Below are 144,179 nucleotides of genomic sequence, written 5' to 3'. Positions count from 1 at the left end.
CTACAGCTGGAATATCAAGTAGAAATAAAATCGAACCCTGATATTTAAAATAAAAATGTTTTTTCCAAGCGTTGTTTTTGGGTTTATATTCTTTTCCAAACTAATAGCACAACAATTCCTCTAGGTTCATCCAGAAAGTGAAATCAAATTCAACAGCTGTTTCTTACAATGCAAACTGTGAAAACTAATAAGTTCTGTAAATTATGAGTTTAAATAAAAATTCCTCAGTTAGTCTTATAAATTAAATTAATAATTGATATGACTAGCAGGGCTTTAAGTAAAAATTCTTAATTCTTTTCAAAAAGAAAAATCTAAAGAATTCAATGGAAATTTAGATCTTAATTAAAAATAATCGTTTTCAAATACTGGATGAAGCACAAAGTAAACAGAGCTTACTAACGACCCAATAGCAAGATAGGTGTCTCCAAACCTTGAGAACAAAACTATTAAACAATAGAACAGATTAAACTGGGTTAAAAGAGATTAATCCAATGTAATCCTCTTTGACTGGGACGGTTGCTTGATTGAACAGACTAGACTGGGCTCGATGAAGGAGTCCAATCCAGTTGATCAATCACCCAAGCGTGTCAGATAGAATTTATAGAACCCTAAGGTCGGAAACACACAAAATGCAAGGTACAGTTTTGGGGAAAAGAACTACAAACTCAGAAACAATGATCGCTTACCAGTGTTGGGCAGAACACTGGTTGGTCAGACGCTTAAAGAAAATGAAATACTGCTTCTAGCTAACTGATGGAACAAACTCACTACAGTGTGTTTGCTATGTAGATTACTCACTGTTAAAACAAATCTAGTGCAAATGGCTGGACAATGCTCAGCATGCAAGCAGACCATACAGCCCTCACTGTCATAAACTTACAGGCCTGCGTGTAAAGGACACAGGACTGGAGAGACTGTTTTATTGTCTCTCCTTTCTGTAGTGTTGTTTATGACTGGAGTCAGGGAGGTGCCTTGGCCTGACGGGGAAAAGTTTGAAAACAGGTAATCAAATAGCAAAGATGTACTGTAGGTCCAGTGTTTGTCAAAACTCATGCACAGCCAAGCGTGCGTGTTTTGATGGAAGTTGGACAAATGAGCGAGAGAGATGAGTTCCTTCTGAGTTATGGCTAAAGCGTTTTTCGTCAGATGGTCCAGACGAAATGAAAACGACTGGCTGATCTGACAGTATGCGGACACAAAGTGTCCTTAATAGATAAAGGAAGGATCAAAGAAATAAAAACAATTGATTGGCGTAATTGCAGGATTTGACATAGATATTTTCAAACCACGGTGACCGAGATAATGAAGTAATTAATACACTAAACCGGATTACGAGTTAATCCAATTTGTCCTTATTGGCTGGAACGATTGTTTGTTTGATTGACTAAACTGGAGCATGAAAGAGCCCAAATCAGTGATCAATCAATCAACCGTGTCAGCTATATAATTTCTATAGGTCTCGGAGGTTAGAGAATATGCCAACAATGTCTGACTATAGTAGTCAGACCAAATATCCTAGTTTGGGAACTTGATATTAAATAAACCTAGTAGGTTTTAAGTGTTTGCTCTAGGCTTTCATCTTTCTTCTTCCAGTAATAAAGAACACTCCTTTGTATTTCATCCAGAAAGTGACATTTAAATTTCAATTAATGCGTGGAAAAGTTCCTCGTTAGTCTCATGAATTAACTTAATAATTGAGGTAACTAGAGAGGAGTTCCAAGCGGGAGGGAAAATTCTTTTTTTTTTTTTCAATGAGAAAAAAAAATCAAAAAGGAATTAAATTGAAATTTTAAACTTAATTAAAATAATTGTCCTTGGCAACTGAAATGAGGCACAAAGGGCGTAAACCATTAGACCTATTGATAGGTTTGACAAAAATATTTTTCGAGCGTCAACGAATAAGTAATCAAAACAAATTAACTTGGATTAGATTTGATTAATCCAATTAATTCATCTAGTAGTTGGAGGACTGTCTGCCTGACAAAGCTGAACCGAGTCAATCAAACAGTTGTGTCCACATAGAATTCACTAAGTTTTTGAGGCTGGAAAAACAGTCAAAGCTGAATAGGGAGAGAAGAGATGAGAAAAAACAAACAATAAATGTTTTAAAACAAAGCTCACAGTTACAGCTTGATAGCTATATAGGTGCGTGGAGGTTTAAATTATGGTTGGGATATCCTTAATATTAAACCGTGGTACAATGTCGAAACGGGTTGAAAACCCAAAGATCTGAGGTGATGTTACAACTGAGTGTCACACAGAGAAACCTTTGGATTGTCCTCTGGTCTGTGTGTCGTATGGGAGGTACTTAAATCTCACGATAGGCTGCGCGTAAGTTGGGTGTGAGAAAAGAGGGAAGTCACACAGAGTGAGACTCCACCCTCTATTCAAGATGGCGTCTTTGCCAAATTGTGACTTAGATGGGTCTATCCCTCTTGGGGAGCCGAGCGAAAGTAACCCACTAAGCACATACACACACACGCACGTGCGCACAGACACAAACACACACACACACACACAGCACTTGGTGACAGGGCGAACACGCCCGCCCACACACACACACACACACACACACACACACACACACACACACGCACACAGTTGGCTCGACAGACTTTAGTCTGGAGAGTATCAGAGCTGGATTAAATCCTGCTTTGAATTAAGAATTGTTGGACTTTTGAGGGGAGACCAATTCTTATAAATCACTCCTCAATCAAAATGCCATATAGTTATCATATATAGAGAACTCCGGCGAAAACACGCTTCGAATTTAATCGAAGTGGGGGGGTTCCTGTCTAAATATGGTATCAGGCTGGCTTGAGCATCAAGTTATCAACAAGTGTAGCTTTTCACTTAAATAAAAAAATCATGCCACTGGGAGATTTGACACTCCCACGTTTTATGGTGCCGTTATCATAAACACCCAAACAAACATGTTACAGTACTCTATGAATCATTCAGAACCGCGGCCGCAACTCTGTCTAATCCATATAGTAAAGATAATGTACAGTAGGACACTGACAATACTATCATTTGCTGTGGCTCGGTGCGATACTACTACAATACGTCCAGCGTATTATGTAATAGTCTCGACAGACACAGAAAATGGAAAATGACTTTCTGCTCATTTTGATCAAAATATGATTAATACTGGAAATCAGCTAACATCCCGGACGAGCCCCCACTTTGTAGCGTTAATGACAGTAATATTAATATCAATATTAATAAAAATATGAATATTAATAAAAAAATATATATTTTTTCACAAAATTATGAAAAATATATTTTTTCACAAAATTATGAAAAATATATTTTTTCTTCTCGTTCACTGTTCGAAACGTAGATTCTTTATATTAGCCTAGGCATTTAAGATTCCAGTACCAATCACATTGATTCAAAACACACAGAAAGAATGTCAATGTCCACACTGGTTACTTAAGGTTAAAATATGAAAAGGTGATTTATTATAAAAATCATAAAATGTACATTCAGACTAGCATAACTATGTCTGATTCTTCAAGCAAAATATAGATAAATGGGTTCCTAGGGAAGTAGTAGGCATAGTATTTTAAAACCTGTCAAACTGTACAAAATAGATGGCAGGCTACTGTACATGTTATCCAGTGTTGCATATCGTTTCCCCAAAAACATATAAATCAAAACAATCACCAAAAGAAAAGAAATGAAAGAAATGAAATAATCGAAGATCATTAAACATTCAATATCTAACCCTACTCTATCTTAGTTGCCATTGACACAGTAAACACTGCCTTACTGTGTGTGAGAGGAGGAGAGGAGAGGGAGCTAGTTGGTTGCTAGCATGTGCTAGGTCGGCCATGTTGGCGGGGCGTCGTCGCCATGCGGTCTGGCCATGCGGCCTGAATGGAGGCAGCCATCTTTGGAGAGCCACAGGAAGTGGAGCGTGTGCAGAGCAGGATGGAGAGGCACCCCCCGCTGGCTGGAGGAGGCGCTTGCTCAGGAGCAGGAGATCCTGCTGCTGTTGAGTGGTGGTCACCCACGTCTGTTGTCTTCACCGCTGGAGGGGGAGAGAGCTCGCACGCTCCAAATCTCACTGTCTGGGTATCTGGTTGATGTCGTCGTCGGAGTGGGAGAGATAGCGTGCCTCAATCCCACGGACTGGCAGTCCTGATGATGAGTCCGGCAGGACTCTATGTTGCGAGAGACCAGGGGACAGAGTCCCCTGTCAGCTGAGTGGTCTTGAGATCTCCTGTGCTGTTGTTATTTGTTCAGGAGCATTTTTGGAAGAGAGCTTTGGTTAGCCGGGGGACAGCCGTCCCCGGCCAGCTGAAATAGTCTCAGGGCCTGCTGTTCTGTAATGGTCAGTGATTTTTTTCCAAGAGAGTGAGGGAAAACCAGGAAATCTTCTTATAGCGAGTAGGAGGGCTTAGTCTCTTGGCCCCGCAATGGGTGGAGTTGAAGCACAGTCTCTTTGGCAGACCCCTTTAGGAAATTAAGTGAAATTAACTTTTCCCTGTTAATCCTCTAAAGAACGTGATTTTCGTACATTTGACCAGATATTAATAATCATCATTAATATGCACATGTACAGATACCAAACATCATTGCTTTAGATTGTGCAGAGAGTACATGATGGTAAAAGTCGAATAATGAGAGAAATACCCAATTGCATCACGCCAAATTGGTATATGGTTGGCGTACATCGTGTTAGAATACAACCGTGTAGTTTAATGTTATAAAATTTCATTGCATCAAGCTGTTCCTGTCACATTCCATGTTTCTCATTGTCTCCTAATGTTGTCTGTGTGGCTCATAATGTGGGCACACAAGGAGCCTGCAAGTAGGATGCAGGATGCTGTTATCAAGATGAGCTCATACCAGAGAGCAATAAAACACAGTTGGACAGTTGGGAGAGGGGTGTTGGGTTACACCATGGAGTCCACTCCACTTTGGAGGAAACGGTTAAGTCACTGATGTCCGTGGGGGAGGGGTACATTCAACTCAAGTCTCAACCCCAGGGTCCATTTGGTTATGAATATCAAAATTCATAACTTTCTTGTGTCTATATCTAGCGTTCAGGCTACAACAGCAACATCCTGATTGTTAGACCAAAAGGTAAGAATTCTGAAATGCTCTTTATTTTTGCACGTTGTAGAGCTTAAAACTGAGCTTTTTAGAATTGAGTTGAAGAACAGAATTGTTGTCACTCTGGATCGGATGTCGATGTAGTCTTACTGATATAAATTAGACAGCTTTATTAAAATCCCAAGCAATGTCTTTGTCAATATTGTAGCGTGAGTACAGTAAGGACATTCTTGATAACAGGGTTATTGGTTATAGTTGGACTGAAATATTTGGTGGATTTGAAAGTTTGTTTTTTTAACTGTGGTGGGGGTATGTCAAGCTGAACAGGACCGTCACTGTCCAGCAGCCGGGTCAACCGGCCCTGTTCACTGTCACCATCCACAAACCTACGGATATCAAATTATATATGTGTGATGCGAGAAACAATCCAAGGAAGGAATCCAATTTCAGTAAACGACTCCTGTCATAGGTGACTATACTGTAGCCTAATTTCTCACAACAAAGTTTAAATTAGGCTTATGGCATCAATGGTTGTCACATAATAGCATCAGTCACAGGCAATAGTACGCAATGCCTTTCATTTCTTCAGAATTTTCACATGCAATTAAACTTTTCCAAGTGGACATCAGATGTTGTAGACAAAGCATGAGACAATTAGTCACACAAAAAATACACATTATATTAATTGTTTCTGCAGTAAACTATCTTCATTATCACCTGAAAACTAACAATAAAGCAGTGGTGTAAAGTAACTAAGTATATTTTCTCAATTGCGTAAAAAGTACACCTTTGAGCATCTTTTACTTTATTGGAGTTTTTCCCAATTTTGAATACTTTTACTTCTACTGCATAGTCAGAGACCCAGTCCCTGATAATGGGAAAGGACCTGTGATGTTCTGCCGTACTTTTTATTTCTGTTTTATCTATTAGTTTGGTCATTAAGGTCCACAGAATGAGAGGCCTGCTCTGCCGGAAGCATCGTGAAAAAAAAGTTATGACCATTTGTATATTCACTGTCCCATCGACTTTCCTAAACAGGAAAATAATTGTGCTTTAAGTAGCATGTGAGGGGTCAAACTAGGGGTTCTTCATGATTCTGAATCCATTGCAAGCATTTGTTTTGCATGAAAAACAGTCCTTGGGCTAAATTTTGCCACCCCAAAATTGCAAAAAGTGATGAGTCATCAAAAAATTGTCACTTTCACAGTTTTGGGGGGCCGATATTTTGCCCTAGGAATGTTTTTTATGCAAAACAAATGCTTACAATGGATTCAGAATCATGAAGAACCCCTAGTTTGACCCCTCACATGCTACTTAAAGCACATTTATTTTATTTTTTAAATATTTTTCTTTTCCTGTATAGTGAAGTCGATGGGACAGTGAATATACAAATGGCCATAACTTTTTTCCGCAATGTTTCCGGCAGAGCAGGCGTGTCATTCTGTGGACCCTTACAGTGCCAAAACCGAAAAAGTTCGGTTTTTTAAAACGTATTAAGAAATGCCAAAACCGAATAAATTCGGTTTTATATAAAAAAAATAAAAAAAAATAAAAAAAAAAAAATATTTTTTTTTTTTTTGGGTCCAATCAAATCTAGTGAACATGATTTCAATCGCGATTTTGCATGTTCCACCCCCATACAACCCCATCTAACATACAAGGCAGGGCAGCCATGTTTGTTTACATGTGAAACATAATGGCGATTATCTCAAGAATGCCTGAACGGATTTCCAATCGGATTTTGTTGTTTGAAAGCTGTGAACAAACTGCACAACTGCACAAATCCACAAACTGGGGGTCCCCAGTTTTTTTAGAGCTCATTCTTCTCTGTTTTTTTTCCCATGCATGAGGTGTGCAAGGTTTAATCATGGCTAAGTTGACGAAAATAAGGCTTCTAAAATGCTTGGTAGCCAATAGCTAACTTCAAGCTAACTTCATCCTCTTCCTGTACATGCACAAAGGAAAGTGTTCAGGCAAGTCATGGCTGCAGGGCTTCTGCATATACCAGCATATCTCTATGGGAAAATGCCTGGTACCTGGACATCCTCTAGTGGAAAAATGGCTGGCACTAAAAGAGTTGACCAAACTAATAGATAAAACAGAAATAAAAAGTAATGCAAGACATCACAGGTATCACCCCTAATATAGAGCTCTGCCTTGTCTCTGACGCAAGTTTGTTTCTCTCCGGCAGAACCTCTGACGGAGGTCTGTTAAGACTCTTCAATGCCTAACCCGTACTATCCCTTTGGGTATAGTTCTCTACTGGGGTCTATCGAGATTGCTGTGCTTAGCTTAGTGATTCTTCCAATGCCTGGCTCAGGGCTTCTTCCTGTGTTCAACTGGAGTCGCCGGAGAACTGCCACAGATCTAAATGAGAAGCTGGTTTATATGCGTTTCAGTGACGTCATATTGATGACGTCACTCTGACCCGTTCAATGCCGTTCAATCCTGGTTGCCATTGACTCCGGTCTAACAAATGGCTACTGTCTATGACGGTAGTCCCATATGACATGATGCAATGGACTATCTCCATATATAGTGTTCTCCACATCTCCATGTTAGGCCAAACAGGTTTACTCCATATCTCCATGTATAGGCCTAAATGCCCGACGTTGAGCTTGGCAACGAAACGTTCCTAACAACCCCTATTCCTTGAGCTTTTGGGCTTGTGGGTCCCTGACTATGCAGGCCGCCGCGCTTCGTGCCAAGTTCACAGACGCCGACACAGCTCACAACGGCCCCCCTTTGATCCCTACTGGGAGGAATTACGTGCCCAAGACTTCTCCGCAACTGCCCCCTGTCAACTACGACAACACAAACCCTCAAGACCTCAACGCAGGCCAGAAATTGGCCTTTGACACCCTTTGCACTGCCATCTAAGACACCATGATAGACACACAGCTCAGACGCGCTACACGACTCATCATCTCCGGACCTGCCGGCACTGGCAAAAGCTACGTCATCAAGTGCTTGGTGCAGCATTCTTGCTCTGCCTACGGTCACGAACATGCTCCAGCTGCTCTCAGCTGCTTCCCACTGGAACAGCTGCATTTCAACATTGCTGGAACAACTTTGCACTCCCTCTTGGACCTACCCATACCTCTGACAAACACTCTGCAAGACATGGTCCCCAAGGCCTTGGGAAACCCTGCACAAGGATTGAGCGATGCAATGAGGAGAGTTTTTGCTGCCTTTAAACAGGCTGTCACGCTTGAGACAGTAGAGCGCATCACAGCCAACACACCAGACTCCAAAGCCTTCACAGACCTTCTTGCCCGCCTTCGACACGACGAAGTCACACACGCCCATTGGCTATTCCCCATGCAGCGTTCCCACCACCTGCTCTCCGCACAAGAACAGTCCAGTTTCAGTGACGCTCAGGTCATTTTCAGCACACACAAGGCGGAGACAATCATCAAACAAGCTGAACTTCAAAGATTGCCCACACCAAAAGCCATGCTAAAGGCTGTCAACGCAGGTCCTAGATCCACGTCTGTCAAGCTGATGATGCCGGAGACCTCCCTAACTTCATGCACGTTGCACAGGTTGCACAGGTTGCACAAGTGATGCTTCGCCAAAACCTTTGGGTCGATGCTGGCTTGACCAATGGTGCCTTGGGAACAGTCGTTGGAATCCTATAGGACCCGAATGTCGCACAGCCACCTGCTCCGCCTCTTGCTGTCTTTGTGCAATTCGACATCTACAAAGAGCCAAGCTTCCACCCATGCCCGCACCGTGCCCATCCCACCGCACACTTACAGGTGGATGAAGGTTGACAAGGTCTGCACTCTGCACACGCACCCAAGTCTGGCCTTCACTATCACAATTCACTAGAGCCAAGGTTGGACTCACGAAAAGGTGTGCCTTGACATTGGAACATATGAGCACTCCTTGGGTATCACGTTGGCTGTTCCAGACTGTGTCACACCTTGCATGCTTTGAACCCATGTGTTTACTGCCTTCTTTGCTACATGAGACTGCGCTATGTCAAGCTGACTCTTGTTACAATAAACAGCATCTAAAGGAATACGGCTGTCTGCTTTCATATCAATGACCCACTGTGCTCCCCACAACTTAATCTGTGACTGTCATATTTCAACACAACACCTATGTAACACATTTGCACCACCTATATACTAACATTATGTCCTACGACATAAACACAACCCTGTTGCAGCTAAACCCCACATTCTCTGGCCCAACCTAAGCAATACATTTGCCACGTACATCCCCCTACACCCAGGAACCAATGGGACTTACAGGCTTATTTGTGTATACATGTGACCTGACAGTCGCCTATCTCCCGATTAGGGAGTCTTACTGGTATCAGTCAGTCAGTCAGTCAGTCAGTCAGTCAGTCAGTCAGTCAGTTCTCCTCAAAACTTTGGCACCTTTATACTCCTACATACTTACACCGAAAAAACACCATTCAAACATAAATGTGTTCAGTTTACAGAGACGTGTGCTATTACTTTTCGTTTGCTATTAATTGGCCAAGGGGTGGTGCTGTAGAAAGCCTTTGAAAGTGCAAACTTTGAACAGGTATAGCTCATGCTCTTTTTGACGTACAGCCATGAAACCTGGACACACATATGCGTCTCCTCATTCCGAACGACTTTGACACTCTGACTTTTGACCTCTGACCTTTAGATCTCCCACCATTTTGAATTATATGAAAAACAGTAAAAATCTATCTCCTCCTGGGATTTTCGCAGGCTATGGGATGAGAAGTTTGTACGTGAAATATTACTTTTTTAATAATTCAATAAATATTGCAGTTTTATGCAAATTATTCTTATGCCTCTAAATCATACATGCAAAGTCACATGTTCATGACATTTGGCAAAGATGTGGAGGGTTAGCCAAATATCACTAAAACCAATCTTATTCCAATTGGCCAAAGGGGGGCGCTATACGAAGCGTTTGAAAATTCAAACTTTAAATGGGCATACTGTAAGTCATGCCTCGTTTGGCTTGAAGACATGCAACTTGCTTACATGCGTGCCTTGACACAAGAGGAACACATCTGTGTCTTTGTCAAGTAAGCCCCGCCCTTAGATTTTTTTTGAGCGGTGCAAACCGCTCCTATATTTCACTTTCGGTTTATCTAGTTAAAACATATTAGCACGGGACGATTCTTTCATTCTTCATCGATTGGCTAGTTGAGTAACTAAACATTAGAATCGACCAATCAGAAACCGTTCTACTCGTGACGACATGTGTTAGCCAAACAGAACAGACCAATCAAATGCTGTGTTGTTCATGCTAATTTAGATCTGTCTTGGCCATTACACTTGCACTTGAGACCGGTCTAAAGTTCATGAAAGGTCCAGGCGTAATGGCCCTCTGTCTGTTTTGTTTGAGCTTCTGGTCTGGACTGCATATTATTTTTCTCTTCTATTCACTCTTTGACTGCCACCAGGCTGTTAATGGCCAGGCTGTTTGTCTGACCTCCTGTCTGTTCTCCCTCTGTCTCCCCCTTGCTTTATAACCCACAAGAAGCTCTATTTGGCTCTATCTGGTTTCAGACAGCGACAATTAGGAGTTTCTCCTGCATCTCGGCTACTCAAAATGGAGTTTCTGGTGACACATAAATGTGCAAATGAATGTGCACGATGAATTGTTATTAGCCTTTGGTCTGGTCAAGGATACTAACAAACCTGGCTGGTATGTTGCGCATAATATACTCCCGACATAATCTGTTTCCAAGAGGCAACCCAGCACTTCTTGGTGTTGGCCGTCAGTCAAAGTTAGAGGGAAAAAGTCTGACCAACCGCATATCCTGGACCTTTCTGGCGCAAATCGACCCCCACCCAGCATTCAAGACAGCGACCACGCTACATTAAACCCTGTAGTCTATGGTTGCTGTTTCGAATCCTGGGAGGTGTTCTTTTTGAGCCGGTGTAAAGGTCAGGACACACGAAAACCTTATATAGTCTGAGCAGACCTCCAGACTGACATCATACACAACACAAAGAATATTGCCATGCATGCCTATCAACACTGATTCGCGCAGGCGCCCTTGCAGGAATTAGTTTGCACCGCTCACTTCGCACGGGTGCGATTTTTTTTCTTTTGTAAAACGCTTTTCAGCTTCAAAAGCCTTCTCTTTATATGTTTTCTATGAGCCGTGAGGGGGGGAGATTTTCACGGCAAAATGACGTCATCATACTACCTGCCAATCACAGCGAGGGTTATACACTGCCGGCAAATCACAGCGCATCTTGGAGTGGGGTCGCCATATTTGTAGTCTCCCGTGTCTCGGGTGCATGGTGACCCCTCAAAAGATAGATCTCGGCGAGGTGGAGGCAGACGCGGGGGTGTGAGAACCGCAAAACGGCCGAAAGACGCGGACGCGACCGAGGTTTGCTATAGAGCTACTGACCACAAGTTGAGCAACCGTTTTGATCCTGGGATTATTGGGATAATTCAATGAATATTGCAGTTTTATGCGCATTATTATTCTGCCTCTAAAACATACATGCAAAGTCACATTTTCATGATGAAATACTGTAGAGGGTTAGTCCAAATATCACTGAAACCAATCTTACCCCAATTGGCTCTATGCACAGCAGCCATTTTGGAGAGAAGTTGGATGGTATTCCCACTTCCTTCAAAGGTGTTAACAATGATACTAATGAAGGCTCTGTTCCATTTCATGTTTCACAGTGGTTCTCAAACCTTTTACGCCTGCATTTGGTTCCATTTGAACACTCTCAGAGTAACACCTTTTAAGGGGTCATTTGAAACCCCCAAGGAAGCACAAGGATCCCTGAACCACACTTTGAGACCCACTGGTGTAGCAGAGTGTTTCCAGTGAGCCAACATGCAATATCATTCCCACTAGGTCAAGGAACCGTTCTCACATTGGCCTGTTATAGCGCCACCAGCGGGGCAACTTTTGCGTAACACATGCAGTGTCTGACTGCTGTGAAAGGCCCAAGAACACGTGGCACCCTTTTCACATTGGACTATTATAGCGCCAAAAAAACCTACCTGACCTGCCGGAGACCTGTTTTCGGAAGAACACTGCTTCTAGTTTTTCTTTGATTTCTTTTCCCACTTTTCTTGCTTTTCCTGCTTTTTTCTGCTGCTTTTTTCCTTTCCTACTTTTTCCTGGCTTGGCCACTTTATCGCTGCTTGCAGCTATATTATGCCATTGTTTTTTTGGCTTAAAGCGAGCCCCAATATTGTTCCAAGGGAACAATATTTTCTAGTGTGTTGATGAAATTGTCAACAAATTAAAAAAAATCTAACCTTGGTTCGAAGTGAAGCGGTGAATTTTTATTCTACGTGTTCTAGAGCTATGAAATCTGTGTTCTAGATCTATACATTCTGTGTTCTAGATCTATACTTTCTATGTGATTCAGTTCTATATTTTATGAATTCTGAATGAATTAATGATTTTGTCTGGAGGGCTAAATTGTCATGTGAAGCTTGACCAATCCTCAATTCTGGATGCACGGGACACACAAAGCCACTCCTTGGAAGCGGCTTTCACCGCTTCAAAAATATATATACAATATATTTAGTCTTAGTTTTTGTCCTCATAATATCTTAGATTTTGTTTAGTTTGTATTACTTTTTTCGTCAGTGATGAAAGATTGTCGTCATAGTTTTAGTCGACGAAAGTGTATAACTCTTTAAATTGGTTTCTCTCTCTCTCTCTAGGTCGTCCTCAGACGAGCCCATGTTTTGGCTCCCACAGTACCAATTTGCTGGCTGGAAGCTCCTGGTGTCTTTGGCAGTGTCCTGCTAGTCTCATTCTTCTGGTGGCAATTTTCTCGCTTACCCTTGGTATTCCCTCATACAGGCTCCTGTTGGTAACATGTGCACGCAACATTCTAGTGTAGCACCCATCTAGAGACTTCTGCAGGGTTGGCTTCAGCATTCACTGCCATAGAGGAGAACAGACTCCACTGTTGCAAAGAAGAAGCTAAGTTTGATTTGGCGGGGGAGGCTACACGGGGGAGGCTACACTGTTCATGCCGTTCAGGGCCCTCCAAGCGAGTGCCTTCCTTACTTTATGGTCTTTCTCAGTTGAGTCGACCCATGCGCCCAGGTACTTGAAGTCCTTGACTTCCTTCAACACAGCTCCTTCTGTTGTTGTCAGAGGTGAGTGATCAGGTAGGTTATAGGTGATAACCTCAGTTTTCTTAGCATTTAGCCTGAGACCAACTTTGGCACACTCTATCTCCACCCAGTTCAGGAGTTCTTGTGCTTGTTCCATGCTGTCGGAGAGCAGGCTGATGTCGTCCGCATAGTCCAGGTCTGTCAGAACTACTGCGGGATGCCGCCTTGACCTCCTTGGTGTTAGTGTGAAGCCAAGCTCTTGTTCTCGTCCACCTATGGCTTTCCTGAGCGCATAATCTAGAACTATGATGAAGAGGTAGGGGGCTAGGGTGTCTCCTTGCATTACACCAGCTCGGATGTCAAACACCTCACTGCTGCCATCTGGGGTCACCACTTTGGCCCTTGTTCTTGCGTACATGGTCTCGATAGCCCGGAGAATGTTGGGAGGGACATTGTAGGCCTCAAGGATCTTCACCATCTTGCTTCTGTGGATAGAATCAAAAGCCTTTTTGAAGTCAATGAAGCACAGTACAGCTGCTAGGTTGTCCTTTTTCACCTCCTCTATTAATCTCCTTAATGCCAGGATCTGTGCTACGGTTGTTCTCTCCTCTCGAAAACCATTTTGGTTCTCTCTCAGGTGAGGGTCGATGGCATGCCGTATCCTGTTCAGTATCATTCGGTTGAAGACCTTAGCAGTGATACATGTCAGGCTGATGCCTCTGTAGTTGTCTGGCTTTGAGAGGTCCCCAGCTTTAGGCACCGGGATGATGTTAGACAGAGACCATATTTCAGGTTGCTTGTTGTGCTGTAGAGCATTGTTGCAAAAGTCTAGGATGAGGTTGTCTAGGTCGCAGTTCTTCAAGACCTCTGGAGGTATGCCATCCGGCCCAGCACTTTTTCCCTCTCTCAGGGTGGATTTTGCCCTGGCGAGCTCGCTGATTGTGAAGGGTCCATCGTCGATGTTCAGGCCCTGGAGGACTGCTGGTATATTTTCCTCCTCTCCCTCTTCCACTGATGTTCCCAGGAGCCTTTGGAAGTGGTCGAACCATGTTGCCACTCTCTCCTCTGGGCTGTGTCCCTCAACCTGGCCCTCCTTGGCCCTCTTCTGCCGAAAGCGCTTCCTGACTTCCTCCGTGTACCTGGTTTGAAGGCCCGGATTGGTCGTGAATGCCTTCCAGTCATGCCGAATCTTGGGCTTGGCTTGGGGACCCTGAGGCTCAGTCGCACCCTCATGGAGACCACACGGTGATCAGAGCCTACAGAGCTGAACGTGCTGTATGGCTCAGCGTTCAGGATGGAATTCCTCCACTTTTGCCTCACTAGGATATAGTCCAACTGATATAGCCTAGGTTGCTCCCCAGGCCGTGAGGCTCGGTCTCGGAAAGTCCATCTCTTCCCTGTTCTCTTCCGGAACATGGTGTTCGCTGCCAGGAGCTGGTGTTCCATGAGAAGGGCTGTGAGGTATGTGCCGTTGCGGTTGGTAGACTCATGGTATGGGAATGGTGCATCCTCCTGTCCAATCCTGGCGTTGAAGTCGCCAAGGATTGCCAGGAAGTTGTGCGCTGGGACACCTCGGACTGCTGTTGTGAGGTCCTCATAGAACTCCTCAACCTCCTCAGGTGATGCCATGTTAGTGGGCGAGTACACCACTATGACTGTTGTTACTGGGTTACCTGCGAACTCAGCCATGATGATCCTTTCGGTGTGCTTGTGAACCCGTCGGAGGGCCCTGCGCGCCAGAGAACCCAGCATTAGTTGCAGCCTGGGCCCCGTTTCGCCACGCAGATGCAGTGATGAACGTGCGTTTCTCCACTTTGCGGTAAACTATCTGGTCGTCAGTGTGGACTCTTCTGTGTTCCTGGACTCCCAGGATCTCTACCCCCTGTTCTTCAGCACAATGTGCCAATTCCACCAGTCTAGCTTCTTCTCTCACTGTGCATGCGTTGAAGGTCCCCATTACAAGTGGTCTCCGACAACGCATGAGTGCATTGGATGGGATGCTGTGGTCAGACAGAACCCTCCCTCGTTCCCGTGGGTTTGAGGCCCTGTCGTCATGATGTCCTCCGGAAGGGGGACCAGCACCACCATCCGCCGCGATGCTCCTGCGGACTCCCGCCGCTGGAAGTATAGGATTTGGGATGACTTTGTTCTTCATGGTTGGCTTTTCAATGCTAGTTAAGGACTGTGGGGTCACAAATTCTCACAGTCCTGGTTTTTACCTCAGAGTGACCTTCTCCTAGGTGGGTTGCCTACCATGGCTAAGAGCCCCACCCGCCCCGACTGATAGCTCAGATTGCCGGATCTGAATGGTCCACATGCTGATGTTTTAACTCACTGAATGGTTCTAATTAAATACAAGTTCTAAAGTGTCGAAGTTTCACCTGAATCTCTCTCTGTTGAGTCCCATCAGCGGTGTGCTCCATGTTCCTTTCTGAGCCATGAGTGAGTGTGTCTGTCCACTGGCTCCCCTTATAAGCAATTTAACATGCATATTAGGGGGAGTGTCAAGTGGTGAGAACAGCCAATCAACTGAGGCAGATGTGAAAACAATGGAGTCCCAGCTCAAACCCCCACAGAAACCAAGCTCACTAAGTATTTCTAATTAAATATAAAGTAGTTCTAATTAAATACAATTCTAAATGTCAAAGTTTCACCTGAATCTCTCTCTGTTGAGTCCCATCAGCTGTGTGCTCCATGTTCCTTTCTGAGGTTTAGGAAACAAAAATAAGACTGGCAAAGCAAAAGAAGGCTAGGCAAAACCTAGCGTAATGGCTGAACCTTATAGGCATTAGGAAATGTGCAAAATTGGGCAATTTGTTTGAGGGATAATGAATGTGAGTGTTGTCTATAATGTGAATTCCTGGATATGAAAGTAAAAGTAAAATGTCACATGAAAAGCTATGTTAAATAGGATATATAAATGTTCTATAAATATATATTATATCAATGAGTCACTTGTGATAGGGAGCAGTGATATGGTTCAGTTTGCCCATAGGCTTGGGGATTCAGAGCTTTCTGCTGTCTCTGTAGCTATTTCTGTGAGTTTCCAGTTTCTAGGTCGAAAAGAAATATTTCACGCCACTCATTAAATATTAGCCCACACTGTTCTATTGTGCAATGTGACGTAGGCATAACTAATTAATATTAACGTTTGTTTAATATAGAGTTGTATCAAGGGGGGGCGTGGTTTCATTCTGCCCTCGTTGTGGCGTCTTGTTGTGTTGTTCAGAGCATAGACTGTAGGGCTGTCGCAGTGGGGCACTTGTTGATTAGATTCGGCAACTCCATGTTCTATAACCAGTTAAAATGTGCAAGTATTTTACAAACAAGCTGTCTGAGCTTTTATCCATGGACACACTTTCTCCAGCTCTGGACTACCACGGAACCGAAGAAGAAGGGACACTAAGCTATAGCCGATAGCTATTTTCTGTGTAGTGTGTGTGTGTGTGTGTGTGTGTGTGTGTGTGTGTGTGTGTGTGTGTGTGTGTGTGTGTGTGTGTGTGTGTGTGCGTGCGTCGTGACAGACAGTGCGCGCACACACACAACGTCCACACACGAAAAATAGCAGATCTACAAGCTCACAGCGCGTCGCGAAAGCGTTGTGAGCTTGTATATCAGCTACGTAGCTATGTAGCCGAGCTAAATAGCCGTAGAGCCGAAACCAACGTGTTTACATGAGAAGCTGCTGCTGCTACTACGGCTATTGGCTCGGCTACGTAGCTACGTAGCTGATATACAAGCTCACAACGCGTCACTTTCACGTATTAGGAGGGTAGTATGAGTCACCAAAATGGAGTTTGGAGTTACAATGGATGTATGTGGAGAGAGGCCCATAAGCTGTTTCCCTGTTGAAAGTGGAATATCCCTTTAAATACTGAATAAAGGGATGGAAATCTGGTTGGGAAATGTATTTTGAATTGAATAATTTTGAACTATTCTAACTATCGATCCCTAAAGGAATGTAAATCCATAACTTCCTTCAAAATTGATCAGAAGAGTCACCTACAGGCGGCTGCTACTCGTAGTAACTTTAGATAGACTAAGCGCATACTTACCGGTACCTCCCCTTTTCCACTGTAAATATCTTCCATTTCTTTTTTCTTTTTTTCCCCCTACATTATGTTATTGATCATATCCTATGCAAAGTACTGTGTTCTATCCGTCTGTCTTTCAATGAGATACATAAAGTGGTTCCTGTGTAAATAATTCTGTGCCTGGTGTCTCAACCCCAACTGGGACTGGACATGCACTTGTGCCAAGTAATACATAAGTATTATGTATTAACTAGAGTGATAGATTACATATCTCCTCTGCTCTCTCATGTGTGCAAATGTATTGAAAGAGCCTGTAAACAGGAAATGCCCTGTTTTGGGCATGTACCGTAGAAAGACCTCTGTTTTTTATTTAACGTGGCTTGTGGCCAACTAGATAAATGAATGTCTGGACAAGGTAGCCTACATCCAGAGAAGATACAGTCATTTGGAAGCACTGTTATGATTCCATGTTTTACATCACACTGTGGATAAGCAGTGTCACATTCATTGTGTAGCCTATTGCTAGAGTGATCTAATTTCTATTCAAATGTTTAGAAATATTTTAAGGCGTTATTGCGTTATGAATTAGCACCTAACAAAATAGTAAATCATATTTTTCTTGTTTTCTTTCTTAATGATGGTGCCAGGTGCCATGATCCCCCCCCCCCCCCCCCCCCAGCTGAAGTTAGCCACACCCATAGTGTTGGGCGAATGGTAAAAGGGGAGGGGATGATTATATGATGTCATTTTATCTGTGTTTTTGGATCGGCACTTTTGACCCACAAGGTGTCAGCCTCCAGGAAAAAATACAAAGGGAATAAATAATAGCTCATAACAACCACACCAGGGGGTCTAATGAAATACTGTCAACCTCCTATAGACACATGAAAACAAGAAAAAGAACAAAACCTCTTTAACTAGAATTTGTAAATCTTTTTTCTGTTTCAGGGCAAACAGATTGTCCTGCTCCCAAACTGGAGGGTGGGTTTTTTGCACCAGAGAAAGAGACCTATCCTCATGGAGCAACAATTCATTACAGGTGTGACTACCGACATAAACCTAACGTAGAGGGGTGGTGGGCAACAAGCTCATGTCAAAATGGCAACTGGACACAGACACCACAATGCATAGGTAAGTGTGCCATAATATGCTGTAATTCTATCTATATTATACAAACACATGCATTTGTTGAAATTAATGCTTTCTAATTAAATATTAAAATAAAAAAAACATATAGTATGTATTACTGTGTATTACATGGTAGCAGTGACCATATTCACATGGTAGTACATCATAATCAGGGGTGGGCATAACACACCCTGTAACCGCATAACGTGCATAACGTTACAGTACATCAGTCAGATCGAGAAAGGAGCCTTCGTTTTTCGAGCATTCGTTTCTCAAGTTCTTTTGTCGACACTGCGGCCCTGCCGGGCCTGATGTACGGTCAATGAAATGTAAAATTGCAAATGCTATTTCTTTTCAGATGTAAACGATTGCCTTAACCCAAAGATCCCTAATGCACAATACACACCTCCTCCATATGAGAATGGAAAATGGATTAGGATTAAGTGTGATGAAGGCTATAAAATCAGTGGTACCCTAACCGAAACCCTTACTATTACTACATGTAGACATGGAACCTGGACATCACCTCCAGTCTGTGAAAGTAAGTCTGTGAGATGTTTGTCCACAAAAAAACTAAAACAAGTTTACTGTTAAAGTCCCTGTATTCATAACAATTTGTTTCTAACTTTACCCTCCCAATGATTAACTGAACTGTTTACAGGGAATGCATGTCCACAGCCTGATGAAATACCTCATGCTGTCATCATGTATGAATACCAGACCATGTTTCCTGACGGGAGGAACGTATCGTATCAGTGTGAAAAAGGATATTATGTTGCACAAGGCAAAGGCAAATCCATTGTGTGCTCACATGGTCAGTGGTATGAGATTGAATCATGTGTCAGTAAGTGAACATTTTCTGATCATAAATGTATAACAGTGTTGATTTTGACAGCAAGGTTTGATTTAGTTTTAGTCATAGTCTTTTGAATAAATTGTAATTTAGTTTTAGTCATATTGAAGTCGTCTGAAAAGTCTAGTTTTAGTCGACTAAATATCAAAGGATTTTCGTCGACTAAAGGGTTTCCTGCAGCACTTTATAGGCCAGGCGCCCCGCCCGGCCAGAAAAACCCCCCGCCCCCCCAAGGGTATTAAAAAAAAAAGAAGAAAAAAAAATCAAAAAACTTTTTGGACCTCTAACAATGTACTAGGCATGATCGCGATCGCAAAATTGCATGTTTAACCCCCATACCAACCCTATCTTTCAAACATGGCAGCCATGTTTGTTTACATTTGAAGAAAACATAAGGGCTGGTATCTCCTGAATGCCTGAACGGATTTCCAAGCGGATTTTTTTGTTTGAAAGCTGTGAAAAGCGTGTACATGCATAGTGCATCATCTGTGCACGAATTGTGGGCACATTCATGTGTTTTTATAGGGCAAAAATAAGAATTAATATTAAAAATGAAGTGAATTAATTACTCGAATTAATTAATTAATTATCAAAAGATTTCGTGACATCCCCCCCTGGTCAAGACTTTTTCCTGCAGGAAACCCTGAATCTGCAGTAGATTTTGTCTACAAAATGTGTTTTGACAGGCCTTGATGGCGTCGAAGCGGATGATTTTACACGTGGTTGTTTAGCCGATCTGCACAACGCATCATAGTGCGATGCGGTGTGAGATTGTAGATCTGCTATTTTCAGAGTGCAACACCCGAGCACAACCAAACATTATATATATATATATACTGTATATATATAGTCTTATGCCTCATTCACATAGGGAGCAGCAAAGCTAAAGTTTAGCTTGCTTGGTCAATGTTATCTCAATGGAAACCAGCTTTAAAGCTTCCAAACCTTCGTTTGGTGTGTCCCCTGTATCTTTAAAGCTGGTTTCCATTGAGATAACATTGACCAAGCAAGCAAAACTTTAGCTTTGCTGCTCCCTATGTGAATGAGGCATAAGTCATCAAAATCAATACTAGTGTATAACTCTTTAGGCAATGTGCAATACTGGGCAATTTGTTTGAGTGATAATGGCCACGTTTCCCAAAGCACAGGTCGTACGAGGGCCTTCGCTCGGCTGCGGTCCTTACAATTATGGCGTTTCTCAAACGTGCTTGTAAGCGCCTCTCGTAAAACAGCCTTCGCACGCCAGTAGGCTGGCCAGAGCCTTGTATTAGAGAGTTCTGCCAACTCTGGCCCCATGTGAACGGAGATTATGCAACTCTCCCTGAAACTCTCCTTAGTGGCTCTGGGCTTCGATTGATAGGACGTCAGCAGCTGCGCTCCGAAATGAATTTCAGCGGCTTGTGTGATTGTATCGGGCCGGCCCATCAATAAAACATAGGTTACAACACTGAAAATGAACACACTTTTAGCGCTGTTGGTAGGCTAACTGACCGCACAACCCCCTTGTTTTAATTTGAAACTACATGCAAAGCTGCAAAGCGCTGTTGCCTGTTGGTAGGCCTATAACTGACTGCACAAATTGACTTAACTGCCTGTCTTAAATATATATATATTTTTATTTTATAGGCTAGGCCTACAGTATTGTAGACTAGAGTATTGGTTCTCAAAATGAGCTCTGTATCGTTTATATCGATCTGCTGAAGCGGGAGTCGAACCCGAGGCTCTCAGTCATTAGTCCGACTCACAACTCGTCATGCTAATAAGCCTGTGTTGAGTCATGCTAATAAGCCTGTGTTGAGTTACTAAGGCTGTTGTCCGCCCCGTCTTGTCTGTAATAATTATAGGGCTACATTTAGTTATATGAACCAATGGACCCTCATCTTCCTAGCCTGATTTCAGACTCAGCGCTGGAGAACCAGTCCGCTCAGAGAGTGGGCTGAAGCCAGGCGATCATCATCCTACACTCTCAAAATGTGAGTTGCATTTTGGAACCATTTGGTTCCTAACTTCAAACGTCCAAACTAAAATATAACGGCCCTGCGCCTCTTTACCTCAGTGTTGGCACGACGCGCAAGGGGCTAAAGAGGCAGGCCTGTTATCCTATATTTTAGTTTGGAAGTTTGCAAGTTAGGAACAAAATGGTTCCAATTTGTAGGCTAACTCTCAGAGTGTAGGATGATGAGTGCGTGCGATGAGTCGTGTTGGCAAGGGGGGTTGTGTGTTGGACTAGCGACAGGATGATCCGAGTTCTATCACCGCTTCCACGCATCGCTGTATGTCTTTTAGCTGGGGACAGGGGACCCACACTGGTCCACGGACCCACTTAACAAATGAGACAGCCTATAAGCTTGTTCTTTTTTATGTAAGTGTGTGTTGTGGTGCGCTATTTCTCAGTAGCCTATATATCAAAGCAAGCAACACGCATAACATAAAACATATAGTTCACCTTTGTATTTTTTATTTATTTATTATATAGCCTAAATATATAGTTCACTTGTTTATTTTGTATAGCAGGTGTGTAGAATAGCCTACTCTATCATCCACAAGACTTAGATAGTTTTTTAAATATACTTTCATACTGTAGTTATACTTAGTTATATAGTGCTCAGTTGTCTATGAAGGGTGCTTGCGGGCGCCCCGGCGCACCCTTAAAAAACCCATCGTACAGGGCACGTCTGCAGCACCCGTGGGAAACTTGCAGGAAAGGTGTTTGCTTCTAAAATCCTCCTTACGATGGCCATTCGTATAAAGTGTGCATTCAACCGTCATCACAGCCATTTGGTTCCATTGTACGAGACGACCGGTTTCCTGAAAGCCCTCGTTGCTCTTGATTGACAGGTGCCTGCGCAGTCTGCGCAGAACGATTTTGGTCTCTACGACCATGCCTGAGCTTACGAGCACTCAAAATCGCTTTGGGAAACGCGGCCAATGAGTGTGAGTGTCGTCTAGGCCTATAATGTGAATGTGAAAGTAAAAGTAACATATCACATGAAAAGCTATGTTAAGCTATGTTTTGCTTTGACTGATAATGTTACTCCTCATTGTGAGATTGTAGAAGTGCATTTGTTCGTGGGCGACACCGTCCTACCACAAAATATGAAGTACCGGTAATCTAAATTGAATTCCTTTCTCCTACTTGCGATCAGGTTGTCAAAATGTGATGTCACTCATATGTGTTACTTGTTGTCACCTTCTTACACTAATGAAAAAATATATATATATCCAAAACAATCATATTTCTTAATCATTTCAACCATAACGTTTATGACAATGTTTGAATATTAACCTAAAAATAACACTGTCAGTTATGTAACATATTGTAAGAGGATTAAAAATGATTAAATAGCATTAAACTAAGACTTATGCCAATAGAACCAGTTCCTGGTGTTTAAACAACAGTCGTCGTTTAGAAAATGAGTGAGAGCAGCTGCAACCTTTATAAAAAATTATCGATTCAGACAAATGAAAGAAAACATATCACAGGTTATTTCCACATATCTTGTTTTCTGATACATTTTCAGCTCTTTCAAATAACATTTTTTTTTAAATCTAAAATTCTCAAGGACCCGAGGAGCTATAGCCTATTGAATTCAAGGTTTCAAGGCCAGGGGCTAAGCTCGACTGAAACCAGGGGGTCCGAGAGCGACCAGTGTTGGGGGACTGTCGTCGACTACCAGGTTTAAAGGACCACCTCACCTCTGGGACAACCAGATCTTATTTTATTGTTGTTTGGGACACGATCAACACAATCCTGAGTTATTTTTTGTGTTCAATATGTATTTTAGATATTATTGTATTTCAGCATGCAACAACTGGTCATATGATGCATTTTGCATCATATGACCATATGATCGTGTCCCAAACAACAATAACGACGAGTAACTGATGGAGCACCCGACAGTACCTATCCCACCGCTGCCACCAATGTTGCCTCTGCCGAGAGGCAAACCCGGGACCCGATATCCGATGGCGTGTGCGTTACCACTAAACTAAAGAGCCAGGCTCGTTAGCCAAGCTGCAACGCACACACTGTATAGCCTACAGTAGTTGGTCTTAGTATCTAGCTCTGGCAGAGACGTTAACAAATCACACAAATCTCTGGACCTCCAGTTTCTAGTATTAAAATTGTAGGTGCCCAGAACTGGCTGACAGGCTGGCTTCAGCTGCATGTATGACCTGTCCTCTTTTTATCATGTGCTCTCTCTATAGAGCTGGAGGTTATGTGGGAACGCCTACTGAGTGGCAAAAAACTAATTTCTGCCATTGACAGCCCATACATCCAAACAGATTAGTCCTATCTGATTGTATTAAACAAAGTTAAACTCACCAACATTGCGGCTGTACTGAAAGCTTGAATTAACCTCTTTCTATCTGCAAAGTTTTTGTTTCATAAAAATCCACCATAGGCATGTTATGAGCTACTTTCTGTCAAGACATTCTGTGCAGTTTTCTTTTTTTTTTTTTGTCCAAGTGTCAGAGTTTCAACAAAACAACATCCTGCTGCCTCCTGCATTATGTGCAATGTAGAAACAGGTGGTATGCAGGACTGTTGAGTGATTTGCAACTAGCACTTCCAAACTCCAATGCTCCATGCTGATCAATGATTTGCCACTCAGTCTAGATTAGGGGGGCGGGTCCCAGTGGACTTGCATACCCTCTATTTTAACATTTGTCTCTCTTCTCTTCTCGTCTCTGTCTGTCTCTGGTCTCAACTCTGTTGTGTGTTTGAACATGGCAGCTTGTTCCAATTACCTTGGTATAAGTAAGTATAATTATAATATAAAGATGGTGAGGAACGACCAGCTGACAGCCTCCAGTGTGTATAGTACATCCTACCCCGCCTACAATGCCCGTCTGTACAATGGTAACTCCTGGTTCCCTGCTACAGACGATCAGCGTCAGTGGCTGCAGGTAAGGAAAGAAGGAGCCTGTGGAGAACATTAGAACTACAACACTGTTGTGAAAGAATATCTACTGGTTTTGGGGGGAAAGAGAAAGAAAATGTCTCTTGTCACAGATAGATTTGGTATTCTCAATGAGCACTACTACTAATAATACTACTACTACTACTAAAAAGAAATAAATGCGCCCATGGATTTACTTGCAGTGGTTACAATCTGACGAGGTGAACTGGAGAAATATAGACTATACTAAATAAAATAATGACTGGTGTTTGTACACAGGTGGACCTGAAGCATTCCAAAACTATCACAGGCATCATCACCCAGGGAGGAGGTGGTTATGAATATTATGTGAAATCCTTCAAAGTGTCCCACAGTGATGACGGACGGTCCTGGACCGTCATCAAAGAAGCCAACGGGTCAGACAAGGTCAGTTCAGCTGGACTTTCTTGGTCATTGGTCACTGAAGCATTTTTATGGACCATTTCTTCCACGTTTCCTTCCCTGTTTTTACATCTTTTATGGAGAATGGAGCGTATTGTTGCACACATTTTTGCACAAACTCAAAATAGCAAGAAACCACTCCATTCCCATTTAAACAACAACTTTAGTTTTTTTTACAACAAGGGTTCATATTTTAGATTGTAATTAGAGAAAAGAAAAGGTGAGTGTTAAAATGTTTTCATTTACATCGGTTTATCACCTTTAGCATGCTATAACATGGGGGCATTCATACGCATGGGGGCATGCGTACAAGTGGCTACATTTCTTTATTGCTATTTACAGTAACACTACTAGCCCCCATAAGTCACATCTAACCATGAAAGGTTCCGTTGTATCTTGGGAATGGGCTTATTCTCTGTAAAACTAGACCAGGTCACCTGGTCGTGCCAGACCCGCAATGAAAACTAGTATGGCACTGAACTAACACATGAACACACAGGATTTTATAGTCTCAGCAACAAAGCGTAGTGAGCTTGTAGATCGGCTGTTTTCACTAGTATGGCTCTGGGGCAAATGTGTCTTTTAGGTCACTATGAGATAAGTTTAGAAAACAACACGTTGTGAGCTTGTAGATGGGCTGAGGAATTTATAGTGTCAGCAGCTCGTCAGCCAACTCAACTCAGCTGGTCCTGTACAGGTGACAGCACTCAAGGCAATCAGCCGAGCAAGGGAAGGGAGGGGCAGATGAGCATTCAGAGGCAAACACAGGCACACTGAGGAAAAGAGGGACAGGCACACTGAGGAAAAGAGGGACCGACCGACAGACCGACCGACCGACAGACAAAGCCTTTTGTAGGCCGACCCCCTGGGTCTGGCAAAGACTTCAACGTGGGAGCAAGCTGGTCATTTTTATTATTATTAACATTCTGACATTTTATTTATTGTCATTCTGTCTCCAGCTCTTCACTGGTAACGACGACTGGAGAACCTCCAAGGAGAACCTGTTCGAGTCGCCCATCATCAGACGGTTTGTGCGTGTGCTGCCATGGACATGGTACAACGGGATCGCCCTGAGGATAGAGCTGCTGGGCTGCGGTTTGTCATTTCCGTTCATGAAAATATATTTAAAACATATTTTTGAATTAGCATTTTCTGATAAAGCAGCAAGTTACTGTATATAGATTTTATTTCAACAGATAAACAGACAAAACTTCATCTAAGTTCAACACCAAACAGATCCATATATCATAACATCTGAATCTGTATGGAGCTAAGGGACGTTTGTTTTTTAACCACTAGGGGGAACTTTAAAATAGCTGATGTAATAATAATCTTTATTGTCCCCGGAGGGAAATTTGTCTTCACAGTCTGTTCAAACAAGAAACAACATGTAACACATAGCCAAAAAGACAACACAACATATCACATAAACAACGTGTAATGGCCTTATCGTTCATATCAGACAGTGTGGGTGTGGGAAGTCCAATGATCTTGGAAGCAATACAGGTAATACTGTAAAGTTTGTTTCTGTTAGGCATGGACAGTATGGTGAAGAAACATGCAGAGCAGTACAACAGAACAGGTTGTATAATGCTTTTGTACAGTAATAACAGAAGATGGGGGGCAACGGATAGTGATCTTAGCTTACGGATTAACATGAAGCTATCAACCTGTTCTACTGTTTTACCATGAATAGTGAGTGGGTTAAGTCCAGTGTGGGTTTCTTGAAAAAACAGCTCTTTAGTTTTGTCCATGTTCAACTCTAGATAGTTGTCAGTGCACCACTGTGTAAAATGAGAGATGGTGTTCTGGTAGTCCGTAATAGAGTTATTGTCATGAAGCAGTTCGAGAAGTACAAGCTCACATCTGTGCCCACCCACATTGTGCCAGGCCAACACATTCTCACCCCTCACTGCGCATGACACCGTGTCACCCCCCAACGGCGTCTTAGCAAGACGCTGAAAGAATCTCAGCACGTCCGGGCAATTGCACCTTCTAGTGGTCAAAGAAAAAAAAAGAAAAATGGGAATCTCCTAGTGGGATTTGAAATGACTGCTGCTGGTTTCCCAGCTACCTGACACTACCGTTCAAGCCACTATCCACGGCGGAGCCGCGCCGTCTCAGCCAAGGATGAGCCCTGTGACTCACCGCCGAGCAAGCGGTAGCGAGCGAGTTGCCGTGAGGAACGGTGCGAACGGCTTCTCAGTGGCGTTACCGGGTTATGTGCCGTTATCAGGGCAGGAAATTCACGGCGGCCACGACGGCCATGGCCGTCGTTGCCCCTCTCTTTGGCCGTGTGCCCCTCGAAAAATGACATGCCCAAACGGCCACAGTGGCCGTGGTGCCCTGGCGCCCACAGCAGTCCATTAACTGCTTTTTAACGTTTTTTCCTCTGCGCGATTGTCCAGTCATTACGGTAACAGCAGTGTGTGGTTGGTTGAGCTGCGCACATGACCAGTAGTAGATTCCATTTACGCTCGTAGTAGCAGCATAGTGGAGCCGACGGAGTCCCGCGACACAAGTTACAACACAAAACCATCACCGGGCTAAACGGGAGTTTTATCTAACGCAGCCTGTTGAATAAATCCGAATGTGTGAACGAATGCCTTCAAACGGAGCTCTGCTGAGCTCAGGACAACAACCAAAATGCAGCGCTAAGGGAACCAAAAGCTATTCTTTCCCCAAGAGGCTGAGCTGTCAGAAAGTACATTATTGTTGAGACAGATCACTCCGCGAACGGGAGGGAGGAGTTTGTGTGCGTGTGTGCGTGCGTGCACATGGCCAGTGGTGGAAAAAGTACTCAAATGTTTTACTTAAGTAAAAGTATCAATAGCCTACTGCAATGTAGACATACTTCCGTTGCAAGTAAAGTCCTCAAATTCAAAATATACTTGAGTAAAAGTACAAAAGTATTGGTATCAAAATGTACTTAAAGTACCAACAGTAAAAGTACAACATTTTTGAAAATAGCAGATCTACAAGCTCACAATGCATAGTTATGCGACACATCTTGAGCTTGTAGATCTGCTATTTTTTCTACAAGCTTGATTATTTTCAAATAGCCTAAATAGGGCTAAAGTGGTTCATGTATGTTTAATATTATTATAATTTATATATGCAAAGTAACTGGTAACTAAAGATTTCAAATAATTGTAGTGGAGTAAAAGTACAATATTTGGATCCGAGATGTAGTGGAGTAGAAGTAAGTGTTAGAAATACTCAAAATTACAATAAACAATTAAGTACAATACTTAAGTAAATGTACTTAGTTACTTTACACCACTGCACATGGCAAAACAGAAATAAACTGGTTCTTGATATTTATTTAATTGAAAGGTATTACATTAAACCTTAATGTTTAAGCTAAATTAATTATGACTGTGGCATGGACTTAAAATCATTGTTTTAATGATGGCCTTCCTGCCCTGGCACTTGGCCTTTGTGCCCTCAAACATTTGACAACACCAAAGGCCAATTGGCCTTGCCCCTAAACTGACGAAATTCTAGGCCTGGCCGTTATTGACAGAATAGTAAATATTCAGTCCCCCATTATCCACGTTCTCAAAGATAAACCGAAAACCTGCCGATGATCTCCCTGTTGGCAACAGACGCTTTACGCTGCCTTCCGCCGCCGATTGGTTAAAAGTGCACGTTACTGGTAGTTACTGATAGTATTATAATGTCCACATGAAATGATAATCCTGTTTACTTTCATTAGCGCGATCATGAGAGAATAGGTTACAGTGTGTTTTTGTCATTCTGCATCAATGTACAGTTTGACACACAAACAGTGAAACTGCTAGGATAAAGATACCAAGGTTTTTACAGTGATGTCAGTCTTATCCAACCCGGAAGTAGGAAGTAGCACAGGTTTGATGTTTGAAGCAGTTTATAAACCACAGTGACATCACTGACGAATCCTTGGTATCTTCAATTTTGCTCTCTGCTGTTTGGAAACTTCGGAGGTTGGAGATACCAAGTTGAATCACCAAACAGGGGAAACTGAATATAGATACTTAAACAAGTATGAAAAACAACAAAACTAGACATTTTTTAAATACAAGATTAAACAAGTGCTCAAAAAGATATTTGATGACTCCCCCCCCCCCCCCCCCCTCCTTTTGGATCATGCTAACCTTAAATAAATAACCTACAGTCCCATGTAATCGTCCTGGCGATGCAGAGCATGCAGAGTGGAAGCTTGTGGAGGGAGAGGATTTCATCTTTGGGTCAGAGGTCGAGTACACGTGCCGCCCAGGGTATGACGACACATTCACTCACACAGCGATTTAAATTCATCGTGAAATTGTCCTCTGTCCTAAACTGGGATCAATTCACTTTAAGTTGCATACTGCACATAATCACACTATTAGACAGACCTGTAAAGGATACGCTTGTTTCTTTTCACTATACGCCAAATTAATTTGCAAGTGTGGTTGCCGTGACACGGTTTGGTTTCATTTCATTCCATCTCCTGGGTGTGTTGGCTTGTGAGACACTCCTAGCGAGACATTATTCTTCACCCCGTAACATTATTTATTGCACGCCGAACGGCTGACATACAAGCTCACAACCGTGTTGCGGATGTGACCGCTGTGAGCTTGTAGGTCTGTTATTCCCAGCTGTTCTCTGCACGTGAAACCGTATCAGTGTGACATCTGGAAATGTGTTTATTAAACAGCATGAAATTGTATGTGAATTTAATTTGACTTGTTATAATGAAGACATGGACCGTTGACATGCTATGCTGTATTCATTCACATTCATCTTAGCTACCAACTTGTCCGTGGGTCCAGTAAACGCCGGTGCAAGAGTGGACGATGGGATGGTGAAGACCCAGTGTGTCAGTGTAAGCACATGCACACACACGAACGCGCACACACACACACACACGCACGCGCGCGCACGCACGCACGCACGCGCACACACACGAACGCGCACACACACATGCACGCGCACGCACGCACGCACGCACGCACGCACGCACGCACGCACACACACACACACACACACATTCCAAAAACAAGTCATTCCTCGCTGACATGAGCCTTCATCAATGCTCCCAGACACATTTTCTTCCCTTTCAAATAAAAAAATAAAAAATCTAAAATTCTCAATCAATAAGCCTCTTTGTTGTGACTGAGATTGTAGAAGTGCGTTTTGTGGGCGATACCATCAAAATATGAAGTAATCTAAAATGTAATTGCTTTCTCCCACTTGCGATCAGGTTGTCAAAATGTGATGTCATTAATATGCGTTACTTGTCGTCACCTTCTTAAACTAATGACCTATTTCTTTTGTTTTTCAGGAAAAATAAAAAAATACGTATAACATTTATCACAATGTTTGAATATTAACCTAAAACTAGAAAATATTGTTCCTTCGAAACAATTGTGGGCTCGCTTCAAGCCAGAAAACATGGCTATAAAAGTACAAAATGTCAAGATCGCAGGCAGTGCTCTCTTTGACGTTAATGACGCAATCAGACGCTGCATGCATGATTTGAGGCATTTTGTTCCAAAAATGTGTTATGCAAAAGTTGACCCGCTGGTGGCGCTATAACAGGCCAATGTGAGAAGGGTGGCATCTGTTCCTTGACCTAGTGGGAATGTGCTTGCAAGATTTCACGCACATTGCAGGCTGTGTTCATGATTTGAGGTGTTTTTGGCCACTTTATCGCTGCTTGCAGCTATATTTATTATTATTGTATTTTATTTTTTTGTGTGCACTTCATAGGCATGTTAGATAAAGGTCCTTAGATTGTGTGTAGAATGTTTCATGCAAATTGCTAAAAAGAATCCTAGAATAAAAACGGGTTTAAGCGTTTCACAAACTGCTCAAAATGATATAGCGCCCCCCTTTGGCCAATTGGCGTAAGATTGGTTTTAGTGATATTTGGACTAACACTCTACATCTTTACCAAATGCCATGAACATGTTACTTTGCATGTATGATTTAGAGGCAGAAGAATAATTTGCATAAAACTGCAATATTCATTGAATTATTAAAAAAGCATGTTTCAATTTAAAAGAAATCCGATCTGACAGATCTTTAGATATTGGTCCAAGGTTCACGTAAAAAAGGTTTTGTGCACGTGACGCGAAAATTCCAGAATAAAAGCTGGTTTAAGCGTTTTACAAACTGCTCAAAATGGCGGAAAATCTAAGGGCGGAGCTTACTTAAAGACAGATGTCTTCCGCTTGAGTCAAAGCACGCGTGTAAGCAAGTTGACTTATGCCCCTTTGGAGTTTGAATTTTCAAACGCTTCGTATAGCACCCCCCCCCCCCCCCCCCCCCCTTTGGCCAATTGGAATAAGATTGGTTTCAGTGATATTTGGACTAACCCTCTACATCTTTGCCAAATGCCGTGAATGTGTGACTTTGCATGTATGATTTAGAGTCAGAAGAATAATTTGCATTAAACTGCAATATTCAGTGAATTATAAAAAAATAATGTTTCCGCCAAGACAGATCTGACCGTATTGGTCCAAAGTTCATGTAAAAAAGGTTTTGCGCACGTGACACGAAAATCCCAGGAGGAGATAGATTTTTACTGTTTTTCATACAATTCAAAATGGTGGGAGAACTAAAGGTCAGAGGTCAAAAGTCAGAGTGTAAAAGTTGTTCGGCATGAGGAGACGCATAAGTGTATACAGGTTACATGGCTGTACCTCAAGCAGAGCATGAGCTATACCTGTTCAAAGTTTGCACTTTCAAAGGCTTCCTACAGCGCCACCCTTTGGCCGATTGTTGCGAGCTTTGTGTTTTAGACGTTTGGCATAGTCCTCTGCCATACTGCCGAGTTTCGTAAAAAGCGACTGCACGGTCAAGCCACTAGAGAAAAAGTGGCGGAAGAATAGTAATGATGATGAAGTACAATATCAATGAGTGGCCTTTGCCACTGCGTGGCTTGGCCACTAATGAAGAGAAAGTACAATATCAATGAGTGGCATTTGCCACTGCGTGACTTGACCACTAATAATGAGGCTATAAAAAATATTCCACCCCCGCCCATCCACTTCCATTATAAAAACAATCTGCCCTGGCTTTTTCGTCCCACCTAGTAACAAGAGCAAAATGGGGCGGGATTTGACAAAGAGTGGATTCATAACATGAACGGTAGATATTTTTTGGCTAAAGCCAACCAATCAGAGGTATCTGTGCCTCCGTGTTTATGACACCATACTATTTTTTTCCGGCCTAAATGTGTTCTAAATCAGGGTAAACCAATCGGAAGCCTCTGTGCCTATGTAATCATGGAAAAATCAACAGAATCAAAGTGTTTCATTGGTCTGGCTAACTCATGTCATCATCATTAGTGACATCATCATTTTTTTTTTACATAAAGCGGGGCATAGGAGTGGTTTGCACCGCTAAAAAACAACAAAACTAGACATTTTTTAAATACAAAATTAAACAAGTGCTCAAAAAATATTTGATGACCATACTACCATATTTTGGACCATACTAACCTTCAATAATTACCCTACAGTGAGTACAGTCCGATGTGGTCGCCCTGGCGATGCAGAGCATGCAGAGTGGCAGCTTGTGGCGGGAGAGGATTACGTCTTTGGGTCAGAGGTCGAGTACACGTGCCGCCCAGGGTATGACGACACATTCTCTCACACAGCGATTTACATTCAACGTGAAATTGTCCTAAACTGGGATCAATTCGCTTTTACCAAGCTGCATACATAAACACGCTATTAGACAGACCTGTAAAGAATTCGCTTGGTAGGCTCTTGTTTTCACTATACGCCAAATCTCTTGATATTGATGACATCAGTGATCTCCATTAATGGGTATAAAGGGGACAAGGATGGAATTAATTTGCAAGTGTGGTTGTGTCGTTTATTAAACAGCACGAAATTGTATGTGAATTTCATTTGACTTGTTATAATGAAGACTTGACCGTTGACATGCTATGCTGTATTCATTCACATTCATCTTAGCTACCAACTGGTCCGTGGGTCCAGTAAACGCCGGTGCAAGAGTAATGGATGGGATGGTGCAGCCCCAGTGTGTCAGTGTAAGCACATGCACACACACGAACGCGCGCGCACACACACACACACACACACACACACACACTCACGCGCACGCACGCACGCACGCACGCACGCACGAACGCACACACACACACACACACACACACACACACACACACACACACACACACACATTCCAAAAACAAGTCATTCCTCGCTGACATGAGCCTTCATCAATGCTCCCAGACACATTTTCTTCCCTTTCAGATAAAAAATTAAAAAATCTAAAATTCTCAATCAATAAGCCTCTTTGTTGTGACTGAGATTGTAGAAGTGCGTTTTGTGGGCGATACCGTCAAAATATGAAGTAATCTAAAATGTAATTGCTTTCTCCCACTTGCGATCAGGTTGTCAAAATGTGATGTCATTAATATGCGTTACTTGTCGTCACCTTCTTAACCCTTTTAGTGCCTATCCCGAACTAGTTCGGGATATTCGGGATCAAAAACAATTTTTTATTTGCTATTTTACTTACCCCGAGCTGCTTGGAGCAACGTGGGTGGTCCCGGCTCGCCCAGCGCTCACCAACGAGAGACGCTAGATGCTCCGACGATTTATTCCATTGAAAATGGTTTAAAATAAAGTTTAGACCCCCCCCAATGTTCACCAAATGTTCATTGTAGGCGGCGCGACGTATTCCAGGGTGCCTATCCCGAACATGTCCGGGATATTTAATAAAATTAATTATTTTATCGGAGGCCTCAACGAAGCCCCGGTCTAGACGTCCATCCTTGGCCGGGACTTAGACTCGGCCATCCACGGGCCGTATTCGCGCTAACGGCCGAATCGCGCCGCCCACTCCAATAATAAATCACATCTTTAGACAGGATTTTCTCCGGATTGTGTCCCCAGACCCAAAGAGAACGTTTTTTGCGGCTGAAATAGCTTTAGATCGGGCTTCTAAATGGGTTAGCATTTTGGCTACGTGTCAGCTAGCTTCCTCCTCTGGACACCCATAGGATTGACCGGAGTGAAAACACAGGCCAGTTGGGAGAGGGTCGACGAAAGCTATAAAGAAGGTCAATGGAGAAATTTCTGGCACTCTAGCACCCCTTGTGGCCGGATGGCACTGTATGAGTTAAACTAATGACCTATTTCTTTTGTTTTTCAGGAAAAATAAAAAAATACGTATAACATTTATCACAATGTTTGAATATTAACCTAAAACTAGAAAATATTGTTCCTTCGAAACAATTGTAATAATAATAATAATAATAATACATTTTATTTATAAGGCGCCTTTCAGGTCACTCAAGGTCGCCGAACAACAGTTTAAAAAACAACAGTTAATACAGGAAACAATTTAAAAACAACAGATAATACAAGAAACAACTTAAAAAATATATATATATTAAAAACAACAATTAATATAGGAAGTCACAGTTTAAAAACAAGCAAAATAGTGCAGCAGCAGAGCAACATCAGTCATATGCCTGTCAAAACAGGTGGGTTTTGAGATGGGTTTGAAATGTGGTGATTGAATTGCAGTTTCTGATGGCAGGGGGGAGGGAGTTCCAGAGGTGTGAGACAGAGCGACTGAAGGCTCGTAACCCCATGGTGGAGACACTGGCTGAAGGTTTGTCAGGGGGGGTCAGTTCGATGGAGGAGGCGGACCTTAGAGACCGGGAGGGGATGTGGATATTGATGAGGTCAGACAGATATGGAGGGGCGAGGTTATGGATGGATTTGAAGGTATGGAGGAGAATTTTATAGTCAATGCGTTGTTTTATTGGAAGCCAATGGAGTTGGTGTAAAACAGGGGTGATGTGGTTGATGGCAGGGGTTCTGGTAATGATACGGGCAGCAGAGTTCTGGACCAGTTGGAGTTACGGAGGAGATTTTGGGGGAGACCATAGAGGAGGGAGTTGCAATAGTCCAGGCGGGAAGTGACGAGGGAGTGGACCAAGATTGCAGCACTGTTGGGGGTGAGTGAGGGGCGGAGGCGGTTGATGTTTCGGAGGTGGAAGTAGGCAGAGCAGATGGTGTTATTGATATGGGTATGGAATGAGAGGGTGCTGTCGAGGACGACACCCAGACTCTTAACCTGAGGGGAGGGGGAAACCGAGGAGTTGTCTATAGTGAGGGAGAAACTGGGCTGCTTGGTGAGTGTAAATTTGGAACCAATGAGGACTACCTCGGTTTTGTCACTGTTCAGTTTGAGGAAGTTTGAGGTGAACCAGGCTTTGATTTCCTGTAAACAGGCACTGAGGGAGGGAGGTGGGAAGGTGGAAGAGGGTTTGGAGGAGACGTAGAGCTGGGTGTCGTCCGCGTAACAGTGGAAATATCAGTCCGAGTGGGAGGAGGTAGATGATAAATAAAATGGGACCAAGGACAGAGCCCTGGGGAACACCGGAGGAGAGGGGGGAGGGATGTGATGTGAATGATTTTAGCTGAATGAACTGAGTGCGGCCGGAGAGATATGAGGCAAACCAGTCTAGGGGTGTGTCTGATAGTCCAATGGATGCTAGTCGGTCGAGGAGGGTGGAGTGAGAGATGGTGTCAAAGGCCGCACTCAGATCGAGGAGGATGAGGATGGATAGTTGTCCAGAGTTTGCTGCCACCAGGAGGTCATTTGTGATTTTAATGAGAGCGGTTTCTGTGCTGTGACAGGGGCGAAAACCAGACTGGAATTGTTCATACAGGTTATTGTTGGAGAGGTGAGTCTGGAGTTGAGATGCCACTGCTTTTTCCAGGATTTTTGAGAGAAATGGGAGGTTGGAAATGGGACGGAGATTATTGAACATGTTGGGATCTAAACCAGGTTTTTTTTAATAATGGTGTAATAGCTGCGGCTTTGAGGGATGGTGGGACAGAACCAGAGGTGAGGGAGGAATGGATGATGGCAGTTATCAGGGGCAGCAGAGAGGGGAGGGAAGCTATAACCAGGGAGGATGGCAGTGGATCAAGTTGGCAGGTGGATGGCTTGGACTTTCTGATGAGTTTTGATAACTCTGTGGCAGAGGGGAGTTGAAAGCAGGAGAAGGGTACAGAAATGGGAGGGTAGGGGACATACGGAGATGGACAACTGGACGTGTGAGGCGTCAGTTGCTGGTGAATGGTGGTTATTTTTGTGTTAAAAAATGACATCAGGGAGTTACAGTGGTCGGTGGAATAGAAGTGAGGGGGGAGGGAATCGGGGGGGCGGAGTGAATTATTGACCACTGAGAACAGGGCCCTGGTGTTCCCAGCACCAGCAGTGATTTTATCTGCAAAGTACAGGGATTTGGCTGAGGAGATGGCATCTTTGTATTGGAGGATGTGAGCATGATACATTTGTTTGTGCACAGTGAGTCCAGTTTTGTTTGAAAGCCGCTCGAGCTGGCGCCCTTTGGCTTTCAGCTGGCGTAGGTGGGGGGAAAACCAAGGGGCAGAGTGGGAGAATGAAACAGACCGGGTTTTGAGGGGGGGCAAGTGAATTCAGCAGAGTTTGGAGACCATCATTGTATGAGGAAACCAGCTGATCTGTGTTGCATGGGGGAGTGATGGTGGGGAAACTGTCAATGCCTGTTGTGAGATCTATTGGATTTATGTTTCTGATATTACGAAATGACATGACACGTGACAGTTTGAATTTGGACAGTGACAGACTTAAATTAAATGAGATGAGCTTGTGGTCAGAAATGGAGAGTTTTACACCAGATTGTGGGCTCGCTTCAAGCCAGAAAACATGGCTATAAAAGTACAAAATGTCAAGATCGCAGGCAGTGCTCTCTTTGACGTTAATGACGCAATCAGACGCTGCATGCATGATTTGAGGCATTTTGTTCCAAAAATGTGTTATGCAAAAGTTGACCCGCTGGTGGCGCTATAACAGGCCAATGTGAGAAGGGTGGCATCTGTTCCTTGACCTAGTGGGAATGTGCTTGCAAGATTTCACGCACATTGCAGGCTGTGTTCATGATTTGAGGTGTTTTTGGCCACTTTATCGCTGCTTGCAGCTATATTTATTATTATTATTTTTTTATTTTTTTTATTATTATTATTATTTTTATTATATTTTTTTTTGTGCACTTCATAGGCATGTTAGATAAAGGTCCTTAGATTGTGTGTAGAATGTTTCATGCAAATTGCTAAAAAGAATCCTAGAATAAAAACGGGTTTAAGCGTTTCACAAACTGCTCAAAATGATATAGCGCCCCCCTTTGGCCAATTGGCGTAAGATTGGTTTTAGTGATATTTGGACTAACACTCTACATCTTTGCCAAATGCCATGAACATGTTACTTTGCATGTATGATTTAGAGGCAGAAGAATAATTTGCATAAAACTGCAATATTCATTGAATTATTAAAAAAGCATGTTTCAATTTAAAAGAAATCCGATCTGACAGATCTTTAGATATTGGTCCAAGGTTCACGTAAAAAAAGTTTTGTGCACGTGACGCAAAAATTCCAGAATAAAAGCTGGTTTAAGCATTTTACAAACTGCTCAAAATGGCGGAAAATCTAAGGGCGGAGCTTACTTAAAGACAGATGTCTTCCGCTTGAGTCAAAGCACGCGTGTAAGCAAGTTGACTTATGCCCCTTTGGAGTTTGAATTTTCAAACGCTTCGTATAGCACCCCCCCACTAATGCCACTAATGAAGAGAAAGTACAATATCAATGAGTGGCATTTGCCACTGCGTGACTTGACCACTAATAATGAGGCTATAAAAAATATTCCACCCCCCGCCCATCCACTTCCATTATAAAAACAATCTGCCCTGGCTTTTTCGTCCCACCTAGTAACAAGAGCAAAATGGGGCGGGATTTGACAAAGAGTGGATTCATAACATGAACGGTAGATATTTTTTGGCTAAAGCCAACCAATCAGAGGTATCTGTGCCTCCGTGTTTATGACACCATACTATTTTTTTCCGGCCTAAATGTGTTCTAAATCAGGGTAAACCAATCGGAAGCCTCTGTGCCTATGTAATCATGGAAAAATCAACAGAATCAAAGTGTTTCATTGGTCTGGCTAACTCATGTTATCATCATTAGTGACATCAACATTTCTTTTAACATAAAGCGGGGCATAGGAGTGGTTTGCACCGCTAAAAAACAACAAAACTAGACATTTTTTAAATACAAAATTAAACAAGTGCTCAAAAAATATTTGATGACCATACTACTATATTTTGGACCATACTAACCTTCAATAATTACCCTACAGTGAGTACAGTCCGATGTGGTCGCCCTGGCGATGCAGAGCATGCAGAGTGGCAGCTTGTGGCGGGAGAGGATTACGTCTTTGGGTCAGAGGTCGAGTACACGTGCCACCCAGAGTATGACGACACATTCACTGACACAGCGATTTACATTCATTGTGAGATTGTCCTCTGTCCTAAACTGGGATCAATTATTTTACCAAGCTGCATACATAAACACACTATTAGACAGACCTGTAAAGAACACGCTTTTTATGCTCTTGTTGTCCCTATACGCCAAATCTCTTCGCCAAAAACAGCATAAGACGCTGAAAGAACAGAAACTGACACAATATGTCCATATATGGGCATCCCCAGATATGGGCTTGATATTGTTGACATCAGGGATCTCCATATATGGGCATGAAAGGGACAAGGAGAGATTTAATTGTGTGGTTGCCGTGATGCGGTTTAGTTTCAGCTCATTCCATCTCCTGTGTGTGTGTTGGCTTGTGAGACACTCCTAGCAAGACATATTCTTCACCCTGTAACATTATTTATTGCGCGCCGAGAACAGCTGACATACAAACTGGGACGGAACACTGTGAGCTTGTAGGTCTGTTATTCCCAGCTGTTCTCTGCGCGTGACACCGTATCAGTGCTACATCTGGACATGACCGTTGACATGCTATGCTGTATTCATTCACATTCATCTTAGCTACCAAGTGGTACGTGGGTCCAGTAAACGCCGGTGCACGAGTAATGGATGGGATGGTGCTGCCCCAGTGTGTCAGAGTAAGCACATGCACGCACACACACACACACACACACACACACACACACACACACACACACACACACACACACACACACACACACCATGCAAATCTAGCTTCTCTTTGAATGAGTACAACAAGTAATTCCTCGCTGAGATGAGCCTCCTCAAGGACAACGAGGAGCAATTGAATTCAAGGTTTAATTTCCCTCAAATGTGCCATCAGCGGGGCATTGTGTGGATGCTTCCAGAATTCTGTGGTAATAATCCTCTCAGGGTTAAAAGGCTTAGACATTTTCTTACCTGGCTCCAGCCCATAGACCCGCCCACTCTCTGAGCAGACTGGTTCTCTTGGTCTGGTGTTGTCATATGACGCTAAAGTTTCTCTGGTTTAGGCAGAACCAAGCCAATGAGAGTCGGAGCCTCGGATGAGGGGGTGTAGAGGTCTTCGGACCTGCCCGAGATCCGTTACCGTCTGTCCCGGTTCCCGGGTATCTGATAGTGAAATCGCCGGTTCCTGTTACCCGAGTGGAGCCGAGTCAGCCGAGATTGAATGAAAGAGAACGCACCAACTGCACCAAATAGATCACGCCACAAGATGGCACTAAAGATGCAGCATGTAATCTGATGCATTGGTTGTGAGAAATTGTTTAGAACTCACTCACAGTCACGAGCACAACACTGTATGTATGGGGCCGTTGGATTGTTATTATTATCAAAGATTGTTGATATTAACGTAACATTTTGGTTAATGGTTTACAATGGAGTTGTCAATGCATGTTGTCATGCTCTGCCAGGTTCGGGTCTCGGACCTCTCGTTCTGCGCGGGTATCGGATCTAATTTGCCTAATAATAGTACGGGTGACGGGTCCGTCATGTTTCGGGCTGTTAGGGTAACTGTTCTGAAATTCCAAATTATAGACGGGGCCAAATGGGTCCGGCTCCATTTTCCCCGTGTCCCTTTGGGTTCGGGTAGTTAAAATTGGACCTGTGAAGACCTCTAATGGGGTGGGACTAACTTTTGAAAATCAACAGAAACAGTGGAGGGAGGGGGAGCTCAGCCAAAGCTCTTAATTGCTCCCTTTGAACTTCAAAGGGGGTTTTGCTCACCTCGTTAGCATCAAAGACAACAACCTGTTTGATGCCTGTCATAGAGGGGAGGGGGAGGGGGGAATGTTTTTGTGTACAGACAAGTCAAACACAACCCCTCCCACCAGATCTCTATCTATCTAGGTCGTCCTCAGACGAGCCCTCCATCGTTGTTTCCAGTCATCTCGGTTCTCCATACATCTGGCCAGCTCATTGGTGTTTTGTGTCCCTACGTCTTCCTTGAGTACGTCCACGTATGTTTTTGTGGGACGTCCTCGCGACCGGTGCCCATGTGTTGGCTCCCACAGTACCAATTTGCTGGCTGGAAGCTCCTGGTGTCTTTGGCAGTGTCCTGCTAGTCTCATTCTTCTGGTGGCAATTTTCTTGCTTACCCTTGGTATACCCTCATACAGGCTCCTGTTGGTAACATGTGCACTCCTGTTGATGTTGAGTACTGCACGCAACATTCTAGTGTAGCACCCATTTAGAGACTTCTGCAGGGTTGGCTTCAGGGTCCAGCATTCACTGCCATAGAGGAGAACAGACTCCACTGTTGCGAAGAAGAAGCTAAGTTTGATTTGGCGGGGGAGGCTAGAGTTCCATACACTGTTCATGCCGTTCAGGGCCCTCCAAGCGAGTGCCTTCCTTACTTTAAGGTCTTTCTCAGTTGAGTCGACCCATGCGCCCAGGTACTTGAAGTCCTTGACTTCCTTCAACACAGCTCCTTCTGTTGTTGTCAGAGGTGAGTGATCAGGTAGGTTATAGGTGATAACCTCAGTTTTCTTAGCATTTAGCCTGAGACCAACTTTGGCACACTCTATCTCCACCCTTTTCAGGGGTTCTTGTGCTTGTTCCATGCTGTCGGAGAGCAGGCTGATGTCGTCTGCATAGTCCAGGTCTGTCAGAACTACTGCGGGATGCCGCCTTGACCTCCTTGGTGTTAGCGTGAAGCCAAGCTCTTGTTCTCGTCCACCTATGGCTTTCCTGAGCGCATAATCTAGAACTATGATGAAGAGGTAGGGGGCTAGGGTGTCTCCTTGCATTACACCAGCTCGGATGTCAAACACCTCACTGCTGCCATCTGGGGTCACCACTTTGGCCCTTGTTCTTGCGTACATGGTCTCGATAGCCCAGAGAATGTTGGGAGGGACATTGTAGGCCTCAAGGATCTTCACCATCTTGCTTCTGTGGATAGAATCAAACGCCTTTTTGAAGTCAATGAAGCACAGTACAGCTGCTAGGTTGTCCTTTTTCACCTCCTCTATTAATCTCCTTAATGCCAGGATCTGTGCTACGGTTGTTCTTGCCTCCATCCATCTCTTGTGATTGGGAATTTCACATTTCAAATCCCCTCCCCTTTGAAATCTCTTGTCAATGGGACAATGTCAGACTCAAGCTCAGCACAGAGTCTGAAATCAGGCTAGACATTTTCCACGTCTTGTCTAAAAGTTACCACTCAACTAAAGAGCCAGGCTCGTTAGCCAAGCTGCAACGCACACACTGTATCGGCCATACATTACACGATAAACGGGCCCGAATCGGGTAGAATTAAACACTACAGGATATTTTTTTCAGATTATCTGACCAGATAATCTAAACGGGCTCATACTAGCCGTTTTGAACAGTCGGGCGCTCCGCACGCTAGAGGATTCTATCCCGATTGAGTCGGGCTCGAACACAGCAATAATACATAATGCCACGGGGGCTGTTCTGAGCGCTGTGCTTTGCAACACGCACGCACACGCACATACAAACACATTACGTTATCCACTCACTCAACACACAACACCGCCTCACGCAAAGAAAAAAAAAAGCTGCATGTATGACCTGTCCTCTTGTTATCATGTGTTCTCTCTATTCTAACATTTGTCTCTGTTCTTGTTCATGTGTTTGAACATGGCAGCTTGTTCCGGTTACCTTGGTATAAAGTATAATGTAAAGCTGGTGACGGACGACCAGCTGACGGCCTCCAGTGTGTTAAGTGCACCAAGTACATACTTCTCTGCCTACAAAGCCCGTCTGGACAATGGTTACAACTGGTCCCCTGCTACAAACGATCATCTTCAGTGGCTGCAGGTAAGGAAAGAAGGAGCCTGTGGAGAACATTTGAACTACAACACTGTTGAAAGAATATCTACTTTTGTTTTGGGGGGAAAGAGAAAGAAAATGTCTCGTGTCACAGATAGATTTGGCATTTTCATTGAGCACCACCACTACTACTACTAATACCAGTAAGGCTCCCTAATCGGGAGATAAGCGACCGTAGGTCACTTATCTCCACAAATAGGGCAAAAATGTGTTTTGCCAAAATCTTCCTGATCCATGTTGATGACATGAGTGTAGACATACTGTGTAGTGATTTTTGTGATTTTAGGGCAAAATCTGTAGGAGCAGTGTCCAAAAATGTGTTTTTAAAAATTGGCCTGGAGGTGGCGCTATATGGGACAGATTCATGTTGATGGGATGAGTGTAGACATACTGTGTACCGATTTGCGTGATTTTAGGGCGAAAATTGTAGGAGCAGTGTCCAAAAATGTGTTTTGCAAGAATCGGCCTCATGGTGGCGCTAGAAGAGGGCCATGTGAGAAATGAGGGGTGGGGTCTCCGCGCCGGCAAGGCGGACGAATAGGTACCGGCCCCGGCTGTCCCGGTCGCTCCTAGCCGGAGTTACGGCATTGATATGTGAGCTGCAGTGTAGGGGGTCCTCCACTGGGGGCGCCACCACTTTTGCATCCGTTCTGGAGCACCAGGAGTCGGTGGTCCCCGGGAATTCCCCGTGAGCAGCCCCGTTGGGGTGGTCATTTGGTCATGTTTGCGCATTTGGTCATTTTTTACATCTGGGGGTCCCCCAGGGACCTGGGGGTCCCTGGAGTTCCGGGGGTCCTTGGAGGTTGTAGTTTGGCAGCCAAGGAACGTGTGTGCAAAATTTGGCATGGATCGGGGCAACGTTTGCAGAGATATAAGCAGGGAAAAAGTGTGACGTGTGAGGTGTGACAGACAGACTGACAGACAGACTGACGGACTGACGGACTGACTTACACTTTGTGCAGGGACAAAAATAAATAAACTCGCTCATGGATTTACTTGCAGTGGGTTACAATCTGATGAGGTGTTAAACTGGAGAAATATAGACTATACTAAATAAAATAATGACTGGTGTTTGTACACAGGTGGACCTGAAGCGTCCCAAGACTATCACAGGCATCATCACCCAGGGAATCAGAAATAAAGAGAGATCATTTTATGTGGAATCCTTCAAAGTGTCCCACAGTGATGACGGACGGTCCTGGACCGTCATCAAAGAAGCCAACGTGTCAGACAAGGTCAGTTCAGCTGGACTTTCTTGGTCATTGGTCACTGAAGAATTATCATAGATCTAATGTGATGTTTCAAGTCTTCAGGCTTTACTGATCTTTTCCTGAAAATGTACTGCGAATGCATTTTTTCCACTGGTTTCTTCCACTGTCTTTTTTATGGACAATGGAGTGTATATTTGCACAAACTCACAAATGTCAAGAAACCACTCCATTCCCATTGAAAAGCAGAATCCACCTTCAGTTTCATTTAAACTGAGAGGCGGCCATAAAAATAGCTAAAATAGCTGATCTACAAGCTTAATGTTCTACAAATCCCCTGAAAATACTGTCTTGCCAATGGCAGGACGTGTGAAGTTAAGTTCTAGGCAAAACCCACAGTGATTGGCCAGTAGCTGCTGTGATTGATAATTCTCCTTTTTTTGCAAATATGCCTAAACCTAACCTTAACCCTAACCTTAGTAAGACTATGCTTAAACGTAAGCTTAAACCTAACCCTAACAGTTAGGGTTAGGTAAGGTTAAGTCTACTGTAAAGTAATGAATCTGCTCTCTAAAGTTTTCTACAGAACATAACTACTTGCCAATGGCAGGACGTGTGAAGTTAAGTTCTAGACAAAACCTAGAACTTAACTGCAGTGATGCATCGCATGCCGTCATTAATGTAGTTGCCTTAACTCTTTTAGTGCCCCATCATAGAACCCCATCATAGAACGCCAACATAGGGTTAACATTGTAACACTGAAGCCCCTCTCTGCGCGTGAGCAAGTTTTCGTGCACGACACACGTTTCAACGGATACCCGGATGTTTTGATGGAGACAGGAGTACACATTTTTAGCATTAAGACCGCAAACGCATATTACTTGAACCATTATTTTATGCTTTAACTATAAAAAAATAGCAGATCTACAAGCTATAGATATACAAGGGGGGGAGGGGGTTGTGGGGGCGACTCATTTCAATGATCAAACGGAAAACCAGCCAAAACAGATCTCCAACAGCACACATCTTAAATCATTTAGTGCCTTTCCTGAACTAGTTCAGGACTTTAAAATAGGGTGCTGTGGTGCCAAAGGCTGACCCAAAGCCGAACTAGTTCGGGATTTATACAGTATATCACTTTATATTATTGATCGTTACCGTGACACCGGTCGCGTCCGTGCGTGAAGCCCTGGCCCACGGATCACTTCCATTCGGCGATTAGGCTCCCATTCATTGTGCTTCAAAGAAATCCCCTTTTCTCCAAATAATGTCGGAATCAAGCATAAACTGCATCTTTTCATGGGCCAAACACAGGCCTGTGTTAGCTTAATGGGTTAAATTGTGCAAACAGGTCGGGATACTCATTTTATCCAATTAGGAGAGAGAACTCATAGGCTACACAATAAAGGATCCTAGTTTACGGTTGGAATAAGTGGATCATGTGAAGCGGACGGGTGGATTGGGTTCAAATCCCCTCATGACACGCTCTGCTTGCGCACAAGTAGGCCTACTTGTGCGTAAAGCATAAGTTGGCACCTCGACAGAGTAAAATTCAAGTTTTTATTATTATTAATATGCTGCCATTTTATTTATTGTCATTCTGGCTCCAGATCTTCACTGGTAACCACGACTGCAACACCTACAAGGAGAACCTGTTTGAGCCGCCCATCAACAGACGGTTTGTGCGTGTGCATCCATGGACGTGGTACAACTGGACCGCCCTGAGGATAGAGCTGCTGGGCTGTGATGATTAAACCCCAACCTCTCTGTACCGCATTACACGCCGCATTGTTAAAAAGCTGTCGGCTCGCTATCATTGTTTTCGTAGGTGATGCGGCTATGCTAGCAGTTTCATGTGAAGTTCAGGGACATAGTAACTAAATGTGGCATACAATTACATATGTCTATCGAATATACAATGAAATGAAGTTGATGTGTTTTCTCTTTTTTTAAGTGTAACTGTTGTATAATTGCAATTATACATAAATCTCATCCAAATTAGTTACATGAGATCATGTGCAATTAATTGTAATTGGCTAGCAAAACTTGTGGGATGGGCCTAAAAAACTAAGAAAGAAACAAAAAACTATAGTGTCCACAGGGGGCAACACAAACATAAGGTTTCACCATACTGTATATCCCCCTCAGCTTCCTCGCTACTGCATGACATAGGGCACATTCACACCAGGATGTTTTACTGCATGACATAAGATACATTCACACCAGGATGTTTTACTGCATGACATAGGGCACATTCACACCGGGATGTTTTACTGCATGACATAAGATACATTCACACCAGGATGTTTTACTGCATGACATGGGGCACATTCACACCAGGATGTTTTACTGAGAATAAAACAAATCCTGGAGTGTATTGTTGGAAAGTGCGCTTTGTTTGGGCTGGTGTGAAGGCTCATGTGAATTCTCTTGTGGATCAAACAAACAAATTCTAATCGACAAAGAAAATGCCTCACTTATAAGCGCACTAGAGTTGCGGTTCACTGTTGGGGAAATGAACCAAGACATGTGACATTGTAGGTTGAAGAATTTGTAAACAGGAGAAGCACAGGGGTAAGAACAGACTATGATGAGTGAGATGAGTGGGATTCGATCCTGAGGTGCTGGGATTGTTGGGCTAATGTTTAAAGTTGACGTCACAGTGTCATCTGAAACACCTGTGCGCCTCCTCTAAACCTATCCAGGAGGAAACACCTGTGTTTGGTTTGCCTGGCTCCAGCCCATTGACCAGCCCACTCTTAGCGGACAGGTCAGGCTAGTGTTTGGTGTGATTCCTTGCTGAGATTGATAAAGTGCAGAGTGAACGCAAACGAAATTAAACATGCAAGAATGTTGCAACTCCACCCCCCAATAGTCAGGTGGAAATTCTGAAAAAAGGCCTTCTATAAGCAGGTTAGAGGCATTTGGGGGTAAAAGTGGGGAACCAGGCTATTTTACATAATTCAAGGGTGCCGAATCTGAAAAACCTGGTTCCCAATCAAAATTTTGAGTTTTTGACCTTCTAATTTGCATAACAAAGTGGCTGCTGAATTGTACATTTTATTTATTCAAGCAATATTTCTCTTTCAAAAAACTTTTCATCATTTTATCATATAATCAGGCTTTTGTGAACACCCAGGACAGTTTTTGAGGTGCTTGAATCAGTTTAGATTTAGATATTTCATATTCATTTTTATCAGACACGCCCCCTTCCTATACAAACCCATTGTAACTTCAAACTCCATTCTAACCATGATAGATTTAATGAAAACACCCATCCTTTTTTCTGGTGACTCCTGACGCCCTCCTAATACGTGAGCAGGTCTTGTTCTTTCGATAACTCCTTTCATTTATTTTTCTTTTTTTTTTCTTTTAAATTTTTATCCCACGATTTTTCTAACCCATTTTTTCACCCGGTGCCAATTGCCTAAGCTGTGATCCTGGGCTCTACTCTCCCTCTGCCAACCCATTTATTTAAAGAAAATATTTTTTGTATTCATTTATTTTTCATTTTCTCAAATAATTATTAAAAAGAAACTAAAAAAGTTATCGAACAAATATTGCCTGTTCGTGTATTAGGAGGGCATCAGGAGTCACCAGAAAAAAGGATGGGTGTTTTCATTGAATCTATCATGGTTAAAATGTATTTGTATTTAAGTGAAATATCCCACAACCTTAATCAGAATCGCCCCAAAAAATTAGTGTGTGTTTCCATCTGTAACTCCACGTTCAGCAGTTGTTCAATAGTATAAAAAACATAATACAAAAATCAATAACGCATGTACCTTGCCCAACATCAACTTTATCCCATCCCACAACCTTAATCAGAATCGGCCCAAAAAATTAGTGTGTGTTTCCATCTGTAACTCCACGTTCAGCAGTTGTTCAATTGTCTAAAAAACATAATACAAAAATCAATAACGCATGTACCTTGCCCAACATCAACTTTATCACCTTCAAATCTGTCTCTACTTCTCATAATCCCCAAATGTTTAAAATATTTTCCCAAATTTTGGCCTGTAGGCGGCTTTGTCCTGTGATGCGATTTACATCACAAATGGGCGTCAACAAGCAGCGCACTCCCAGCTTCACACCACAGGGGGAGGGCTAGTCCCTTTTAAATAAAAATAAAACATTTTAACCATGATAGATTCAATTAAAACACCCATCCTTTTTTCTGGTGACTCCTGATGCCCTTCTAATATACGAACAGGCAGTGTTCTTTCGATAACCTTTTTAGTTTCTTTTTTATAATTATTTGGGAAAATGAAAGAAATTAAATACAATTAAGAAATTATTAAAAATAAATGAAAATTTTTATTGACAAAACACAACCTGCTCACATATTAGGAGGATGTCAGGAGTCACCAGAAAAAAGGACGGGTGTTTTCATTAAATCAATTATGGTTAAAATGGAGTTTGAAGTTACAATGGGTTTGTATAGGAAGGGGGCGTGTCTGATAAACTGAATATCAAATATCTAAATCTAAACTGAATCAAACAACTCAAAAACTGTCCTGGGTGTTCCCAAAAGCTTGATTAGACGTTAAAATTACTAAGGGTTTTTTGAAAGTGAAATATCTCTTGAAGAAATAGTTTAAAATTGACAATTCGGCAGCTATTTTGTTATGCAAATTAGGTCAAAAACTAAAATATTCGCTTGGGAACCATTTTTTTCAGATTCAGCACCCTTGAATTGTGTTAAATAGACTCGTTCCCAACTTTTACCCCAAAATGCCTCTAACAATCACATTTTTCAGAAAAACCACTAGATTACAATAGCACTGAGTCTACCAAATTCAGGGTGTGAATCTGCCCTTACACAGACCTGGCTATATGCAACCCAGCCTGGCAGAGATATTCACTCGCTTATTGCTGCTTCAAAGAGGAGCCAAAATCAAATAGTTTTTCCTCTATGTACTTGTATATAAGATGCACTGTAACAATAGAACATATTGAATGTTGAATCTCTTGTACAGTGCATGTATGATGATGTTTGCACATGGATGCCACGTTGTTATTAGACTCAATAGGCCCGATTCATCAGGCACTTTACGGCCATATTACGTACATATTTTGATCCTACCGGCATTTCCGACAAGTTAGTGGTAAGATTCATTCATGTTATTTTGTCTGGGATTTATGCTGGAAATACATTGGGAAATACACCAGCTCTGAGGCTGACTTACCAGGGCACAAAGCTTGCCTATGTCATTAGAATGCTTTATTCTTCATGCAAAATCAATTTAGATTGTGCCAAACATCAAATAAAATAAGTAGCCTATGTGCCCATTCTGCCCAAAATTGGCCAACACATGTATTTAACAAATTAAAGAATATCAAACAATGACATTCAGTGTGGTTAAGCTGTCTGTCACTGAGTTGGTAACCAAATGGACCCTTATAGATCTGCTTGTAGATATCGATAAAGCTCTGGTCCATAATCTGCAGCATTTCACTTGGATTCCAACATCATTTCATCAGGTGAGCAATGTTCAGTAGGGCTTATAAGATCATTTCCATAGGCTCATCCTATTTGGTGGTGGGTTAAACCTTGTAGGCTAAACTAAATGTATTCTCATTACACATGGAAGTATTACTTTCAGCAGATCCATTTTGCAATCTGCGGTTCTCAGAACAGATTTAATTGTAGCCTCTACACTTTGTCAAGGCGATGCAATGCCAATCTGACCACGGACCACCAAACCAGGCCAAAAATATGTTTTATTCTTGTGTTGTTATTCTCAGAATGGCCTCTTATTTCAGAGGACACTATACATAACATGTACACAGACAGTATATACAGCCTGATTATGCCATGTTGTGCAGTGTGCACCAAAAAGATTGCCGATGTGCAAGCTCACAGAGCATCACATTGGGACAAATTCAGCTTGCAGATCAGCTATTTTTGGTGTGTCATCGGTGCAAATGTAGTTCTGACCCACAGAGGAGTGCGGAGAGGGGACAGTTAGGGGTTAAAGGAGTAGTGTAGTTCACCCCCAAAATGATTTTTTTTCTATTGATTACTCACCCCATGGAGACTTGAGTTCAATAATATGTCTTTGTATTTGTTGCATTCCTAAGACAAAAACTGTACAGTATTATAGTAAATGTACCTCCATTGATTCCGGATGGGGAGTAACGCATTTGGGTCCCCATCCTACTTTTTTATTAATTTGAAAAACATCTAGAAAATACTTCAAATAGCCGATCTACATCTGCACCTTGTGAGCTTGTAGATCAGCTATTTGAAATTAATAATGTTATTTATAATGCTATTAAAAGAGCAAAGAAGTTTAGGGATGAGGGGCAGTGTTGAATTAGTCTGGCGTCGGGTGCCCGCCCCATATCTTTTCTGAGCTGGGGTCACGCCTCTCATGCAAACAGACATGCATTGATGCCAAAACCTCAAGTTCACACCTCGCCAACCCTTAGTGTCACAACAGGGTGTTTTAACAAAGAAACAAGCCTATATGCATATAGACCTGTATAGTCTGTGTCATCAGCACCCACACCCTAGGTGGGGTTGGCGATAGGGCTTTTCTGTGTGGAGTTTGCATGTTCTCCCCGTGTCTCCTAGGGTTGATACCCTCACAAAAACATCAGTAATCCTGGTCTCAATAATGCCTCCCCCTGGCCTGATGGAGGGGAAAGGAACTGGTTCACGCGCTATGTCCAAACCTGGGAAATCCCCACTGTCAGGTGAAAAGAAGCAACTTGGACTCCACATGCATAGAAGGAAGCATGAGGTCAGTCCGTTGTCTCCCCAGGCGCGGCAGAGGGAGAGCAGAGCCCAGGAATACATAGGCAATTGGCACTGGGTGAAAATGGGTTACAAGATCGTGGGATAAAAATTATATATAAAAAAAAGACCTGTATAGTACAGTAGCTGTTGAGCAACGTGCACGTGATGTCTCTCAATATAGTCCGATAAATATAAGACAGAGGTTGGACAAAATTGTATTATTTAGTTTTTCAACTGATTCTGTCAGGAAATTAGGTCTACTAGCCAGGATAAAATGATCTGCTCACTGCAAAAAAAACCTGTGGCCAAATCAAGTTGGGCTCCCATCGACTTTCTATACAGGAGGAAAATACCCAGAAAAAAATCTGCTTTAAGTAGGATGTGAGGGGTCTAACTAGGGGTTTGTCATGATGCTGAATCCATTGCAAGCATTTGTTTTGCACAAAAACCTTCATTGGCCCCAGAAAATGCCCACAAAAGGTGATGACTCATCACTTTTTATCACTAAACCATCATTTCTGGGGCAATTTTTAGCCCAAGGAATGTTTCTTTTTACCTAATTTCCTGTCAGAATCAGTTGAAAAACTAAATAATACAATTTTGTCCAACCTGAGTGTATTTTTTCCCTAGATTTACTAGACTAATAAGTGACCCCCCAAACATTGAATCGCCAATGCACCACTGAAAAGGGGACCCGTTTCGAAACGGGTCCCCATCCGGAACGAATGGGGGTACATTTATTGTTATCACATTTTTGTCTTAGGAATGCGACAAAAAACTAAAAATATTATTGAACTCAAGTCTCCATGGCGTGACTAATCAATAGAAAAAAAGTCATTTTGGGGGTGAACTAATCCTTTAAGGCATATTTTTCGTATTAGCCAGGGATCCTTTTAAGGCCTCAACCAGAAGATGTGTCTGTATTTTAAATTAATTCATATTTTACACAAACCCCATCATTAAAAAGCTAAAACCAATGTCAAATTGAATACATGACCTGACAAAGCCTGAAAAGTGAAATGAAAAATTATTTTATTTACATTGTATTACATTATGATTGCAATAACTTACTAGGATTTCCTGGAGTTTGTGTATTGATCATATTCACTCTGTGGCCATTTTGCTCATACACCATATTGAGGGATGGAGTGTCCAGTCTCATCAATACACCAGTCATGTTGCCATACCTTAGCAACAGGCATGACACATTTATTTTAAGTACATTTTACTTTTCCCCTCGTTTCTACGGTTTCTTGGGCTGCCTGGACATGGCAGCCTGGAACGGTTGTTCAAGTGCAGCTAAACTTGCCATGTTAGTAAACGTGCCACAATTAACAATAATGCATTGCACCTGTGCAGCTGACCTGCGAAACCTGGGAATATACCATTCTGTCAAGATGGGGAGAATAGAAGTGTGGAGAATATAATTATAATAGGCTACCTTGTTAAAGTGACCATTTCGTAAAATTTTGCTTTTGTAGTTATTTTACTGTAATTTAACAACATAATAACCCGCACAGATAGACAAAGAGACATTCATGGATTTATATTTAAAAGTAACTTTTATTTTCCCCCCTGGACCCAGGGTATGGCAGCTGCATACCCCTGCCATACCCAATTGACGCCCCTGCATTCAGACACAGAAGCAGTCCCCTGGTGAATATTTACTATTCTGCCCATAACGGCACATAACTCAGCGCTGAGTCGGCTCATGTGACCTTCGCTCAAGGTCTTTGGCTCAAGGTCACCTGAGACGGTGCGCCTCCGTCATCAAACATATAATTTTCCGAATGTCTGTCTGTCTGTCTGAGTGTCTGTCTGAAACAGCGTTTCTCCTCAGTGGCTGGAGCAATTGATCTGAAATCGCATCACCATTAGCATATGAACACACCTGACATAACTGTGAAGCCCGTTTGTCACTTTCACAAATCATATGCTGTATATTAGCATTTTTATGGTGTATCTACTATCTATTCTGCATCTAGCATGAGGCATATCTATTCTGCATCTAGCATGAGGCAACATGTTTAACCAGCTGTGTGTGTGTGTGTGTGTGTGTGTGTGTGTGTGTGTGTGTGTGTGTGTGTGTGTGTGTGTGTGTGTGTGTGTTGTCTGGCCCTGTTGCAGATGTTGTCCAAAAACATGCAGATTGGTACACAGTATCTCTGTAGCCATTAAACGAAACGGGTATTTCTTTCATTGATGCTCCTACATATTATCATGCAAGCACCAGTTAAAGTTACTTTCCATCATCCTCATATACTGTGTGCACAGTGCTGTGCACACCCCATAACCCACACACTGCACATCATTTCGGAGCTCATATCTTTGAACGGGTAAGGGCTAGTGTATAATAATTTAAAAAACAAAAAAAGTTGGTGCGGTGGCGGAAAAAGTGGCATGAGCGGGATGCTAACCCGGGGTGCATGGATTGGTGCCGTTACTAGTCCACCAAGCCACTGAGGCCGGTGCTGGGAAAGGGCATTCGGTTGGAGGGGAGGAGCCTCGCGCGGTTGTCATTCATACCTGGCCAATCACAGCGCGTCTTATTTGGCCCCATTCTAGTTACCTTCAGATGTCACGCCTGAATGCTTGCAGATCTTTTCTTTAAAACCCATTTCCTCTTAAATTAATATAATGTCTCTGTCTGGTGCAATCTCATACGTATGTCCAAAACAGTTACTTTTCAGCATTCAAATAAAAAAGACATAGAAAAAGTAGCTTTTATTTAGCTTGAAGATCTGCTGCTTTTGATGCTTTTATATCACACTGTTATATCCCTTTGTTGTGTTACGTTATTCTTATCCTTTTATAGCCTACAAAAACATGTACACTACAGACAAAACACAGCTCAGAGTGGCAGCGTGGCCTAAAGGTTAGCGCAGCACTGTACTGTAACTGAAAGGTTGCTGGTTCAATCCCTCTGACCAGCAGGAAGAATCTGAATGACGACAACCTCTGACGTGCCCTTGAGCAATGCACTGAACCACCAACTGTTCAGTTTCCAAAAGATTAAAGGGATAGTTCACTTCCAAAATGACTATTTTTCTATCGATTAACCTCCCCATGGAGAACTCCTAAGCCAATCATGTAAGGAGACTCTTTGTGTCTCCATAGTGAACAAAGCAGGCTCTTTGTGTCTCCATAGGGAACCACTGCTGGTGTCAAATATCCATGAATTCAAGTCTCCATGGGTTGTGTAATCGATAAGTCTCACGTGGCCAGACTGTTGACTCCGCGATTTGGAAATGCTCCCGTCATACAGTCTGGCATAGCGAAAGAAGAACGGTGAGTATCCGGCTAAAGCGGAAGTGAAGCCTTCTCCCCACTTCCGTTTCGTTTTTTAACATCTCGCACATTTATCCTAATATAAATAAAAATCATTAAGCATATATAGCTTGCTGCTTAGTAGAAATGACATTTTAAAAGATATTTTCATGAACGGAAATGCCAGTTTCCATTACTCGCAGTTCAGGAGGTGTAGTTCCAGAATCCAGACTCTATATAGCATTCGGAGATTGTGGAATAGTTGTCTGGCTACGCGAGACTATGTAATCGATAGACTGTGGTTGTCAGCTTTGAATATGCGTGTGTGTCTGTGCGAACGTGCAGGCTATTGCTGAAAAAGAGCCTCTCGTGCTCGGCATACCTACCCCGGGTAAATAAAACAACAAAACATGTTTCTGGGCTTTAGGCCATGGCTACACGGAGCTGGATATTTCATATATCCCGGTTTTTCAGATATCCACATAGAAGAATATCTAGGTCCACACGACAAAGATATCTAGGTCTAACAAGCACACACACAGTAAAGTCTTTTTCAATGTCTTCACTTATTTATCCGGTTTAAAAAATATCCAGCTTCGCGGCCGAAATATCCAGCTTCATGTAGCTGCAAGCCCCAACAGCACAACAAAAATGTCTAGCTTCAGAAATATCCAGCTCCGTGTAGCCATGGCCTGCGTTTGACCGAGGAGGAGGAGCGTTTCAGTGCGTGGGCTCCGGGTTGGAGCCGGGGGTGTCCAGACCCAGCAGGGCCCCCAGGTAGGAGGGCTCCCTGGGGTCCAGCATCTGGTCGGCTCGGACCGGGTGCACGATGTTGGAGGGCTGGGGCGTCAGGGTGTACTTCTCCAGGAAGGCCAGGTCTGTGGCAGCCGCGTAGCTGCTGGGGGTCTGCTGTTGTTGCTGCTGCTGGCCCTGGGACTGCATGTTCAGAACACTGAGGGGGGTTGGGAGAAGGACCAGGGTTATTATAGTAGTTATGACTCAAACTCATGGTTCATCGCCATGTTGGCTTGTGGTGGACATTTTTGTAAAAATGAAATATTTGCCACAGACAGACACAATTAGTGGACAACAGTAGAAAGACAATGAGATATCCCTGAATGACCATAACATGTCTGTAAATTCAGAGTTATGGGGGTCCTTGCAAATGAAACATTTGAGAACGACTAAAAGTAAATCAGTGTCATACATATTCTGAAGAAAACCATGAGAAAAACTCCAATTTGCCAGAGACAAGGACAAGTCTTTTCCACGGACTCATTTGTCCGTATAGGGTTATTAGGGTACAAGCTCTAGTCTCTGCAGATCTGTTGTTTTCACACAATGTCAATGAGTTTTGTTGAATGTTGCTCCTGACAACCCCGTATTACAATAATAAAAAGATTATTATAATAAAAAACAAAACTAAAACTAATAATAAAAGGTTTAAAAGGCTATGATAGTAACCTTGAGGAAGAGGACAGGGGAACCCGGTGCCCGCCCAGGCCCCCCTGTCCGGCTGTGACCCCGGCCATCTGCACAGACACCAGGGTGACCGGCACACAGATGCTGGCGGTGGCGGCTGCGCCGGGGAGCACCGTCTTGGGTTCGGCCCGGTACGCCTTGGACGTCTCCTCGTAAGGCAGAGACACCAGCAGCTTGTCTTCATCCTCGTCGTCCAGCGGAACCCCGATAGCCTCCTCCTCATCCTCCTCCTCCTCCTGCTGCTGCTGCTCGGAGAACCTGGCACTGTGCACGTGGTCCATGTGGTACTTCAGCTTGTCTTTCCTTTAGAAACATGAAGACCGGGAACGCAGTAGCCCCGTTTATATGGACGCTTCTAATCGTATTAATAAAAACAAGATTTTAGATAAACCCGATCTAATTCTCCATGTATACACCTAAATAAACCCGATCAAAACCAACACAATTTAAATTCTGATCGGATGCAGAGGGGTGGTCTAGACTTTTTTACGACCCGATCAAAAGGAAAATCCTTCCATGTATACACCTAACCCGATTAGAATGTGACATGTTCTTTCAGCGAAGCACATGAAGCATATTGCTGATGAGCGCGACAGAGACAGAGGGGAGAGACGCGCGCGCGCGCACACACACACACACACACACAATGCAAAAAAATCACGAGAGAGAGAGAGAGAGAGAGAGAGGTTAACACTCCGACCCTAAACTTCACGAGCGCAAACTCACTAAATGGACCTGTACTGTACGTGTGGTGTGTGAGTGTGAGAGAGAGAGAGAAAGAATCTAACGCAACTGGACGCTACCAGCTGTCCCGTTCATCTATCCTCCTGTCGAGTCCTGTGCGTCTTACCAGGTCAGATTGACCTGGCCACTAACTAATTGTCTTCTTGCGATCATAAATAACCTAAGAAACCACCAGCAAAATATCCTTTATGCTATATCCTTCATCAGATAAATAATATTTAAAAGGGACTGGGTTAAGGGGATATAAGAGTCGATTTTAAAAGTATTTAACTATACAGACTTTTTGTTTATTATCGTGAATGCACTTGCCCATGACGCCTATTATGTTCTATGGGCCGTCGGCGCAAATATGGATTGTGACGTGATGATTATAATAATGATGATCTAATTAAAAGAGCATTGCAGCTTTTTTTTTACTTCACTTTGGTGGGGCTGTGCATTTGCATTAGGCTCCATTATTATACTATTATTATTAATGGATACAGGGAAATGCGATCACAACACGATTTAAAAGTGGGCACGTGTAAACATCAGATCGGATTGATCTCACCCCATGTAAACACTTGATCCAATACCTTCAATCGGGTTTATTTAGATCAGATTGGAATGAAGCTGTCATGTATACGCAGCTACTGTTACGCATTGTCACTTTAGACATTATGTTATGCTTTAACTATTGAAAAAAGCGGATATACAAGCTTACAGCACGGCACCGAGTGCCGAATGACCCAGTTCTATAAATGTCTTCTAGGTTTTTGAAAAACGCATGTTTCTATGTCGTGGTTCTCAAACTTTTTCATGTCAACCCCCCCCCCCCCCCCCCCCCCCCCCCCATCTCAAAATATTATGCATCAGGGACCCCCCCAGAAGCATTTTTCTTTTTTTTGCGTTTTGAGCTTGTAAATCTGCTACTTTTGCAATTATTGAAAAGCAACATAATGAGGTTTCCACTCGACGGAGATGATTTATAAGGCTATCCTAGGTAAGCTGCCTGTGTACATAAAGGCCACATTTTAATTTTCTTAAGTTCTGTTCGCAGCAAATGGTTGCATTGTGCGAGACCTGCTCTTAAAGCCGAGGCAGGTGGAATGACTTTGTTTTTATCGAGGACCATGGTCAGGGATTGAATTACACCCTTAACTTGGATCAACAAATCATGTTACCGGAGTTTAATAGGAGTTTAATAGGAGGGAATGGATACGTTACTGTAGTGTATACTCTATTTGTTGCACATTTCAGTTATCATCGTGTCCCTTGTTTTGTTGTTTCTAAGCTGCTTTGGTCTCGTCTCGACCAGGTATCGCTTGCATTATGAAGTCTCGATTGTCAAATCAAGGTTACATGCGTTTACAGTATAAAGCGCCTTTATCCAAGGCGCTTTACAGAGATTGTGCATTACATTCACCCATTCACACAGACACACACACATTCATACACCCATGGCAGAGGAAACCATGCAAGGCACCAACCTGCTCACCAGGAGCAACTAGGGGTTCAGAGTCTTGCTCAAGGACTCTTTGACACTAACTCTGGGTGAGCCCGGGATCGAACTGGGAACCCTTTGGGAAGCCTCTGTGTTCTAAGATAGCAACTCTACCCCTCAGCCACTGCCGCCTCAATAGATAGAGTAAATACCTTTTAAAGGTGGCGCTGCAGTGGGGGCAGTTGAAGGGACGGGCGTCCGAGTGAATGACCATGTGTTTGGTCAGGGTCTTCTTGATGCGGAACGTCTGCTGGCACTCCGTACATTTGTAGGGTTTCTCTCCTGTTGTAAGGAACCAAAACACAATAAACCACACATAAAAACACATACGTAAAAAAAGGAAGGGAATCCCATAATCACATATCATCACTGTCGGGCAGAAACCTTGTATCTCCAGGTTTCAAATTTGTATGTTTATTTCCTCCAAGTAAAGCCCTAGCTTCATCATACAAGACTGTCGCACAAAAGTCGTGAAAACAGCAGACCTACAAGCACACAGAGGCGTTGTGTGCTTGCAGATCGGCTGTTTACACTAGTTTAAATCATTTGTGAAATGATAAACACAAAACGAACGGTTTTGGACATACAGTACAAGTTTTCCACCCAACAACAACATATGTGTCTTTGTATGTACGGTATATAGTGACATCTAGTGGCTGAATGGTTTACCAGAGTGGGTCCTGAAGTGCATTTCCAAACTGGACTTTCCTTTGAATTCCTTCTTGCAAACCTCACACTGATGCACAGCTGTTTTATACCTGTGGACACAGAGAGAGTGAGCCAAGTTGCAGAGACAACTATTGACATGTATTTCGTCACCGTCTGGCCAAAACCTCATAACTCAATTTTTTAGGTTTTTGATTTTTGATTTCTTTTTGCATAGATCAGGGCTATTGAACACCCTTTACGTCTGTGTGTTGGTTAAAATAATATTGAACCAATGAAAAGTAGTAAAAAGCCCTTTGGTCAAAAACTCCACTTGAGCTCATTTTCCCAAAAATGAACATTTTTGAGTTAGGAGGTTTTGGCCCGACAGCAGAGATATACAGTATATCTAATGCCCTTAGATATCAGATCAGATTGTTGGGTCCTTGAGGGGGTTCCAGGGGGTCCCTGGGGGGTCCCCAGATACATTCAATGGACCCCGAATGGACCCTTTACGCGTCTGTAACTCTGGAAATGGACACAAAAGGACCCTCACGAGTCCATTTGGTTCAGTTCACACACTGTCAGATGTATCTCCACAGTTTTGTCAATAACGGGCTGCCAGCCGGGCTGGTTGAACGGCCGATAGATACCACTCCCTCCGGTCAGAGCACGCGCACATGCGTTAGAAATGGATTTACTTGATGGAATCCACCTCATGACATTTCAGAAACTCATTGGCTGAGGAGCTTTTTGGATATTTCTTATCTGGAGCTTTCTTCTGCGAGGATTAATCAAGCACAACAAGGAACATTAACATTGTCGACGGACCTGATATCTGAACTGGAAAACAATAAAAAATGTAATGATAAAAAAGAAATGGATTTATCTTATTATGTTTTTGCCTCTATGACTGGTCAATGGATGGAATAACATCACATCACGGTAAAAAACAAAAAGCATTTGTCTCATTCCGCTTTAAGTAGGGCGTTAATTACGAGAAAAAAAACACAAAAGTTTTGCTAGATAACGAAATGCTAGATAAATCCTTGTCTTGTGTGAAAACATACTTCTGCCACACTTTCTCTCCCAGGTGGACGCTCTTGTAGTGCACGGTCAGATGGTCGTGGCGCCGGAAGCACTTTCCACACTCCTCACACTGGTGTGCCTTCTCTCCTGCAACGGAAATACATCACACCCAATGAGACGTTTCACTGGTAGGGTTTCTCCTCAGTGTGGTAAGATAGTGTTGTAGAACTTGAGTCAAGGTCTCGCCCATGATTTTACTCGATCTTGACTCTGTCTCGGACTGAGGGACTCGGGACTCTTCCCCCACCGAGTCCACTCGAGTCAAGAGTCACTACAATGCTATGAAATAATTGTATTGTATCCATTTTAATTAGGGATGTCCAATATTGACTTTTTTACTGATAACCGAAATTGTCCCACTCTTAATTTCCGATACCGATATTAACTGATATTGTCCAACTCTTAACTTCTGATACCATTTTTAACCGATACTGATATATGCTTTCTTTTTCACCAAAAGTCAACACATTTTCAGGTAACATCACATATATATTAAAAAAAATGATGTGTAAATGTGCATGCCATTTGCTGCATGCCACTTCTCTCTCTATGTTTCGTGTCTGTCTCCAGTCTCCACAGTACCTATCAAATGAGGATTTGTTGTTTACCAGAGTGTATCTTCTGGTGCTTGGTCAGGTGGTCGTGGCGGATGAAGGTCTTCCCACACTCGTCACACTCGTAGCGCTTGTCGTCGTGGTGGACTCGTAGATGGAGCCTGTCACCGCAGACAGAGAGAGGGGCTTTACAGTACCATTAAGATATTCATGGCCACACTATATTCAACCGATGGATTAATCAAAAGATAGATACATTTACACATATATTTACACATATGGGGATTGAATGTTCATGTCACTCATTAATAGCTCATACGCCATGCAAATTATGCGCTGTTCAATTGCAATGGCCCCGGCAAGACCGTAAACCTCCTTTGGTTTTTGGTACCCACTTACTTTTACTCCCTGTACAGTAAGACGCCTTTAAGTTGGACAAAATGTGGACAAAATATTTTCCCAAATATGGATATGACTGACGTCTGACTTCATAGATTACCACCATTTACTAGGTCTATTTCTTGTTTTGTTTTTTGTTTTTTTATCTTAGACATGCTCAGAGCTCAGTCAGTCACCATTTTCCACACACCTATAGGAGCTGGTGTGGCGAAAGCTCTGTCCACAGATACTGACCTATAGGAGCCGCCGTGGCGAAAGCTCTGTCCACAGATACTGACCTATAGGAGCCGCCGTGGCGAAAGCTCTGTCCACAGATACTGACCTATAGGAACTGCCGTGGCGAAAGCTCTGTCCACAGATACTGACCTATAGGAGCTGGCGTGGCGAAAGCTCTGTCCACAGATACTGACCTATAGGAGCTGCTGTGGCGAAAGCTCTGTCCACAGATACCGACCTATAGGAGCTGCTATGGCGAAAGCTCTGTCCACAGATACTGACCTATAGGAGCTGCTGTGGCGAAAGCTCTGTCCACAGATACTGACCTATAGGAGCTGCTATGGCGAAAGCTCTGTCCACAGATACTGACCTATAGGAGCTGCTGTGGCGAAAGCTCTGTCCACAGATACTGACCTATAGGAGCTGCTATGGCGAAAGCTCTGTCCACAGATACTGCACAGGTGTGGCTTCTCCCCACTGTGTATCCGCAGGTGCTCCCTCAGCGTTGTCCTACGGACATGGAAGATTGAAAGTCATTTATTGTGCGCGTGTAGATCTGCTATTTTCGCTAGTTTTGTGCGACAGTCTTGTATAATGAAGCAGGGCTTTACTTTATGAAAAGAAAAACATGCACATTTGAAACTTGGAGATACAAGGTTTCTTCCTGACAGTGAAGATGTAAGCCATTTACCATGAGAGGGAGTGGGTTGTTGGCTGATTTACCACTGTTTCTGGGTTGTGCCACGAGCCACAGGCGAGTGGCAAACAACCCTGAAACAGTGGTAAATCAGCCAACAACCCACAACCTCGAATGGCAAATTGCTTTTCTACCACTTTTTCCATATAAATGAAAGAAAACGGTTAGGTTCCGTACGGAACCCTTGCACAGTTGTAACTTGCAAGGATCTTTAGTTACAATCATTAATTGTTTCAGTGGGCGGGGTCCATGAGCCAACTCAAGGTTGTTGGCATATTTACCACTGTTTTAAACCAATCAGAATCCAGTATTTGAACATGTGACTAGAAAAAGTGGTAGAAAGTATGTTTTTATACAGTATACTGTACATAACATCCTGAAAGGTATAGTTACAAATAGGAGTTACCCTTCCTATATGGGTTAATCACATGAACCCTATTATGGGGTGGTCGGACATTCAGCTTAAATATCCTATCAACAACCTCACAACACATTGGGAGCTTGTTTTCAGCAAAGACAATGAATAGGGAAATGTTAGCAGACCTAAGTAGTAAGGAGCACTGGAGGACATGTGTCTCATTAGTGGGCTGTGCACAGTTCAGAAACCTGCTCAGGCCTACTTCAATTGATGGGGATTCTTACCTTTATTTAACCAGTAAAAGCACGTAGAGACTAAATTTAGTCACTTTTTCAAGTGGGAACTGGCCAAGAGCCAAGAATTACACATCTTTGCTAAACATACACTACAAAAACAAACAACAACAGGACGTCCATGATACACAGCAATTACCTATAATGTCTTTAATATCTACTAGTAAGACGCCTCAGGGCGACAAGCGACCTATTTTCTTCTTTAGAAACTGTTCTTCAGAGCAATAAACCACCTATACTGTATCTCCCAGACTCCATCCCCAGTCAGATTTATCAGTTTGAATGAATGTGTTCAGGATTAGGATGTAATTTGTATATAGATGTGATTGGGATTAATTTAACAGACTAAACTCTTTTTGAACATTTAATTTTAAGAGAAAAAAACCTCCCTCTCACACGTATGCCAGTGTGCCACTAGTGTTCACCCTCCCCAGTGCCAATGTTGGCACCCGTGCCCAAGGTTGCCTAGAACCTGACGTAACGTATCCAAGCATTTCATCTGAGGTTTAGGCTGTTCCTAACCAATTCAATATTGTTCTTATTTGATTTCAAATAAGTTTGAAATCAAATCACCAAACCTATCTACCGGTGATGTCACAAGCAGGCAGGTTTCTGAACTGTCCACATCCCTCCTCTGAGACACTATGGGACCTTTTCCACCAAAAGAACCTTGTTTCAAGAACCAGTGCTGTTTAACTTTCTTGGGACATTGGTTCGTTCTTGCGAACCGGATTGTGTTTCCACCAGATTGAACCATGATTGAACCAGAGGAACCAAGGATTTTGTGGTTCCCGTTCCGAACCAACTTTTACAGTTCGGAACCAACTCGGTTCTCGTGGAAAAACTCACCTCTGGTTCATCCCATAGGCAGGAGATAGAACCCAAACCGGTTCTTTGCTGGTCGAAAAGCGACCAAAGTGAGTAGACTGAAATGGTGCCATCTTAAGGTGAGCATTAGTGAGGAGGAACAATTATATGAAAATGGGTTGAAAATGGATGAATAGCTCTTTTTAAGCGGTGAAAAGCAACATGGTCAGTGCTTATGCTGAGATGGTGGGACAGGGACATCACACGCTTACCTTTCCCTCACAGATTTGCCACAGATGAAGCAGGTCCATTTTCTCTTGCCTCCGTGCGTGCACTCTATGTGCCTCTTTCTGTTGCCCGTGTCGTTGAACTGCCGGCCACAGATCTCACAGGGGAACGGACCTGGACATGAGCCCACAGAGAGCAGCGGTCAGAGTTCCACAGCAAACACCCAATACCAACAAATGTGATTGTTGATTAAATCAGTGATTTTCAACCTTACATTTCAGTTCAAGGACCCCTATTTGATGCAATTTATATTTTATTGTTGGGGGTATGGAACCCCGATCTACACTGTAAAAACCTCAGTGTTAATTTGATCCCATTAAGACCTGGAACGCTGTGTCACTTTGACCATTATTTTAGGCATTAAAGGAGTAGTTTACCCCGACAATTGCAAGCTCACAGTGCGGCACCGAGCTTGTAGATCTGCTATTTAAAAAAATAAATGAATATTTGAACTTTGAATATACAGTATATATCTTAAAGTGAACATTTGTAACTCAAATATTTGCTTTTTTTTTGGGGGGGGGGGGGGGGTCCCTGATACATAATATTTCGAGATTGGGGTCGGAGGCCAAATACATATAATTCCAGGGGTCCTTGACATGGAAAAGGTTTGAGAACCACTGCATAGAAACATGTGTGTTTTAATGGTCACCATCCAAATGACAGAACCTGACAGAACAGACAACATTTATATCTCTAATCAACCAAAGAATAAACAGTCATCACAGTTCCACTGACTCACCTAAGTGGTACTTTTCTTGGTGCTTCAGCCTGGCGAACCTGGACTTGAAGAATTCGTCACAGAAAGTACACTTGAAGGGCCGGTCCTGGCTGTGCAGAATCATGTGCTCCTCCAGATGAGGCCTGCGTGTGAAGGTCTTCAGACATATCTGAGAAGACAAGACACATTAACTCATTGAGTGCCTATCCCGAACTAGTTCGGCTTTATTATCGCATCCCAGAGTGCCAATCCCGAACTAGTTCGGCTTTTTAACTCATTGAGTGCCAATCCCGAACTAGTTCGGCTTTATTAGCGTATCGTAGTGTGCCGATCCCGAACAAGTTCGGCTTTTAAAAAAAAAAAAAAAAAAAAAAAAAAAAAAATTTTTTTTTTTTTTTGAAAAAATTTTTTTTGAATTTTTTTTTTTTTTTTTTGGACCCCATCAAATCTGGTGAACATGATTTCAATCGCGATTTTGCATGTTCCACCCCCATACAACCCCATCTAACATACAGGGCAGCCATTTTTGTTTACATTACATGTAAAACATAATGGCGATTATCTCAAGAATGCCTGAACGGATTTCCAATCGGATTTTTTTGTTTGAAAGCTGTGAACAAACTGCACAAATCCACTCCAATGCAATCCAGGATTGCATTGGATTTTTTAGAGCTCATTCTTCTCTGTTTTTTTCCCATGCATGAGGTGTGCAAGGTTTAATCATGGCTAAGTTGACGAAAATAAGGCTTCTAAAATGCTTGGTAGCCAATAGCTAACTTCAAGCTAACTTCATCCTCTTCCTGTACATGCACAAAGGAAAGTGTCCTTTCCTTTGTAAAAAAAGTCATGGCTCCAGGGCTTGGGCATGCATTACCAGCATATCTCTATTATTCTCTGGTCACTGGGCGCCCTCTAGTGGTGATAGGCTGGCACTCAATGAGTTAATTAAAAAAAAATAAAAATTAAAAAAATGTTTTTTTTTTTTTTTAAATGTCCTCTGTTTACAGAGGACGATATTTGCAGATATTTGCTGATATTTACCATCCACTCCAATGCAATCCAGGATCTTTAGAGCTCATTTTCTCTGTTTGCCAGACCCATGAAATGGGTAGGCCTACATAAGCAAATGTCGGTCTGTCCCTTTTCTATATAAAGGGTATATATGATGATGACATGATGATGACATGCCTACAAAAGGCATGATGTCATAAATGATGATGACAGACAGGGGGTCTGGCACAACCAGGTTGACCTGGTCTAGTTTTTCTCCCATGCATGAGGTGTGCAAGGTTTAATCATGGCTAAGTTGACGAAAATCTAAATCTAAAATGCTTGGTAGCCAATAGCTAACTTCAAGCTAACTTCATCCTCTTCCTGTACATGCACAAAGGAAAGTGTTCTGGCAAGTCATGGCTCCAGGGCTTGGGCATGCATTACCAGCATATCTCTATTATTCTCTGGCCACTGGGCGCCCTCTAGTGGTGATAGGCTGGCATTAAATGAGTTAAGACCTATATCAGGGGTTCCCAAACTTTTTTGTCTCAGGGCACCCCATAAATATTTATTTTTAATCCGAGGCTCCCCTACATTATAATTTTCACTACCAGCACCTTATATTTATAGCATATCGTCGTTGTCGGGTGGAAACCTTCTATGTCCAAAACCGTTCGTTTTGTATTTATCATCTATAAAATGTACTAAACTAGTGAAAACAGCAGATCTACAAGCACACAACGCCTCGCATTGCGAGGCGTTGTGTGCTTGTAGATCGGCTGTTTTCACTAGTTTTATGCGACAGTCTTGTATGATGAAGCAGGACTTTGCTTTACCAAAAGACGTACACATTTGAAACTTGGAGATACAAGGTTTCTGCCCGACAGACAGTGACGATATTTTAGTGATTATGTTGCGAGGAAAGCGTTGAGATAATAGCCATTTTGGTTAGAACTGACTGAAAACAACTTTGTACTTCAAGTTTAAAATGATACTAAATATTTTTTCAAGCGTCCAAATAAATTCCAAATATTATCAAATGATCTCGCGGCACCCCTGGACTGCCGTCACGGCACCCCGGGGTGCCCCGTCACCCACTTTGAAAACCCCTGACCTAGAACACATTATTATGCATTATTATTACTTTAACTATTACAAGCTCACAGCGCTAATGCTTTTTGACCCGATCCTTCAAAGGGTTTTTGAAAAACGCATGTTTATACATCAGTGCTTCTCAAACCTTGTCATGTCAAGGACCCCCCAAATTATATGTTTTTGGCCGCCGACCCCCATCTCGAAATATTATGTGTCAGGGACCTCCCAGAAGCAAATATTCTAGTTACCGATTTTCGCTTTAATTAAAAATGATATATTCAAAGACTAGCAAAATAAATCACGATTTCAAGCTCGCAGCTGTGAGCTTGTCTATCTGCCATGTTTTAATAGTTAAAGAATAAAATGATGGTTAAACCCCGGTTTTTCAACATGGCCGCCTGGGGAATATGGTCTATAGTAAACAGTCTTGCTAGAAATCAGTCTTACAGCACATTTCCAGCCTTCACTCTTCTTTTTCCTCATGGCAAGAAACTCCTGGATGTGTTCTGGATGGAACCTGGCAAAAAGAAACACCATTTAGAGAGGTAATATGACCAACGTTAAACGGGGCACCTCACAGCTATGCTGGAGTTGCACAGCAGCCATTCTCTCTCATTTCAAGGACACCCAGTTTGACATGCATTAGCTTGGCTACGGACCCCCACTACATTTGATACAGTTTGTTTTTAAATCTATGGGACTCAAATCAACCCTGTAAAATCCCCAATGTCTATTTAACTCTGAGGGAGTAAAGCTGTCAGAAAAGGATTTGCTCACTGCATAAACTGCATAAACTATTAAGGAAATCATTTATTTTATTTGTACAAGCTCATAAGGTGATCTGTGCTCAATGTGAGGGGAGCAAAAAATGTGATTGCGTTTCAGTCCCAGGACCTTTCCTTCATGTTTTTGAGACCACCGCACCTACAGTCAACCCAGAACAAAGGACAAAGAAGGGCGCAACAGTTTACCCTGTACTCTAAGAGAGGCTCCCCAAAATCACGTGGATTTTTTTTTTTTAATTAAAAAAAAACTCAAATAAATAAAAAAGAAAATAAATAGACCATTACCACATCAAAAGTAATCAACAAACTACACAATAACAATCGCTTAAACATTGGCCAAATTGTCAAATAATATAAAAGAGGAAAATAGCAGATCTACAAGCTCACAACACCTTGCACTGCGAGGCATTGTGAGCTTGTAGATCGCCTGTTTTTAGTCCATTTTTATCCGTGGAACCGAGTCAAACTAAATTGAATGCCTCAACTCCTGTGGTTAAATATCTGAAAACACAAGATGACATGAAACCAAAATACACTGATGATTGTGTCGTCAAACAATGAAACTTTATGGTAACTATGGGTTGTGGGGGGTCCCTGCTTCATCTCTCTCTCTCGACCAAGGGGTCCTTGGCCTGAAAACGTTGAAGACCCCTGCTGTAGAGATTAGACACTGAGAGACAACCGTGGCTGACCTGCGGACGTGCTTGGCCAGGGTCTTCTAACTGACCTGTGGACGTGCTTGGCCTAATTTACAGTACACTTTAAGACCGAATAAGACATAATAAAGCCATAATAAGAAATAATGTGTTGGTAATTAGAACTAATATGTTTTATTAAGACAGAAACAAAGACAGAATAGCAGAAAGAGCAGATACATTCTCTGGTACCGGCACCTGCCGCGGAACTAACGCGGCAGGTACCGCCGCACGACCGGCAGTTCGAACGGCAGTCGCACTGCCGGTCCTACCTACAGTTCCGTGCGGCGGCCTCCGGTCCTATCGCCGGGCCATGCAGCACGACTGATGGTCGAACTGCCGGTCGGCAGGTGCTGGGGCCAGAGAATAAATTCGCTCTTTCTGCTATTCTGTCTTTGTTTCTGTCTAATAAAACATATTAGTTCTAATTACCAACACATTATTTCTTATTATGGCTTTATTATGTCTTGTTCTGTCTTAACCCATTTAGGCCTGAACACATTACGCAATATTTTATGCTTTAAATATAAAAAAAATAGCAGATATACAAGCTCGCAGCGAGTGCCGCGCTGCGAGCTTGTAGATCTGATATTTTTGAAAAAGTTGTGAAAATGTGTGCAAATCTTTGAATATATGTATTTTCAAAGCGAACGCTTGTAACTCAAATTTTGCTTCTGGGTGGTCCCTGGAACTTTGAGATGCGGGTCCGTGGCCAAATAAATATAATTTTGGGGGTCACAAGGTTTTAGAGCCACTGACATAGTAGTCTCTCAAGAACAGACTAACTGAGCTCCAGTTAAGTGAAAAGGACCTTTTCCTTCACAGTAGCTGGCCAGATTGCTGACATAGAAACATAGGATTTTTCAAAAAATCTTAGAAGGATTCAAAAGACACTTATAGAATCGGGTCAAAATTCTACTTTTCACGATTTTTCAAAAATAGCAGATATACAAGCTCGCAGCGCGGCTTCAATAGTTAAAGCATAAAATAATGATACACAAAATGTGTACCCGTTCTAAATGGGTTAAACCGGTCCTCTTACTGACCTGCGGACGTGCTTGGCCAGGGTCTTCTTGCTGGCGTGCAGCTTCCTGCAGAAGGGACACTGGTGCTCCTTCCTGTGGAAGGGCGCGTCGCTGGCGTGCTTCTTCCTGTGCACCGTCAGGTTGGACTTGGTGGAGTAGCGCTGGAGACACACCTCACACTGGAAGGGTTTCTCCCCCGTGTGAACCCTGGTGTGGCTCACATACTTCGCTGTTCACACACACACACACACACACACACACGTACGCGCACACACACACGTACACGTACGCGCACACACACACACACACGTACACGTACACGCACACGCACACGCACACACACACACACACACACAAATGTATAATTAGTCGATTCCATTGATTGTGTATCATGCGACTATAACTGTATATTATTTTCTTGGCAATAATTGAGTACCTGAGAGGAATATTATGAATATAGATATTTTTTTGATTTACCCAGATTGTAAACCACAAACTAGAAGTTTTGAATCTGTTAAATTCTTAATGCACTCCCCCCTCATTTTGTTATATTAGATTTTATTACTTAACTCATATATATTAGGAATTATAAGACATAATACTTATGGAAAGTGGAAAAAAGCATATCTCCAACAGTTTGTGGAACAACAGTGCAAGTCCGTACAAGCAATATTCAGCAGACAAAGGGAGCACAACATTAAAACAGACGTTTGAACAAAATGAGGGGGGGAGTGCATTAACAATTTAACAGATTAAAAATGACTTGTTTGTGGTTTACAGTCTGGTAAATCAAAAAATATATATTCAAAACAATTCAAATATGGACTTAAACTGTTATTCCTCTCAGGTACTCAATTGTGGAGCTCGCTGAAAGCAAGCACACAAATGTTATCTTCATTACTTATCTATCAGTCTACTGTTCTCCTCGACAGTACAAAGGCAGGGCCCTTAGCCAATGAGGCGCAGCCAAAGGGTAGATCTTTATGCCCTTACACAGTGTGTGACATGCGAACCCACACTGTTTTAGTAGGAACAGTATTTCTAGTTCTCAATTACTATTTCAATTAAACGGAAATCGAGAAGTGCTGTTTTTGGGGATATCTCTATTATTCAATTTTGTTTTATAGCAACAAATAAAAAATAAAATGTTTTAATATATAACCGACTAATCTATACCGCCTCATTTTATGCTTTGTTGTACAATGGTGTTCGGCTATACTCTGTGAAGAGTAAGGCTGAACAATCTATATCGTCGTTGTCGGGTGGAAACCTTGTATGTCCAAAACCGTTTGTTTTGTATTTATCATTTTAAAAAAATGATTTAAACTAGTGAAAACAGCCGATCTACAAGCACACAACGCCTCGCGGTGCGAGGCGTTGTGTGCTTGTAGATCTGCTGCTTTCACTACTTTTGTGCGACGGCCTTGTACGATGAAGCAGGGCTTTGCTTTGCGAAAAGATTTACACATTTGTAACTTGGGAGATACGAGGTTTCTGCCCGACAGTGACGATATGATATATGAGCCCTAACAATGACCACAGTGATGTTACATATTGTTCATGGAGGGGGGTCTAACAAAATAGTGATCAAGATGAGCTTAATCTCTCAAGAACAGACTAACTGAGCTCTGCAGTCAAATGAAAAGAAACACAACAGTAGATGATGATGGCTAGCCAGGGATACTTGGGAGATGAGCTAAACACTATCCACGAGTTTCCTACGCCCCATAGTGCATTGCGCAAACGTCTGCATCGATCTTCCGCCGCCGATTTACAAGCTCACAACGGGTTGCATCTGCGACGCGACGTGAGCTTGTATGTCTGCTGTTAAACCCGGAAGTTTGGTCCTGATAGTCTCCAGTAAACTCCCGCGGAAACTTGTGGATACAGTCTATGGCTAAACATGAGCACAGTTGAGCTGCATTTTAGCACCATCTGGTGGAGAGCAACAGTCGCTCTGGATTAAGGAGCGTCTGCTAAATGCCTAGATTGTACATGGTCAACCATGTATCGTGATGCGTATCGTATCGCTGTTAAATGTATCGTTACACCGCTACTGTAATGGGATCAAAGATCATCTACAAAAAAAAAACACACAAAAAGTTCAAACATGGAGAGAAGAGGTTTCTGTATGACAGCAACGATGATATAGAAACATCTAAAATGACACGGACACTTTCCTCTCAATGGGTTAAGCCAGAAAGGCCGGGAAAGGGCCTGTGTTGTTCTTCTTTTAAGATTTTAACCACTTTAACCAATGTTTTAAACTTTTGGCCTATATTCAGACGGTGCCCACCTGCGCGGTCAAAGGTCTTGTCACATTTGGGGCACTTCAGAGTCTTCTTGCTGGACGTTTGGATGATGAGTGGAGCCAGACCTTCTGGGTAACCTGCTGCAGGCTGGCTGGAGATCTCCGCAGCCTGGGTGGAGCTCCCTGGAGCCTGGGTGGAGTTCTCTGGAGCCTGGTTGGTGCTCTCTGCAGCCGGTCCGCTGGCTGGAGCCGCCTCATGGACATCCCTCCTCTGAGAACTGCTCTGCTCTGTCACCACCAGGGTGCTTTTATGTTGGCCTGTCACAATTTTATAACGTAGTAATAATCACAATTATTCCCCATGATCGTCAGACTCGTTTCCCTTCATCTGTGTAGCCTGACCATAACTTCTTCTGGTCTTCAGATCTTTAACGTCACACCGGGATGCAGCATGTTGTGAGCTTATAGATCAGCTTATTTTTTAGTTTCATTCTTTTTTTTATTTGAAAGTAAATGTTTTTTTAAATAGTCTGTTTCGGTGATAGCACATAATTTAATTTGATTAAAGGTACAGGTCATTGTCAGTGATCTCTTTGCATATGTGAGTTATTTGCCCCGTGCAATTTTTAGTTTACAAAACCCCAAAAGGCCATTTCAATGAAAATGAATCATCGGGAGCGTGTTGATATATATTGCGACGTAACATTTGTTTGACATCCCAGTAGTTCGACGCTGGTGAATGCTAACCTGGTGAATGCTACTATGCCTAAACCTAACCCTAAAACCTAACCCTAACCTTTAGTCGAACTAATGAAATGTAGAAATATCGAGATTTTACCTTAATCTTCAACTATAAGACTACCTGATCGCAACGGTCCTTTATTTTTCTGTTGGCCGGCCTTCTCCTCCTCCTCCTCTTCGTGGTCTCTCAGGGCTTGGTCGGCCGCCTCTGTCACGCCCGGCTCGGGCTTCCGCTTCCGGACGGCCGCGGTAGTTCCTCCTGCTGCATCCTCGTCCTCTCCCTCGTCCTCTTCCTCCCTGGGTGATGGCGTGGTCGGCCTCTCCGCGTCGCCGTGGACCAGGTCCTGGGGACGGGATGATATGAAAATGTCACGATTATTGTGACGAAAGAAATCGCGATTTACGATATTATCGCGATGATCAAAATATCCCCAACATCCATTATCCTGCCATTATTTTATATCGTGTTGCGACGCGTTGTGAGCTTGTAGATCGGCAATTTTTTAGCAAAGACATTTGATAGAGAGTGAAAAAAAGACTGTATCAAGTACGTATATTATAAGTATGTTTTACCAATAGAGGGTTTAAGTGGTACCGGATATGCAGCTCGGCAAATAAAAGGTGAACTGATCCCAGTGCATGACGGAGGACGATAATCGATTTCACGATAAATTAAATCTCCACGACACGATTATCGTGAGTGTTTTCTATCACGATAAACGATAATAATATCGCTTTATCGTCCCATCCCTACCGGGTACTCCGCGTCGTCTCTCTTGTACTTGGCGGGGGCTCTCCTCTGGCGCACCGACCTCCTCTGCGTCGCGGCCGCCCGCCGACTAGGACTCTCCCCCTCCTCCTCGTTCCCCCTCCCGGGCTCCGCCGGCTGTGGCGCGCCGCCGCCGTGGCTCTTGGCCACGTGGTTTTGGACAGACTTTTTGGAGGCGAACCTGCGGCCGCACAGGGAGCACTGAACACCCCGCGTCGGCGGAGGACCCCGGACCTCTGTGTCTGCTGCTTCCGTGGCCACGGGTGGTGGTTCTTGCGTGGTGGTGGTGGTTGGGGTCATCTCCACCTCAGCAGCCCCGCTCGCCTCAGCCTGCTCCTGTGTTCTCAGAATCACCGGGTGGGCGTCTGATTGATTGATTGAATATTTTGGTAGCACTTTACAATAATGACCTGTTATAAATCATTTATAAACATTTATAAATCATTTATAAACAGTTTATAGATAAGTAATAAACATGAACAAACTGTTTATTGACATTTGTTAATGTTTACCTAAACATTTATAACTGTTTTAAACATCATTTACATGTTATTAGTAAGGTATTAGTAAGTAGTAAACTAATCATGAACAAATCATTTATAATACATTCATAAATGTTTACTAAATCATTTATAACCAATGCTACAAATCACATGTAATGTGTAGGAATTCATTTAAGAATGTCTGTTAAGGTGACCTCCATGTTTGTTCATGTTTAATATACGCTTTGTAGATGTTATCAAGAGCCCTAATGTAAAGTGAAGACTATATTCATTGCGACCATCAGGTTGCAAGTTACTATGAAAACCTCCCCCGGCTGTCTGTTAGTCCCTCCATCAGTCTGTCCGTCACGTCACGTCACGTCACATCACATCACGTCACGTCACACTTTTGGCCCTACTCTTATCTCCGGCACCGTTTCCCCTATCCATGCCAAACTTTCCAAACTGCTAAACATGAACAAACATGGAGGCCACATTAACAGACAGTTGTAAATAATGAATAGTCTTCACTTTACATTAGGGCTCTTGATAACATCTACTAATGATTTATAGATATTTAAGGAATGTTTTACAAAGCATAACCATGAACAAACAAGGAGGCCACATTAACAGACAGATGAAAATAACCAGTAAGACTCCCTAATTGGGAGGTAAGCAACCTCATGGTGGCGCTAGAAGAGGGGCATGTGAGAAATCAGGGGCGGAGTAGTAGGGCCAAAAGAGTGGCGTGGCGTGGCGTGGCGTGATGTGACGTGACGTGACGTGACGTGAAGTGACGTGACAGACGGACATCCGGTGGAGGTTTTTATAGTAACTTGCGACATCACGGTCGCAATGAATAGTCTTCACTTTACATTAGGGCTCTTGATAACATCTACAAAGCGTATATTAAACATGAACAACACATGGAGGTCACCTTAACAGACAATTGTAAATGCATTCCTACCTACACATTATGTGAATTTTAGCATTGGTTATAAATGATTTAGTAAGCATTTACAAATGTAGATAAATGGTTTATTCATGATTAGTTTACTACTTACTAATACCTTACTAATAACATGTAAATGATGTTTAAAACAGTTATAAATGTTTAGGTAAACATTTACAAATGTCAATAAACAGTTTGTTCATGTTTATTACTTATCTATAAACTGTTTATAAATGATTTATAAATGTTTATAAATGATTTATAACAGGTCATTATTGTAAAGTGCTAAAGATTTGGTACAGGACAAGTACGGTCAAAACACTTAGTCTAAATGTCCTTGTGGTCTTGTTTACGTTGGTGTCCTTGGTATTCAATTCATCAACATATAAAGTAGTATCAAAAACATTCAAATATCATCACAAGTATAAAACACTATATGTACAGAGTAGGACAAAAAAGGGGGGTGGGGGTAAAGTAAGGCCCCTTATCTTACTTGGGGTGATCACTTCTCGCCTGTCTAAAGGAGAAGTGATAACTACCTCTGCATCTGGCCTCCTGCAAGGTGAATATTCAGGGCTGTTTTAAAGGAAGCCAGTGAACTACCATGTTTAATGGAAGGGGGTCAGGGTCAAGTAGGTGCCGTGGCACCCTAGGGTGCCGTGATGTCAGTCCAGGGGTGCCTCAGAATACATTTGGAATTCATTAATATCACTACATCAATATCACTTCACTATGCTTAGTAAACCAATCCTGATTTGCACTGTACTTGATGAGTTCTTTTTCCATCTACGGCCAACTCTCTTCACCAAAAATAGCAGATCTACAAGCTCACAACGCGCCCTAAGTGTAAAACAGTTTGAAACCCCCTGCTGTAGAGGGAGAATCAGTGTTGCCAGATGGGAAATGTTGAATTATCATACCGGAGGATTCAAATTATCGTATATGGAAGAAAACTATCGTACACAGCCAAAAAAGAGAAATCACACGTCTAAGTAAGTAATTTCACCAAAAGAAATGTATTAAGGGTGAGAAACGAACTTGTTTGAGATCTCCTACGTGACAAAAACACACGTAAATTCACACTCTTTTTTTGTGATATGCCGAAATTATCGTACATTTGGGCATTTTTGGAATTATTGATCGTACATCGTACAGAAGATAATTATCGTACATCTCTGGCAACACTGGGGAGAATTTACCCATGTTTCCCCCGCCGTCTCCGCCCCCCAGCAGCTTCAGCACGTCCATCATGTCCAGGAAGCGCGCCGCCTCCACCAGGGCCGGGAGTTCCGCCGGCGCCACCACGCACTCCGAGGTGTACAGCAGGCTCAGCAGGTGGCGCCACACCGACTCGTCCACGTGGTCCAGGGTCACGCGCTCCGCCGAGGGGTTCGCCGACAGCTCGGCGTGGAAGTAGCTGCTGCCGTGTGCCAGCACCACCTTGTGGCGATATGGAAAAATACAATATCATGATATTTTTTCCAAGCGGTTATCACAATCTTATCACGATTCTTTTTCATGTTGTTTTTTATGGTTATTTCTCATGTTACTTAACAGTACAACCACCTACAAGGTAACAAAAACTAAAATGAAAAGTGTAACAGACCATTTAGTTGCCTGGTTAAACCAGGGGGTGGTGTTGAGTAAAGTCTGGTTTTAATCAGGCAAACCATTTAGACCTGTGGTCCGCAAAGTGGGGTCCAACTGTCCAGGTACTCTCTGGGTTCCTTTTGGGAGGTCTAAATTGACCCTTACAAGTATGTAACTCTGACACTGACAGTATACAAATGAAACCAAATGCTAAGGGTCCATTTGGTTTCATCTATGTACTGTCAGAGTTAAGGGGAGACCTTGACATTGTAAAGTTTGAGAACTACTGATTTAAGCTGGTTGCACACTGCTGCGTTTTTCGGGCCGAATATCGGAGTGAATTTCGGAGCGCGCAAATAAAAAATCAACCTTACGTTATGTCAGTCACGTTTGCACACTGCCGCCCGTTTCGCGCACCACACGGTCCCTTGCTCTCTCTATCTCTCTCTCTCTCTCTCCTTGCCCTGAAAAACGCATTTCGCAAACGAAAAACGCAGCAGTGTGCAAAGACCTTTAGACCAAAATGCAGGTTTAACAAATTCTGCAATGTATCTCTGTATTAACAATTCAACTGGATTTATTATAAGGCTCCCTCATTCTATCACGATATCTCTGAAAAGGGCATATCGTAGAGACATTGTATCGTCTCAACTCAACGATATGTATCGCCCTATCACCCCCCACCCTCACCTTGTGGGCGCCGTAGAGGCTCCCGCCGACCGACACGGCCACGTCGCAGAACCTCTGGCGGACGCGGTCCTCGTCCAGGAACTTGAGGAGCTTGTGGCCGTGCTGGGACATGGTCAGGCGCCGGGTGAGACTCTTCGCGGACTCGTCGCGGGCGGTCTCGGAGTTCGGGTTGTCGGGCGGCGTCGGACCCGTGACCTTTTTGGAGGCGGTTTCTCTGGCCTTGCTCCTCCGTTTAGGAGGCTGATGGTTGAGTTTTCTCTTCATCACCGCGTCGGGTGTCCGGTCATCAACTAGTCCTGGAAATACAGGAGTGAGAGCATATCGTTGTCGGGTGGAAACCTGGCATCTCCAAGTTTCACATTTGTATGTTCTTTCGCAAAGTAAAGCCCTGCTTCATCAGACAAGGCCGTCTCACAGAAGTAGTGAAAACAGCAGATCTACAAGCACACAACGCCTCGCACCGCGAGGCGTTGTGTGCTTGTAGATCGGCTGTTTTCACTAGTTTAAATTGTTTTTAACAAACAGTTTTGGACATACAATGTTTTCACCCGACAACGACGATTATGTTGCTGACGATGACATAGTTTCTAAATTATGTAGACCTAAATTTTTATACTTTTTTTTGTGCTGAGACTTTTTTTATTTAGGCCTATTTAAAAGGTTTGTTGTTAAAAAGTTAAAGCACTATATTCTAATAGGAATCATTGCTGTACCCATTTCTAAGGTTCAATTTTAGTGTTCCACTTCCAATTTCACTTCAGGACTCATAGGCTTAATCCTGTATGAATCTCTTGATTGGATCATGTCCCGACCTGAAAATGTATTTTGTTTAATGATGAGCTGCACTATTATTTCATTTCATTTTTATGAATAAAAAAAGTCCTATATTCTCTTATAGCATGTTCATAATTCAATAGGATTCAGTCCTTTTTTGACATGGGTGGAGAGATGGAGACCCCTGTTACTGAGCAAACAATGGGCAATGATTACTGTGGGAATAATAGAGCTATTTAACACTTATTTAAACAAAAGAAAGTGTCAATTATCAGCCCCTGGACAATCATCCAGGTCTAAGTATGCACAATAACACTGTAATGAATACATGTGTGACACTGGATTCACGGCAAAGAAATGTTGAACGATGCAGTGCAAAACTTTAAACTAAAGACATATTCGTTCACATATTAACATTTCCATTTTCCCCAGCCCAAATTGTGCCTATATAATAACTGATTATCATTAAAAATCGACAGACAGCTATTTGTAAAGGTTGTTTTCCAACAACAAAATTCTACAATATAAATAAACATACACTTATGGTTGTTACACTCTTGCAACAGGGGTGTGCAGTCCTGTCCTGACTCCCAAATCGCCCATGCAGTGAACGTTGCATTGATTCTCTCTCCACCTCAAGGACCCCTACGTGAAGAAGAGCAGGGACGGCAGGGCCCCCCTCAGAGGAGAATGTTGACACACGACTAGAACTGCGACCCGACAAATCAACATGGAACCTCGTTGTTTTCACATCTACCCAATTCGCGACCCCGGCTTGCGTGCGTATTTAACCTCGGGCAACCCGCTAACGTTTCTGTTCGGCTGTTAATAACTGTCCGATAAATAGTTATCTGCTGAATGTGTGTGCAAAACGCTGCTCCTTGTTCCCATTCTACGAGAAATGTCGGAGACCAAAACAAGGCGTTTTGCTCATTGACGCCGTTTCAGCTTTTTATCTCAGAGCGCGTCTGTGCAAATGGAAGCGGTAACCCACCCCCGTGATAAATAGATTAAATATATATAATGTTTACTATAATAATCCTACTGCATTCTGTTTAAATATATCGATATGAGGGCAGAATAATACTTCACTGTTACAAATGACGAATGTGCTAAAATGTATATCGTAGATGGCACCCTACTAGGTGAAGTGCACGATGGGTAATGTAGTCTTCTAAGGTTTTGCTCTGTCTACTCTAAAAAATTATACAGTCAGCTTTGCCATTTCTCTCCGTTCCACCCTAGTTTTTTTTGTGAACAGCAATAGATCATAATAGGGAAATAGTATTTTGACTTGCTATTATGGTTAGGTTTAAGATGTTAAACTAATTGGATTATAGCCTTCATTGTTGATCAACTTTTAATCAATATTGAGAAAATGTAGACACTTTGTTTTAGTTTTTACTCAAATTTCACAGGACCCCTCCAATCACATTAATAGCCTACTTATTGTGGCAACATCTTGTATGCAGAAAAAAAACATATTTGATCTCAAATGAACATTATAAGTCATTTAATAACATCTGTTTTACTGTAAGGAGAAAGGTAGTGAGTGTGTGTGTGTGTGTGTGTGTGTGTGTGTGTGTGTGTGTGTGTGTGTGTGTGTGTGTCAATCCTGTTTATATTATGCTAATACAGATCAATCTCAGAAAATTAGAATAAAAAAAAGCATTGCAGATGCCATAGCATCCTTGTGGTCTTGACTCTTGTGTAATATTTGTAATATTTTGAAATATGGACTTTTGATATTCATGAGCTGTAAAATGCCATAAAAATTCAATTTTTTAACAAAGGTTTGGAATAATTCACTGAATGTGCAATGTATCTAGAATATATGAAAGTTTCAAGAAATAGTATGAAAGTTTCAAGAATATTTACTTTTACAAAATATTAAAATTTTCTGAGATTGATCTGTATTATATTCCATCCATGTAAATATCAAAATGTGCCCTTCTCTCCTGCAGGTGAGACACCATGACTCTACTACTGTCCATTATGTAACTACATCGAGGAAGATGGCTCAAATTAGCGCTCTGAACCCCTCCCTTTGACAGCACTCAATTAGCAACACACTGTAAGTGCATTAGCTTAATCCTCTCTATCTGCCTCGCACCGATCCCACACAGGAAAATCCTGAGTGCCAACTGAACTCCGAAAGAGTGTAGAAACGTATTGTATCAGGCCTACCTGATGGGAGTTACAGGTCCCTGCTCTGATCTCACTCCTCTCTGGGTTAAATGAGCACTAAACATTTTACTGTGGAGCATTAGACAGAATGCCAGGGGCATCACAAGGGGTAGGAAAGTGGGACTGAGTTACTGGGGCCCAAGGTGGAGGGGCCCTAGTAACTTTATCTATTGAAAAATAGCAGATATACAAGCTCACAGCGCGGCACCGAGTGCCGCGCTGCGAGCTTGCATAGATCTGGGGACTACGGATGAAATTTAGCATTCTTGCTAATTCCGGTGTATTTACATTGCATTCATGTAGTGTTCATTAATATGCATTGTCCCGTCTAAATAAACAAATAAATAAATAAATCTGCTATTTTTGAAAAGTTGTGAATATGTGTGAAAATCTTTGAATATATGTATTTTTTTAAGCGAACATTTCAAACTCAAATTTTGCTTCTGGGGGTCCCTGGAACTCAATATTTTGAGATCGGGGTCCGTGGCCAAATACATATCATCTTGGGGTTCCTTGACATAGGTTTCTTGCACACATTTTCACGATTTTTCAAAAATAGCAGATCTACAAGCTCGCAGCTCGTGAGCTTGTATATCTGCTATTTTTCAATAGTTAACATTCATGGGGGGCCCACAGTGAATCCTTGTACCCAGGGCCCAGAATTTGGTGTGACGCCCCTGCAGAATGCACATGCATGGCGGAACAGAAGTGATCATGGACTTGACATGTTTTTGCACAGCTCTCCTCTCTATCCCAGTGTGAGCACAAATGGAGCCATAATCATACATCTATTCGTTGGGAGGACTTGTCGAGGACGACGATGAAACAAAGCCTGTACATTTGGATTCCGTGGTTGCTTTTTGCAGGTAAATTTGCCCTCTTGTGATTCCAGTTGGCTAACAGACCCAGGTCAAATCATGTTGACAGATACTTTGTTTGGTAAATGTGATTAGTATACTCCTGTGTGAATATCGACCTCCTATGGTCACTAATTGGATTGCCCTGATGCACCAGAACCCATCTTATGTGCTATGCAGATGTAGTAAACAATAAACTTACCTCTTTAATTCTGTTTGTGCCAGTCCCAGGATTGGTATGTTGTTGATCACTTGATGTATGCTTTCGAGATGGCTTTCTGCACAGGTTACTGCTATATAGTCGGGGATCCACATGCCCAAAAGCGCAAGGAATAGGGTTGAACCTGTGATGTTCTGCCGCACTTTTTATTTCTGTTTTATCTATTAGTTTGGTCATTAAGGTCCACAGAATGAGAGGTCTGCTCTGCCGCAAACATCGCGAAAAAAGTTATGGCCATTTGTATATTCACTGTCCCATTGACTCCACTAGAAATATAAAAAAAAAGGAAAGGAAATCTGCTTTAATTAGCATGTGAGGGGTTAAACTAGGGGTTATTCAACATTCTGAATCCAGCAGACCTCTCATTCTGTGGACCTTAATGACCAAACTAATAGATAAAACAGAAATAAAAAGTGCTGCAGAACATCACAGGTCCTCTCCCATTTTGGTGACTGGATCCCCGGCTAATAGGACATTAGCAGTGAGCTACTGCTGGGTCTAAATAATAGCAGTGCACAACAAGTAACTTCTATTGTTGCAGTTTTTTAACAGAAAATAAAATAAAATAAAAAGCTTATGATAATAACGTTTACAATAAACCTCTAGAATTACATTCCCACATACAGTGTTGTTGTCTACACTACAACCAGTTGATTAAAGTATGCATCTTTTTATTTACGACTTTTAACCGTGTAACCGTGTTTACAACAGTAAAATTATACAACAGTGGTGTGTGGCAAAAATAGCTTTAAGCTTGTAGAGCTGCTATTTCTGCAACTGGATTTCGACTAGGAATGCCATGGCCAAAATAGTTAGCTAGTGGTTAAAATATTCATAGTTTTATTTCTGTCTTAAACGACTCTAATCAAGTATTGATGTTTCAGGCACTCTCTCTGATCAGGAAATCAAAGGATGTGACCAGCAGCCGTGCCAAAACGGTGGCATATGCGAGAGCCAAAATGGCGGTTTCAGGTGCCTTTGCTCGGAGCGGAGCCAAGATGGCCGCCTGTACGGCGGGCGGACCTGCGGCGTGGCGCTCACAGGCTGCGACGGCACCTCGTGCGACAACGGCGGGATATGCTCTCCACTGCTCGTTGACCGCGGTCGTCGACACACCCACACGTGCGCTTGCCTTGCCGGCTTCACTGGCCCAAAATGCCAGACGCCCACGACCTTCTCCTTCGAGAGCCCGGGCTCCGTGCGCGTGGAGACCCCCCTGGCGGCGGACCCGCGTGCCCCTCTCAACGTTACCTTCAGCTTCAGGACGGGGCGGCCAGCCGGCACCCTGCTGCGGCGCCGAGCGGGCGCCGACGACCCGCACCTCCTCGCCGTCGAGCTCAAGGTAGGGGTGGGCGATATGGTGATAAATATCGTTGAGACCAGGGCAGGAATTTCATGGAGGCCATGAAGGCCATGGCCGCCATTTCCCCTCAGTTTGCCCCTCAAACCAATGGCATGACCAGAGGCCACAGTGGCACCCCAGCTGACTACCACTTTCTCCTCTGTCTCTTTCTTGTCAATAGGCCTATATAGACAGTAGACATCGGTTTCTCTTTCTTGTTGACACCAGCGTCTTTTGTTGAGATTCTGAAGTCTTAACTCCCAAGAGTCCCCATCTTTAAACCAATCCAGTGACTTTGATTGGTTCAGGGCTGAGCATGGGTCAGATTGTAAATACCATCATTTATCTATTTCACTGCAGATTAGGTTATCATCCCTAACCTTATATTCAACAAATTCTTTCAATGGACTAAAATCGTGTTTTATTTGATGGCCTTCCTGCCCTGGCATTTGGCCTTTGTGCCATAAAGAAATGGACAACAGGCACACCAAAGGCCCTAAAATGATGAAATTCCATGCCTGGTTGAGATGAGATATCATAGATATCGTGATACAATGAGCCTCATAAAAAAATTCCTGTTGAATTTTAATAGAGATTCATTGCAGAATTCAATTAAACCTACATTTTAAATGTCAAGGTCGTCCAGTAACTCTGACAGTATACAAATGAAATCAAATGGACCCGTAACTAAGGGTCCATTTGGTTTCATTTGTATACTGTCAGAGTTTTGTAAGGGTCAATTTAGACCTCCCAAAAAGGAACCCAGAGAGTCCCTGCACTCCACTTTGAGGACCACTGGTATAAATGGCCTGTTAGTCCTTTTTCTTTTTTGTTACCTTTTAGGTGGTTGTACTGTTAAGTAACTTGATAAATAACGTTAAACAACGTTAAACTCACTTTGCCACTCACTTTGCCACTCGATTTGCCATTCACTTTATGCATGCGCATACCCTCTATTGTTCCTCATCTCGCCCACCCCAACTCAAGGACGGCCGCCTCCGCCTCACCAGCCTGACGGGTCAGGGGTCGAGCCGGGCGCTGGTGCAGGAGCTCCCGGACAACGTGTCGGACAACAGGTGGCACGCCGTGGAAGCCTTGCTGGGCGGCGCCGCCAGCCGCATCAGGCTGCTCTGCACCGACGACGGAGGAGCCTGCGACAGGCGAGCCATCACCGAGACCACGCGACAGCTCCTCCCAGGCCATACCCCCGCCGCTACCACACCAGGTTTGCCGTGGAATTTTGATCAATCAATAATCTATGAGGCAATTAGGAGATAAGAAATGTTCTACATGTTGGTGGTTATGTTTATGTAACATGATATCATGAGCCCCTTTTCCACTGCAAGGTGGAACCAGAACTTTCAAGAACCTGAACCTATTTTTTTGGTTCTGGTTTTGTTTCTATTGCGTGGCCCGGTTCCAAACAAGGTTCCTTTTTTAGGTCCTGCTCCTGAGGTAGAACTTTGAACCTATGGGAGGGGCGGGGGCCAGCAGTGCTGCTGGTCCTTTTTTGGGACCTTCCCGGTTAGTTCTGGTTATATGGAAACGTAAGCAGAACTTGGTCCCGGAACTTCACAGGTTCTTGAAAGTTCTTGTTTCTGGAAAGTTCTGGTTCTAGTTCTGGGTCGGCCCTAAAGTGGAAATGAGGCTATGGTCAGAAGAAGTACAATTACACTCATGTCAGTGGTAAGGTAGTTCTGCCCCGAGGCACAGGCCAGATGCATACTGTGGCTGCTTCAAGGCCTTGAGGACGAGCTGTACTATAACAAGATAGGCTTTACCTAAACAATAGCTAATATCATAATGTATCATGAGGCATATCATAAGCACATAGATGAATATCATAAGATGAACATAATCTACTGTTACTAACATCAAACATAATCAATCATGATAACAATATGATATCTTCATCAGGTTCCCCCCTCCGCCAAAGCCTCCTCATAGGAGCGGCGGGTCTCATGGCTCAGGGTTCGGGCACAGCGGCGGCGGTGGACCGTGGACAAGGCGCTTTCCTGGGCTGCCTCCGGGACGTGCTGGTCGACTCACAGCTGCTGCTGGTGGCGGCGGCGGCGGCGCCCGGGTCGGAAGAGTCTCGTGCCCAGGTGAACGTCACCGTGGGATGCAGCGACAAGGATAAGTGTGACGACAGCCCGTGTCAGAACCGGGGCCGCTGCGTCAGTCAGGGATGGAGGAGCTACACGTGCGAGTGCCAGAGACCCTATGAGGGCCCCAACTGTACTGAAGGTAAGAACACACGATCAATATCAGCAGTATAGAAAGTGTGGAACTTCCTTCACAGGTGTTACCAATGATTCTAAATAATGAAGGCTCAAACCTTTTGATTTCAAGGACCACCATAACTCTGAGAGTGTACAAATGGAACCAAATGGACCCATATGGGTCCATTTGGTTCCATTTGTACTCTCTCAGAGTTACAGACCCATAAGGGAGACCCAACTTTGAGACCCACTGTTGTAGCAGAGAGTTTCCAGTGAGCCAACATGCACAACATCAGCACCCGACACTGTTTGACCAGAATGGAACAGAGCCTTCATTAGTATCCTTGTTAAGATCTGTGAAAGTAAGGAAGATGCCCAATTTCCTTCCAAAATAGCTGCTGCGCATACAGCCTATTACATTTCATGGACAGTATATCATGTCTGATATCCATTAGCCCATGGACCCCCATTCAGTACAAGTTTTCTCTCTCTGGTGCCCCAATCTATACTGTAAAATCAGTGCTAAATTCACTGTACAAAATGATCTTTTTGGTTCCATTTGTACACTACACTCTATAAGAGTAAGAGACCAGCAAGGGTCTGTTTGTTTCCTTATTATATCAATGATGTACAGTGGCGGTCCCAGGCTATATGGCGCCCTGGGCGAACCAGCAGTGACGCACCCCCCCCCCCCCCCCGCGCGCACACGCGCACGGGGGGGGGGGGGGGGGGGGGGGGTGGTGTCTAGAGGTGTCTAACAATATTTCGGAAATATGTGCAGGTGTGCAGAATATATAATTACTAATCAATAGCAGCAGTGCTCAAGCAAATGCGCAAGAGGAGTCAAGCATATATACATAGGAAGTAGAACAGGAGAAAAAAGAAGCAGTATAGGACTATTATGAATGGGTGAAGTATGAACATGATTAGCCTACATGCAAAAATGATTCTGCATGCAATCAGAACTTTGGCTAGTTAGCTAAAGTATGGAAAACAAGGGTTGATATAATGATCTGAGAATATATCTACTGTATAACAGGCTAGATCATATAGGCTATATGAGAATGGCATAACAGGTCATGTCACTAGTTTGTGCTTGAACAGAACGTGAGAGTTGATCTTATGTTTGCAGGGCAGAACTTGCAGCCTAGTAGCAGCCCCCAAAGTGCCGCCCTGGGCAATGGCCCAGGGCGGCCCTGCTCTGTTCCAGGGACCCCCAGAAGCAAAGATTGGAGTCAAAAATGTTCTCTGAATGTGGGTCTTGCCTCATACTAGATGCAGAATCACGCCTCTGTACCAGGCCAGCAACTGTCTTTAGATTTCTATAAACACAACACAAGATGAATACGTTATTTTGTATAGCTATTGATATATTTGGCATAAATATTGAGCTATGTCCATATCGCACAGTCCTATAATCTGCAAGTAAAGTAAAACTAAAAAAGTGTTCAAATGAACAGTAAATTAAACATGTACATATCACAAGTCACAACTTACTTTTCAGGCAAGTGGGCATGAACTTTGAACCCTCTGAGACCTTAGCGTCAACCCTGTAGAAAGATAAACATAGCCGGTAGACTTTAAAAGGAGCTTAACGACAATTAAAATAGAACAGCTGAGGTTCCAGCCACACCTGGGACACGGCTTAAAGCAACGTGGGATCCAGTAATGATGACACGTGTAAGCGATTCCCATGCCAGTTGTCCATAAAAAAAGCCACCCCCAATCACTGTGATTAACTGGGAGGGAACAAGGGGACACTTGTTTTAGGTTCACGCGATAACCTGTTCCGTCCACTCGGTGCGCTCGCCGGCGACGGCGCATTATAGGCCATCGGCTGCTTGCCTAGCGGCTTGCTCGCTTAGCAGCTAGCTGCTGGGACACACCTCATGAGCCTCAAGGCCTCGCAGTCGGTGCGTCTGCCTTGTTTTCAAGTGATTGAGTTGCCCAGGGCTCTACAAGGCCTCCTCTTGTTTTTGCTCTGCAATAACCCAAACCCATTTAGGACTGTGGTTTTCTGACCATGTTGTTGGGCGGAAACCTTGTCCAAAACCGTTTGTTTGGTGTGCTATTCATCTTTTTTTTTCTTTTTTTACTAGTGAAAATAGCAGATCTACAAGCACACAACGCCTCGCAGTGCGAGGCGTTTTGTTTGACAGTCTTATATGATGAAGCAGGACTTAAATTTACGAAAAAAACGTGCAAACTTGGAGAGGTTTCTGCCCTACAGTGACGATATGTTGATATACTATACTAGCAACAAGAACTCCAAAAGCGGTTCGCATCCTGAAAAGTAGAGTTATAAATAGGGGTTCCTTTCCTAAATGGGCTAAATATCTTTTGCTATACTATATTCAATCACAATATACATGCATCATTCGCTTGGAAAGGAGCCAGTTTATGTGGTTCGGGCATCTAGTACGGATGCCTCCCGAACTTCTCACTATGGAGGTTCTCGCTGCACGTCCCACAGGGAGGAGACCCCGTGGCGGACCGAGGACCAGATGGGGATTACATCTCCACACTGGCCTGGGAACGCCTCGGGTTCCGCCAGGAGGAAGTGGCTAATGTTGCTCAGGAGAGGGACGACTGGAAATCTCTGTTGGAACCGTTACCCCCGCGACCCGATCCGGGATAGTCACAAATATGTGAAAGATATTCTGGGACGTATGTCCCTGGCCTGCTGGCAGCGTGTGCACAAGAAATTTGGCGTTGATCGGTCCAGTGTTTTTATTAGCGGGACACAAACACACAAACCTTCTTCTAGAAAATTCATCTTCTAAGACACTCAGAGCCACGCAGCAATAACGGTAAATAAATGGTGCATTTGTATATCGCCTTTATCCAAGGTGCTTTACAGAGATTGTGCATTACATTCACCCTTTCACACGCACACTTAATACACCGATGGCAGAGGAAACCATGCAAGGCACCAACCTGCTCACCGGGAGCAACTAGGGGTTCAGAGTCTTGCTCAAGGACTCTTCGACGACACTTAAGCCCTTTGCACACAGGCGCGTTTATCCGTGCGGATAAAACGGACAATTTCACTTTTTAAAAAGAAAACAATGATTCTCTACGACCTCATGCACACCGGATCCGAATTGGCCGTGCGACGAGTGGCTGCGGCCGTGCGTCTTTTTCTCGATCGAACCCAGTTCGATTCGTGCGTCTTGTCGCATGCGGTAAAAAACTCATCACTCCTTTTATGACTCCTTTTTGGATCCGCAGCGCCGATTCCGCACAGCCTTGCACACCAAATCCAATGCATTTTATTCATGCCGCAAACGAAAAAAACGCAACTGTCCTGTGTGCAAAGGGCTTAACTCTGGGGGAGCCTGGGTTAGAACTGGGAACCCTTCGGGAACCCTCCATATTCTAATGACGGCCACTGCCGTCCCCATGTAGCACAATACAAATGCCCTTATTTACATTTTGACATGTGTCTCTCTCTCTCTCTCCCATTTGCAGAGTACATCACCGCCAGGTTTGGAAGTGAGAACCTGGAGAGCTACGGGGTGTTCTCGCTGGACGACCACCCCGGCAGCGTCCTGACCGTGTCCATGTTCGTCCGCACCCGGCAGCCCCGCGGCGTGCTGCTGGTCCTGGCCAACAGCACCAGCCAGTACCTCCGCCTGTGGCTGGAGCAGGGCCGGGTCAACCTTCAGGTCAACACCTTTGAAAGCCTCCGAGGCCAAAGCGTGGTCAGCGACGGCCACTTCCACCTGCTGACGGTCAAGCTCCAAGGTGACCAGTGGTGTAATAATAAAGTAACCGGGTACATTTACTCAAGCACTGTACTCGAGTACAATTCTGAGGTGTTTTTACTTGTTGTTTTTACTTCAGTGGAGTATTTCCAATTTTCAGTGCTTTTGCTTTTACTCCACTACATCACAGAGGAAGATATTATACTTTTACTCCACTACAATTATTTGAAATCTTTAGTGGGAGATTGTCGACGTCCCATTAGTTTGACGCTGGTGAATGCTAACCGGGTGAATGTTAACCACTATGTCTAAACCTAACCCCAACCCTAACCCTAACCCTAACCTCAGTATAACTATGCCTAAACCTAACCCTAAAACCTAACCCTAACCCTAGGGTAAACATAGAAATATCGAGCTTTTCCCAACTTAAGTTACTTTGTACATTTTTATTATCATTGCAGTACTAACCACTTAAGCCCCAATGTGAGCTTGCAGATCTGCCATTTTCAAAATATTTGTATACATTTTATACATTTGTAAACGTGTGAAATGGGACATACTTTCTACTTGTGGCACATTTTGATACCAATATACTTTTGTACTTTTACTTTTTAATTTTCCTTTTTGAATACGTACTTGTATTTCTACATGGCCGTATTGATCATTTTACTCAAGTAAATAACATGAATATATTTCCCACCACTACTGCCAAAAGGTGACACGGCCTCCCTGGTCCAGTCGGCCCAGAGCCAGGGCTCCTTCCCCATCAGACAGGTCCAGGCCCACCCCGGGGACCTGGCGCACGTGGGGGGCCTGCCGGACCGCCGGGCCTCTGCCGCGTTCGGCGGTTACTTCAAGGGCTGCGTCCAGGACCTGAGGATCAACGGCAAGCGGCTGCAGCTCTACCCCATCGCCACCCCGGTGCCCTCGTACCCTCTGGAGCGGCGGGTCAACGTGGCACAGGGATGCAGCAGCGACAACGCCTGCACCGTGAGTCACTGATACCAGTGATAATGAAATTGCCTAATTATCTTAACAACTTCTTAGAACCTGAAGAGAAGGCCTTTCGTTACTATGCCCTTCTCATGTGGAACTGTCCACACTCAGTTTTGAAACCTAGGAACTTGATTTCACTTGATCGTACTTGTGCATTCTGATGTGTGTATTATCTTATAATTATTTGTGTTTGAATGAAGCAGCATAATTTTTATTCAGGACAAGTCAGGGTTTTCTGATACACTGAGAGTGAGAATAAAGGCATCAGCGTGTATGAATGAGGCATCAACTACATGGGGCGGCATAGCTCAGGGGTAGATAAACCGTTATTAGAGCACAAAGGGATCCCGAAGGGCTCCCAGTTCGAATCAGGGCTCCCCCTGTGTTAATGTCGAAGAGTCCTTGAGCAAGACTCTGAACCCCTAATTGCTCCCGGTGAGCAGGTTGGTGCCTTGCATGGTTTCCTCCACCACCGGTGTATGAATGTGTGTGTGAATGGGTGAATGTAATGCACAATCTCTGTAAAGCGCTTTGGATAAAAGCGCTATATAAATGCACCATTTACCATTTACATTTATTTACATTTACATTATATGAATACTTTTGATGTGAAAGATTTTCTGGCCAGTTGCCTATTTCGTATTGTTTATTCGTCATGTCCCCAGTGTGTGAAGGTTTTAAGGTTTTCAGAAAGTTTGTGAGTTTGAGTGAATAACCGTTATTTTGTCTAACGTGTACGGTAGAGTATGTTAATACAACATAACTTATAGCCTACTATTGAGACATTTAGATCCTGTGTAAGTAAAATAAATGTCAGTGTTCAAAACAAGTTCAAAGAACAGGAAAGAACAAATTAGTATTAATTAAAACGTTGTTTCTCTCTCTCTCTCTCATTTCCCCTTAGATCAATCCCTGTCTGAACGGAGGGGTGTGTTACTCCATGTGGGATGACTTCAGCTGTAGTTGCCCCCCCAACACAGCAGGGCGGCGCTGTGAGGAGGTGAAGTGGTGCGAGCTGTCTCCATGTCCCTCCTCTGCCGTCTGCCAGCTGCTCTCCCAGGGCTTTGAGTGTGAGTGTGTAGTTGGGCGGCGTCTAGCAGATTACCAAGCGTGTTTAGGAAGGGAGCGCTCGTTTTATGGTTAGATGTCACAGTTATTGTCCACGACATTCAGTTATTGTCCACGACATTGCAAGCGGCGCGAAGGCCAGCGGACCTTGGTCCTGCTCTTCGCGCCCGAGCGCCGCAGGCGCGAGTGCCCGCGAAGAGCGGGCCAGGGCCGGCCGCGCGAGTTACGAAGCCGTGGTGAATGCAATCGTTATATTTACAAGCTTGGGTATCCGCAAGACGCAGTTGGGCGTCAAAAGAAGGCCTTGAGAGTCAAAGAATCTTTTAGACTCTAAAGCAGAGGTTCCCAAACCTTTTTGTCTCAGGGCACCCCATAAATATTGTTTTAATCCGAGGCACCCCTACATTATAATTTTCACTCCCAGCACCTTATATTTAGAATATCGTCGTTGTCGGGTGGAAACCTTGTATGTACAAAACCGTTAGTTGTGGGCTCGCCAGTACCTGGCGAGCACACTTTAGATATTGTCATTATTTATTTATTTATTTATCTAGTAAGTAGACGGGATTTTCGGTTCCTTTCTACTCCTACATACTTAGTGAGAAAATGAAAATAAAAACATCAATGTGTTCAGCCTACAGTGGCGACGTGTGCTATTATTTTATACAGCAATCGGCCAAATGGTGGCGCTGTAGGAAGCCTTCGAAAGTGCGAACTTTGAACAGGTATAGCTCATGCTCTGTTATACGTACAGCCATGAAACCTGTATACACGTATGCGTCTCCTCATGCCGAACAACTTTTAGCCTCTAACTTTTGACCTCTGACCTTTAGATCTCCCACAATTTGGAATTATATGATAAACAGTAAAAATCTATCTCCTCCTGGAATTTTTGCGTTAAGCGCACAAAACTTTTTTCACATGAACTTTGAACCTATATCTACACAGGCTATGTGGTGAGAAGTTTGTACGTTAAATAATGATTTTTTAATAATTCAATATATATTGCGGTTTTATGCAAATTATTCTTCGGCCTCTAAATCATACATGCAAAGTTACACGTTCATGGCATTTGGCAAAGATGTGGAGGGTTAGTCAAAGTATCACTGAAACCAATTTTATTCCAATCGGCCAAAGGGGGGCGCTATACGAAGCGTTTGAAAATTCAAACTTCAAACGGGCATAAGTCATGACTCGTTTTGTTTGAAGACATGCAACTTGTTACACGCGTGCTTTGACTCGAGCGGAAGACATCTGTGTCGTTGTTAAGTAAGCTCCGCCCTTCGATTTTCCGCCATATTGAGCAGTTTGTAAAACGCGTAAACCCGCTTTTATTCTGGAATTTTCGCTCCACGTGCACAAAACTTTTTTTACATGAACTTTGGACCGATATCTAAAGATCTGTCAGATCGGATTTCTTTAAAATTGAAACATGCTTTTTAAAATAAATTCAATGAATATTGCAGTTTTATGCAAATTATTCTTCTGCCTCTAAATCATACATGCAAAGTAACATGTTCATGGCATTTGGCAAAGATGTAGAGTGTTAGTCCAAATATCACTGAAACCAATCTTACCCCAATTGGCCAAAGGGGGGCGCTATATCATTTTGAGCAGTTTGTGAAACGCTTAAACCCGTTAGGATTTCTTTTTGCAATTTGCATGAAACATTCTACACACAATCTAAGGACCTTTATCTAATATGCCTATGAAGTGCACACACACAAAAAAATTATAATAATGAATATAGCTGCAAGCAGCGATAAAGTGGCCAAAGCCAAAAACACCTCAAATCATGAACACAGCCTGCAATGTGCGTGAAATCTTGCAAGCACATTCCCAATAGGTCAAGGAACAGATACCACCCTTCTTACATTGGCCTGTTATAGCGCCACCAGCGGGTCAACTTTTGCACAACACATTTTTGGAACAAAATGGACCAATCGTTGACGTCAGTAACGTCAAAGAGAGCACTGCCTGCGATCTTGACATTTTGTACTTTTATAGCCATTGTTTTCTGGCTTGAAGCGAGCCCACAATTGTTTCGAAGGAACAATATTTTTCTAGTTGTGGGCTCGCCTATAAGGCGAGCACACTTTAGATATTGTCATTATTTATTTATTTATTTATTTATATACTATATCAAGTTCTCCTCAAAACTTCGGTTCCTTTCTACTCCTACATACTTAGTGAGAAAATGAAAATAAAAACATCAATGTGTTCAGTTTACAGTGGCGAAGTGTGCTATTATTTTTTATAGCAATTGGCCAAATGGTGGCGCTGTAGGAAGCCTTCGAAAGTGCGATCTTTGAACAGGTATAGCTCATGCTGTGTTATACATACAGCCATGAAACCTGTATACACTTATGCGTCTCCTCATGCCGAACAACTTTTACCCTCTAACTTTTGACCTCTGACCTTTAGGTCTCCCACAATTCGGAATTATATGAAAAACAGTAAAAATCTATCTCCTCCTGGGTTTTTTTCGATACGCGCACGAAACTTTTTTCACATGAACTTTGGACCAATACGGTCAGATTTATCTCGGCGGATTTCTTTTAAAGTGAAATATAATTTTTTAATAATTCAATAAATATTGCGGTTTTATGCAAATTATTCTTCTGCCTCTAAATCATGCATGCAAAGTTACACGTTCATGGCATTTGGCAAAGATGTGGAGGGTTAGTCAAAGTATCACTGAAACCAATTTTATTCCAATCGGCCAAAGGGGGGCGCTATACGAAGCGTTTGAAAATTCAAACTTCAAACGGGCATAAGTCATGACTCGTTTCGTTTGAAGACATGCAACTTGTTACACGCGTGCTTTGACTCAAGCGGAAGACATCTGTGTCGTTGTTAAGTAAGCTCCGCCCTTCGATTTTCCGCCACTTTGAGCAGTTTGTAAAACGCGTAAACCCGCTTTTATTCTGGAATTTTCGCGTCACGTGCACAAAACATTTTTTTACATGAACTTTGGACCGATATCTAAAGATCTGTCAGATCGGATTTCTTTAACATTGAAACATGCTTTTTTAAATAATTCAAACAATATTGCATTTTTATGCAAATTATTCTTCTGCCTCTAAAACATACAAGCAAAGTCACATTTTCATGACAAAATAGTGTAGAGGGTTAGTTCAAATATCACTGAAACCAATCTTACCCCAAATGGCCAAAGGGGGGCGCTATATAATTTTGAGCAGTTTGTAAAACGCTTAAACCCGTTTTTATTCTAGGATTTTTTTTGCAATTTGCATGAAACATTCTACACGCAATCTAAGGACCTTTATCTAACATGCCTATGAAGTGCACACAAAAAATTATAAAATAATAATAATAAATATAGCTGCAAGCAGCGATAAAGTGTCCAAAGCCAAAAACACCTCAAATCATGAACACAGCCTGGGATGTGCGTGAAATCTTGCAAGCACATTCCCAATAGGTCAAGGAACAGATACCAACCTTCTCACATTGGCCTGTTATAGCGCCACCAGCGGGTCAACTTTTGCACAACACATTTTTGGAACAAAATGGACCAATCTTTGACGTCAGTAACGTCAAAGAGAGCACTGCCTGCGATCTTGACATTTTGTGCTTTTATAGCCATTGTTTTCCGGCTTGAAGCGAGCCCACAATTGTTTCGAAGGAACAATATTTTTCTAGTGACAATATCTAACCGTCATATCAAGTTCTCCTCAAAACTTCGGTTCCTTTCTACTCCTACATACTTAGACAGAAAATGAAAATAAAAACATCAATGTGTTCAGCTTACAGTGGCGAAGTGTGCTATTATTTTTTACAGCAATCGGCCAAATGGTGGCGCTGTAGGAAGCCTTCGAAAGTGCGAACTTTGAACAGATAGAGCTCATGCTCTGTTATACGTACAGTCATGAAACTTGTATACACGTATGCGTCTCCTCATGCCGAACAACCTTTGCACTCTGACTTTTGACCTCTGACCTTTAGATCCCCCAGAATTTTGAATTATATAAAAAACAGTAAAAATCTATCTCCTCCTGGGATTTTTGCGTTACGCGCACAAAACTTTTTTCACATGAACTTTGGACCAATACGGTCAAACTAGTCTCGGCGGATTTCTTTTAAAGTGAAATATAATTTTTTAATACTTCAATCAATATTGCGGTTTTATGCAAATTATTCTTCAGCCTCTAAATCATACATGCAAAGTTACACGTTCATGGCATTTGGCAAAGATGTGGAGGGTTAGTCAAAGTATCACTGAAACCAATCTTATTCCAATCGGCCAAAGGGGGGCGCTATACGAAGCGTTTGAAAATTCAAACTTCAAACGGGCATAAGTCATGACTCGTTTCGTTTGAAGACATGCAACTTGTTACACGCGTGCTTTGACTCAAGCGGAAGACATCTGTGTCGTTGTTAAGTAAGCTCCGCCCTTCGATTTTCCGCCTTTTTGAGCAGTTTGTAAAACGCGTAAACCCGCTTTTATTCTGGAATTTTCGCTCCACGTGCACAAAACTTTTTTTACGTGAACTTTGGACCGATATCTAAAGATCTGTCAGATCGGATTTCTTTAAAATTGAAACGTGCTTTTTTTAAATAAATTCAATGAATATTGCAGTTTTATGCAAATTATTCTTCTGCCTCTAAATCATACATGCAAAGTAACATGTTCATGGTATTTGGCAAAGATGTAGAGTGTTAGTCCAAATATCACTAAAACCAATCTTACCCCAATTGGCCAAAGGGGGGCGCTATATCATTTTGAGCAGTTTGTGAAACGCTTAAACCCGTTAGGATTTCTTTTTGCAATTTGCATGAAACATTCTACACACAATCTAAGGACCTTTATATAATATGCCTATGAAGTGCACACACACACAAAAAAATAATAATAATGAATATAGCTGCAAGCAGCGATAAAGTGGACAAAGCCAAAAACACCTCAAATCATGAACACAGCCTGCAATGTGTGTGAAATCTTACAAGCACATTCCCAATAGGTCAAGGAACAGATACCACCCTTCTTACATTGGCCTGTTATAGCGCCACCAGCGGGTCAACTTTTGCACAACACATTTTTGGAACAAAATGGACCAATCTTTGACGTCAGTAACGTCAAAGAGAGCACTGCCTGCGATCTTGACATTTTGTACTTTTATAGCCATTGTTTTCTGGCTTGAAGCGAGCCCACAATTGTTTCGAAGGAACAATATTTTTCTAGTGACAATATCTAACCGTCATATCAAGTTCTCCTCAAAACTTCGGTTCCTTTCTACTCCTACATGCTTAGTGAGAAAATGAAAATAAAAACATCAATGTGTTCAGCTTACTGTGGCGACGTGTGCTATTACTTTTTACAGCAATCGGCCAAATGGTGGCGCTGTAGGAAGCCTTCGAAAGTGCGAACTTTGAACAGGTATAGCTCATGCTCTGTTATACGTACAGCCATGAAACCTGTATACGCGTATGCGTCTCCTCATGCCGAACAATTTTTACGCTCTGACTTTTGACCTCTGATCTTTAGATCCCTCAGAATTTGGAATTATATGAAAAACAGTAAAAATCTATCTCCTCCTGGGATCTTTGCGATACGCGCATGAAACTTTTTTCACATGAACTTTGGACCAATACGGTCAAACTAGTCTCGGCGGATTTCTTTTAAAGTGAAATATATTTTATTAATAATTCAATCAATGTTGCGGTTTTATGCAAATTATTCTTCGGCCTCTAAATCATACATGCAAAGTTACACGTTCATGGCATTTGGCAAAGATGTGGAGGGTTAGTCAAAGTATCACTGAAACCAATTTTATTCCAATCGGCCAAAGGGGGGCGCTATACGAAGCGTTTGAAAATTCAAACTTCAAACGGGCATAAGTCATGACTCGTTTCGTTTGAAGACATGCAACTTGTTACACGCGTGCTTTGACTCGAGCGGAAGACATCTGTGTTGTTGTTAATTAAGCTCCGCCCCCCGATTTTCCGCCATATTGAGCAGTTTGTAAAACGCGTAAACCCGCTTTTATTCTGGAATTTTCACTCCACGTGCACAAAACTTTTTTTACGTGAACTTTGGACCGATATCTAAAGATCTGTCAGATCGGATTTCTTTAAAATTGAAACATGCTTTTTAAAATAAATTCAATGAATATTGCAGTTTTATGCAAATTATTCTTCTGCCTCTAAATCATACATGCAAAGTAACATGTTCATGGCATTTGGCAAAGATGTAGAGTGTTAGTCCAAATATCACTAAAACCAATCTTACCCCAATTGGCCAAAGGGGGGCGCTATATCATTTTGAGCAGTTTGTGAAACGCTTAAACCCGTTAGGATTTATTTTTGCAATTTGCATGAAACATTCTACACACAATCTAAGGACCTTTATCTAATATGCCTATGAAGTGCACACACACAAAAAAAATAATAATAATGAATATAGCTGCAAGCAGCGATAAAGTGGCCAAAGCCAAAAACACCTCAAATCATGAACACAGCCTGCAATGTGCGTGAAATCTTGCAAGCACATTCCCAATAGGTCAAGGAGCAGATACCACCCTTCTTACATTGGCCTGTTATAGCGCCACCAGCGGGTCAACTTTTGCACAACACATTTTTGGAACAAAATGGACCAATCTTTGACGTCAGTAACGTCAAAGAGAGCACTGCCTGCGATCTTGACATTTTGTACTTTTATAGCCATTGTTTTCTGGCTTGAAGCGAGCCCACAATTGTTTCGAAGGAACAATATTTTTCTAGTTTTGTATTTATCATCTAAAATTTTTACTAAACTAGTGAAAACAGCGAGGCGTTGTGTGCTTGTAGATCGGCTGTTTTCACACAAGTTTTGTGCGACAGTCTTGTATGATGAAGCAGGACTTTGCTTTACCAAAAGACGTACAGATTTGAAACTTGGAGATACAAGGTTTCTGCCCGACAGTGACGATATTTTGGTGATTATGTTGCGAGGAAAACGTTAAGATAATAGCCATTTTGGTTAGAACTGACTGAAAATAACTTTGTACTTCAAGTTTAAAATTATACTAAATATGTTTTCAAGTGTCCAAATAAATTCCAAACATTATGAAATTATCTCGCGGCACCCTTGGACTGCCGTCACGGCACCCAAGGGTGCCCCGTCACCCGCTTTGAAAACCACTGCTCTAAAGGCCCTTTCCCACTGGGCGCGATAACGTCCACAACACAACGATGAAGCCGCCCATAATTGATGTGAACGCCGACATATCGTTATCGTTATCTTTATCGCGTCAGGTGGGAATGAGTCTTTAGGGATAAAACGAAAGCACTTATCCAAAAAGCATCCAGCAAAAATGAAAGAATCCGTTTCCAAATAGCATACTATGTCTATCTATCTATACTTGTACCCAGGCTATTTCTGTTCTTCACTCAGTGGACCGTCTGGTCTGTGCTGAGAGTCCCCGAAGTGCATTTATTCATTCATTAAGACGATGGAAAATTACTGTGTGCTTAATTACAGACAGGCACACAGGAGCCATCGCAGGGACCCTGTTAATCCCCGGTCAGATTAAATCCACCTCCACATGCCTCCAGGAGTTCATAATAATGAGACATGACAGGATTTAATTCAGTGCTTCTCAAACCGTTTGATTTCAAGGGCCCCCATAACTCTGAGAGTGTACAAATGGAACCAAATGGACTCTTACGGGTCCATTTGGTTCCATTTGGATGCACTCTCAGAGTTATGGACCTGTTAGTGTTACTGGTCCATTTGTAACCCCCCTCAAGGAACCTTGATGGGTCCCCCTTAATTCAATATACGCTCCTTTGTGTGTTATGTGCAAAGAAAAAGCTCAATATCGAATGAAATAAGGACTAAAAAACTGATTAGTCGAATCTAAACTTTACTATTGCCAAATATATTTTTAATAGATTAATATATTGTCTTTGTTTTTTCAAAAGCATTGACTTCTTAAGGCTTTCTTTTTTGTGGGATGTTTGAGCACATACAAACTAGGCTCCAAACAGCCCAAAACAAACTAATTAGGGTCCTGCTTAACCTTCCTTCTCTGGCTCACCTCACCGCTATTCACTTTTCAAGCGTGGGGTGGCTCAAAGTAGATGACAGAGTACAGCAACTTTCAATGGGCCTGGTTTATAAGATACATTACACCTCCAAGATACCCATGTACCGGACAAAATATCTCCAAAAAGTCAAGGATGTCCACAATTACAACACCAGAGGCAGCTCCACTAATCATGTTCAACCCAGATTTCGGCTCAAACAAAGGGTCAAATTCATTCTCCTGCTATACCGCTAACATGTGGAACGCCCTACCGAAGGCCTTAAAGGAGTAAAAATCCCTAACATCCTTTAAAACCGATCTGAAAAACCACTTACAGGCGGCTGCTACTGGATACTGGTAACAGTAAACTTAGCCTAACTTTACCTCCCCCTGACCCTTCTATTGTAAATACCATTTTTGCATCGTGCTTTTTCACGGCTGTTTTCCTTTTTCTTTTCTTTCTGCATAGTACTGTGTTCTATCTGTCTGTCATTCAATGTTATATGAGTTAAAGAAAGGATCTCAATGTAAATAAGCTGTGTTCTTTCCTGACCTTATCCTTTTAGTTGAACTTGTACCGGTGAACTAACCGTACTGTCGTGGAACTGTATCCTTTCCTATGCCAACTTCTGATAAAGAGGCGGTGCCATAGTTTTGTACTTTTTCTAGTTTTCATGTGTCTAGGAGGTTGACAGTACTTCATTAGACCCCCTGGTGTGGTTGTTATGAGCAATTATGTATTGCCTTTCCTTTTGGGTTTTTAGCTGGAGGCTGCCACCTTGTGGGGTCAAACGTGCCAGTCTAAAAACACAGATACTTATTACATCACAGAATCAACCCCTCCCCTAATTACCATTCACCCAACATACGTGGGTGTGGCTAACTTCAGCTGGGTCACCACCCACCATGACAACCACACATACCAATGAACTGGCCACATAAAAACATAATTTTAACTCTTTCTGTACACTTTTTTGGAAAAAATCTTCCTCCTAGTATAATCATAATAGTAGATAATCATGTTTTATAGAGGGGGAAAATCATGGCACCTGCACTTTAACCAACATTCATTCCACCGTTCATCTCCAGGCCTGTCCAACGTGACCCTCAGAGGAGACCGCGCCGTCCTCTCCTACCGAGGCAACGGGAAGGTGGCGCGCCGCCTCGGCAGCCTCTCCCTCAGCCTCCGCACCCGCCAGCCCCACGCCACCCTCCTGCACGCGGAGGCGGGCTCCAGCTACGTCACCGTCTCCCTGCGGGACTCGCGGCTGCTGATGGAGCTGCAGGTCGCCGTGGACGGGGGCTCCCCCCGGCTGACGGTGCAGTCCCAGGGTCCGCTCAGCGACGGGGAGTGGCACGCCGTGGAGCTCCGCATGGAGGACCACTCCCTCCAGAGCTCCAGGTGGATCCTGGCCGTAGATGGAGGTGGAGGTAGGTTTTGTCACCGACATCAAAGGGGGCTTGAGCCCCTGCCCTTTTACCCGCCTGTAAAAAGTGCCCTCTCCAGACCATGAATGCAGTTTTTACTGTGGCGAAAGAAATGAAATGCCGTCTTTCCATGCCATACCTGAAGGCATCATCCAAGAGAAACTCTCCTGAACTTGAATGCAGCATCTTATGTTGAAAGAATTGCCCTCTCTGTGTAGAAATCTTTGCCGTTACGCCACATCTCCAGTATTGACTTGATTATGTGTAGTTCAGTGTTTAACTATTAAGCACCGAAAATAGCTGACCTCCAAGCTCAAAACGCGTTGCAGCGCTATTTTTGATATTTTCACTAAAAGGCCCTTTTAGAGATTTCAGCCCCTGCCTCTCTAACATTCTCTGCACAATCGCATGATTGCAATTTCTTTTGCATAGTCATCAGAATCTCATCTGTATAATATGCTGATACAATTTCAGAATAGCCGATCGACCAGCTCAGAACACCGTTTCTACATTATTTATTTTGATTATTCTTACAATGTTATTTAAGTTATTTGTGAAATCTGCCCGTTGCTATTTTTGTTTAGGAAGCCTAAAATGGCAAACAGAAATGTAATTTGTAGGTCGTATGTTCCAATGTCCAATGCAAAAAACACGATTAAATCGCTAATACGAATTATCTGTATGACAATCAAAGGGATAGTTCTCCCCAAAAACTACATTTCTTTCTATCGATTACTCACCCCATGGAGACTTGAATTCAGGATATGTTTTTAGTTTTTGTAGCATTCCTAAGCCAATACTTTGATGACCAGCAGTGGTTCCCTATGGAGACACAAAGAGCCTGCTTTGTTCACTATGGAGACACAAAGAGTCTGCTTTGTTCCCTATGGAGACACAAAGAGCCTGCTTTGTTCCCTATGGAGACATGGAGTCTCCTCAAATTATTGTCTTAGGAATGCGACAAAAACAACAAAATATCCATGAATTCAAGTCCCCTCTCGCTGGGGTGATTAATCAATTGAAAGAAAAGTCATATTGTGGGTGAACTATCCCTTTAATCCACAACTAAAAATGTCATACCCCCTAGATGGAGGCAAAGGGGAGACCCGCGTGTCGGCCACCAGCGCTGGGAACCTGGACTTCCTCCGTGAGGGAGTGGACATCCACATAGGGGGACTGGGGCCGCCGGGCGGCGGCGCCAGCCTCTCCGGGTGTCTTGGCCCCGTGGGCATCGGAGGACTTCACCTGCCTTTCTACGGAGACACCCAGCTCACCCTGCCCAGGCCCCAGGAGGAGCAGTTCGTGAGAACAACAACAGCCGCCGCCGCCAACCCGCAGTACGGCTGCTACGGCGGCCCGGTGTGCGAGCACAACCCGTGCCGGAACCAGGGCGCGTGCAGCGAGGAGCTGTTCGACCTGCCGCGGTGCGCGTGCCCTCCCGGGTGGGCGGGCCCGCTGTGCCAGCACCCGTACGAGGACACCTGCGCCGGCGGGCCGTGCGGCCCGCACGGCACCTGCGCAGACCACGTCCTGCCCGACGGCGGCGCAGGATACGAGTGCACGTGCGAGGCGGGCTACGGCGGCGCCCGCTGCGAGGTGGAGGTCGACACGTGCGAGGAGAACAACTGCGGCCGCGGAGCCACGTGCCTCAGAGGCCTGCACCACTACTCGTGCATGTGTCCACACAACACCACAGGCCTATACTGCCAGTAAGATACATATATAATATACAACACCACAGGCCTATACTGCCAGTAAGATACATATATAATATACAACACCACCGGCCTATACTGCCAGTAAGATACATATATAATATACAACACCACCGGCCTATACTGCCAGTAAGATATATATATACAACACCACAGGCCTATGCTGCCAGTAAGATACATATATAATATACAACACCACCGGCCTATACTGCAAGTAAGATACATACAGTAATAATATACAACACCACAGGCCTATACTGCCAGTAAGATACATACAGTAATAATATACAACACCACCGGCCTATACTGCCAGTAAGATACATATATAATATACAACACCACAGGCCTATACTGCCAGTAAGATACATACTGTATATAATGGGAGAGTGTTTTTTGCAGGTCGTTGGTCCGAGTGTATCAAAAAAGCAACTGGGTTAAGGCAGTGGAAGCTTGTGATTGGCTTCACGGAGGTGACGAAAGTCGGGGGGACGGAGATACACCTAAACCCAACCTTGACCCGAACCCTAACCTCAGTAAAACTAACGCTGGTGAATGCTAACCTGGTGAAATGCTAACCTGCACATGCTGGTGAATGCTAACCTGGTGAATGTTAAACTGGTCGGACCAACGGTGCTTAACCCAGTTGCTTTGTTGATACACTCGGACTGAAAGACCTGCAAAAAAACACTCTCCCGTATATAATACTACTTCTTCCACCTCTGTCAATAACATTTCACAAACAGAAACAAACGCGCTCGCTGGTGTAATCTATGTGAATCATTCACGAAATGTTTCTTCCGCAGCGAGCAGATTCAGGAACTCCCGTGGTACATCGAGTCCATCCCGTAAGTAACGCTACAGAATTTATTGAAACTATTTGAATCCTCCCTGAATCGGATCGGGCGGTGCCAGGCTGACATGAAAGTCACCCGAGCCGAGCGCAAACCAAACATAAAATGACTTGTCGTTTAGTTCTACAGGATCTCTTCACCACTAGTCCCTCCCTAACGTTTTAGTCTAGTTTTTATTTGTTGACAAAATGGACAATATATTTAGTCTTAGTTTTAGTCATCATAGCATATTTCTTTATTTACAGTAGTTGTTGTCAGTGAAAAAAGGTAGTTGACAAACAATCTTTCGTCATAGTTTTATCGTATCGTGGAGATTTAATTTATCGTGATATCGTCCTCCTGTCTCCTCGGTCATGCACTGGGATCAATTCACCTTTTATTTGCTGAGCTGCATATCCGGTACCACTTAAACCCTCTGTAGGCCTAATTGGTAAAAGGTACTCATAATATACGTACTTGATACAGTCTTTTTTTCCACACTCTATCAAATGTCTTAGCCGATCTACAATCTCACAACGTGTTGCGACACATTGTGAGCTTGTAGATCTGCCATTTTTTTTGGCATATGTTCCGCCCCAGGATAATGGATTTTGATTATCGCGGTAATATCGTAAACCGCAATAATCGCAATATGACATTTTCATATCCCATCCCTAACTGTGTGTCTCCTATAGGTTTCCTTCGCTGCCCGTCTCCGTGTGCCAGGGGAAGAAGAGATGGAACTACAGCTGTTTCAACGGAGGGAACTGTTCTGACGTGGAGGACCTGTGTGAATGTCTGCCAGGCTTCATAGGACAATGGTAGGATATACTGTACATCATGTTGTATTTTATTCTTATCTTTTATTAGTCAATGTTTATTGCAGGGTTCCCACGGTCGTGAAATTCCTGGAAATATTTTGAAATTAGAAAAACATTTTTCCAGTACTGGAAAGGTTTTGGAATTGATCAAGGGTCCTGGAAGGTCCTGGAAAAAAACAGCTATGCATTGTCTTTGGTTATTGATTTTGTTAATACCTCTGAAGTGACAAATTAAACACGGGCCAAATTGTCAAATATATAGAGGCAGAAATTGTGAAAATAGCCGATCTACTGTCTTTGGGCATTGCGCATAGGAGTAAGCGACTTGTTATTGAGCTGAATTATTGTTATATAGTCCTGGAAATTGGGTTAAATATTCTGGAAAAGTTTTGGAAATTAATTGGTAAAAATGTGTGGGAACCCTGCTTATTGTCTCCGCCAGGCCGAAAGGCATGGCAGAGACTATGTTTTGGCAGCAAAACTGTGCACACACACGCTCCCTAGGGGCCAGAGTAGAACCTCTGCCCCCAATGTTTTCACATGGGCCTGTTATAATGCCACCAGGAGGCGGATTCTTAGACAGTACTCCTACAGATTTTGACCAAACATCACGCAAATCGGTACATGGTATCTCTATAGTCATTAAACGAAACCGATTTTTCATATCGATTGGCTAAGATTGTCTCAAAGTTCGCGGGAGTGCTCCGTTTTCGAACAAAAATGACTCAAATCGGGAACACAGCGTGCGATTTTTCCGTGAACCTTTGCCCGCACATCCCCAGTATTCAGAGGAAGAAATGCCACTTGAACATCTTTCAAATCAGCCTCATGGTGGCGCTATAACAGGCTGATTCCCTTATCGGTTCCTTCATTGCCAGGTGCGAACGCTACGTAGATAGGTGTGCCTCCAGTCCCTGTCAGTACGGAGGCTACTGCTTCAACCAGGCGGACAGCTTTAAGTGCGTGTGTGACGTGAACCGCAAGGGCGAGATGTGCCAGATCGACTTCAGTGACTTCTACTTGTACGTGTTCCTGGGCGTGTGGCAGAACATCTTCCAGCTGTGCTCCTATCTGCTCTTACGCAGCGTCGACGACGACATCCCCTGGATCGACTGGGATTGGGTTAATTATGACGATTAGGCCACGATTTAGGCCCCGTGGTTCTCAAACGTTTGTCATGTCAATGACTCTCAAATTAACACATGCTCTGACTCCCGACTTGTGAAGCAGACTGCCAGAGTCGGATTTTTCGTACCTTTTTAACGTGGGGTGTGCGTGTCCATCGTGCGCAATAGTGCACCACGCTCGTGCACGCCACCGTTCACAGCTTCCAAAGACCCAAGAATTCACTTGTAAATCTGTGGCTCCGTTCCCGAGTTAGCCGCAGCCGTGTTTACACAGTAAGCAAACGCAAACAGGATCAGGAAGTCGATAATCTGTTATAATCGATAGTCGATAACGGAAATGTGTCCGTTTCCGGCGGAAACCGGAAGCACTTTTTTTAGGGCACTTAGGATCAAAAATGGCAGGGAATGTATATGAATTTGGCCATGGACCTTCATTTGAAAATAGGATCCCTGGGGGTCCCCATACCTCACTTGGAGGACTAACGTGGATTAAACGTGTCCTTCACAGTGACCAGAGCCGTCTATTAGAGAGTTACACCACCTCTGTTCACTTCATCTGGCCAGGTCTTCTATATAGACTTCTATAGGCGAATAGTGACAAAGCGCTGAAACGGAAGTTCACAGAGTGCATTGGAGTCTATGGACGTTTGTCACTATTTCGAGTTACATGAACCACGTGACCGGCACTGTTTTCTGCCCCCGCAATGGTGCAACTCTCTAACAGATGGCTCTGACAGTAACCGTCGAGGTGATGATAAACAAATCCCAGTGAATGCCCACCCTACTACTGCAATACTGCAAGGGAAAACCTGGCTTGGTTGGGACTGTATACGCAACAACCATGCAGTTGTTTTATTTGTTCCCCAATTCACACATTGTTGATTGATATTATTCATGGTTAATATTATTCAACTTTGTTTTTTTACAACAAGGGTTCATATTTTAGATGCATGCCCCCAACCTGGGGGCATGCATGCAAACCAAAATCGTTAAAATCACAAAAACGATAGAAGGAAGCAAATTAAAACATTTTAACACGCATCTTTTCTTTTCTCTAATGATGAACCCTTGTTGTAAAAAAACAAAGTTATCCTTTAAAGGGGGTTCAATTCCAAGATCAAACCAACAGAACTAGAGGGAAATGCAATAAGGGATTGTATGCAATAAAAGTAGGACATACTGAATGTTATAGTAACTACTGATGTGTTCTGACGAAGCTCAGCAATGAAATAGAAGTGGAAAACGTTATCTGTTGTGAACAGATGTACCTGCTAATGCATAGCATGTTGCACAAGTTGATGTGACCCAAATATTAATATTCATAGGAAGAATATATTCAGTTTTCATAATACTGAAACGAATACACTTGTAAAGTTATGGTGCCTTACATTGCTGTGTTTCTAAAACATTGAATGTTTTATGATGTATACCTAATCAGACCTATTATCTTTCACGTGTTTAGTATTTCTATTGGGCACAAAACTGGCCTCATAATGTAAATAACTACAGCTGGAAAACTGCATTCATGAATAAAAAATATATTTTCTCTAATGATGTAATCAAGTCAAAATCATAGAAGATAACTTGATCTGTGAGACAAAGACATGCAATAAACGTATACAAGAATGCAAACTGAGTGGTTTATAATTATGACCTAGAAATGTTATACTTATTTCATCCGAGTAACAAGATGCCAACCTTAACATAGGCCTAACTAGAAAAGCACAGGTCAGGTGGGTTACTTTGGGCCAGCAATGTTCAGAATTCATCAATCAGAATGGACTATGAAAGATCAGACGGATCCGTCTTGATCACTTGACTATACATAGAGATAATGTGTACCGATTTGCGTTATGTTTGGACAAATTATCTTTGGCCTCCTGGTGGCGCTATGGCAATGTTAAAAGGGTGGCATTTGTTCCTCAAGGTAGTGTGTATGCACATGCAAAGATGTGTGCATGATTTGTCTTGATTGCATGACTATAGAGATCATGTGTTCCAATTTGCGGGAAATTTGGATTAAAACTGAAGGAGTAATATCCAAAAATGAGTTTTACATAAGTCGGCCTCCTGGTGGCGCTATAAAAAGCAGATGTGAAAAATGCAGGGCAAAGGTTTGGCCTCTAGGGAGTGCATATACAAAGTCGTACACAGATCATTGCAGTTATAGGTAAAAACACAAATTTGCCTGTTATATCGCCACCATGAGTTTGTTTTGAACATTTTTTCAAGTGGCATTTCTCTATCCATCCATCCATCCATCTTCAACCGCTTATCCGGAATCGGGTCGCGGGGGTAACAGTTCCAACTGAGACCTCCAGATTTCCTTAAATGGCATTTCTTCCTCTGCCTGCAAAATTGCACAGAAATTTTACACCCTGTTCATGAATTGAAATTATTTTTTTACGGAGCACTCCTGCAAATTTTCGATCTTAGCCAATCAGGATGGAATACATTTTTGAGTATTGTCAAAAAAATTGTTTAGCAAAAATCTGCCTCCTGGTGGCGCTACAACAGGCTGATCTGCAAAGTTTTATGCAAGAGGTACTGCTCTAGTAGTGTGTATGGACAGTTCCACTGCAAGGCCCAATGGTGCCAGAGATAGGTACTGCTCTAGTAGTGTGTATGGACAGTTCCACTGCACGGCCCAATGGTGCCAGAGATTAGCTGTTCACAGACAGACTGAAAGACAAACATAGCTGCTCAGGACGTGGAACTTATAGATAGATAGAATAATCGCTAAGAAAAGAATGAACATTTTCAGCCCTAATTACCTGTCCCATTCCCTTATCGATTCCTTCATTGCCAGGTGCGAACGCTACATAGATCTATGTGCTTCCAATCCCTGTCAGCACGGAGGCTACTGCTTCAACCAGCTCAACAGCTTTAAGTGCGTGTGTGATGTGAACCGCTCGGGCGACCTGTGCCAGATCGACGCCAACGACTTCTACCTGTACGTGTTCCTGTTCATGATCCAGTACGTCTTCCAGATCTGGTCCTATTACCTCCTGCACATGGACGACGGCCCCGAAATCGACTGGGGATGGGGATATTATGATTAGGCCATGGTTTAGGGCAGTGTTTCTCAACCTGTGGGTCGGGTCCACACATTTTTATAATTTCTCTTTTCTTTTTTGTGGCGAGGGGTGGGGGGGCAGATGATTAACTTAATGTGCAACATTGTTTTCTCTCTCAACAGTAAACAAACCAACATAAAGTTTAAGTGTATAGAGGGTATCTGCACATTTCTAATGTGACCGTTTAAGGACTTTTTAATACCTCTAAAATTACAAATTAAACATTGACCAGATTGTCAAATATTTGCATGGCGTTTTGAACCCCAGTTAAAATATGATTATTTTGAAAAGGTTGAGAAGCACTGGTTTCTCAATTGAGTATGATTGAAATTGAAAATAAATCATTTTCATAATCCTTTCCTCGTTTTGCTGGGGACCCCCTGGAACCCACCAAGTGACCATCAAGGATGCAAATGGTGAACAAATCTCAGTGAATGCCCACCCTGCTACTGCAATAGAGAGTATGCGTTTGACATCATACTCATCATACTCGGACGTTATGCGGGAACGCCTACTGAGTGGCAAAAAACTACTTTCTGGCCTTGAAAGCCCATACATCCAAAAAGTGAAGTCCTGTCTGATTGCTTTAAACTATGTTAAACTAAGTTAAACTCACTTTGAGACGGAAAACCTTGGCTTTGTTGAGACTGTACACTACAACCATAACTTTGTTTTATTTGTTCCCCAAAATCACACATTGTTGATTTATATTTAATATATTCATGGTTAAAAAGGGAGGAGATAAAAGTAGGACTCAATAATGTACGTTATAGTAACTACTGATGTACTGACTAAGGCATGGGTGGGCAACTCTGATGATGGAGAGGGCCACTACATTTTCACACTCACTCCAGAGGGCCACAATGCATATACATAGCAAAAATAGCCGATCTACAAGCTCAAAATGCGCCGCCCTGCGACACGTTTTGAGCTTGTAGATCGGCTATTTTTGAATTAGAATCCCGAAAGGTAGATTTTTTTTCTTCTTTTGTTTTAAAATTTCAAATGCTTATATGTTCTTATGTTAACTTTATGAACTTAAATACAAATACATTGGACATAAAAAAATAACAATAACAATAACATTTTAATACTAGTCATTTAGCTACTAATATAGACTGAAGTAATTAAAGCCGGTCATTTTTTCCATGTTTGGAATTGTAACAGCTGAAATCAATAATATATCAGTACTCCAATATTAACCTGCGGGCCGCATTAAGTGAAGGTGGGGGCCGCATGTGGCCCCCGGGCCGCCAGTTGCCCATGTATGGACTGGTAATAGAAGTGAAAAACGTTGTCTATTGTGAACAGATGTAGCTGCTAATGTATAACATGTTGCACAATTTGATGTGACTTCCAAAACATGAATATAGTTATGTACATCTGGATCTGGTTTTCATACTGAAAACTATACAACTGTGAAGTCATGGTGCCTTACATTGCTGTGTTTTTACAAGGAACACATTGAATAATTGAATGTTTTATGATGTACTGTAAACTGTACCTGATCAGACCTATTATCATTCACATTTATACTATTTCTATTGGGCACACAACTGGCCTCTTAATGTAAATAACTACAGCTAGAAAACTGTATTCATGAACAAAAAGATATATTTTCGCTACATGATGTAACCAAGTTAAAATTGCAGAAAATAACTTGATCTGTATGACAATGATGTGCAATAAATGTATAAAAGAATGCAAACTGAGTGAACATCAACTTTATTTTGTATTAAGGTGCGTACCATGACAATCATTCAGTCACTCACTGGCTGAATCATTTGAGGTAGAAAAACTTCAGACCACAATGAGATACAGTATTTCTATAAACTCTTTTCTTAAAGTTTTTTTGTTTTACTCCTCGGGAACAAAAAATTCGTTACAGCAGTGGATAGTAACCAAGGGTAACCGGTAATGTCGCCTGGAAACAGGGGGTGCGTTCGGCAATGCGCACCGGGTGGGGCAGCGGTGCGCTTTCTCAGTCTGAACTCTAAAGGTAAACTTTCTGAAAAGCAGTAGTTGCTAACGTAACGTTGCTATTGATGTTTATACACTTATACACTAGGGTAAATTATTTAAATTGAATTAAGCATTTCTGAACGCACCCCCCGTTTCCCCCCAGTACGACCTTCATTCCGGTGACTACTGGTATTCTAACCAAGTACATTTACCTGAGTACTTAATAATATCGTAAATGTAACGTGTCAAAATAAAATAAAAACAAACTGAGGAAGAGGACGTTTTATCAAACGCATAAACTTTTAATATTAATAAACATTGAAATTAGGTGAGGCCACACAGCTCTAAAACAAACTGGTGTAATGAAAAACAACGTCACCTCACTACAGTCAGCCACACTAGAACATTGTGTTCTGCATAAATGTATTTGGCACACTGACACATGTACTCTGCAAGTAAATCGTGTCATGCCGCATTAATACATTTCACAGTTTCTGGATTTCAGATTCTCAATTTTCGAAGGGTTTCAGATAATAGGTCCTCAGAACCTAATTCGGGTCCTGGTCTGAACTTATCAGTGGCTATTTAAACAAAAACAAATATATCGTCGTTGTCGGGTGGAAACCTTGTATGTCCAAAACCGTTTGTTTGTATTTATGATTTAAAAAAAATGATTTAAACTAGTGAAAACAGCAAATCTACAAGCACACAACGCCTCGTGGTGCGAGGTGTTGTGTGCTTGTAGATCTGCTGTTTTCACTACTTTTGTGCGACGGCCTTGTATGATGAAGCAGGGCTTAATAGGGAACGTTTTGGACATACAAGGTTTCCCCCCCCGACGACAATGATATCACAAAACCTTTTCTTCATCTTTTAGTTTAAATCGGCCTCGGGTCTAAAACGAACAGGTTAATCTACTTGGATCTTACAGTCGCACAGCTCTTTGTAAATTCTCTGTCGCACCCGAGGTATGTGATTCTGGGAGAAGTCCAGAGGCTTTCCCAAGGCAAGGCACCTACAGTACTGAGAGAGAGAGAGAGAGAGAGAGAGAGAGAGAGAGAGAGAGAGAGAGAGAGAGAGAGAGAGTAAATTAAATTAAATTATGCATCATGAGTCAGTTTGTGGAATAACAGTGTAAAGGTGGTTGCACACTGCACTGCGTGTTTTCGTTGCGTTTTGGGACTCAGCGCAACAGCTGCGAAAATCGGAAAAAATCAACCCTGGTCCGAAAAAATAAATACGAAACGGGCGGCACTGTGCAAACGTGATTGACATAACGTGAGGTTGATTTTTTTATTCACGCAATCCGAAATTCACTCCGATATTCGGCCCGAAAAACGCAGCAGTGTGCAAAGACCTTTAGTCAATACAAGCAATATTCAGCAGACAAAGGGAGCAGATGAGGGGCATTAACAATTTAACAGATTAATAAAGACTAGTTTGTGGTTTACAGTCTGGTAAATCAAAAAATATCTATATTCAAAAACATAAAATAAGAAATATGGACTTAGAGACTGTTATTCGTCTCAGGTACTCAATTACAACTGCTGCTTCTTGTTTGAATGTCGGGGGCACCGATGTAAAAATGTGTCGTTCGTGAGCGAACAAATCACAAGAAAGAACGTGAACGAAATGACCAGTTTTGCCCACCGGAAGTGGCGTTTCCATAAACTTAATCGAATTAGGGAAGCGAATTATCATAAATACGCATTAAGACAAAGCGAATTTAGCATGTTTCCATTTGCGGGTGTCATTCGAATTAGCGACGTCGCAAGAGTTGATCGGGCTGATTTTTTTCAGACCGAACCTGAGCACTGCACCGTCTGCACGTCTGACTGCTGTCACTTGGTCGCTGTCTAGTAGTGGGAAGAAGGGATTATCAGTCGTCATCATCATGGCCCCAAATAACTTTTAAATATAATTGGCAACGAGTCTCTTACGAAATTGTCAAGAGTTCCTCTCAATACATAAAGCTACCGATTCACCGGGAAAACCGCAGTCACGTCGCTGCACAGTGGAAGTTTCAGCGTCCTCTGGAAGGTCAAGTGGCCGATCTGCAAGCTCACAACGCGGCGCGGAGACGTGGATGCGAGCTGCTGTGCCTGTGAGCTTGTAGATTGGGCACTTCAGGCACGCAACACCGTGGGATGAGGAAGGGTTCACTCGCCACCGATGGCTTGAGGTGAAAACGGGAGGAATTTTCACTCCGTGTGTAACAAACAACAGGTTTGTTTTGTGTGGGCTAACGCTATACCATGGACAAAGTGGCAGGGGAAATGGACCTAGAACGTCATACTTTATTCGAATGTATTGTCTGACCCGTTTCCATTCACTTTTGCGCATTTAGTTTATTCGATTAAGCCTCAAAATCCTCCTCCTCCAAGCGGATAATCTTTTTTGCGGATAATGAAAGTTTATTCGCATTTTGAAGTGTTTCCATAAAAACATTTTGCGACTAAGCTGTTAATGCGCAAAAAGTGGCTTTATGGAAACGCCACTAAAGTCACACCAAATACTGGGCCCTGGGTACAAGGATTCACTGTGGGCAGCCATGAATGTTAACTATTGAAAAATAGCAGATATACAAGCTCACAGCGCGGCACCAAGTGCCACACTGTGAGCTTGTACATCTGCTATTTTTGAAAATCGTGAAAATGTGTGCAAGAAACCTATGTTTCCATGTCAGTGGTGTTCAAACCTTTTCATGTGAAGGACCCCCAATGATATGTATTTGGCCACGGACCCCCATCTCAAAATATCTAGTTCCAGGGACCCCCCAGAAGCAACATTTTAGTTACAAATGTTCGCTTAAAAAATACATATATTCAAAGATTTGCACACATTTTCACGACTTTTCAAAAATAGCAGATCTACAAGCTCGCAGCGCGCACTGCACTCGGTGCCGCGCTGCGAGCTTGTAGATCTGCTATTTTTCAATAGCTAAAGTCCACCTTGGGCCCTAGTAACTCAGTCCCACTCCCCCCCCTTGTGACCACAGTGTCCACTACAGCAATGGTACAGAGCATTACTGAAGCCACACACAGACACAGCTAACTCTCATCTGTTCACATCACATCAGAGAAACACGGCCATACCTCCAAGACAAACACACCGCAGTCGTTCTCATTGGTCTGTTGTGGAATCCCCTGTAAAACAACAGAGAAAACAGGTATTATTATTATGCTCCTAAATTACCCTCCTCTGCAGCATGGGGCACATTCAGCAGAGCTCCACCAGGTGGTGCTCTAGGGCTGAGGGACATCGCCAATGACAAGCCCCTGTGCTGAGAAGGTGGAGCATAACACTTTTATAGGGGCTGCAATTATTGGTTATTTCCATAGCGATTATTGTATTCTTTTGTTTGTTTGTTTTTTATATCAACAAATCAATTACTGTATATTTCCAAAAAGTAGCCCGGGGGGAAATGGTGTTAGCCGGGGGTCTGACCCCATTTTTCATAACGCCATTCAAATAGACACAAATAAATGTGCAAATAGCCACCAGGTTCTTTTCAACAACTGGGGTCCTAATCGATTTTACCTATTAAACGCCCGGGCTACTATTTGGAAACATACTTAAGCTTTATTTTATACTTCGCAGAGTGACTGGTGTCATGCAGAAATAATGAAAATAGCTGATCTACAAGAGAGCTGGTATTTTCACAATTTTGCTTTTTTCTTTTTCATGTTTTTGAAGCTTTTCACCTAGACTAACATGCCCAAAGGATGGCTCAATTGTTAATCAATGATTTTATTAGATTAGAGAATATAGATGTTTACATGTGATTGGTGTCATGCAGAAATAATGAAAATAGCTGATCTACAAAACAGCTGGTATTTTCAAAATGTTGCTTTTTTTCATGTTTTTTAAGCTTTTCACCTAGACTAACATGCCCAAAGGAGAGCTCAATTGTTAAACAATGATTTTATTAGATTAGATAATATAGATTTTGACATGATAGATTAGTTTGATATAACTATACCCATTATGCAGAGTTGCAGACAAGGTGAAGCAACATACCTCCTTGACTGACATAGTCCAGTCTTTTTGCAACGTAGTTTTCCGTCTCTCCTTTGCCTCCATTCTCAGGTAGCTCATGACGTCCTAAAGGTAACAGTAAAGTGACAATTAAAATGTTTAATACCTACAAAAAGTAATCGACAAAACTATACTGTAAAAAAAAAAGCAACAAAAGAACATCAATATAAAAAAGGCAAACGTTGTGAAAATCGCTATCTACAAGCTCTGTAGATCTGCTATTTTCACAATATTTATCTGTGGAACCAAGACAAAGTAAAAGTAATTCCTCAACTCCTACAATTCCATAAGCACTTGGAATTAGCCCTATTCACGGCCCGCCCACTCAGCATCCCCCTGGTGCTGAAGTCACGTTTTGAAGGGTAAAACCCTGCTAAAAGCCCATAGAGTTAACACAGAAATCGCAAATTTAATGCAATTTCCGGATAGTAAAGTATAAAATACGGCTAGCATGATCAAGAACACAAGATAGTAAAAGGCACAAAGCATTATAATTTACTTTACCGTTCAAAATAATTATTTGTTGGCTTTAAGTCCAGCTATTTCTATTATAGTTTCCCCTTCTAAACTGACGTCAGCACCAGGAAGTTGCTGAGAAATTTGCTCAGTGGGCAGGGCGTGAATAGGGCTAATAACTAGAACTGCACTCTGTCGAGGTGCCAACTTGCTTCTTGAGCACAACCAGGCCATACATGGTCTACTTGTACGCCAGCAGAGCGCGCCATGAGGTGTGCTCACCACTGGCATCAACACTGGCGATGCCAATGACATCACCACTGGCATCACCAGGAACGCCAGTCCCTCATTGGCTGTTAATGATGACGTTGCCAGAAATGCTGGTCCCTGATTGGGCAAGGGGCTTAAACACGGGCAGACACTGACATACATACGCAGCCGAACACAGTACTTGAATGTTGAATGTCTTCAACATTTTCAGGCCAAGGACCCCTTAGTCGAGAGAGAGATGAAGCAGGGACCCCCACAACCCATAGATTCCATATAGTTTCATTGTTTGACAGCACAATCATCAGTGTATTTTGGGTTCATGTAAATTTGTGTTTCCAGATATTTAACCACTTGAACCGTCAATACTTAATAAACCTGACCTTTCACTCTGTACTTACTCTGCTCTTTTTCCCCTCTACACGAAACCTCTTTGCCGAAAATAAAGCTTGTAGATCTGCTATTTTTGGCTAAGGTTCTCCGAATATGGACGCTAGGGTTCAAGTGGTTAATATAGAAAAGGAGGAAAAAAAGCTTCTATCACACAAAGATTTGGAGGACCCCCTGTAGTAACTCTGAGCCCTAGGGGTCCCAGACCCCCTGTTGAAGACCCCTGCTCCATGCCATTAGAGCAAACGTCCATGCCATCATGTCATCCTTACCCGTGCCACCCTCTTGAACACGGTGCCCTGGGAGTCGTAGAGGTGCAGCCTCTTCTCCACGGTGTTGACGGCCACCAGGCACCAGTGGACGTCCAGGTGGACGGGGACCAGCAGCAGCTGTTTGGAGAACACATCCACCTGCAGGACCACAGAGAAACACCAGCGTTAAAAACCCATTCAGAACGGGTACAAATTAGTGTGTATCATTATTTTATGCTTTAACGATTGAAAAATAGCAGATCTACAAGCTCACAGCGCGGCACCGAGTGCCGCGCTGCGAGCTTGTAGATCTGCTATTTTTGAAAAATCTTGAAAATTAGAATTTTGACCCGATTCTATAAGTGTCTTTTGAATCCTTCTATGTTTTCTTTTGAAAAACCTATCTATGTCAGCAATCTGGCCAGCCATCGCCAAAGAAAAGGTCCTTTTCACTCAACTGGAGCTCAGTTAGTCTGTTCTTGAGAGACTACTATGTCAGTGGTTCTCAAACCTTTTCATGTGAAGGACCCCCAAAATTATATGTATTTGGCCACAGACACCCATCTCAAAATATTTAGTTCCAGGGACCCCCCAGAAGCAAAATTTGAGTTACAAACGTTCGCTTTGAAAATACATATATTCAAAGATTTGCACACATTTTCACGACTTTTTCAAAAATAGCAGATCTACGCTGTGAGCTTGTATATCTGCTATTTTTCACTGGTTAAAGCATTCAATAATTCTAGGCCTAAATAATGATGTTAAACTAAAACAGATCTACCATAGCCTGACACTCAGCCAGAATTTACATTTCGTTTCACTCCATTATTCGGTCTGAAAGCCCTTCCTACTGCAGCCGTTACTGGGATGGCCGCTGCCAAAGAGGCAGTCTTCTGTGTTCGGGCAGAAACCTCTTATCTTCATATTTAAATTTGTTGTCTTTTTTCGTAAATGAATGGCTTACTTGATCATACAACGCAATAAACGCTAGAAATTAGTCAAACTAAGCCCCACGACTACATTTCCCACAAACGCGGCTAGTAGGGACAGTGATTTCAGACCCGGAAGAGTCCCGGAAGTGTAGTTTCCGACTTTTAAGGCAGAATTCATTCAATGTTCTCCAGAAACAGGCTATATGAAATATGAATGAATATCATAAACGATTCAGAGCCACTCCCCCCTGACAGAAATGCCCGGATGATGTGTTTATTTTTGGAACACCGTTTCCCCTATGGGGATTTCAACACAAAAAATGTAAAATAAAAAATTCAAATAACAACGGGACCCAGGGGGATAGCGCCCTCTAGCGGCAGTGACATCAGAACTTCAATGGTCAGTGCAGTGGTAGGGGGTCCCGACTGGGGGTCCCGACTTGTGGATCGGGACACCTCATTATTTTGGCGGGGTCCCCAGATTAACTTAATGAGCAACAACCCATCATAAAGTTGAAGTGTATAGAGGATATCTATTCTGCACATTTCTAAAGTGACAATTTAAGGACTTTTTAATACCTCTAAAATGACAAATTAAACATTGGTCAAATTGTCAAATATTAAGAGGCAGAAATTGTTGTGAGGCGTTGCAAGCATGTAGATCTGCTAATTTCACAATAGAACCGTGTTATACAAAATATAATGCCTCAACTCTCGTCAGGGTGTGTGGGGGGGCAGTCCCCAGTTAAAATATGATTATTTTGGGGGGGGGGGGGGGAGGGGGGGGTTGCGGTCTGAAAAGGTTGAGAGCCACTGGTCTATTGTAAGCAGCGTTTGGACAGTTCATCATAGCGGTAAACAGACCTGTTTTGTCCACCTCCTGACTCCCTCGTAGCCTTTGTTGATGAGCTGTCGGTGGAAGAAGCTGTTGAAGAAATGGACCTAAGGAGTGGAAAAATTAAATTCTATTAGTTTGATTGAAGCAAAGAAATGAAAGGACATTGGTGTTTTTAACTGCCGTTCCTTTCCAGTCCAAACTATGAAGCACAAGGGTCCTATCTTGCCCCTTACGCTTAACTTTCTTGACTTTTTTTTTTACTATTTTGAAAAACATTTAGAAATAGTTCAAATATATAATTAATATAAATAATATTTTCGGCTCTAGGTGTGATAAAGCTACGTGGGTCAGACAAGATTTTGCAAACAATTCCTAGCGTTAGGATTAATCAATAAACAAATCAATAGGATAATTGGTAGTTGCAGCCCTAGTTCTCAACTTCAAGTAACTGAAGAACTAGAGTCTAGTTCTGCTTAGATGAATCCTATCTACCTGTCTAGTTACTAGACCGATAGGATTCATCTAAGCAGGATTGAATGTATGCTAAAACATTAATACAAATCATTTAAATGCTATTTGTCTCCTGTCTACTAACATATAATGTATGTAGCACTGAAAATTACCTTGTGACGGGAAGACTCCATAATCAGTTCTCCATACATGTTGATGACCTTGAAGAATGAGAACCACAATGAGTTACGAATCTCAAACCATGCAAAATCAGCTTCCACTTTGAGGCTTGTGTTCTGACTTGCAAGACAGTCCCCAAAAGATCAAGGACCCTTTCGGGTCCATTGGGTATCAATTGTACACTCTCAGAGTTACAGTACAGTCCTGTAAGGGTACATTTTTGGAACGTTGCAACATTGTTTTCTCACTCAAACCAAACCAACATAAAGATTAAGTGTATAGAGGGTATATGCACATTTCTAAAGTGACAATTTAAGGACTTTTTAATACCTCTAAAATGACAAATTAAACATTGGCCAAATTGTCAAACATTAGAGTCAGAAATTGTGAAAATGGCCATCCGTGAGCATGTAGATCGGCTGTTTTCACAATAGAACCGTGTTATACAAAATGTAATGCCTCAACTCTTAGTGCTCGTCAGGGTGGGGGATCCCCATTTGAAATATGATCATTTTGGGGGTCGCGGCCTGAAATGGTTGAGAACCACTGCACTAGAACAGTGGTTCCTAAAAGTACTAGAACACCCACCTGGTCATTGAGCCAGTTGTCATTCTCCAGTGAAGACAGATCTTCCAGTGTCAGCAGGTGTTTTTTGTAGACCACCTGGAAGTCAGGAACCGGTCTCCTCATGACATGAACTTGATACGCTGCTGCCACCATACAGACCCAGTTCTTCCTGTGGGGATATGAGAAAACCTTATTCTACTGCGTCCCCAAGGAGGCCCAATGTAGTGCAACAAACCGAATGAGTTAAGAGGGAGACCACTATACAGTGCAAAATAATTGTTTCAATGCCTTTAAAGTGAAATGAAGAAAGTTGCCAGCACTCAAAGGAATCTCCTTTTTACAAAAGTTTTATTTACCTCATACAGGCTCTAACACGAAACACGGACGCGTTTCGACCGTTCAGGTCTTCATCAGCGAAAAACTTTTGTAAAAAGGAGATTCCTTTGAGTGCTGGCAACTTTCTTCATTTCACATGTTCTTTCGAGCCGTGCACCGAAAAGACTGTATCTAAATTGGAGTGCTGCGGGCTTTCTTCTTTGTTGCAGGCGTCTCTCTACATGCCTTTAAAGTAAAAGTTTTTCTTTTAGTTTTTTCTTCCTATGGGGATGACAAAAACGTATTCTCCCAAAACAGACAGACAACCTCAAAACAATGTCATGCCGTACTTTTTATTTCTGTTTTATCTATTAGTTTGGTCATTAACCTGTTTGGTGCCAACCCCGAGTTTCCCGAGTTTGTATTGGTACCCCTACCCCCCTGTGCCAACCCTGAGTTTCCAGAGTTTGGGCGTTTTTTTTTCAAAAAAGTTTTTTGGACCTAAACATTTTTTATTAGGCATGATCGCGATCGCGAAATTGCATGTTTAACCCCCATACCAACCCCATCTTTCACACGTGGCAGCCATGTTTGTTTACATTTGAAGAAAACATAATGGCTGCTAGCTCATGAATGCCTGAACGGATTTCCAAGCGGATTTTTTTGTTTGAAAGTTGTGAACATCATGCACACGTGTGGTGCATGATTAGGCATGGGCGTGCATGATCCGTGCACTATGAATTACATGGAAGTCTATGGAAACCATGGCAACAAGGACTTCAAAAGATACTTAATTGATGGCAACATAAGTGTTAAGATTCACAGAATGAGGTCTGCACTGCCGAAAACATCACGAAAAAATGGCCATTTGTATATTCACTGTCCCATTGTCTTCACTATACAGGAAAAGAACAATCTGCTTTAAGTAGCATGTGAGGGGTCACACTAGGGGTTCTTCATGATTCTGAATCCATTGCAAGCATTTGTTTTGCATGAAAAACATTCATTGGGCTAAAAACGGCACCACAAAACTTTTTTGATGAGTCATCACTTTTCACAGTTTTGTGGGGACGGCCATGTTTTTAGAAAAGTCTGTTTATCTCAAATCTTTTCCCAGATGCATTTTTTGGTCAAAACAAGCTTTTTTTCTATGGACCCTAACTAAAGACCGGATGATCGGTTTTCCAACGTCAGTCACCTCAATTGACTTTCATTGGAGTCCATCCTAAACTTGCTCCTCAAGTGGCTCAGTGTGTCCGTCCTCTGCAGCGCAAAGAAACTCCCATACCTTCTGTAGAAGCCGTCAAGGAACTCTACAAAGAGAATGCAATACAGTAACAGTTTAACAGCAACAATGAAAGAGACAGCCATTGTCAAACTTTGCGAGCATATTTCTAACAATCCTCAAGGAACACCCAACCAATATACAGAATACCGTAGCTGTAGGGCAGAAACCTCCCATCGCCATGATTATTTTAACTTTTTGTGTTGTTTTGTCGTAAATGAATGGCCCACTTGATAATACTGCGGCGTCACACAAAAGTATCCAAAACAGCAGATCTACAAGCTCTAAAAGCGGCACGAAGCAACGAGTTTTGAGACTGTCGATCAGCTATTTTTTCCATTTCTGAATTTGAATCCTGAAAGGCAATAGTTTTGGACATATGAGGTTTCCACCCGACAGAGACGATATATTGTACTATACGTATATACCGGTATATTCTACCGGTGCTGCACAAGAAGAATAGCTTATCTACGAAGCTCAAGTTTGAGCTTGTAGATCAGTGCAACTAAGTATATAAATCCCTTAAAGGACAACTTTGTTTTTTTACAACAAGGGTTCATATTTTAGATTGTAATTAGAGAAAAGAAAACGTGAGTGTTAAAATGTTTTCATTTGCTTCATTCTATTGTCTTATCGCGTTTACCGTGCTAAAATGTGGGGCATGCGTACGTATGGGGGCATGCGTACAAGTGGCTAAATATGTCTTTTTAGACACAATAAAGCCAGCAGTTTCTTTATTGCTATTTACAGTAACACTTCTAGCCCCCATAAGTCACATCCAACCATGAAAGGTTGCATTGTATCTTGGGAATGGGCTTATTCTGTGTAAAATGACATATTTAGCCACTTGTACACATGCCCCCAACCACTGAAATAAGAATCTCTAAAACAATAGAAAGAAGTAAATTAAACCATTTTAACACTCATCTTTTGTATTATTTAATTACAATCTAAAATATGACCCCTTGTTGTAAAAAACTAAAGTTGTCCTTTAACAGTCATAATTTCATTTCAAGCTTTTTTTGTTATAATATGTCTACATTTTTAAACATTTCCCACGGACCATAATGGTCCATGGTCCTGGTTGAAAAACAGTGGAAACATGTGGAAAAGAATATCTTTCCATCGATCCATAAAATAGCTGGTATACCAACCATGTATTTCCTTTCTCAGCTCTTCAGTTCGACACTGGGCGGCTGGAGACGGCTCCTTCTTACGACGAGCCTTCTGACAGGGGACACTCGTCCCACCGGTATGAGTGTCTGTGTTGGGCTCCCGAAGTGTGAGCGAGACAGTACGCTGCACAGGACGGCGGCTTGCTTCTCCGTGCCTAATAATAATGTCTCTGTCCACACTGCAGACCTTCACGGTTTGGGAATCATTACATGATGACGGGGCAGTTGAGCCCGTACGTTTACACAACCGAACAGAGCTGCCTTTCCCATCAGCCTGTCCCGTCTTGTTTAGTCCACTTTGACCGGCAGCAGCGCTACGACTAATATCTGTGGTCGTTAAGGATTCTGCCCTGACCTCTGGTGTACTCGTCGCCGGGTCCAGGAGAGAGTTCTCTTTGACAGGTCGGTCATCAGCTAGGGCTACTGTTCTTTCTGACAACTCCCTTTGGTCCTGTGAGCAGTGCCTTTCAACTTCTCCGTTGCGTTTCTTACGACAAGCCTTTTTACAGGGGACACCCGTCCCACAGGTATGAGTGTCTGTGTTGGGCTCCTGAAGCGTGAGAGTGGCAGTACGCTGCTCAGGACGGCGGCTTGCTTCTCTGTGCCTTTCAGGTGACAACAACAGCTCCTTTGGTGCCTTTTCATTAACAGGCCTAATAATAATGTCTCGGTCCACACTGCGGACATGCAGGGTTTGGGAATCATTACATGATGACAGGACAGGTGAGCTCGTACTCTGTTCACAGAACTGGACAGAGCTGTCTTTCCCATCAGTCTGTCCCGTCTTGTTTAGTCCACTTTGTCCGGCAGCAGTGCTACTACGACTAACATCTGTGGTCGTTAAGGATTCTGCCCTGACCTCTGGTGTGCTCGTCGTCGGGTCCAGGAGAGAGTTCTCTTTCACCGGTCGGTCTTCAGCTAGGGCTACTGTTCTCTCTGACAACTCCCTTTGGTCCTGTGAGCAGTGCCTTTCAACTTCCTCGTTGCGTTTCCGTGGTCGTCTCCTGGCGTTGAGTCTGTTCAAGCGACTTTGGACCTTTCTTCGACCGCTGACGCTGGACCACCAGAGACGGCGGCATCTCACTTTCCGCCGGTTCCTCCACAACCAAAACCTGAGGTTGGTGCCGATGCGTCGTCTCTTGGGCGAGGGGTGGGAAACGCCCTTCAGAGAAGACTTCGACTTCTTTTTCCTCCTTTCGTTTACAAAGTATTTGCTTTTCTTTGGTGGCTGGGCGGTCGACGCACCATCATGGACATCTTGGCCATGGTTTAACGCTAAGGTTGGAGAGTCATCGTGTGTCAGCGAAGAGAAGTGTGGTTTATTGAGGCCTGCTTGACCTGCTACAAGGTTATTCTGAGCAGAATTTAAACGATTCCGTTTCTTTTTTGAACCGCGCTTTTTTGAACGCTTAAGTCTCAGCAGGACGTCAGGACAGCTTTTCGGATCCTCTCTGATTTCCATTGTTGAGTAGTTCTGCTTCGACTCAGCTGACGCACCACAGTCGCATATTACCTCTGTTTGAAAAGAACATAACTGTTAGGACTGTGTGAACCAGCGTTAGGCAACTTAACTACACACATTATTTAGCTTAACTACATTTCCCAGTAGCTTGTGATTAGTTTAATACTTCCAGGCAACTTGACCATGAAACCGTTGAAAATCGGTAAAAAAAACTAAGGGTATTTGTTAAATGTAGTATATCAAATAATTAAATATTAAACTATGTTTTTATATAGGATCAAAGGTTTTAAGGTCATGATTCACTGAGATCCTGGATGGCTTGGTTCTAGGCTTAACATAATTGTTATAAATATTTTTGTAAAAGTCTATGGGGAAAATGAATGAGGGATTTTTAGTGGCAACAGTAAACCACTTCCGCTGCGACGCTCGCTCAATTAGTTAAACTAAGTATTTGTCTTCACATTGTAGCTTGACATTGACAAAAGCTCAATCACCCCATTAATGATTAAATGACACAAAAGTCATAAAAGAGAAAACCTGCCCATGTTCATTTCCATCTATTCACAGCTTTTACACAGTTTCATTCAATCACTCAATTGCAACAGCACGTCCCCAGCCAAGGAGTTTACTAAGTAACTTGTATTGTAGCTGGCAACACATTTTGAAAGAGACTTTAGTGTAGCTCAGTTACTCTTTAAGAAGACTGAGGGATGGCTCAAAGTAGCTGACAGAGTACAGCATCTTGCAATGGGCCTGGTGTACAAGATACACTACACCTCCAAGATTCCCATGTACCTGACAAACTACTTCTTAAAGGTCAAGGATGTTCACGACCACAACACCAGAGGCAGCTCCACTAATCATCATCAACGTAGATTTAACACTAAACAAGGCTCTAACTCGTTCTCCTGCTACACCATCAACATGTGGAACGCCCTTCCTCAAGCCCTAAAGGAGAGCAAATCCCTAGCCTCCTTCAAAATTGGTATGAAAAGTCACCTTCAGACAGCTGCTACCCGTGACTTGTAAATAGACTAAGCCCCCATGCCCCCCCCCCTTTTTTTGTATTATTCTTTTTCTGCCTTTGTATTTTGATGTTATGCTTTTGAAACGGATATTATCCTAGATAAAGTACTATGTTCTATCCGTCTGTCTTTCAATGTTACTAGAAGCTGGGCCGCCCTTCGGGCGGCCCAGCGTCTAGTCGGCGACCTGGCCAACTCGGAACAATGTAAATAGGGAATGAATGCCCCGCCCTTTAATGCAAACCCCATTATACCTGTTTTCATAGGACCCGTTTTGACCATTTGTCTGCCTGTGTCCATTTATGCCCATATATGGAGATATCTGTCTGTCTGTCGGTGTCCATTTTATGTCCATATATGGAGATCACTGCAGTTATAGTTCTGGGTCCATTTTATGCCCATATATGCCCATATATGGAGATATCTGTATATCTGCGTCCATTTTATGCCCATATATGGAGATCTCTGTATCTGTCTGTCTGTGTCCCTTTTATGCCCGTATATGGAGATCTTTGTGATTCTGCATCCATTGTATGCCCATATATGCCATATATGGAGATATCTGTTTATCTGCGTCCATTTTATGCCCATATATGAGATTTCTGTCGCTTTTTCAAACAGATGGTCAAAACGGGTCCTATGACAACAGGTATAATGGGGTTTGCATTAAAGGGGGAACCGGCACTGTGTCTGCAACACAGTCGGAGGCACAGACAGATACAGAGATCTCCATAATGGGAATAAAGGGACACAGACAAACAGATGGAGGAGGAGACAAACTTAATGCAAACCCCATTATACCTGTTGTCATAGGACCCGTTTTGACCATCTGTTTGCCTGTGTCCATTTATGCCCATATATGGAGATATCTGTATCTGTCTGTCTGCGTCCACTTTATGCCCATATATGGAGATCTTTGACCATCTGTTTGCCTGTGTCCATTTATGCCCATATATGGAGATGGAGATCACTGCAGTTATAGTTCTGGGTCCATTTTATGCCCATATATGGAGATATCTGTCTATCTGCGTCCATTTTATGCCCATATATGGAGTATCTGTCTGTGCCTCCAACTGTGTTGCAGACACAGTGCCGGTTCCCCCTTTAATGCAAACCTCATTATACCTGTTGTCATAGGACCCGTTTTGAACATCTGTTTGCCTGTGTCCATTTATGCCCATATATGGAGATATCTGTATCTGTCTGTCTGCGTCCATTTTATGCCCATATATTATATGGAGATCACTTCATGTGGCGTACGTGATGTCAGAGCCTTTTATGAAGTGATGTCACAATGAGTCAGAGCTTTCGCCGATTTCCTCAGAAACAGCCTGATGTCAACAATCAACCCCGCATAAGGAGATTCCGAACGTTTCGCGCCGGTTTGGGAAAACCGCGCGTCGGGTCGGGTCGAGATCCGGCACTGCACTCCGTGCCGCGGCGGGGAACGCGCGTGCCGAATCTGAAGCCGGTGGGACGAACGGTTCTCGAGATACGCGGATTACAAACACACACACACACACACACACACGCAGAGACTTCTCGCATTTATAGATAGATATGAGATACTTAAAGTGTGGTTCCTGTGGAAATAAGCCTCGGCTTTCTAGGATCTCCTTTTAGTTGACCTTGTACCAGTGATTTGTACTGTCATGAAACTGTACTTTTTTCTATTGCAAACTTCTAATAAATTCTTCAATCAATCAATCAAAACTGAGTAGCTAAGCTACAGCGACATTTGGAAAGTAGCTCAAGGTTTTTATTTACTGCTCAGTGTTCAGATCCGGTCTAGAACCCGCCTACTGCATCCGCTCATTTGCAGCCTTGATCCATAAGCGTAAACCATATCCGCTCGAGACCGGATGTGTAACATGCAACGTGAACTGATCCCAGTCTGCACTAGCCTCTACACAGAGTAAGGTTTTCTAAACTCCAGGTGCAACCATGCAGGGCGTATCAACATGCTGTTTGAGGTGAGTGAATAAATAAACAGTCATTGTGAAACACACATGTTATTGAAGACCGTCACACGGATGTATTAAAGATATATAATTCCTACCACAACGTCCACAGCATTGACCAGCATGACGACCGAGGACAGCTGATGTGTTTACCTCTCTCCATGTGGCACAGTCGCGTATGTATTGCGTCACTGGCGTCACTACCAATCCGATTTCATCTGCGCGCGCGCGCGTGTGAGAGAGAGAGAGAGAGAGAGAGAGAGAGAGAGAGAGAGCGCGCGCGTGTGAGAGAGAGAGAGAGAGAGAGAGAGAGAGAGAGAGAGAGAGAGAGAGAGAGTGTGTGTGTGTGTGTGTGTGTGTGTGTGTGTGTGTGTGTGTGTGTGTGTGTGTGTGTGTGTGTGTGTGTGCGTGCGTGCGTGCGTGCGTGCGTGTGTGTGTGTGTGAGAGAGAGAGAGAGAGAGAGAGAGAGGAGAGAGTTTTGATTGATGACTTTATTAGAAGTTTGCATAGGAAAAGCTACAGTTTCATGACAGTACAGTTCACTGGTACAAGGTCAACTCATGAAAGCCGAGGCTTGTTTACATTGAGAGCATGTGTGTGCTTGTCTTTACAGAATTTAACATTGATTCTATGTAAGTTCAATCAAGTACATCAGCAATTTATAGCCAATTTGAATCATTTATTTGCAACATGATGAATTGTGCCTCCAATCAACTGCATTACCAGAACCAGAACTAAACAACCCATAGCTGGTTATTGGCCATTGTTTCCCCCAAAACATACACATTACTAGATGCACATAAACCAAAGATTATGCACAGATACAGTGCATAACATAACACCCTGGCTGGAGTTGATCAATCTGGAAGTTGTTGCCAAGATGTGGACGAGGAGGACATTCAGCCACAGACAGCCACAAAGCAAAAACATTTAAAAATGCTGGAATTTGAGTACCAATGCCCAAATGCATATAGGGCTGAAGTGGTTGCTTTATAACAATAATCAAAATCTACAAAGTAACTAGTCGTCACTAAAGTTTTCAAATAATTGTAGTGGAGTAAATGTATAATATTTGCAATTGCCTCCAAGATAGTAGTGGAGTAGAAGTAAAAGTACTGAAAATTGGAAATACTTGTGAATACTAGTGAAGTAGAAATACCACTGCCATTCATTGAGAGACTGTCACTGTTATACGTAAATCCATTCTGATCGGGGCTTTTATGATCTGCTCTCAACTTCTGATTCTAGGAACGATCCTGATGTGATATCTATTTCTCTGAAGACTTCCAGGGGATATGTCTGATGGTAAGACCTTAGAGTCATGGATGGGCCTCTGGTGATTCTTTCCTTTGACCGGCTGTTTTTCCTATGTTGGATTTCCTCCCTTTGTGTGTATTGTTTCGCCAATCCCCTATGCGGACTGCTTTTCCTTTGTGCCATGGATTGTGTCACAAAGGACAGATTGTTACCTGTGATTTTTTTTTCTTAAGTGAACCTGCTGTTGTGCTGCTACATTTTGCACATTGTTTAACCCATACTGTAGGTCAGTGTACTGTACTATGTAGGCCATCCCATGCGTTGCCACTCTTTTGCAACGTATGTAAAGCAGCAGTGCAAACTCAGTACCTGTTGCTTTTTATGCGTACATGTATACAGTATGTAGCCTGTAAAAATGTGAAAATATTTATATAATAATAATATTTTAGGACCAATCTTAGTTAAAACATAGACCATAATGGACTATGTTGTAAGGCCTCAGAGTCATGGCTTGGTCTCTTGATGGTTCTGCACCCTGACCTATACAGCAACCAAAGGGAACTCTAGTATTAATTGTCTGGATTGTGTGTCAAGGATTGTGATTTCTGACCAACGATGCACTGGTTCACTCCAGATTAGACTTTGTCAGCCTACATTTATTTTGGCTGCGATCCCAAGCCAGAGACCGCGAATGCACCACCCACACTTTGTGTTTACCTTGGCTCTGCTCTGTTTAAAGTACAAGAGATATATGGGTTGCATGGACTCCGTCTCACTTTGTAGTACCTGCACTTACTTGCCGCTTTGGTTCCCTCTGCTGCCTTGCATCTCCTTGGGTTCTAACATGACTCTCCTGGGCCTCACTGTGGTTCTGGGACTACTGGCGGGCACGCGGGCAGTGCCTCTGCTGCCCAGCGAGGTTCGCCCGGCATGTGACTCCCCAGAGGCCGAGGCTGCTGCTCTTGCTGCCCAAGACTACATCAACCACCAGCACAACCACGGCTACAAGTACGCCCTCAACAGAGTCGAAGACATCAAGATTCTTCAGCAGGTAAGCGTGCCGTTGTACAGGCGGCGCGGTTAGGGCCGCAGAGCGGTGGCTCTCAAACCGAATTGATCCTTATTTTGATCCCATTTAGTGCCAGGCATCTACAAGCTCAGAGCAGTGTGTCACAATGCTATGTTTTTAGTACTGCAGTTTTTGAATAGACAAAAATGTTTATAAGTGTTTAAACTCTTTACAGGAACCCCCTCAAGGACCTCTGTCCCACTTTGATTACCAGTGCTGTATAGAGTAAGACCGGGTTACATGACTGAATCACATGAATATGGGACCACTCTAAATGTGATTATGCACACAGTAAAGAAGAAAATCATGCACACTGTCAAGAGAATAAGTTACAAAAATCTTTATTAACAAAATACTATTTTGGTCTTTAGTCTGTTTTTAGACAGTGTGTAGGATCATTCTCAATGTGCATTTGGACTTTAATCTTGTCCTGTATGCACCTGGCGGCAACGTTTCAGGTGTACATCTGCCTTTTCTTCAATTATGTATAGGCTCTAGTGAAATCTGTGTGTGTAGTGAATTTGCAGCATGAAAAAGGTTGAGTGAAATGCCATACTATAGTCTCACTGCCTCTCCTGTCCTGATGATAGTTTTCACGTAACGCAAAGCTCCTCTGTCCTCTCTTCTCCTCAGCCTGGAGCAGATGACCTCTACATCATGGAGGTGGACTTGCTGGAGACCAACTGCCATGTCCAGGACCCCACGGCACTGGCCAACTGCACCGTCAGACCCAAGATCTTAACGGTGAGTCCACCTGCACCGTCAGACCCAAGATCTTAACGGTGAGTCCACCTGCACCGTCAGACCCAAGATCTTAACGGTGAGTCCACCTGCACCGTCAGACCCAAGATCTTAACGGTGAGTCCACCTGCACCGTCAGACCTTGAGTCAAACTGCACCGTCAGGCCTAAGGTCCTAACGGTGTGTCCAACTGCACCGTCAGACCCAAAGACTTAACGGCGAGTCCGAGCAGGGACGTGCAGAGAATGTTAGAGAGGCAGGGGCTGAAATTTCTAAAAGGGCCTTTTGGTGAAAATATCCAAAATAGCAGACCTCCAAGCTGACCTTGGCTATTTTCGGTGCTTGATACCACACTGAACTAAGCATAATCAAGTCAATACTGGAGATGTGGCGTAACGGCATGGATTTTTACACAGAGAGGGCAATTCTTTCAACATAAGATAGCTGCATTCAAGTTCAGGAGAGTTTGGACAAGGCGATTCTCTTGAATGCTGCCTTCAGGTATGGCAGGGAAAGAGGGGCATTTGCGTTTCTTTCACCATAGTAAAAACTGCATTCATGGTCTGGAGAGGGCTCTTTTTACAGACGGATAAAAGGGCAGGGGCTCAAGCCCCCTTTGATGTCTGTGTGTGCACGTGCCTGAGTCCGAGTACCTTTGGCTCACTGCAGCCCATGAGCTTCAGCCACTGAACCAAAATGAAAGAATCAGAATCATCTTTATGTAGAGAAACTGAGGATATGTAAAGGTAAGAGGAGAGACTTAAAGGAATAGTTCACCACCAAAATGTATTTTTTTCCTATCGATTACTCACCCATGGAGACTTGATTTTTATATAGATTATATTCTCTCTCTCTCTCTCTCTCTCTCTATATATATATATATATATATATATATATATATATGGTCGCATTCCTAAGACACAAATGCATTTGCATCTCCATCCGGAATCAACGGGGGTACATTTATTATAATAAAATTATTGTCTTAGGGACGCAACAAAAACAAAAGAAATGTGATTGAACTCAAGTGTCCATGGGGTGAGTAATCGATAGAAAAAATGATTTGAATTCCTTCAAGAATAAGATAAACATGAAGGGCTCTATTATGATCCAGGTCTTATGCCTTAACTTCTTTGCCTTTTTTTTTTTACTATATAGACATATATTTTTTAATATTTCAAATAGCTGATCTGCAAGCTCACAACGTGCAGATGTAGATCAGCATTTGAAGTATTTAAAAATGTTTTTCAAAATATATATAAAAAAGGCAAAGAAGTTAAGGCATAAGGCATAAGACCTGGATCATAATAGAGCCTGAAATGTCTAGACATGGAGACCAGCACTAGACATACTGTAGGCACATGGTGTGACTGAGTTGAAATATAGACCTCTAGACCAACTGCACATATAAACAGGGCTGCTACCTTTAAACACATTTTAAATCAGAGTTTTCTTTTGTACTACTACTTAAAATCCAGGAAAATGCAGCTTTTTGTCTCAAAGTGACTGCAAAAGATTGATGCTATTTGTTCCAAAAAGCTTTATACCCTGTATGTAAACATGTATATAATGACAAAATGTGACATACAGTAGCTCTGACAATGCTGTACCCCCTCCAACTGGATGTTCCCCCCCTTTCAACAGTTTTTAAAATATTTTGACACTTGCTTTGGCAATGCAAACGTATGTTTTCTCATGCCAATAAAGCTCATTTGAATTTAATTGAATTGAGTTGAAATACACATACAGTATATAACATAGATATAATACAAGTATAACAATCCAAGAGGAGAATGGTACACATTAATCAGTTCTGCGTGTATTAATTTGTTGTGTCTTTCCAGTCAGTTGAAGGAGACTGTGATGTGATTCTGAAAAACACGGCTGGCGTAATGTCTGTACAGGCATTCAAGTGCAAAACAGAAGGTATTTACACACACACACACACACACACACACACACACACACACACACACACACACACACACACACACACACACACACACACTGTATATTTCTCAATTTCTACTTTAGGCCTACTTATTTTGACTTTTGTCCTTCACATACTGTACATAGTAAAACACACACATGCACAACCCCGCGTGCACTCACGTGCGCTTATGCCTCCCCTGCCCTGGTGACATGCAGAGTCTACAGAGGATCTTTGCCTGGGCTGCGCTGCGCTGCTTCCCTTGAATGACACCGTCGGCCTGGACTTTGTCGGAGCCTCTCTGGTCACCTTAAACAACAACACAGTCGGCGCGACGTTTGCTGTGGCGGAGGTTGGGAGGATGTCGTCACAGGTAGGCCTAAGCCTGTCCATAAACAGACCTATTTGGATGATAGAATATAAAATAAAAAGGTTATTTGAAATTGTATTCTTCTTCTAATGTCCTTACTTCAATAGGAATGGATCTGTTGGTATTACAAAGGTGTTTCAACTCTATGTTACAGGTAGTGAGTGGTGGACCCATGTATGCAGCAGAGTTTCTCATTGTAGAGGCCAACTGCACTGGTGATGACTGTGTCCCCAGCCATGATGCAATGGCAGTAAGTACACATGGTTTATGTATCTTGAATAAAAAAAGTTCTTGAAGAGGATGAAATGTTTTTGCTAAAGAATAACAGAGGAAAACATTCAGATATAATTTGCTGAAATCCTTTAGGTTTGAATATTGTACAAATTGACAGCCCTACAGAACCAGCTCACAAAATACCAATGGTTTTCATCAATATAGTGATAAAAGATGTAAGTGATCAAAGGTAAAGAGGATGACTTTTCCTTCCTTTCTCCATCAGCAACGTGGCTTTTGTAGCGCAAAAGGTCTGAACGCTGGACACGCAGTGAACTGCAAGATGTTCCCCACTCTGGTAAGATTAGCCTGACACTACCTGATACAATGACAATAGCCTATCTGCAAGACACGTTGCAATGTCAGTGGTTCTAAAAATTGGGTCCGGGGCCCCCCAGGGCATCTTGGAGGAGTTCCAGGGGGTCCACAGCAGAATTAGAAATTCATTTAATTACTCGAACCCTGGTTTATACTTAGAATATTAACACATTTGGGTGTCCTTGACATGAAAATGTTTTTAGAACCACTAGCGATGCAACAATAAATTAAGCATAGGCCTAGGCTATTTTTGAGAATCTTCACCCATTGCCTAATGACATGCCAAAAATAGGAAATGCTGGGGAAAAGAATTGTCCTTTCCCCATTTTCAGTTTGAAAGAACAGTCAGCAACTCTTTTGCAATGTAATTTGAATGTAAAAACAGAGTGATTTGCTAATGAACGACTTTCATTACAGTGACCACCAAACATTTATGGGCTAACACCTGTCGGTTGGCCCCTGACTCCCTGTCCATTGGCTACATCCAGTAATTCAATCAAAGCGCACACCCATCACCAAACCTAGTGACACATTAATAGAAACTAGCACAAAATATGATCAACATCTACAATATCATGAGCTCAAATATATGAGAAGGTAGGCCTAAGTATATTGCATACATGAATATAGACTAGCGACAATAGCATTATTTACAAAAGCATCAGACCATATATAAATCATATTATTGTATACCAGAGTGTCTCAGAGCCTCTGCCTGAAACCCTAAAGCTTAATTTCCCCCCCGGCCAAGGGGGATTCCTAGCCTGGGATCACAACACGTCATGTTGTAGTCCTCAAAGGACTACAATTTGCCGGAACTATCAAACCGGATTCAGTTTTAACCCAAAATGATTCCCCAAAGACATACTTTTAGGGCCTACCTAATAAACTCCTTGATGTGGAGCAGTTTTGCTTTTGAAAGATTCGTTTGGTATATGCATCTTTTAGTCCAACTCGTAGCAACTGGCAAGACAACGCAAGGCTACTCGGGCATTTTAAAAGGGATTGGGGAAACAAACGGGGGGAACCAAATCAAAGCGACGCCGCTTCTTCTAGTGGTTTCCGCACTTTAGGCGGAAACCAAACAGCCTGTAGTGAACGAACACCAGGCTTTCCCCCAGAAAGCCTGGTAGGCGAGGTTAGGGGATTCCCATTTAAGCGAGTGGATAAGATGTCTGGCTTTAGTGTGCCACTGTCCCGCAGTAGACCTGGATTTGAATCCCAGGTGTTGCATTTACAATCCGGGAATATGACGATAAGCTCACAACACGTCACGGATGAGACGCGTTGTGAGTTTATAGATCTGATATTTTTGACACAGATGTATGCTCAATTTATACTTTGGTCTCTTTTCACAATTGCTTCCTCGCTCTGCAGATTCCCGTCATGGACGCCAACAACACCGTTGCCCACGTCCCTCCGGCGGCCCCGGCCTTCCCCGCCCACACGGCCACCCTGACGGCCAAGCACGGCCTGCGGCACCACAAGCTCACCGCCCTGCACAACCCGGCCCAGACCCTCCTCCTGTCCGTGTCCGGGGAGTCACCCGAGTCCCTTGAGGTGGTGCCCGTGGCCCCAGCCGTGAATGTGGTCCCGGCGGTGCCCCTGGCCCCAGCGGTGCCTGTGGCCCCGGCTGCCGACCCCGCTGCAGCCGCGGTCGACCTCGCTCCGGCTGCGGTCGACCTTGCTCCGGCTGCGGCGGACCCCGGGGCCGCAGCGGAGCCTGCTCCTGCAGATGACTCGACAGCCAGTGCCTCTATCAGCAAAAGCCTCGAGGCCCCTGCCGTGATGGTGAAGAGAGAGGCACACGATGATGAAGAGCTAGCCGACGCGGCTTTGGACGTCCCTGCTGCTATGCCGGCGGTACCCATTAATCTAGTGCCACTGTGCCCCGGGAGGATTAGATACTTCGATTAGAACCAGAGTTCAGGCCCTTCAAGAGGCAACACAACTACAGACTGTGTTAAGTGTGTTTGCAGGAGTGTAATCCCTGCTATAGATAAATAGGTGCCTGCCTGACTGCTAGGCACAGGTGTGCCATTCTCTTCCGTTGGTGCTATACAATAAAATCAGCAAATAATGCACAGCAATGTTGTGTATTGCTTCAAAACGGTTTGAAATGTATGACTAATAAAGATAGTACAAACCACACTGCTGTTCATGCATGCTCATGAGTCCACCACTTATAAGCCCTATATACTTCTATTAACGAAAATAGCCAAGTTTGTACATCTGCCATTTTTTTTTAGAAACTTCTGAAAATGCTTGATAATGTAAACCTGTCTTCAACCATCATGGCATTCCCAAAACAGACACGCCAGGTTGAAAGTGATTAAAGCCAAATGTACAGTATTAGGGTATAGGCCTTGGTGTGGTATTAAGGTGCATTGTAAAACAAAATGTGACCACTTCACCGAGTTTCAACCCATCTTCATAAAATTGTTCCTCACTAATGCTTTATTTTAATTAAAAAAAAAAAAAATCTACCAAACCCAATGAAGCCTTGAATTTGTGGCAATTTCTTTTTTTTCTTTTTTTTGCATTCCTAAGCCAATAATTTGATGCGAGCCTCCTATCGACCGATGACCCGGTCAAATAATTTGCTCAGGATTGCGACAAAAACTAAAACAAATCTCCAAGAATTCAAAGCTCCATGGTAATTTTTTTCTGGTTGCACCACTCCTTTAACAAAAAAAGAAAGTGATTCATTGGATTCTTTGGGCCGATTCATACTCCGGGGAGTCAACATCTCGGTGGCACCGAACAGCCAAATTATTGATGGTAACCGCCCTCCCCAAACCCTCTGAATTATGTCATATTGTAGTTTGGACAGAGCCGAACCTAAATAAATTGGTCCCTAAAAGTGGAGTGTGAATCGGCCCTTAGGCTTCATAAAAATAACCGTTTTCTTTTTTCACCCCGTTCAGGTTAATGTATTTTTTACAGGTTACATGAGGCCTCATGTCTTTGCAAAGCATAGCTTCTGTGTACCAGTGTTGAATCATTCATGCCATCTTTTAAGGTCAATTGCAAAACACATGCAGGGGCATTTGCCAAAGATTGGACTAGGCCATCCTTGTGGACAGTTCCAAAAACATCAAGTTCATTCGGTTCGTTCAGTTCATGCAGGGTCAATGCAAGGTACTGGGCAGAATAATTGTTTGCCTATGAACCTTCAAGCATGTTTGTAGCTAAAATGGCATTTTTACTGAGATCCCAAATCATTTACACAGCATGAAGATGACTGTGGATTCAGTTTTAAATCCAGATTGGAATTAATTTTAAGTTTCCAAATATACAGCAGCCTTTTCCCCCTCAGCTGAAGTAATTTAATGCAATAGCATTGCATTTCTAGGTATAATGAAACCTTTTGAAACTCAAAAAGACTGACAGTTTCTGATTTGGGTAAATAGCACCATGAGCCAACTTATTTACATTAAGAGGCCAATGTTCATGGACCACTAGCTCTGAAGTTCATGTATCCAGGGTAAACACTTAAGGACAGTGTACTGTACCTTTGTTACAATTCTCTCCGGGAAAAAATAAATACAAGTGCAAGACTAGGTAAATAAAATAAGACATTGGTACTGGCTCCTCAACTAGCCAATCATGATGCATTGCATGAAAAGACTGAAGCAAAGGGACTCAAGTTCACATACAGTAAAATGTTTGCGTTTACACACTGGAGATGATTAAGTTTAAGTATGGATTTGGTTCGGTCAAATCAGCTCAGTGGCCATGTGGTTAGAGTGACTGAGACTGGGAGGTTGGGTTCGATTCCCAGCGGTGTCATACCAAATACTGTAAATACTGTAATGGGACCCATGCAGTGCCTCCCTGCTTGGCACTCAGCATCAAGAGTTGGACTGGACTAAGTCACTTGCGACATACTAGCGCCATGTCCAGGGGGTTGTACTTGTACATCAAGCTGCCTCACGCTACAGAAACAGGAGATAAGCTCCTGCTCTATGGGCCTCATGGCTCGGCAAGGCTTACTTGGTGTGGTCCGGGTAAGGATCTAGGTCTAGGAGGGTAGTTGTAACATTGCATGACCTCAAACCTCCAGATTCAAAGCTTGTAGAGTTAGAATAGGGGTTCATGAACCATGATCAAAACATTAGCTTTGAAGAAATTTGGTCACACCACATCAAAGAGGACGTCTGAGAGGACGTTTGTGTTCAAACTATTTTTTTGCTCCAAACCCCACCCGGTCCACCATAAACAATCAAATGTTAAACGGCATTAATGCACCCAACGAAAGAAAACACAATACAGGTTGTTCATTTACTACGATTTATTCCCCATAAAAAGATAGCGACCGCCTCTCCTTTGGATGAACGCCTCAATGTCTGCTTTCTTTCTGACCTGCAAAAGACAAGAAATGGGCTTATATTACACCTTAACCTGTTACTCAGAAGGTTTTGTTCACAACAGAAATTCAAAACATACCCTTTGGTGGTGAGCTTCAGAGTCTTGTGTTTGAGATGGCTGACCAGAGTCCTGTGCTGGAGCACTTGGGCTCCAGCCCGATTGTGTACTGGGCTTCTGGTCATCCTTAGATGACTCTGGCAGTTCAGGTTTTAAAGATCTATGGGAGGGACTGAAAGATGATTTTTGGGGCAATGCGGGTGAATTAGGGGACGTCGTCGGGTGATTACCACCTGGTGGGCCATGGTCAAGCAATACATAGTCATTTGGCTGAGAATTTGAATCCACTGTATGTTCATGTTTTGAAGATTTTCTATATCTTTTCATAGGTTTTTGAGTTTCTGAAGAGTCACTATTTTCGCTGGTTGGCAACCCACTATCTGAGGGCTGCAGATTCTCCCACCATCGTGCAGGATGAGGCCCATATAACCACTGCGGATATTGGGAACCACCAGGCCAAACATAAGGTTGACCTGGCGGTTCAGGCTCCGACGTAAGCTTGACGGGATAACTGGCAGGTAGCGCAACAGGGTTTCTTTCTGGTTGGTCAGAAGGCTGGGTTTCTGCAATCTGACTCAAGTAGGCTTCAAAAAGATCTTTCGAATTTTTCAATGCAGATTTGACACCCGTGTCTGTTGAGGTGTTTGTCCTGGTGTCTGAGGGAACAAAATGGTGGTAATGTTGATGGTAAGAGATTGAGGGACAGCAATAAGAGAATCCAGATCTACAATTCTCAGGGCAAAGAACAGGAGAATTGTAAGCAACCCCAGATTGAGGAAATGGTGGAGCGGGATCTGCAACTGGAGGCTGGGTTGGATCTGCAACTGGAGGCTGGGTTTCTGCTGATGGCAGGTTGGGGGAGGAATCAGTCCCTGGCAAAGGTGGGTACGGTTGCCCACCGGGAGCATTTGGGTCAAGGATAGGATACCATGAACCTGGATACTTCGGTGGCTCAGGATAGAAGTACTCGGGATCAACGGGTCCGTCAACTTGGCTATCAGGCGTCGGATCCACTGGAGGTTCTGCAGGTTTCCAATAAGGACACTGGTAGGAAGGAGGCTGCTCTTGGTCTTTATCGCCTGGGGTATCTTCTGGTGGCGCTGGCGGGGGAGCAAAGTCTTCGTATAATGGTCCGGGTTGTGTATCTCCATCTGGAGATGTGTTTTCTGGAATCGGAATCGGATCGGAAAGATCGGACCGATCGCTAGGGTCTTCAGTCTCGGATCCCTCTGGTTGGACGAATGGTCCTTGCCATCCGTGTTCGGAACCTGGACCAGCACCTGGCCAAAAATCGAAAAAGTGATTAAATGGTTCATGGACTTGGCCACCAGGAATGGTTACTGGAGGCTGCGGATGTTGTGCCGGTTTCTCAGGACCTATAGGCTCAGATGGAGGATATACAGGTAATGGATATGGGTATGGATATGGGAACGGTCCTTGCCCTTGTCCAGGGGGATAGGGTGCAGTTTCATAAGTTGGTTGTTGAGGATCAAATGGATACGGGTAGATTGGCTGTGGCTGCTGCTCAGGGACCAGAGGTGGATGGGTATCTGGAGCAGGTGTAGCAGGTTTCTCATCAGGAGGAAGAGGAAGACTGTCAGGCTCGTATGGATACGGGTAGTAAGGATGTTGTGGGTTGCCGTCTTCTGGCCCCCAAGTTTGAGGGGGATGGTCAGGCACCCCGGGCCCAGGGTACTGTGGGTAAACTGGCTCCTGGCCACCGGGTATCGGGGTCTTGGGATCCTGGGGAGGAGCGGGAGTGGGAGGATCTGGATGTTGGCTCCATGGGTAAGAGGGGGAACCTCCCTCGTTAGGATCTTGCTGGTTTGGACTCTCCGCTGGACTCTGTGTGGGTTTTGACGGCGGTGGACATGAAACAATAATTTGTCCATCTCCAGACAGTCCTAGGGTGAACATTCCATCCTGGAAGACAAAGGACAGTCTAAAGGCTTTGCTGTGGTGAATTGTTAACACATTTAGTCCGGGAATACATTATTACTGGGGGGAACTTTTTTTTATTTCCACACAACTCCTCTAAGGTATATTAATGACATATTTCAATATTGAAAATGGGTGGTCTTCCCCTTTAACCATTATTTTATGCTTGAACTATTGAAAAATAGCAGATCTACAAGCTCACAACGCAGCACCGAGTGCCACGCTGCGAGCTTGTAGATCTGCCATTTTTGAAACATCTTGAAAATGTGTGCATTCTATAAATATCTTCGACGTCTTTCTACGGTTAGGTTCTCAAACCTTTTCATGTCAAGGACCTCTAGAATTTTATTTAGACCCCCCCCCCCCCCCCCCCCAATCTCAAAAGATTACGTATCAGGGACCCCCAGAAGCAAAATTTGAGTTACAAATGCTCACTTAAAAAATACACAGTATATTCAAAGATTTACACAAAACCTCTCAAAAGATATACAAGCTTGCTTATATATCTGCTATTTTTCAATATCTAAAGTATAATAATTCCAGGTCTTATGGGTTAAGGAACATTATTAAATTAACACTCAAAAAAAGAGAAAGGTTGCTATACCTTCATTTGTACACAGGGTGCATAGCGAGCAGTGATGACTACTCCCTCAGAATGAGTAACAACACTGAATCCACATGTGGACGAGACGGTCAGCAACGGCTCCCACTGACCATTTACTGTTGGATAACAATGTGTTTACCGTTAGATAGCAATTCGTTCATCTGTATACACACACACACACAGCCACACACACACACACACACACACACAGCTAACATACACACTTGCACTTAGGGCTGTCACGATATGACATATTACATGACGATTAATTGTCACTCAAATAATTGGCGATTAACGATTTAATTGTGTTTTTGTCATTGACAATTTCATTTCTGTTTGGCTTTTAGGCTTTGAAGTTGCACATGGTAGATATGACACAAAACCTAAATACACAAAGAAATTACTGACATATTTGACAACTTACTACTTAAAAAATAACATTGATAGTGGAAATAGCCGATCTACAAGCTCGTTATAGCTCGGAAATAGCCGATCTACAAGCTCACATCGCGACGCGTTGTGAGCTTGTAGATCTGCTATTTCCACTATATCTGACATTTTTCAACATTCACGATTATGACGATTATGACAAAATAATTGCGATAATGTCAAATAATCACGATTAGACGATTATGTAATAATTGTGACAGCCCTACTTGCACTTACAATTCACTTTGATGTCATTGACAGACACGATCCAATCCGTTGTGACCACCATGCCTTCGGCCCGGCAGGAAACCACGGGAGCGTTGGATGGTCTTGCAGCAGGACATGACATCCTCACCGGTAAGCCACACCATTGCAAAGGAAGAACATAGTTGTCCTCCTAAATAACAGAAACATCTTTTATGAGCAGGATGATATGGCACCAAGAACTTAAAAGGACAACTTTGTTTTTGTTTTTACAACAAGGGTTCATATTTTAGATTGTAATAAGAGAGAAGTAGTGTTAAAATGTTTTAATTTACTGCTTTCTATCGTTTTAGATTTCAGTGGATGGCGGCATGTGTACAAGTGGTTAAATATGTATTTTTAGACAAAATATGCGGGCGATTTCTTTATTACCATTTACAGCAACCTTGATGATAGAGAGGGCCACTATATTTCCACACTCACTCCAGAGGGCCACATCCCTTGGCATATTGTTACTGTCGAGCAAAAACCTCTCATCTCCAGTAAGAGTAGCAAAAATAGCAGATCTACAAGCTCAAAACGTGTCGCAAATGCGACACGTTTTGAGATTGTAGATCGGCTATTTTTGCTACTTTTGAATTGGAATCCTCAGTTATCTTTTGTTATTTTTTAATTGGAATCCTGAAATGTGCCATTTTGATTTAATTTCTGATGCATTTAGTTAGTACTTATGTTAACTTTATGAACTTAAATAAAAAATACATTGGACATAAAGACATTTTAATACTACTAGTCTTTCAACTACTAATATAATATATTTACAGTAACACTACTAGCCCCCATAAGTCACATCTGCCCATGAAAGATTGCGGTGCATCTTGGGAATGAGATTATTGCGTCTAAAAATACATATTTAGCCACTTGTACGCATGCCCCCACCCACTGCAATCAAAATCTTTTAAATGGCTAAAACGATAGAAAGCAGTAAATGAAAACATTTTAACACTCATCTTTACTTTTCTCTAATTACAATCTAAAATATGAACCCTTGTTGTAAAAAAAACAAAGTTGTCCTTTCACAGTTTGCAAGCTTTGCTTGTATAGGATAAAGAAACCATTATTGATCCCAGAAGGGAAATTCAGGTTGTCATAGCAGCAACGTTGAAACACACTCAAGGCCAATAACAATAATAAACATATTTTAAAATAATGATACTAGCACTACTTATGATTGGCTCAGCAGCCAATAAACAGGTTTCCAACGGTATAACATATTGGCAAGAAGCATAATTAGAACAGAGAAATAATCTAGCAAACTGTATTGTGTGTGTGTGCATGCACAGTCTATCGGCAGTAATAAAAGTAACTCACCTCCTGAGTGACAAAACAGCCATCATATGGTGCGACTAAGATCAGATGCCTTCTTGCTGATGTCAAAGAATATCCACAGCTTGTTGGTAACTGGGATAAAGCCAGAGGTTCCAGGAGACGTCCTGTGGGGTGAACATTGACCAAGTTTAACAGTACTGTCAAAATGGTCTCATAGTGACATTGATTTGTATCCTTTAGGGCAGTCGTTCTCAACCTTTTCAGGTCACAACCCCCAAAATAATCATATTTTAACCCCCCACCCTGACGAGCACTAAGAGTTGAGGAATTACATTTTGTATAACACGGTTCCATTGTGAAAATAGCAGATCTACATGCTCACAACGCCTCACGAGGCGTTGTGAGCATGTAGATCGGCTATTTTCACAATTTCTGCCTCTAATACTTGACAATTTGGCCAATGTTTAATTTGTCATTTTAGAGGTATTAAAAAGACCTTAAATTGTCCTTTAACTTGATGTGCAACATTTTTTTTTCTCACTCAACAGTAAACAAATCAACAAAGTGTATAGAGTGTATCTGCACATTTCTAGTCATCTGGGGACCCCTCTAAATCATTTGGGGACCCTCCGGTTGAGAACCACGGCTTTAGGATATTTAGGATAACAGGTCAGGTGGACACTAGGAGATCTGGGCACAGACGTAAAATTGGCCATTTTGTCCAAGATGTTAAAAAAAGATATATAGATTTGAAAAATGGTCATGAGTAAAATAAAGTATACATGATCATTACATGCTCCAACATTCAACAATTAAGGTATACATGTCTACAGTTGCTAACCTGTATATCTGTCATTTTGGGGCATAAACAAGAAGTTGAAGGATAAAATTAAGTCTGACAATGATTGTACCATGCATGTTCACACCATGTATACGTTACTTGCTTTTACTTAGACCATTGAAACATGTTTTTTCAAATAGTTTATGGACAATAGGCAATTTTATGTCGAGGTGCCCAGATGTCCCTAGTGCCCAAATAGTTTATGGACAATAGGCAATTTTATGTCGAGGTGCCCAGATGTCCCTAGTGCCCAATGCCCAGTATCAGATTGTTTAGGCCAAGGGTCTTCAACAGGGGGTCCGTGACCCCTAGGGGGTCCTCAGAGTTACTACAAGGGGTCCTCCAAATCTTTGTGTGATAGAAACTCCTTTTTTATATTAACCACTTAAACTCTAGTGTCCATATCCTACAAGCTCACTTTTGTGAGCTTGTAGATCTGCTATTTTCGGCAAAGAGGTTTGGTGCAGAGGGGAAAAAAGAGCAGACCAAGTACAGAGTGAAACGTCAAGTTTATTAAGTATTGACGGTTCAGTGGGTTAAATATCTGAAAACTCAAATTGACATGAATCCAAAATGCACTGATGATTGTGCTGTCAAACAATTAAACTTATGGAATCTATGAAAAGGTAGTGGGGGTCCCCGTTTCATCTCTCTCAACTAAGGGGTCCTTGGACTAAAAAAAACATTGAAGACCCCTGGTTTAGGCCCATATGAAGCATGAAACACATTCATCAACAGTAGAGTGGCTACCTATTACCTCTGTCAATATACAGGTTTCCCGGGGTAGAACCAGCCTCGTGGACCATCAGCTTCATGGACTCTGGGGTGCAGGTCACTTTTGGTTCCGTTTGCAGCAGCTGCTGTACGGCTGCGCTGTCAGGGCTTGTTCTGTACACCTGTCCTTTAATGTGTACAGGCTCCTCCAAATCTTCTAAACAAATGTAATAATACAACTTTATTTATATAGCACCTTTTAAAACATTACAAAGTGCTTAAAGGGCCACTTCACCTCTGGGACAACCCGATCTTGTACTAGTGATGCAAAATGCATCACTAGTACATGCTGAAATACCAAAATATCTCAAAACACAGATTGAACACAAAAAATAACTCAGGATGGTGTTGATCGTGTCCCAAACAACAATAAAATAAGATCGGGTTGTCCCAGAGGTGAAGTGGGCCTTAACAACATCAAAATAACATCAACAGTGAATCCTAACAATTTCAGCAACAATAAAATGAAAATAAATATAAAAACAACATACAGCAATGGCATCAGTGAGAATAGATGAACTTTGCAGTTAGGAGGTTAAAAAGGCCTTTCTATAAAAATGGGTCTCAGGTTGAGATCTAAAAACAGCTAGCAAATCTGAGGTCCTTAAATTCATTTCTTAGTGCGTCAAAATGATGCATTCCTCAGTGGTGCTCCCACTGTTCCTGTATCAATACCGCAATGTAAAAATACTCAGTTATACTAAAGTAAAAGTCAGGCATTCCATATTTAAGTGAGTACTTTTACTTTTGGTACTTTTAAGTAGCCTATATTATCATGTCAATACTTTTGTACTTTTCACATGCATAACATAAAATGTATAGGAATATTTTTGAAAATAGCAGATCTACAAGCTCAATGCAATGTGAGCTTGTAGATGGGTCAGATGTGTATATAGGTCTGAAGTGGCTAAATGTGTGTTTATCATTTATGCATGTTAATTTATGTTTATAAAAAATAGATATTAAAATCTAGAACAAACTAAAGTTTTCAAATAATTATAGTGGAGTAAAAAGTACAAAGATGTTGTGGAGTAGAAGTAAAATAATCCAGTAAAGTAAAAAAATATATATACCAAAATTGTACTTCAAGTGCAGTACATGAGTGTAAATATTGTCCACTTGACTTTCCACCACTGACATTTTCTTCAATCAAAATGTACTCCCATGTAAGGGAGCAGTTAATTGAGAGCCAACACAAAAAAAATATAAATTACTTTTAGCAGTGGTGTAAAATAACTAGGCCCAAGTACATTTACTTAAGTACAATTGAGGTATTTGTACTTTACTTGAGTATTTCCAATTTGTTGTTGGCCTACTTTTACTTCTATTGTACTTTTACTCCACAACATTTATTTGAACAAATTAGTTACTTTTTAGACTTTGACTACTACAAAACATTCATTACCCTCTTCAGCCATATATACATTTTTTCGGCCATTTAAAAATATCCGATCTACAAGCTCACAATGCTGTGAGCGTGTAGATCTGTCATTTTCGAAACTCAAGTAAATTTTGAAATCCATGACATTTACTTTTTAACTGAGTAATACTTTGCAGTATTGATACTTTGATAGTGCTAAGTAAAGTATATGAGAGTAGAGGCCTACTTTTCCCCACCACTGTATACATTTCCTTACCCGGGTCTGATTGATAATCTGATTCTGAATCAACTTCCAACGGATTGTTTGCAGGAGAGACTTCTTTGAGCAGGTCAGCACCTTCCAGAGGACCGCGGCCAATGATGAGCCTGCCATCATGTAGGCCTGCAGATGAACTGTCTCCTTTACTGGGACTCTGCTGGGAAAGCATTCCGTGTCTTTTTAGCTTGACAGATGACTTGGACGTTTGATTCCTCGCCCGTTCTGTGCAGTGACAAAACAATGAACTAACGGCCACAAAGAATACGAAGCATAGAAAGCTCTGACACCACCCGTTGGCTCTGCTCCTCCGCGCCATTAGAATGAAGGTATAGTGTTGTACACGCACGCCAGACCACCACGGTAGGAAGTGTGCCGCAAAAAGCTGAGCTCTGCCCTACCATAAACACTATAAAAGGTCGTTCGCCTTCAAGCTGTGCATGATTAACGGCTAATTAAAGCCCACAGGTCGGTGTGGGCGGTAGGCTAATCATGGGCGGGCGCTCAATTTGTTTCTAGCAGAATCTAGGCTCGGAATCGGATTAATGCATTCACACACTTAACACATTTTTAACTGTTGTTATTCCATTGTATTACATTGGAAAGCCCTCTGTAACTTTGTTTTGAAAAGTGCTTTAAAAATAAAGTTTATTATTAACACAACACACACAATACAATTGAAAGCATTAATTAAGTCATTGCATTTAATCCTATCACGAATGACAAGTGATATGTCTTTAAAGTCAAGCGTGATTAATAGCCTACAAATCCCTAAATGTAAGTTATGATAGCCAAGCCTAGAGAGGATAATACATTCATAATATAATAATAATAGCCTACTAACTAATTAGCCTACAAAACATAATGCTGTCTGTTTTGGGTAATTTGCCTAATAACAGGCATAATAATAATACATAAATAATTATATATATATATATATATATTTATATATGTAATGGAGGTGATCCGAACCTCCCCACCCGGCTTCGAACCCGGGTCTCCCGCGAGAAAGTACAATATCTTAACCATTACTCCAAAGGGTTATCCCTATGGAACGAGAGCAGATACTAGACTTTTGAGGCTTCAGGCTGGGGCTGCGACTCTCTCCGCCACACTCACCCCCCTTTGACCTCCTCCTACGGGGAAGCCCGGATCCGGGTCACGGCACCAATCCACCCGGCTTCGAACCCGCGTGAAAGTCCAATATCTTAACCATTACTCCAAAGGGATATCCCTATGGAAGTTTGGAACGAGGGCAGATACTAGACTTTTGAGGCTTCAGGCTGGGGCTGCGACCAGGGCAGGAATTTCATGGAGGCCATGGCCGCTGTTGCCCCTCAGTTTGGCCTTGTGCCCCTCAAACCAATGGCATGACCTGAGGCCACAGTGGCCTTAATGCCCCAGCTGACTGTACCACTTTCTCCTCTGTCTCTTTCTTGTCAATATGTAGACAGTAAACAACAGTCTCTCTTTCTTGTCATGTAGACACCAGTGTCTTTTGTTGAGATTCTGAAATCTTAACTCCCCCAAGTCCCCATTTTTAAACCAATCCAGTGAATCCAGTGACTTTGTTCGGAGCAGGGCTGAGCATGGATTCATCAGATTGTAAATACGATAATTGATCTATTTCACTGCAGATTAGGTTATCATCCCTAACCCTTAGATTCAAATACTAAAATCTTGTTTTATTTTATGGCCTTCCTGCCCTGGCATTTGGCCTTTGTGCCCTCAACAAATGGACAACACCACACACACACACACACACACACACACACACACACACACAATTCCCAGATGATTAACTTAATGTGCAACATTGTTTTCTCACTCAACAGTAAACAAATGAACATAAGACCTGAGTGTATAGAAGATATATATACATTTCTAAAGTGACAATTTAAGGACTTTATAATACCTCTACAAATTAAACATTGGCCAAATTGTCGAATATTAGAGGTAGAAATTGTGAAAATAGCAGATCTACAATTTGACATGCTCTCAATGCCTCGCAACAGAACTGTGTTATACAAAATGTAATGCCTCAACTCTAATGCTTGCCAGTTAAAATATAACTATACTGTGAACAATTATTTGAGTAGACCGGCTTCAGTGTATAGCTTTGTTATTTGTGGAGGTCCCACTAAGAGTTGAGGCATTACATTTTGTATAACACGGTTCTATTGTGAAAATAGACGATCTACATGCTCACAACGCCTCGCAACGTGAGCATGTAGATCGGCTATTTTCACAATTTCTGCCTCTAATATTTTACAATTTGACCAATATTTAATTTGTAATTTTAGAGGTATTAAAAAGTCCTCAAATTGTCACTTTAGAAAATGTGCAGATACCATCAATACACTTAAACTTCATGCTGGTATGTGTACTGTTGAGTGAGAAAACAATGTTGCACATTAAGTTAATCATCTGGGGACCCCCCAAAATAATTTGGGGAGCCCCGACCCACAGGTTGAGAACCACTGACATAGACTACTGCACTGCAGTTGTAAGGCATGTGTGTGTGTGTGTGTGTGTGTGTGTGTGTGTGTGTGTGTCAAGAAAGCACCTTTTATATCCCACAGTATTTAGTCTGTATCCTACAGAATTAGGTCTTTATACTACAATTAGGTCTTTATCCAACCTACATCATTTACAAAAAATGTTCTATGTAAAAAAGATATGTCAGCTGTTAGTCATACGTTCGTCTAATGTTAGTCATAGGAGGGGGCTTGTACTATTAGGCTGGGGGGACAAATATTTGTGTGTTGCCATTGTCTCCTGGGCACAGGCCCCATTGGCCCAGGACACAATCCATCCATGGGTATTGCAATACATCCGATGTGAAATAAGTTGCATTGTTGATTAAAAAGGGACTAGATCCACTCTGTATCCACCTGTTTCCGCAAGACTTTACTGTAGCATTATCTGCGGGACACTTCCGGTTAACAGCAGACATACAAGCTCACGTCGCGTCGCAGATGCAACCGTTGTGAGCTTGTAGATCACTCTCGGCTGCGACACCGGAAATGCCGCTCGCCTTCTGCGCAATGCACGATGGGATGTTGGAAAGTTGTGGATAGGCTAACTGTATATTGTGGCTTAAATGAACCTTGAACAGTAAAGATAACCCAAAGCAGAAAACCTTCACATTTTGTAAAATGTGGAAAGAAAAGTGTCTGCTGAACGATCACGCCCATGCATGATATGATCACATGCCTATTAGGGCATTAACGACTTGTGATTTTTGCAAGTCGACTTTATTAAATGACAAATTAAACATTGTCCAAATTGTCAAATATATAGAGGCAGAAATTGTGAAAATAGCCGATCTACATGCTCACGCCTCGTAGATCTGCTATTTTCACAAGAGAACCATGTTATACCAAATGTAATGTAGTAC

At 42.8% G+C, this 144,179-nt stretch overlaps 5 protein-coding genes across 12 annotated transcripts in view; 3 read left to right on the top strand and 2 right to left on the bottom strand.

Annotated features, from left to right (window-relative positions):
* LOC308285914 (coagulation factor XIII B chain-like) overlaps positions 1–44,745 on the top strand; it is a 263,356-nt gene extending 218,611 nt beyond the window's left edge. The window contains exons 11-25 of one of the 7 annotated variants that reach the window (XM_080726823.1): positions 18,120–18,302; positions 18,658–18,840; positions 18,961–19,113; positions 23,891–24,063; positions 24,336–24,482; positions 25,457–25,592; positions 28,654–28,756; positions 29,270–29,346; positions 31,990–32,101; positions 32,450–32,526; positions 37,696–37,807; positions 38,388–38,464; positions 41,437–41,609; positions 42,704–42,856; positions 44,440–44,743. In XM_080726823.1, coding sequence (XP_080582949.1) covers positions 18,120–18,302; positions 18,658–18,840; positions 18,961–19,113; positions 23,891–24,063; positions 24,336–24,482; positions 25,457–25,592; positions 28,654–28,756; positions 29,270–29,346; positions 31,990–32,101; positions 32,450–32,526; positions 37,696–37,807; positions 38,388–38,464; positions 41,437–41,609; positions 42,704–42,856; positions 44,440–44,583 — 2,003 coding nt within the window. In that variant the 3' untranslated portion in view covers positions 44,584–44,743. The other 6 variants (XM_080726822.1, XM_080726828.1, XM_080726824.1 and 3 more) reach the window with 6 other exon arrangements.
* A 7,101-nt stretch (positions 44,746–51,846) lies between these two features.
* zbtb41 (zinc finger and BTB domain containing 41) lies at positions 51,847–76,292 on the bottom strand. 2 transcript variants are annotated; one of them, XM_080726921.1, is made up of 17 exons: positions 75,998–76,292; positions 74,686–74,981; positions 73,605–73,845; positions 70,957–71,336; positions 70,324–70,546; positions 69,507–69,779; positions 67,232–67,439; positions 65,153–65,222; positions 62,639–62,786; positions 61,881–62,010; positions 59,868–59,963; positions 58,893–58,999; positions 58,266–58,371; positions 57,220–57,308; positions 56,703–56,832; positions 54,306–54,626; positions 51,847–53,793 (listed from the first exon to the last, which is right to left on the bottom strand). In XM_080726921.1, the coding sequence occupies exons 2-17, from the start codon at positions 74,947–74,949 to the stop codon at positions 53,562–53,564; spliced, it is 3,018 nt and encodes a 1,005-aa protein (XP_080583047.1). In that variant the 5' UTR covers positions 74,950–74,981; positions 75,998–76,292; the 3' UTR covers positions 51,847–53,561. The 2 variants fall into 2 exon arrangements, with proteins under 2 accessions (XP_080583047.1, XP_080583048.1); XM_080726922.1 differs by having other exon boundaries at positions 76,013–76,292.
* Positions 76,293–76,325: 33 nt separating this feature from the next.
* Positions 76,326–105,068, top strand: LOC308285206 (protein crumbs homolog 1-like; the record flags this gene model as incomplete). The annotated part of the gene is made up of 15 exons (XM_080725924.1): positions 76,326–76,444; positions 77,424–77,533; positions 78,386–78,512; positions 79,608–80,065; positions 81,053–81,290; positions 81,983–82,312; positions 85,759–86,034; positions 86,710–86,984; positions 87,895–88,060; positions 97,175–97,516; positions 98,601–99,222; positions 100,032–100,073; positions 100,754–100,879; positions 101,758–102,001; positions 104,859–105,068. The coding sequence occupies exons 3-15, from the start codon at positions 78,467–78,469 to the stop codon at positions 105,066–105,068; spliced, it is 3,375 nt and encodes a 1,124-aa protein (XP_080582050.1). The 5' UTR covers positions 76,326–76,444; positions 77,424–77,533; positions 78,386–78,466.
* Positions 105,069–107,928: 2,860 nt separating this feature from the next.
* Positions 107,929–122,782, bottom strand: LOC308285205 (uncharacterized protein). Its single transcript, XM_080725923.1, has 10 exons — positions 122,736–122,782; positions 118,169–119,704; positions 116,928–117,042; positions 115,436–115,583; positions 114,841–114,888; positions 114,244–114,321; positions 112,469–112,606; positions 111,066–111,149; positions 110,141–110,191; positions 107,929–108,068 (listed from the first exon to the last, which is right to left on the bottom strand). The coding sequence occupies exons 2-10, from the start codon at positions 119,649–119,651 to the stop codon at positions 107,955–107,957; spliced, it is 2,259 nt and encodes a 752-aa protein (XP_080582049.1). The 5' UTR covers positions 119,652–119,704; positions 122,736–122,782; the 3' UTR covers positions 107,929–107,954.
* A 1,851-nt stretch (positions 122,783–124,633) lies between these two features.
* ahsg2 (alpha-2-HS-glycoprotein 2) lies at positions 124,634–130,744 on the top strand. Its single transcript, XM_080726673.1, has 7 exons — positions 124,634–124,945; positions 125,597–125,707; positions 127,549–127,630; positions 127,853–128,007; positions 128,159–128,254; positions 128,504–128,575; positions 129,973–130,744. The coding sequence occupies exons 1-7, from the start codon at positions 124,646–124,648 to the stop codon at positions 130,510–130,512; spliced, it is 1,356 nt and encodes a 451-aa protein (XP_080582799.1). The 5' UTR covers positions 124,634–124,645; the 3' UTR covers positions 130,513–130,744.
* The last annotated feature ends 13,435 nt before the right edge of the window (positions 130,745–144,179 follow it).

Source organism: Nannobrachium achirus (genome assembly GCF_963921795.1).
Source record: "Nannobrachium achirus genome assembly, chromosome: 5".
Lineage (NCBI taxonomy): Eukaryota > Metazoa > Chordata > Actinopteri > Myctophiformes > Myctophidae > Nannobrachium > Nannobrachium achirus.
The sequence above is the reverse complement of the archived record's forward strand: the minus strand, read 5'-3'. Positions and strand labels throughout refer to the sequence as shown.

Bases quoted from the DNA above. Each gene is read 5' to 3' on its own strand.
- zbtb41 (XM_080726921.1), bottom strand. From the start codon at position 74,949: ATGAAGAGAAAACTCAACCATCAGCCTCCTAAACGGAGGAGCAAGGCC. The intron at 62,787-65,152 runs GTAAGACTGATT...TTGTCTTCTCAG, and splicing joins GTGAAGGCTGGAAATGTGCT to ATATGTCTGAAGACCTTCAC. The intron at 59,964-61,880 runs GTAAGCGTGTGA...CCATGTCCGTAG, and splicing joins GGCAAATCTGTGAGGGAAAG to GACAACGCTGAGGGAGCACC.
- LOC308285205 (XM_080725923.1), bottom strand. From the start codon at position 119,651: ATGGAAATCAGAGAGGATCCGAAAAGCTGTCCTGACGTCCTGCTGAGA. The intron at 117,043-118,168 runs GTTGGTATACCA...TTCTCTTTGTAG, and splicing joins GCTGAGAAAGGAAATACATG to AGTTCCTTGACGGCTTCTAC. The intron at 108,069-110,140 runs GTATGGCCGTGT...TCTCTCTCTCAG, and splicing joins GCGGTGTGTTTGTCTTGGAG to TACTGTAGGTGCCTTGCCTT.
- ahsg2 (XM_080726673.1), top strand. From the start codon at position 124,646: ATGGGTTGCATGGACTCCGTCTCACTTTGTAGTACCTGCACTTACTTG. The intron at 124,946-125,596 runs GTAAGCGTGCCG...TCTTCTCCTCAG, and splicing joins ACATCAAGATTCTTCAGCAG to CCTGGAGCAGATGACCTCTA. The intron at 128,576-129,972 runs GTAAGATTAGCC...CTCGCTCTGCAG, and splicing joins GCAAGATGTTCCCCACTCTG to ATTCCCGTCATGGACGCCAA.